General features: G+C 41.5%; 1 protein-coding gene across 5 annotated transcripts; it reads left to right on the forward strand.

Annotated features, from left to right (window-relative positions):
* Nucleotides 1-1,580: 1,580 nt before the first annotated feature.
* Nucleotides 1,581-80,650, forward strand: LOC133514453 (protein phosphatase 1 regulatory subunit 29). Of its 5 annotated transcripts, XM_061846171.1 has the most exons (8): nucleotides 1,581-1,670; nucleotides 1,768-2,378; nucleotides 2,580-2,618; nucleotides 4,023-4,060; nucleotides 14,644-14,707; nucleotides 31,302-31,524; nucleotides 76,285-76,926; nucleotides 77,790-80,650. In XM_061846171.1, the coding sequence occupies exons 7-8, from the start codon at nucleotides 76,588-76,590 to the stop codon at nucleotides 80,277-80,279; spliced, it is 2,829 nt and encodes a 942-aa protein (XP_061702155.1). In that variant the 5' UTR covers nucleotides 1,581-1,670; nucleotides 1,768-2,378; nucleotides 2,580-2,618; nucleotides 4,023-4,060; nucleotides 14,644-14,707; nucleotides 31,302-31,524; nucleotides 76,285-76,587; the 3' UTR covers nucleotides 80,280-80,650. The 5 variants fall into 5 exon arrangements, with proteins under 5 accessions (XP_061702155.1, XP_061702156.1, XP_061702152.1 ...); XM_061846172.1 differs by having other exon boundaries at nucleotides 1,592-2,378; nucleotides 3,958-4,060; XM_061846168.1 differs by having other exon boundaries at nucleotides 1,592-2,378.
* The last annotated feature ends 40,069 nt before the right edge of the window (nucleotides 80,651-120,719 follow it).

The following is a 120,719-nucleotide window of genomic DNA, read 5'->3' on the forward strand; positions in this document are numbered from 1 at the left end:
TATGATATAACCTTAAACTGTCTTCAAACTTGAACTGTACTTCAGTATTCTCGCCCATTCCGGACTGCAGCACTGTCAGCAGGCTAGACTTGAGATTCGCTCCATTGTCCAGACACATTTTAAAAAAAAATCTCAGAATAAGCATTCTAGACAATTTGTGCCTGCAGTTTTGACATGAATTTTAAGATAGCAAGTACAGAAGAGTGCAACGTTGCTATCTACGTGTCTCAGTCTCTTTGCTTTTCTTCACAGTGCTACACTCGGTAACCATGGAAACACTTGCAGCAAAAGAGTCGGGAGACCGCTCTGCTGAGATGTCTCGTGCGGTAAACAAACCTGCCATCAAGTGAACAAGTGTGGAGCCAAGTCTGGCAAATGAAGTAAGTGTACGAAAGGTGGGGAACGAGTAACAGGGGCGATTCTGAGCGTGTGCAATATATTTTATTTGATTTGGGTTAAATAACCTAGCCAGACAATTACACTAGCTGTTAAAATATCTTCACTGAATATTAAAATATGACACCCCATTCCGCCCCCGGACAACTTGAAATTTTGCAGTTGCCCAAAATGCGCAGTTTTATTCTCTCGCTTGGGATATTTTATGGTTTTTGGGTAAAATTTGAGGATGGACCTGAAGTGCCTTATAACAAGGGCTTTCAAAGTTAAAGCATTAACTTATGATTAATCATGTTTTCATTGAAATTAATCACAATTTATTTTGGTCACACGCATGCACCTTTGGTTTAACCACACCATTCGAAATGCAGTGCAGATTGCTATATGGTCAGCTTACGTCAGTGCAAAGATAAATGAGGAAGACTCAGAAAGGTGCGCCCGGCGGCAAATTTTGCTTCAAAAGTCACCCCGACGGGATGCTTGAAATACATAAAGCGAAGTTAATTTGCATATAGTGCACCGCTGAACTCCTTTCATCAAAGCACAAGTTTAAAATAGCATCTCAAACCAAAATGTACTATTTGTGGTCTGACAGCCATAATCAGAACAGTAATTTGACCTACTCTAAACTTTGGAAGTCCAAGTCCATTTACTCAATGTTTCAGTGTTTACTGTTCTCCAAAAAGGAGAGCCATGATTTGAGCAATAAATTAATACTGACGAATGCAAATATCATGGCCAATTGAGTGGCACCTAAAGAACATCATGTTTGAAGCCTCGCAATGTTGATCAATTGTGAGGTGTTGATCTCATGATGTCAAGATCTCGGCAACATGAGGAAGAGCAGAGTTGAAAAACAATTTTTATTGAACCAGGAAATGAAACACATGAAACATTGAACAGTCTGGCACTTGGATTCAAAATGACTGTTATGAAATTTCTTCAGAAAGCTGGCTATCACTAACATTTTGCGAGTAGAGTTTTTGTCCACGGGCCATGACAATACATAGAAGTTTACATTCGACTTATTTTGGTCAAAGTCTAAAAGTCTGACTTCCGTGCAGAACAGGAGTGTGAAAGGTTGTGCCCCTCTGTATGCGCCTCCGATCGGCTGTTTGACCAATCCAGTGTGTAGTCTGTTTTTTGCCCGAGGTCAGACGGGGTAGGCTCCAGCTCCCTTTAACCCTGACCAGGATAAACGGTACACAAAATGGCTGGATGGATAATTCTGCTTTGCCAGTGCCCCATATCAGATGAATGCTTGAAGAACTTTGGTAAGGATCCTAACACAATCTGCTGCTCCAAATTGAAGGTGTGCATTTCTGCTATAATGTGAAACAATAATCCCCCCAAATGTTCTTTTTCTTTTAGTAACACTCGACTAATGTGTCTGATGAGGTGGTGCAATAATTACAAATAATGAGAATTAATTGCTCGGCCTTCACAAAAATGCAGAATGACTGAAGAGAAACATCGCTGCTCGACTCATTCCTGTTCTGGTTTCTGCCTTCTCATCGTCCTCCTAGACTAAAATGATGCATTCACAAACTTGCTTCAAATGCAGCTGAGATTATTAGAGCATGATCCTACAAGTTCTACAATTGCCATTTGTTTGTTTGTGCTGCGTGTACATTTCTATCTTATCAATGCGTGGGAAATTCAGGCCAGCAGTTATAAATTACCTTTGAGGCGAGAAATGAAATCATGGTTATTATATCATATCTGTATGAGACACACAATGTCTCCCATTGTGCGTAAAAAGCATTTAGCACCTCAGCACACATGACCGCACGTCCTCCCAGTAGCACCAACAGATAACGGCGCTGTCAAGCGTCATGCCAAGACCAGCCATTGTTCTATTGCTTAACACTTCAAGCACTGATAATGAGGAAATATTAATGAGAATTTCAGGACCACGTCAGTCTCTGGAGCAAACAGTCTTCCAGCAGATGAGGGGAGAAAAAGACAGAGATGGAGCGAGGGTGAGTTAATGAGCTGTGCACACATGACTCTGCGCGTGCACGCCCGCTGCTGTGAGCGAGAATGCTGGGAGTGAGAAATGAGGACGAGGGAGTGTTAATTGAGTATGAGCACACCTTCACTATTTTCCTTTCCTTCAGTATGGGAAACGGGCAGAATGAGACTCCCATACTGCAGCTAATTCTCAAATATTTTTCTTCCAGTGCGCCGTGGGAGATTCGCGCGCTGAGGCGAATCCTCAGGTATGATCCGATTTCACTTAAAGAGAGGGATGGAATAAAAAAACAAAAAAAGAAAACATACCACTGTGCTTGAGGAAGAACAACCAATCAGAGACAGAAGCCGCGAGATGCGTACTGGCAACCACATTCACAGCGAGCACCCCCCCCCCCAATCACCGCCCCCGCCACTGCCTTGAGCTGACTTGTTCCCTCATTACCCCAGAAAAGCAGCTTATTCCTAATGGAGTATTATTAAAACACGATGGACTCTATTTTCATGGATCCTGCAACAGTGCCGCCGTACAAGACCTGGCGCATCTTGATGTTTGTGCAAGCCGAAGACTTACTGCAAGTGTTTGCCAATTTGGCAGACAAGCTCACATGTCACACCCCCTGTCTCTTATTGGTTGTTTTTCATCAGATGCGACAGCTTCGTCCATATTAAGTTAAAGGCACAAGATGGAGTCAGAGATAAACAATTATTTTCTCAGATCAGATCATATTTATCGTGTACGACTGTTAGATCATACAGACTGTTTTTTTATTTAATATTTTTAATTGGATACTATCAGATCCATCCATCCATTTTCTTTGCTGCTTATCCTCACAAGGGATGGGGGCGCTACTATCAAATATATTTTTTTACAATGTATATGTAGATCTCTGACAAACACTATAGTTTGTAGTATTAAATTAAGGCAAATTAGGGTCTCACTGAGATGAGACAGGGCTGCAATTTTCTGACACTGACGATAATACTTGCACTTAATTGTATCTCTGAAATTTGCTTGTTCTCCTGATGTGAGAGATTTTTGGGGCTATTCTGGCTTTTTAGCACTTTCCAAAAACCCATGTAAGGTGCACTGAATACTCTACATTGTCCTCAGATCTGTTTTTCTCTTCTATTAACTTTACAACTGACTTGACTCATATTTTCATTATTTACTTTTAGTATTTTCAGTTGGGGTCTAATTCCATTTATTTTTTTACTTTTAACGCAGTGTCGTTTAAATAATGACTTTACTGCATTTTGAAGTTCTGTAACTCATCAAATTATTCAGAAATGGTTTTCTCAATAGTTTTTAGTGACACACATCTATGTATAATGCGATAGTGCAGGAATAACTAATGAGTACGCATTTTCATATTAAGATATTATTTGAGGACATTTTGCTGTATATATGGCATAAAAAAGCAAGGCAGACGTCCAATGCAATTGAACTACACTCTCATATGCAACGGTTTCTCACTCCCCCCCTCCATCCTTCTCTCTCTCTCTCTCTTTCTCTCGCTCTCTCTCTCTCTCTCTCTCTCTCTCTCTCTCATTCTCTCCCACCGTGCTGCTGCTTCTGCTGCTGAGCCTGCGACGTTACGGTTGATGAGGAAAAAGAGAATTATCTACCCCCCTTTCTTTTCTCACTTCAGACAAATGGACGTGCAGTTTGGAGAGGAAACAAGTGAAGGTACTGTGCTCAAATCTATTCCCTCTTAATTTTACGACCTAATGCTCATTTTTTTTTTAATAACATGAAGCCTTTCAACAATGAATATTGTACACTTGCACTAGAGACCTCTCTATCCTGGCTTGAGCTATATTTTGTTGTTTTTCTACCTGAATTATAGCAGCGTGGATCGAACATTCAAGCATTGGAACAGTGTTGCCGACTGACCCATGTGGGATTGTTCCCCCCTTCTTTTTGCTCTAGTTGTGGCTCTGCACCGTGAGGAGTGTGTGGACTCAAAATGCATGGTCAACACGGGCATTGATTTAAAGTGTGAAAAGGAATGAGTCTGGCAGGGGGTGCGGTGGGCTGGGATCTGCTGGGGTGGGGGAGCCGGGGGTCTTGTGAAGGTGGGGTGGCTTGCAGTGAAAGAAAGATTGGATGGGCTGCGCCATAGACAGATGTGGAAGAGGGATTTAGAGTCGTGGGAGGAATCACGCAGGGGATAAAACTGGCAGTGAGTGAGTATACGTGTGTGTGTGTGTTTGAGGGTGAATGGCCCAGCTCAACAGCGATGTTGACTTGTGCTTGTGGTTGCGCGTATGCACATGTGCACAAACACATAAACACACACCATCCTGCGATGGGAGCTTGGGTGTCAGCTGCTTTGAGCACCCTTGCGTCTGTGCGCGATCGTGTGCATGTGAGTGAGTGAGTGAGTGAGTGAGTGAATGAGTGAGTGAGTGAGAAAGTGAATGATTATGAGTGAAGGAGATAAAAAAAAAAAAACGACAGTGAGAGATTCCCACCACTGGCAGCAACAGTGTTCGGAGCACACACATTCCGCCTACACATTTTGGATGGGCACTGGGCAGGCAAGCAAGAAAATCTCAGCTCCAGCAATAAGTCAGAGTTAAATCATCTTATCCATAAATTGTTTTAATTATATCATAATGACGTGTGTATACTATCGATGCATTGAGTATGTGAATGGAGAGCAATGATGACTTCAGGACCACGGATAGCTCACAGTGCTGAGCCAGCACATTGGTGGGCTGTATTCCCCTCCCTCTTTCCCTCCACCACACACACACACACCACACACACACACACACACCACACACACACACACCCTCCATCATGATGGGAAGATTGCACGTTTGATTATTCACATGCGTGTTTGACCAGATTAGAGCCATCACTTTCTGATCACATTTGTCATTTGGGGGTTGGGGAGGGACATACAGTAATAGCATGTACTTGTATTTCGACATGCTGGTGTCCGAGGAAGGTAGATGGACCTTCTATTAGATACTATACTGATACCGTAACTGTCTGTGGAATTGTACAGATAATGACGCATATTTAAAATATTGAAGATTAGCTTTTCTACTCCGCAGAGTGAGAAATTAGTACTGGGCCATTTGCTCCTTGCTGCAGGAACAAGACAGAACACTACACTACACTAGACTACAATCCAATGACAATAATGTAGATATGTGAAATGTTGGTGCCCAAATATAAAAAAAACACATGGTAAAATTAGTAAATAAATAACACAGTCTGTAAATACAATCTTAAGATAATCGTAAATAAATCAATTTTTGTAACATACGTAGCTTTCGAATGTGATATGAAAACATTGAGTGTGCAGTGAGTGTGTATTTATGTTTGTCTATGCAGTGTTTCAGTCAAGTGGACTGAAATGGAAACAATATAACAGCAAAGCTCCCCTTAATAACTCTCAGGTGTTGTCAATTGCTTCTTAAGTTGAGATAAAATCTCTTGTTTGTAGTTTGCGGTGTAAATACATATTTTTACATGTTGGGGTTAAACATTAGCAAAGGAAGTGATGCATTTTTTTCTTTTTAAAGGAAACAGAGGACATAATGTTGGTTGTATCAAGCAAAAGAAGCATTTGTCTGATCAGCAGGCAATCATTTGTACGTGAGCCTCAGTACAATATGACTCTGCAGGTATGAAGTCTTACAGAGTGCTATAAATTTGCTCTCACTGCAGTCAAATAAAATCCCCTCCTAAGAACTTTGCTATCCACGCTGCAATCAATCACTGACCACACCCACTTGACTTAAGGAGCTACGTGAAGAATATAAGTGAAGCTGAGCCCCCACCCATCCAACATCATTCCTCAGAGTTACTTCATTCCCGCATTGCTTCATTCTGCCTCAGAAGCTCTGCATTTATTTGTCCCATTGTGATTATCTGCAGAAAGGAACCTTCCCTCCGCCTGATATCAATACTTCACAATGTTGCTCTTGGAGAAACGATGAGCAGCCTCCAACCAATTGCAATCACAGATCAGTGGTGTAGTCAGCGGAGAAGTGGGGGGAGAGGAAATTCGTAAAAGAGGCAGGCCCGAGAGACCTGAATAATGACCACCTACCTTGCAAACCCACTGCCTTGTTTCTCTGTAATCTTGAGTTCATCAGAACCGTATTGAACTGCGTTAGTCATAATTCAGGGAATCCATTGCGCTGTCAGTCGGGGATTCTCTCAAGAGCTGATGAATATTATGCAGTGGGGGGGGGGGGGGAAGAAGAAAAAATACACGAGATGAGAGCGGAATCCAAGACACAGTGAGGCTGGTGTTCTCTCAGCCACATAGAAATAAGAAAAAGAAGTATCTCTCTTTACGTAGGCTGAAACCAGATTGGGGAGAAGGCTGAGCAGCAGTTATTGCTACCGCCATGGATCAAAGCACAGTGGAAAAATGGATTGTTTGGATCGTTATTTGTTGGTCTAGTTAGCAGAATTGTGCAAAAAAAAAAAAAAAAAAAAAAACAACACAGTGGAGAGGTGGCTTATATCTTTAGTGCTAATTAGATCATGTGGATACATGACAGCCAGTTTGGGTCAACGCCGATCATCTTGTCTTCAAATATTTCATTTGCGTTGAGTTTCCAGACTATGTAGACGTCGGTTGTGTTTAAATTACTGTTGATTAATGGCTAAACAAACAAATATGGCGCTCCTCTATTTAGTTAACCTCGGAGGTGGTCTTCACTTGATTGAGTTCCTTTCCAGTTGAACAGGGATAACAGTCAGAGCCATTAGTGCAGTTAAAGCATCCCGACCTCGACACTCAGAGAGGTCAACACACGTTGGGCTTTGGTGACTGAATTAATTCAGGTAGATGCCTAAGGTCAATTGAATTATGGAGTAAATTTGGCGGGTCATTAGTGCAACCGCCGGCTCGTGATTAGTCAGGTGAAGAAAAGCGCACACAATTACCTCCTGGAAAAAAAAAAAAATTCGACTGTTACTAATTTCTATGCGGAGAAGAAATGTTCAAACAAATCATACGGTGACTTATAAAAACTCTACACACCCCTTACCATATGGCATGGTTTTGTGATTAAAAGAAATATATAGCTATGTGGTAGATTAAAACAAATGAGACTTTGATAAATAATTTCATAACATTCTTTTCATTCCGAGAATGAGACCCAAGATGAACAGCCGTAATTTCAAAAAGTATACTCGTGAAGAGATTATTTGTGGAAAACAACTTTGAAATTATTTGTCTTGGTCGATTTATTTTATTTTATTTTATTTTTTTCACAAAAGCCTCACCTTTGAACAGGGGTGTGTAGACTGTTTTGATAATCTTAATATAAAATCCTAAATAGGGCTTTAACAAAGCTAACCTCAAGCTTTGTCAACAACAAAACTTACCTCTGTTCAATTTATTTATGTGCTTTTCTCGGTGTGTATTATCTAATGCTATGTACCACCATATTCACAGTTCTTTCTAATCCTGTATACAGCAGGGTCGCTTGGCCAACCTCCGCTTGCTGCATATTCCAAGGCACAACCTCCGTATTGATTTCTGTATCCAACAGGAGGGATTATGCAAAGATCCTAAGAGGGATAACCCTTGGGAAACATTCGCACTTACTCACTCCTCCACATGTCATCCTTGGCCCTCGCACACTGTGTTCACTTTCAGCCTACCAGCTGTTGCAGTGCAATCAATAGCACGGTCATGCTTCACAACTCGAGTCACTCCCTGGATGCCAGGAGCTTGTGGGAGATCTCCCTCAGGCCAGAGACGGAGACTCGTGGCTGACAATGATTCGCTGATGAGGTTTCAGCAGAAAAAGGCAGCAACAACTTGTCAGGAGTGCATGGCGTGCTGTTTTATTTGCGTTGCTGGAGGCTTTAAACGCAGGGACAAGAGAAAAGCCATCACCAACCTTCACAAGCTCTCTCCCTCAATGCTCCCGTTTGCTGTGATCGCTGCAATCTTTGTGTGAAAGTCATGCAGCCAAAAGCAATAATGCAGTGTGGAATAAAAACGGTGAGGGACACTCATACTTTGACTCCGTTGAGCAGCTGTCTCAGATTTGAAAGACTACGAGTTCAACTCCCAGTTCCCGTGTGATTGTGTTGAAATATCATCGAGCAAGACGTGGATGGCCTTAACATTTCTCCTACGCCACCATATGGCACCATAATCTGAGTGTGTGGAAATTAAGTGGAAGTGCAAAGACTTTGAGGTGCTGTATAGATGCAGCACCCCATTTACCATGAACTACATAACTGGAACCCTTCGAATGCCGGCTGCTGTCGATTGTCCAAATCGCTGATCCTCACAAGGGTCGTGGGAGTGCCAAACGCCTATTCCAGCTAGCATTGGGTGAAAGGCAGACTAGACCAGTCTCCAGTCAGTCGCAGGGGACATACCAGCTGTTCTAACAAGCTAATTTTCACTTTCTCCCTCATGTATTAGCCAATATATTCCACCCAGCATCTCAGATGGTTCAACCTGTATGGGCTAAGGGAATAGACCTTCAATCCATCTATTTTCTGAGCCGCTTATACTCATGAGGGTCACGGGAGTGCTGGAGCATATCCCAGCTGCCATCGGGTAGGAGGCAGGGTACACCCTGAACTGATTGCCAGTCAATCGCAGGGCACATGTAGACAAACATTCGCACTCACAATCACATCTAAGGGGAATTTAGAGTCCAATTCATGCATGTTTTTTGGGATGTGGGAGGAAACGGGAGTGCCCAAACAAAACCCACTCAGGCACGGGGCGAACATGCAAACTCCACACAAGCGGGCCCGCGATTTCAACCCCGGTCCTCAGAACTGTAAGGCCAATGCTGTACAGCTGCGCCACCTGCTGCTGGTGTGACGGTCTGAGTGCTCCCCCTTGCTGAAAAGTCCCCTTGGGATTAATGCGCATGCGCGTAGAATTTTTGGAATTTTTCTACTTTTTCTACATCCATGCCAGTCTGAAACTTCCCCAATCATGCTTCTTCCGCGTGGCAACTGGAAAGCACGTTCCAGCATTGAACAAGAATCAACAATGGATTGTTGGGCTCAGTCATTAAGGCACATTTGGGATAGTGAAAGTAACCACACCCATGGCCAAAGGACCCTCTGTTGATTCTTGTTCAATTTTCAATTTCAATTTCAATTGTTTTTGGAAAATAGAAAATCGAGTGTTAGTAAAGCTGTACAATCTAGTGTAAAAAAGTCTTTGCATGTTGATGTTGGGATAATGAGGCTCAACAGATGCTGTCCAAATCCGGTCTGAGAGCTCTGACTTAATAAGTGGTCAATTTGCCTTACTTACAGCAGGTGCTAGACATCCGCCAATTAGAAGAGCTTTACACTGTCACATTCATGTGGACAAACGCCTGTTGGCAATATTTAACATATTGACAATACTTATAATCTCTGTTTGACGCAAACACCTGATGATTTTTGATTTTGCATGCTGATCGTACCAACCCAGCAGTTCTATGCACAAGGATAGTGACAAAGTGCCGCGTCATGACCCAGCGTTGAGGGAACGTGTTGGATGACGACAAGCTGTTATCAGAAAAGGAGGGGGCGCTTATCTGTTTCTGCTTGATGGAAGGTGCTAGCTCTCCTTTGGTTTGTATGGAGCAGATATAATGTGTGAATGTGTGTAATGTGTGTGTCGCCTCATAGTCAGCCACACTATCTTTTGCACAGAAGTAGATCCATCACATTATCTACAAGCGTTGCTGTCTCTCATGTGTTTTTTTAAATCAAATATCAAACATTTAAAGAACTTAAATTTACCTCAATGATACTTTGAAGGGAATTCAGATATTCATTTCTAAATACATTTCACATATTTGAAGCTTATTGCTAAAAACAAGTGCAAAGACTAAGTTGTGGAGAAACATATTCTCTCCCCATTTAAGTTTGAAGTGACTTTTTGGAGCGTGGCTGAAACCGCACCCAGTGATGCAGCTGGGTGTCCTCCCCAACTTGAACTTTAGCACATTTGTCCGCATCAATGCTTAACCTGCACAATTGCAACGTGCAGTTTGCTAACTATCGATGGTTACACCTAAAAAAAAAAATCTATTTTACCTTCAGGTGGGACTACATCAGGGTTCCGCGCTGAGACCCTTCCTGTTTGCGGTAGTAATGGATAGGCTGACAGACGAGTTTAGACTGGAATCCCGTTGGACCATGATGTTCAGAGATGATATTGTGATCTTCAGTGGAACCAGGGAGCAGACGGGGAACAATTAGAAAGATGGAGGGGTTGATGTATGTTGTGTGGGAGGACATGAGCACAGTGGGTGTTCGTGAGGATGCACGAGATAGGCTTAGATGGAAAAAGATGACACGCTGTGGCGACCCCTAACTGGACAATTTGAAAGAAGAAGTAGTCCACTGGGGTGGGCGCTTAAGCGCGCCTCGGTTTCAGCCGTGTGCACACACATCACTGTGAGAAAGTCGGAAGTGTTTGAATGGGCAAAAATTGGGAGAAGGGGGGGTGGGGGTCAAAGTCAAAAGCCGGCATGGCTTCGCGCTAATGTGGCTGCTTTAGAGCGCCTCATCATCGGACGTGAGTGCACAGACAACATGGGAGGAAGTTAAAAAAAAAAATAAAATCATTGCATGTATGGCTACCCTCTTGTGGTATGGAAAAACCACATGATGACCCGGTCAGAAATATTTCAGACAATGGCGGCTTTACGAGGATATTTTATCTCTGCTCCAATATGTACTTACTGCATGTGCAGACATAAAAAGATGCTAGATGAAGTTGGATGCATATTTTCTGGTTGTTATGGAACTATTTCATGAACAGTTTATAGTCACTCAGGACGTGGTTTCAGCGCATTCAAGGGACATGCTCACAACATTCGAGTTTGATTTTTCACTATTTTGCATGAAAGTGCTTTTAATTTCTTTATCATTTCAATTTGGCACAGTTGTCCAAAACACTCTTCTCTTCAAATTAGGAAGAGACGTGTTGAGTTTCCAGGGACTTCATCATTTTGAACTGTCAAGAAGCATTCATACTAAAAAGGATAGGCCGTGAACTCATCTTGCATTCAGTAATCCTCTTTTCTTAAAAGTATCATTTTTTTTCTACGATACAGAAACTTTAAAACCATTGCTAATATTCGGATGTGAATTTATTGAGTGCAGTTAAGGAAGGTTTTATGGCAGCATCAGTTAGACTCTAGCTGGAACTGATTGGATGGGGAAATGTTTCTATATACAGTATATAAAAACATACTGGCAGCACGGTTCTGCGGAACCGGGTTCAATCCCGGCCCCTGTGTGGAGTTCGCATGTTCTCCTCGTGCCTGCGTGGGTTTTCTCCGGGCACTCCGGTTTCCCCCCACATCCCAAAAATCTGCAACATTAATTGGACACTCTAAATTGTCCCTAGGTGTAATTGTGAGTGCGGCTCCATGTTTGTCTCCATGTTCCCTGCAATTGACTGGCAACCAGTTCAGGGTGTACCCCGTCTTCTGCCCGTTGACATCTGGGATAGGCTCCAGCACTCCCTGTGACTCTCGTGAGGATAAGCAGCGAAGAAAATGGATGAATGGATGGATGGATGGATGGACAAACATACTGGAGGTCAACTAGCTTCACGGATTAGATTCTGTTTGGCTATTGACAGTATGTACCCTAACCACTTTAGAATTATAGCACAATATAGATTTTTCATGGAGATGCATAACCCCCATATTGTGTAAGTGCTTTGGTCAGATTCCCCACTTAATTGTTGTCGCAAATATAGACGAAAACTCATTTTTATGACAGCGCTGTTACATCTTAAATACCTCGCTTGTGCAGACCTTCTTATGGCAATTACATTGTGATCATGATCCCACATAAACTTTTTTTTTTTTTTATTCATCAGTAATCTTAGCGTGTTTCCTAAATAAACAGTGTAATGAATGGGTCCTTTCTGAGATGCTAATGACCAGAAATCATGTTTTCCACCTATTTTTATCTTTTGCGAAAGCAAGCATTTAACTCCTCTGTTGTGATGATCTCCTGAGGAAGAAGCCCGACTCATACAATATTCAACTTTTTTCCAACATCTTTTTTTTTTTTCCGGGCGGTGAGTTCGGAGTACTGTGTAAGTGTGCTAATGTAGAATAGATTTCTTGTGTTTTTTGATGCACATTTTTTTAGGTTAAATTGAAAAAATATCTTTTGAGACTGTAAGAATCAGATAATAAAAAAAAACCCATCACTGTTTATGAATTTGATGGAATCATATGGTGGCTCTGATTTGTCACATTTTCCAGGATGTGTGTGTGAACTGTACGTGCATTCAGTAATGACCATCTGCCTCCATCCATCCTTTGCGCCAACAACCCGAAAAACCTGCCCCGCCGACTCCCCAGCACCAAACCCAATTAACAGACAAACGCTTCGCCGCGCAGACAAAATGTGAAAAAGCGAGAAGGAGTGAACATCAGAACGTGCGGCAAGGCGGGCGGGTGTCGTGCATCCCGCACTGTAATTGTAAAAGCTTGATAAGGATGAAAGGGCAAAGAAGGAGTGTACGGAAAGACTTCAGCCTCCTGCACTGCTGCGCTCTGATGAAAACATTTGTGTGCTTTATTTTTTCATTTATTTTTTTGCATACACACAAATGCACTCACACGCGCACACCCTTGCGTACAAAGTGGATTTTGGAATAATGCCTTGTTTTTTCTCTACTGGCCTAGATTCATATGGCATCTGTGCTGCACAATCATTTCCCTCACTCTAGCCCTATGTGTTGTTATCACTGCATTTTTTCACTCATTCTTGAATCCTCTCTCACACGCAGTGACACAAACACACTCACACACGCTTGTCTCGGCCAGTCATTCTCCATTTCCCCCTCGCTATCAATCCTTCACTCTTTAGATCAGAGTGCTAAGATCAGTTCATAAATATTTTAGCTATGCATGTGCACTTTCATAAGCAGATAGTATCAGTTATCTATTCCCTGCGTGTGTGCGCAAGCGTGTGTCTTGGCACAGTTTATAGAGGATGTGTCGGCGTGTCCTGCTGAAGCATCTGTTTGTATTTTAATGTGTGACACAGCCTTCAGAAATTGAATGCCTGCCTTAATTTAAGAAAAAAAAAAGAAAACATCCTTGCAGAATCGGCTAAATCTTAAATGTATTGTTAAGGAGACTCAAGGCTTCCCGTGTTTAGTTGGCGCGGAGAAAAGTAGCGGTAGACACGGTATACGTGATTCACATTCAAATAGGCATTGCATTACAGCCTCAGTCCATCACTGATGGTCAAGTCTTCTTTTCTTTCTCATCCTTGAATTACATGCTACTTGATTGTATTTTACCCAAATGGACTAAATCCACTCAAAAGGTTTCATGTCCATTTGCTAAAATAACATCTATTATGCCCACAATGAGCAACGTTTGTTGCACAACTTCCTCTCTCCATCCTCCACTTCTGAAATCAAATATTCCTTTTATTCCAATCTGCAACAATTTTCAGGTATATTTTTGAAACCTGCAGCTGATGATTACGTGCTTGCACACTTTAGACCCCACAACAAATACTGTATCAGCTTTACAGATGCCATGTTGCAAGTGCGTGCTGCAGTTGTCTTCTTTTCCTTTCGGCTTGTCCCGTTAGGGGTCGCCACAGCGTGTCATCTTTTTCCATCGAAGCCTATCTCGTGCATCCTCCTCACAAACACCCACTGTGCTCATGTCCTCCCACACAACATCCATCAACCCCTCCATCTTTCTAATTGTTCCCCGTCTGCTCCCTGGTTTCACTGCAGATCACAATATCATCTGTGAACATCAGGGTCCAAGGGGATTCCAGTTGTACATCGTACATCTTCCTCTTTAACATCCACATTCCTTATGTCCTCCCTCACAACATCCATCAACCTTTTCTTGGTCTTCCTCTCGCTCTTTTGCCTGGCAGCTCCATCCTCAGTACCCTTCTACCAATATACTCACTCTCTCGCCTCTGGACATGTCCAAACAATCGAAGTCTACTTTCTCTAACCTAGTCTCCAAAACATGCAACTTTGGCTGTCCCTCTAATGAGCTCATTTCTAATCCTATCCAACCTGTTCACACCAAGCGAGAACCTCAGCCTCTTCACTCTTCATTTCTGCTGGCTCATGTAGTACTCCAGTAATGATAGTAATGGTTTTCGACCTCAACATGATAATATCATGTTAATAACAGATTTCTAGTGCTACCACTGATGAGGAAAAAAAATATTTGATGATATGCATGGCAATTAATTTTGCTTCAACATCGATGAGCATGCCAACCACTTTTTTTTTTTTTTCTTAGGACTTTTGACAAGTTCCTGTTGGTTTTGGAAAAGAACAAGACTATCCAATGGAAGTAGAGTACAGTAAGCAGACTGAATTTTTAGTGTTGGATTTTTCACAATTTTGCACGGTACATTTTCATAGGTTGTTGCTTATTTTTCATTCGCCTTGGCCCTTTTGGTTGACTTTGATTTTTGATTTGGACACAAATGCGATTCTATCATCGGTTTGAGGTGTTGTGCAGGAGTAGTGAGTTAAAACGGAGGCTGCAACGTACGTAAGCTCACCAGCAAGCTGTTGATTAGCTTGCCCCGATATATTTGCCATTGGTAAACGAAAGGGAGAATCTTTTACAGTACGTATATGTTTTAAATATTACACATATTTGTCAGCCATTTTATACTTGTGTGTGTATATATATGTATATATATATATATCCATCCATTTTATTTGCCGCTTATCATCACAAGAATCGCAGGGAGTGCTGGAGCCTCTTCCAGCTGTCAAAGGGCGAGGAGATGGGGTACACCCTGAACTGGTTGCCAGCCAACCGCAGGGCACATCGAGACAAACAGCCCCACTCACAATCACACCTAGGGGCAATTTAGAGTGTCCAGTTAATGTTACATGTTTTTGGGATGTGGGAGGAAACTGGAGTACCCAGAGAAAACCCGCAGGCACGGGGAGAACATGCAAACTCCACACAGGCGGGTCCGGGATTGAACCCGGGACCTCAGAACTGTGAGGGCAACGCTTTCCAGCTGATCCACTGTTCTGCAGTGTGTATATATATTTTAATCATTTTATACTCCGGTTTTCTCCCACATCCCCAATACATGCATTGATTAAAGACTCTAAATTCCCTGTAAGTGTGGATGTGACTCCAAATGGTTGTTTGTTTCTACGTGCCCTGCGATTGGCTGGCAATCAATTTAGGGTGTACCCCGCCTCTCGCCCAAAGATAGCTGGAATGGACTCCAGCACCCCCATGACCCTTGTGCAGCAGCTCAGAAAATGGATGGATGGATGTCCTTTGATGATGATGTATGGTGTATGCATATATCTGCTTTGCTGTGGTTCCAGGCCACATGCAGGTTGTCACTGACTGGAAGGGACAGTCTACGCAGACTTTTGAGAAATATGGAAGAGTCAGGCATGATTGAAAAGCATTGTAGGGCACATTGTATAATGGCAAAATGAATTGCTACACTGAGAGTGGACAGACGGGTGGGGGAAAAAAATTGGTGGATTACACGTTACAAATGTCCAGTGACATTTTATTAACTCACGGCACCTTTAATGTGCACTATATACAGTGCTGCCATGAATATCAAACATTATTACATGGATTATATTCAACATTTATCCCTGTTAAGATTTATTTCAATGCCCTGTGAGTCAAACTCACAGGCAAAAAGTCATGATGACTTTAATGTATAAAGAAGCCCTTGGCCTTAACAAATCGATAGGAAAAAAGTCCCAAAACATCTACCTCTCGCCTCATTCGATAATAGTATTGATTCTCCTTTTGTTCATGAAGGTGCTGCGTTTTCTTCAATATTTCGGTACACATTCATGTGTGCTACATTTGTATTATTTGTAGGAGTTCACAGAGGAGTCACTCAGTCTGTCGTAGCCAAACCAGTCAATATGTGCCAGACACACAGCGTGCGCGTTCCTTGGGGGGGGGTTTAAATTCCACAAGGCCTCAACAAACTTAATCCACCTGCCCACAAACAAAACCTTACATGGGTTTGGTTGTTACTGTACATTGAACGTGATCATTTATCATCATTGAAATAAAATATGCTTGAGCTAAATGCAAACAATAATACAACCAACTAACTAACTAACCTTAGCAAAGGAATAATACATCCAAAATTCATAGGCATCCTTTACTTATTTTAATGTTTAAAGCTTCTAATAGCTAGCAGGATGGGAGATATTTATAAAATTTACTGCATATGGTGAATACTTTGGAATACCCCAATGAACATCCTTTCATCCCTTCCAAAGAAACTCAGCAAGGCCTCTTTGAGTGTAGGGTAACTCCACGATCACTTTACAACTAGAAAATCAATCAAGAAGTTCCCACCCAAAGACTCTGGTTATTGACAATGGCTTCTCAGCTTAAAGGCGCTCCAGCTCTTTTTGCATTTCACAACAATGATTCCGTACGTGGTGTGGAGCATGTTTCTCAGTTGGAGCATAAATAGTGGAGTCTTCCTCACAAAAACTGGCGAGTGCATCCCAAATACGCCTTGTTGCATGTACTTATGACGCCTGCTGGGACGAGAGCCGAAACATCTTCTAAGACAGAGGGAACAGGACACTTGCGATGGATTCAATGCCCTGAAAATGAAATGACTTGTATGAGTGAGAATAATCACAGGCTTACTGCTCATGGACACGCACGTCAAAGAACATATAAGTGTAGCTGTAGAGTCACAGGAGTCAGTGATGTTTCTTGAACTAGTATTAACCCTTTCCGGCCATGGGTTGAAAATTTGCAACAGGTTTAATTTAATCGAAAATTTTAAGTCCAGAGTGTCATTTTCTGAAAGTATCAGATTTTTCTCTCTGCAAAATTTTATTTGGTCCAGAGAAGGTTAAGAGTTTGCATGATGTTAGCGGAAATACAATCGTATATTCAAATAATTAATTAAATGAAATGTTGGTTTAACCAATATAATTTTAAAACAGTATTTCCTATTAAATTGTTGATACTTTGATTCTCCAATTAGAGGATTTAATTCTAATGAATGTGTGTGAATCTAAAGATGTGGCCCTTCCTACAGGATTCATATGCTGCATGCTTTTTGATTGGTTAAGGTCTGTACTTTTTTTTTGAGCTGCAATTAAAACAATAAAAAAGAAAAACAGCGAGAACTATTAAAAGCCCATGTTCCACTCAACTATTCTTGTGATGCAAAAGAAAAAAAAAAATCTGAAATGACCAGAGGCACAGTTTCCAATGACCTCTCTGAAGGTAAAATAGCTCATTGTGGCGTGCGAGAAGTATGATTGTGCGTTTGCATATTTTCACAAGAAATACTGCTGGCTATTGCCGGTGTCCTCATTATGAACCAGGCATTTCCCTGCATGCATTTCCCTGCTATAGCGCGAGCTACCAAACGCACACGGCTGCGTGCATCTTGCCTGTTTGTATGACGCTGGCTGTGAGGTTCCCTTGTAGGTCAGACTCGTGATTCAGCAGACTAATTTGAGAAAGAAACGCACGGATGAATGCAGAAAGCAACTGCACAGTTAGGTGAATTCGCTTTCCAGAGCAGTTCCTCTGATGTCAGGGCCATCATCTTTTCACTACATATTCTCTCTTTCGGTCTGTCTGATTCACCTGTACATTAAGTGGCCGCTAAAGTGGATATGGGAAGTAAATTACCGGGCTTTTGTGATGTAAAAAGAGATAAAAGCTGATCTGTACAATATTTTCAACAAGTTAGGTAGATGTAGGCATACGCACATTACACAAAAACTTAGTTGAAGCACCTTTGACATGAATGACCACATTCAGTCTTTTCGTGTAGGAGTTCATCAGCAGAGCACATCTTGATCTGGCAATATGTGCCCACTCGTCATTGCAAGTATACTACAAATCTTTCCAGTTGGGAGGACATCTGTTGTGCACAGTCCCCCTAAGGTCAACCTGCTAGCCAGTTGAAAATGAAAAATTAACAATAATACGCAGATTGTCACGGTCAAATGAAATGACGGCATTCTTGCCATGTTCGGTAAGGTACACGATTCTCAAAATGCAGTTTTAAAATCATTTTTTGTGGTCTGAGAGAAAAACCTTGTACAATTGTTCTTCAACACGCTTTTTGTTCCCTCTTCCTTTCATAGTTTGTCAGAAGGTGAATCATGTTGGTTTAATTGAATTCAGTAATGAAATGTTACTTAAAATGGAGACTGTATCACAGGGGTGCTCAATGCGTTGATAGATCGCGAGGCAGTCAAAAGACGTCGGCCAATGTTCCCTCGAAACTGTGCACGTGCACAATTGTGCACTGCTGATGCAGTCTCTTCGCAAATATATGAATAATATAAATTAAAAAAAATTCAATGCAAATTGAAAGTGTAACATACAGCTATTCAGTTTGTGGCATTTTGCAAAGTGATCCAATGAGTGAGGGATGACTGGTTGTTACATCCAGTGGCACAACCTACGTACTGTAAAATTGAAAAGAATAAGCCACTGGTTTCTTTTAGGCAGCACATGGAACTTTCTCTAGCAACGACCGCTGCTCCGCCACACTCTTTTTCCTGGTTTACCTTACAACCCCCCCCCCCCCCGCGCTCTTAAAGACGTACACTCATAATTACAAATGTTACAGTACTTACGCAGCCCATCAATGTGTTTTATCATGACAGCATCCACCACCGCTGCTTTAGTTAGCAACACAATCTGGGCAATGTAGAGCAAAGAGAAGCTAGACAAGCTGTTTATGTTTACTTTCAATATTAATGGAAAAAGTTAAAAAAGAAATTCTGCTGTTTTAAGATGCAATGACTGTCGGAGTATGTGAATAATCGAATGTCTTAAGCCAAAGTAGAAAGTGCAGGAGGAGATGGTGTGTCATTTTAAAATTCCGCCTTGGCACAGCCTGATCCAGGATGAAAGCACAGACAATACAGTACACAAAAAGCTAATTCTTTATTTTAAATATAGGAAGCAACATAACATTAACCTTAAAACGGTTTGGGAGCCCCCCACCCCCCACGTCCTCGGTAGGTCACGAGTGGCTGGCTGCTTGAAAAGTAGATCTTGTGATAAAAAAGTCTGGGCACCCATGCTGTACAGTAATTCAAGTTTTATGATTCCAAGTTTGAACAACTAGGAAGTCGATCAACAACACAGAATGGTCGTGTGTCGTCTTTGGCTGTCGCACTGTATTTTAACAGGGGTGTGTTGATTTATATTCTCTTACGAGCCTTGATGGCGCGCTTATCCCATCGGTAGTAAGCACAAGGGAACGATCGAAAGACAGATGGGAAAGTGATTGAGATGGTTGCCATTCATTAGAAACTCGATTCAGTCTCTTGTGCTTCCCAATCCTTCCTCTCTGACAGCACCCAAACCAGAAGTTGAACAGTCCCTTAGTCTTTGAGGCCTGACTGGCAGTAAAACTCTCACTGGGTGCGATAATGAGTCAGTGTCTTATTCCGACTGGATTGAGCCTTAAGCACTGTTATCTAACTTGCAGCAAGACGTTTAACCAGATGCGTGCTCCCTTTCAGCTCAGTGGGCACACCTGCCAAGCTTCCAACTCTTACAGCCATGTCTTCTTTGTCACTCCATGTTTTACCCAATTTAATGATGTCGGGTGGTTTGGCTTCCCTGAGCTTTGCATGAGTGACTTGTTGAGCAGGTGGAATAGACAACTTTGGTTTCATGGGTAGCAACACGTGTACAGTATTCCCCCACCTCCCTCTTTTAAGACCACTTGTCATTTGAAAGTGCTGAACTTAATTTTCATCAGTTCAATGGAATATTGTTATATATGGCAAGTTTACCATATTTGACAACCAAGTCGAGTACAAATGGATGCCATATAAGAATGAGTTGATCCAGTATCCATGACGGGTCAATTACATTAAGTGCAAATTCCATTGCACTCTAAACTCAGAACAATACTGTAATTTCCGGCCTATAAGCCATGACTTTTTTTGACACGCTTTCAACCCTGCAGCTTATGTGGTGATGCGGCTAATTTGTGCAATTTTTTTCTAACGGCCCAAGGGGGCACTCGAGCGGAAAATATAAGAGTGGAATATATGTGCAGAGGAGGTGACTTTTACCGGTATGTTTTTCATTTTTAACCGGTCCTGTTAGCACTGTGCTAGCGTGTTGCTGCTGTGTTACTGTCGTGTCTCAGTGATTTTTACCGGTGTGTTTCTTTTTAACTGACCCTGTTAGCGCCACGATAGCATTAGCACCACAGTAGCGTGTTTCTGCTGTGTTGCTGCTGCTTCCCAGTGATTTAGGTATGTTATTTTTTTTTAACCGGCTTTGTTAGTGCTGTGCTGCCACGTTGCTACTGTGTAGCTGTTTTTTTTTACCGGTATGTTTTTTTTTTTTTTTTTTTTTACCAGCCCTGTTGCTACCGTGTTGTTGCTAAGCTAAGGTACTTACTATACTTTGAAAATTCTTTCTGTGTACCGTCTTTCTTTGTAAATATCTTGTATTTCAATGTGGGTTTCAATGTGGGGACTTGTGGCTTTTACACAGGTGCGGTTTATGTATGTACCAAATGGTAATTCCTTTACAAATGTACTAGATGAGTTTTCTAATCCGGTACACTCTGTAGGCTGTAAATTATGGTACTTCTTTGCTGTTTTTTTAAATGAAGACACATTGTCCAATTGCAATAAATTCAGCATTATTTTAGCATCCAATGCTTTTTGGTGTGAAATATTAGCATATAGCATCTATGGACAAACAGTGTTCATACACCTCAAGGTAGTGAAAGTAGAAGAAAATGTATCATTGAATATTACATTGTTAAAATATTTTAATAACGTTATCTCAAAATGATGTTCCTGTTCATTTGGGGGAGAAAGCCTTGAATGAATAGCGCTGATAATATTTTACACCTCTCTTTTCACACGATGCTATCACATAAAACTTGCATATTTCCAATGTGCTGCCATTGTGTCGGGCGAACTAAAGAGGTGCTCTCATGCTAAAATGCAGATGGAGGGGTCAAGACTTTGTCGCGCTCAATATGTCTTCATATTTTTTTTTCCCCCTTGCCTGAAATTGAAGACTCGAATACGGCTCATCGTAATGACAAGGACGTATGGAAGACTATACACTCAGCGCACACAGCATCATATAATGATATTCAATGCGGGATTAAAAACCTTGCTTTTATTGTACAGGAGCTGACACTGAACATTTTCCTCTTTGTAAAAGCAGTATTTATACATGGGCACTGAAGAAAATGGGTGAAAATGTCTATTATCTATTCCTCAACATAGAGTACCACTGCAAATAGTGACAATAAATGAAGAGTTTGTTTTCAAAACGAGACATAGGCATTTTTTTCAGATTTACGAAACTCGCGCCAAAATTATCCATTCGGAGCTGGATAATTTTGGCGCGAGTTTCGTAAATCTGAAAAAATGCCTATGTCTCGTTTTGAAAACAAACTCTTCAAATGTTTTACACAAATAATGCACGTAGTTAAATTAGCAATATTTTTTTGTTTTAAATGTGGATCTATTTTTTTTCGCTCGCTCAACCGTGGTGCTGTTCCAAATTACTTGTATGCATTTTTTTTTTAAGTAGGCCACGGATATTAATTTGTGGTTTGATGATAAGAGTCCTGTCGGAAGGGCAGAACCGTTTCATCTGGCTGAGGCCATCAGAAAGAAGGAAGAAAAAAAAAAGTGCTTATATTGAAACATGACGAGATACTTATGCAGTAAGGACTCTCATCTATGACTAAATTATGAACCCTTGTTTAGCATATGAAGAAGCTTTTGCATATTTCCATTTGGTTGCCATTTTTGGACCGCTTGTCATCGTTGTTGTAGCATGCTGAATATTTAATCAGTCACTCTCTGGCCCATTTGAGGTTTATTTATTTATCTATTTTGACTGAGGGCCATTGGTAGAGTAGGTTTGTAGTAGTGGCTGGCGTGCAAGCACCCTGTGATTGACAGGCATCCAGTCCAGGATGAAGTCTGCCTTTTGCCAGCCTCACTTCACCCTAAACACGAGAAGTGTTACGCGTAAATTGATGTGTGGCTTGTTGGGCTACTGCTGCACTGGACAAACGCACCACTAGCGTTGCTAATCAAAAACATAACCAGAACTCTTAATCGGTCACGGGTCCTGAACATTTTAAGTTGTTTTGAGTCCAGTTGAGACTGGAGCCCACCACATCTGCTAAGTCGCCAGCTGAGATCGCATCCAGCTGATATGTGACACTAAGTTAAAATCAATCAATGGATGGATAATATTCTTAACTGGATGTTCTTTTTTTAAATCCAGAAAGTATCTATAAAACCCAACAGTGTCATAATCTTCAAACACAAAATAAGACAATTAAAAAAAAAAAAAAAATCTCTCTCTCTCTCTGTCTGTCTCTCTTTCTCTCTCTCTCTAAATCCAGAAATCACAATGTATGATTTTTTTAAAACCATTTGAAGAGTTTGTTTTCAAAACTCGCGCCAAAATTATCCAGCTGCGAATGGATAATTTTGGCGCGAGTTACGTAAATCTGAAAAAAATGCCTATGTCTCGTTTTGAAAACAAACTCTTCATTTATTTGTGCAATACAGTTGCAAATAAGTATTTGAACACCTGAGAAAACCAATGTCAACATTTGGTACAGTAGCCTTTGCTTGCAATTACAGAGGTCAAACATTTCCTGTAATTGTTCACCAGGTTTGCACACCCTGCAGGAGGGATTTTGGCCCACTCCTCCACACAGATCTTATCTAGATCAGACAGGTTTCTGGGCTGTCACTGAGAAACATAGAATTTCAGCTGGGTTAAGGTCTGGAGACTGGCTAGCCACAGAGGCACTCCTTGGTTTTCCTGGATGTGTGCTTCCGGTCGTTGTCAAGTTGGAAGACCTAGCCACGATCCATCTTCAATGGTTTGACTGAGGGAAAGAGGTTGTTCCCCAAAATCTCAGAATACATGGCCGCGGTCATCTTCTCCTTAATACAGTGCATTCATCCTGTCCCATATGCAGAAAAACACCCCCAAAGCATGATGCTACCACCCCCATGCTTCACAGTAGGGATGGTGTTGTTGAGATGGAACTCATATTTCGTCTTCCTCCAAACACAGTTAGTGGAATTATGACCAAAAAGTTCCATTTTGGTCTCATCTGACCACAAAACGTTCTCCCATGACTCATCTGTATCATCCAAATAGTCATTGGCACACTTAAGACAGGCCTTGACATGTTCTGGTTTAAGCAGGGGAAACTTCTGTGCCATGCATGATTTCAAACCATGACGTCTTAGTATATTACCAACAGTCACCTTGGAAACGGTGGTCCCAGCGTTTTTCAGGCCAAGTCCTGTGCTGTAGTCCAGGATTGATTCCTCACCTTTCTAAGGATCATTGAGACCCCATGAGGTGATACCTTGCATGTGGCTCCACTCTGATTGAGATTGACCGTCATGTTTAGCTTCTTCCATTTTCTAACGATTGCTGCAACAGTGGACCTTTTTTCACCAAGCTGCTTGGCAATTTCTCCGTAGCCCTTTCCAGCCGTGTGGAGTTGTACAATTTTGTCTCTAGTATCTTTGGACAGCTCTTTGGTCTTGGCCATGTTACAAGTTTGAGTCTTACTGATTGTATGAGGTCGACAGGTGTCTTTATGCAGTCAACGACCTCACATAGGTGCATCTGATTCATGAAAATACATGGACTGGAGGTGGATTTTTAAAGGCGGACTAACAGATCTTTCTGTGTCAGAATTCTAGCTGATAGACAGGTGTTCAAATACTTATTTGCAGCTGTATCACACAAATAAATCGTTAAAAAAATCATACATTGTGATTTCTGGATTTTTCTTTTTAGATTCTCTCTAACAGTGGACATGCACCTACCATGAAAATTTCAGACCGCTCCATGATTGGAAGTGGGAGAACTTGCAATGTAGCAGCGTGTTCAAATACTTATTTTCTTTCCTGGAACAGGCTGCCCTTTTTTAATATACTGCCTGTGCCAAGGAGGAAGTCATAATTCAAGCATATTGTTTGTCTTTTTACAGGGTTTAGAAAAACTTTAGAAGATAATTAGTCTTAAAACATTGCAAAAGGGTAGATAATCAAATCCATCATTTTTCCGGAGATCGATTCGCAGCGTGTTCACTCTCTCGGCTGTCGGAAACGGCTTTAATCTAGTCAGTGGAAGTATTACCTTGTGGATGAAATACTGGAGGACATCTGCAGCCTACTGATGGATGAGCAAAAGCATCCCCAAGGGAGGAGAAGTTTGACGCACGTTGCCATGCATACATGCACATCTCATTTCTTAAGTCAGTTTCCAGTCTTGCAATGAAGCGCTTGGTCTAGTTAAGACTCCAAAACGCACCTCGCTTGTGTGAAGACTGTGGACAAATGCTCTGAATGATCTGCTTCCAATCCATCTCATTGTTTTCGACAGCTGCTCATTTTAATGCAGCAATGAGTCAATAACAAGGAGAGAGAATGAGCGAGTGAGAGAGAAAGAGAGAAAATGTGTATGAAGCAGTGAGATATCGGAGTGCTCACTGTGAATAGCAACACAGGTGTCACCTCGTAAAAACCTGAAAATAATAACACTCTCCCAGGAATCCATGTTGCTCGTAGCGGTGACAGCGACTGGGTCAAGGTGGGCTTTCAATATTCATGTGTCCCTAAAGAGCTAATGAGCTAAGAGCTATTGCCCATCCTTTATGGTCACCACCGTCACGTCAAATTACAAAACAACTGGGATACACCATGAGATTGATTCATAATGTGGTGTGGAGCTCCAACTTGAACGATGGAAAAATGGAATATAAGTACAAGGGTTATGCACACCCTTCTCAAAATGCACGTGCCCTGCTGGTTAACAGTCTAAATCAAATTCACCAGATTCCTTTTTGTGACTGAAAAAAGTTGCTATTATGATTATCGGTCAATGAGCATCTGAAACCTCTAACGTGGCCATCAAACAAAAACAACAAACAGCTAGTGTTTGTCCTAGTCAGATAGCGAGTTGACAAGTGAAAAAAATTGAATGCTCCCGTCGATTAGTCGATATTGACTTGACAATCAGCACCGTAGCATAAAAAAACAAAACAAAGGCGAGGCAAAACACAAACTTTGTTTTTGATACCTGTTTCATCATTTTATAATCCGTAGTTAAATTGAATGCATGTAAGGTTACAGGCATTAGCGATGGCTTGAATCACATTTTGTTTCCATTTGTGTTTGCGTTAATTGTTTCAAAAAAATGTTTTTTGATACTGAGACAGTTATGGACAGCCTTGATTCTTAAATGTGTAATCCAGAGCAAATGTATTTTATTGGTCTATTATACAAGTGTAGCTAAAATTTCATTGAAAAAAATTATCAACACTTCAGAAATGAAATAAATTAGCGTCAAAGTCAGTCTCAAGATTTAGTTCGAAATGTCGCTTAGATTCGGCAAATTCCGTAACTCCCCGGTTTGTGACGTCACGTCTAGATAACATTCAGAGAGAGAAAAAGCTAGCAAGGGTGGTGATCGAGGAAGTGTGTTGTATACAGCTGTTCTGCGTCAAACACTGACGGAGTCATCTTACATGAATGGCCGAAACATGCACAGCTAGGCAGGTTATGGACTAGGTTTGTGTAGACAAACTGGGCGCATTGGACTTACAAATCAAAGTGGTCAGTAATATGTTCCAAGCATTTCACAGAGGACTGCTTTGAAAACCCGGTACAGCGTTCACTTGGCTTCAGTAGCAAGTACATATCTGTTCAATTGTTAAGTATTGACAAATATCTACCTAATTTTAAATGTAAGTACAATACCAATACAAGTATATATGTCAGCTAATATCCGTATCCATGTGATGTAGGTGACGAAATTTGGAGACTGTATAAAGTTAGTGTACTGTTGGCGCTGAAGTCTTCCTGAACTTCGACTACGGCAGTGTGTGCTCTCAAGTCTTAGGTGCATTATTTAAAATTCGGGCTAAATGCATGTGAATAATTGGAAGAATGGCCTATAAATGGGATCTTTAAATGCAGAATGATACCAAAGTTTTTGATTTTTGTTTTACTCAGATTCATTCTCTAGTACAACAACAAACGACTCACTGTTGTGTGCAAGCAGCATCAGACGTTTGAACGTGTTTGAATTAGATTATTTCGTCAACAAGGTGTACGTAGATTTCTCGAGGCATCTACCAGTCTGTTTTGGGTGCGAAGTCCCATGTCAACTTCGTCAGGTCTTGCCGAATCCTGTCCTTGTGTCGTCAACTCAGCGTCGAACATGTATGGTTGAATTACACCTGCAGGGGATGTTTGTCGAACATGGGAAGAATAGGAAAATTCCTCCTCTTCAGTTCCCATCTCTTCCACAGAGCATTCCATAAAAACTACTTCATCACTGCTACCTATCTCCTCTCGATCGCACTCGCACCGTATATGATTGTCTGTAGGAAGCCATTGTGTTTACTGGGGTTGTCTTGGCGTGACGTCACATGGCAGCAGCTTCAACTGGGCCTGGTTTGAAACAGACGTCGGAGGCATTCGGATTACACAGAAAATGTTCACTTTGGTGCTAATTTATTTCATTTGTATGTTGAGAATTTAAAAAATATTTTTTTAATGAAAAATTAGCTACGTTTGTGTGATATATAAATAAAATATAGGTCCTCTGGATTAGACCTTTAAGAACATTTCACTTTTTGATTTACAAATCAATATGTATATATTTATGTGATCGAAGTGGAGCTAGGTCACAAAAAAGTATTTTCATTTCACCTTTAATGTGATGTTTTGGGTTTTCTGGTTGTATTCTAAAACACAAATTATTATAAATTGTCACTATTTCTACAACAAGCAGAAACAATATGAAAACCTTTTACACAGTACCTTATTTACAACTGATATTAAGAGATCATCCTTAAACCCACAAACCATTCAATATACAGCCACTGTCAGAAAATAAAAACAAACAAATAGTATATTAATCGGCCACAATATTAGCAATACCTAAGAGCAAGCTTGGATTGACAGTCAGAATTTGCTTAATATGTTTGGAGTTTGCAGTGGAGTAGAAGTATACTAACCCTTTCTAATATTATAGTTCTCCCTATAATATGTGGGACTGGCATTAAAAGCGGCATTAAAAGGCATTTACACCCTTTCACAACATGCACGGCATGTTCTGATCCATGTGCTGCTGAATGTGTGTGATGTCAACATGACAAAAAAAAGAAAACTATCACATTGCCCTGTAACATTCTTGAATGTTTCAGTTTAAATAGCATATTCTCTCAGCAGGAGAGCACAGCAGTAAATGTGAGTGCAAGCACCCGTGTCAACGTGATTGCACTTAATTCTCCCTTCTAAACACAATCAGGTGACTTTTTTTTTTTTAAATATCTGTCCCGCCGGAGCCCATTACATTATTCGTCAACTCATGCAAATTGCACACTGCGTTTAAGAATAATTGTGAAGTCACAATTCACCAGGGGGGGAGTGTAACTCCCATTACAAATTGAATGCAATGAGTGCTCTGTTGGGAAAACCATCTTCTCCTATCAAAAGCTGCACACGAACTCTTCGGCGTAGTTAGCGCAAAATGTGAGTCATGAAATAAAAAATAGAATAGGAACGATATTCTTGAACTCCACTGCTCTCAGACAGTGAGTGCGCACTGGGGAGACACTTTTAATCTGCCTCGATTGTGAGCTTTAAAGCCTGTTTGCGTGTAAGAATGTTTGTGTTAGTGTTTGAGCGGGACTGGAGCTTTTCAGGTCCGTTTGGGACAGAATACACTTTTACTTCTCACACACACGACTGAAATGCTCGCTCATAAACCCACTATTATGTTTTTCCCCTCTCATTCAAATGAAATTCTTTTGTGAGCACAGCTGAATTCTCCAAAGGTCATACACTCTCCTGAAATGTTCTCATAGACTGCTGAAATCCTTTCATATACTACTAAAATACTGTTTTACCCAATACTGAATCAGTGACTTTCACACTCCTGAAACACTCTCGTACACGCTGCTGCTCTCATATACACTTCTGTAATGCTTTCATACACTACTCAAATCCTCTCATACACACTACTGAAACACTGTCATATGACTGAAGTAATCATTATCACATTACTGCTCTCATCTAGTACTCAAAATGCCCTTATATACATGAATGAATTACTTTATAATCATCCGTCCATCCTTCTTCTTCGCTGCTTATCCTCACGAGGGTCGCGGGGAGTGCTGGAGCCTATCCCAGCTGTCAACGGGCAGGAGGCGGGGTACACCCTGAACTGGTCGCCAGCCAATCGCAGGGCACAGAGAGACAAACAGTCGCACTCACAATCACACCTAGGGGCAATTTAGAGTCTTCGATTAATGTTGCATGTTTTTGGGATGTGGGAGAAAACTGGAGTGCCCGGAGGAAACCCAAGCAGGCACGGGGAGAACATGCAAACTCCACACCGGCGGGTCCGGAATCGAACCCGGGACCTCAGAACTGTGAGGCTAACGCTTTCCAGCTGATCCACCTTGCCGCCTACTTTATAAACAATTGTTGTTCAAATTCCCTTATGCACACTACTGAAATACTTTCACACACCGGATTGAAATGCTTTATAAACACTACTATGTACAACTGGAATGCTCTCATTGACACTACAGAATGCTCTTATACACACTACTACTCTCATACACTGAGTAACTCACAGGCTACTCCACTCATACATTCTACTGAGACTGTCTTATACACACTAATGAAATGCTCTCATACTCACTACTCTGAAACATTAATACACACCAATGAAAACCTCTCATTCACACTACTACTGTTCTCATACACACTACAGATTTTTTTTCATTCATATATTATGCTGTGCCGGCACAGTGGCTCATCCGGTAAAGCGTTGGTTCTGGGGTCTCAGGTTCAATCCCGGACCCGTCTGTGTGGAGTTAGCATTTTCTCGCCGTGCCTGCATGGGTTTCCTCCGGGCACTCCGGTTTCTTCCCACATCCCAAAAAACATTCAACATTAATAGAGCACTCTAAACTGCCCCTAGGTGTGATTGTGAGTATGACTGTTTGTCTCAATGTGCCCTGTGATTGGCTGGCGACCAATTCACGGTGTACCCTGCCTCCTGTCCGGTGACAGCTGGGATAGGCTCCAGCACTCCCTGCGACCCTCGTGAGGATAAGCGGCAAAGAAAATGTATGGATGGATATTATGCCGTATGAAAGACAAGATTGTTTCACTAGTGTGTATGAGCAGTAATCCTATATTATGTCCCGAGTATTTCTAGTATCTACAACACAGTACACTGGACATGCTTGCACGTCCACACGAACTATCACGTACAATGCCGTTCTCACCCCAATTTAACTTGTAAGAGGAGAAAAAGGATCAGTATTATTGCTGATAATAGGATGTCACAGTCTGCTCTCTTCGGGTCTTTCCAACTGAATTTTTGTGTGTCTGCGTGTAAGTGCATGTGCGTATGTTGGGCGTGGGGGGGGGGGGTGAAAATGCTGGAGGGTGGGAGAGGAAGGAGACATATGAGGAGAGGCAGAGGGGAATGCGGCTGTATGTCAGCTTCACTGACAGCAATTTGTACAAATTATTCATAGATGCACAGTGTGCTTGAGGTGTGTGGTGACAGGTGTCCTAAGGAATATTGTGAATGTAGTATCCTATTATATAGTGTACATAACACCACTTAAATAAGGGCATCGCTTACCACTTAGCCTTGTGACGTGCCCCTAGTCAGTAATTATTCCCCACATGCCATGTTTCCCACTATGATTTAAGTGGAGCACAACATCCAAAATGCACTGATGGCATCGTGGTACACACACCTGCCTTTGGTGCGGGCAGCGTGGGATCGATTCCCGCTCAGTGATAGTGTCGATATCATCTACCCTGCGACTGACTGGCGACCAGTTCAGGGTGTGGTCCGCCTTTCGCCCGAAGCTAGCTTGGATGGGCTCCGGCTTTCCCGCAACCCTTGTGAGGATAAGCGACTTGGATAATGACATGACGTGATAGCAGCTAAAATGTTACCATGTTGGGGGGATATACATCTATATAATATGGCAGAAAAGTGGGATAACTGGTTAGAGTGTTCTGAAGACCACGTTTCGAATGCCGGCCCAGTCTTTGTGGCGTTAGTATGTTCTCCCCGTGCCTACGTGGGTTTTTTCCGGACACTGCGGTTTCCTCCCACTTTCCAAAAACATGTAAAAATTGGTGACTCTGAATTGCCCCTCAGTGTGATTGAGTGCGACTGTTGTCTGTTTCCATGTGCCTGAGGATTGGCTGGCAACCAGTTCAGGATGTACCCTGCCTCCTGCCCGATGACAGTTGGGATTGGCTCAATCAGATTTTTACATAGCCAGAACCACTATGTTTTAAGCATTAAAAAAAAAAAAAAAAAAACTCTTGCTTGGTTTAACAAACAACACATTGTCAAAGTCTGTATTCTATCTCCTATTGCTTTCGCAAACCATCATCACCACAATAGCTCCCTATAATCATGTCAAACCTTTTGGGCTAATGGGCTTCCTTCCGGAACAAGTCATCACGGCTATCATGTATTAAAAAAAAAGGCCTACTCAAGTGTATCCAACCTATTTTCACTTGTTTTTGTCTAAAACAACAACAAAAAGAAACACTTTCAATGTTGAGGCAACATAATGCCACACATTTTTCCACCCGACTGCAATGATGATATGTATAAATTGGCTCACAGCAGCAATAAATACTGATTTATTGATTGATTATCACCCATTTTTTTCTCAAATCTCATTAGTGGCAAGAAAATGCAGTAAAATTATGAATTCTCTTTTTTTACTGCGCGTGCTGATTAAAATTTTTTTCAGTTACTGGATATATATTTGGAAGAGTTGCCCTTTCACCCTTCCATTTGATATTTTAGATTTTAACCTCCGACTCTGTTTAAATTTCTAGATCCAACCCGTGATAGAAGCATCATTCGCCACAAGTGAGTCCAAGACGAGGAAGCAAACTGAAGCATTCCCGACTTCTCCAATCTCCGGCCAACTTCCTGGGAAAAACATTTTCTCACTTCTCCGTGACGCACACTCAGCGCTGAAGCTAAGCGAGAGGGCGCAGCACCATTGTGCAGTCACCGAGCAGGCCGACGATAGCGCGGGCGACAGTGGGGAAGCAGGTAGGCAAATGGCCACACTTTTTCTTCTGGAGATTCTATTTAGTCTAAATTTAACACACTCTGAGGAGTGATCTAAATACCATGTCGTTTGTGGAAAACTTGAGAGAAATGCAGTGGCTTATTGTGTGTTGGTCAAATATATAGGGCAAACTATTTTAATCAAGGCTTTACCAGGAAGATGAACGATAGTCATCGATACTCATTTGAAAGCCCAAGTCTCATCCCTATAAACATTATAAAATAGATACTGAAATTAAAAATACATTTAACATTATTCACTTCAATGTCCGTACGAAAAAATAAATATGAGCAGATAGCGAGTCATCCGTGCGCAAAGTTGCGGAAGTGTCATTCGACATCCAAGTGTTCGCCTTATTGGCTGCATTTACTGCCCGTGACGTCACCCCGGACATTCGCCATTGAAAACACGCCGTGGCCCCTACTATGGGACACGCCCCTTCAGACATCGAAGCTCTTTTCACATCTCACAAACGAGCATTACCCTATTGTTTCGAGCATTATTTTGATGATATGCGGATCACTTCTAACTAACAACAGACACCCAGACAGTATGCAGGAGCCAGCCCGGCCGGAGCCGTGCCTCGCGGACACGGCACCGACGGGCACATCGACACATTTAGCACCTCTCTATGTTTTGTACACACCTTTATACACACCTACCTGTCATTTGGAACCCACGAAGCTCTCGTCATTTGCACCCGTGCAATCCATTTTGCATGACGAACCGGGTCTCTTGGAAACTTACGATGGGTAAATCCATCCTCCCCAGTGTTCGAGCAATCTTGAGCAATCCAACGATCTGGCATTTTGGCTAACACGATGGAACAAAGCACTACCTTCCCGCAGGTAAAACTAATAGAAACAAACAAGTCCACTCGACTGCGCTAATGCCCTTAAGGTCACTTTCTGCTTCTTGTCGAAAACAAATCCCTCAAGAGGATTTTCATGGCGGGAGTTACAAAAAGCCGGATACGTCGAAATCATGTTCTGTGGTGGGAAAAAAACGGATGGGTCCATACCGGCTGCCGTTTTTTCATTAATAACATACTAAAAATCATCCATTTCAACTGCTAGAACACAGATGTGGACGATTCTGATTTTACCAGCATTGTCGAAGACACCTTAACATCCATTCTGAATTCTAGCAGATTTTTTGACACACTAGCTTCATCATCCAACAAAGCATCAAGCCCCTGATTGGATCCCCTCTGTGATGACATGTGGCGCTGCATGTTTTGACTGCTGTAAATTCATGTGTTGGTTAAAACAAGTTACTACACAGGGCAACTTTCGACATTCATGTACTCGCCATGCTGTTGTACTCTTAACCCATCTATTCACACGAGCTTCATAGATTATTCATCATTTTCTTCATACATGCAGTAAGTATGGAGTTCACGTTAGTTGTCAACACACATTGTTTTAGGGCAGGGAGCGGATTTTTATGAAGTGGACATTGTCACATCCTTTCAGCAGACAGAAATTGGCACGGCCGGGGATGAAAGCATTAGTTAGCGTCTTCGCTCACAGGCGTACATTATAACTTCTTCACTGCTTTATTGCGCTTATTTCGCTGACACGACTATCATTTGTGCTGACAGCATCGCACTTACCACTGCTATTATATCTCGTTGGGATGCAGCATGTTAGTGCTTGATGTGTCAGTCCATGATAAAGTAAAAGAAATAATTGGTGTAATTACTTCGTTTCTGTTTTCATTCCGCCCACTTGTGTTGAGAAGAATGTAACGCTGAACACCCCCGCCTATCCCCCCGACCCCTCCCCCCCGGTTTGCCTTCTGTATTCCTGAGATAAAGATACTGAACAGGGTGATGGCGATCAGAGGGAGGCAAGTTTATTGCTCTTGCTGGGAACAGATGAAATATTTGAAACAGCATTTGCCGCAGTTTATCTCAGTGTTCCGACATTATTTGCGAGCTAATATTTTGGTCGAGGCAGTGGCACAATTTCAAGTTTCATTTTGAGAGACCTTGTATTTGATTTTGTTATGTTTTTTGTTTTTTTCTGAGCGACCCTGTATTGGATTTTGTATTGTTGTTTCTCGTATTCTGTTCTTGTTTTATATTACTTTCATTTCACTAGTAGTTATTTGTTTCACGTAGCCCTTCTACAACGGGGGTACCTTATGGAGGGTTTATACATTTATTATTAATATTTAATGTTTAATAAAAATGTAATAAATAGCTGTGATTTTAAGTTGAGGTAGCGCAGTACCACAAATATACTAAAAGTGAGCAAACATCTACTGTAGTACAGTTTCAAATGCATGGATGTGCTTGTAACATCATTATTGACCTACAAAAACATTATAAGGCTCACCTGCATACTTTCTTAATTTTGCATTCACAAATTCACCTGTTTCCATTCATATATAGTCACATAACCCTCGTTACGCAAACCCCACTTATTCAGATTTAAGAGCAAGTGCCTCTTTGTCTCAGAGCCCTGCAGCAACCCTGTGGGCTATTTTCCAGCCGCCACAGGCTTCACGCCGATATATTACCTCAGTCAAAACATGTAACTATGTGTAAGCCTAACAAAGGTGTTTGAAGCTGAAGTGGTAGCCATTTTTTCCAGGTTGTAGTAGTTGTGTTTGATGGAAAGTTAATAGCTGAGTGGGGCGTGGCCAATGGCTCGATTATGAAAAGTGCTGTAACCTCACTTTACATACTTTTTCCCAATTATTTTTTCAAATCATTCAGTTTTGCCAAAGTATTTAACAACACTCTACCCTGCGGTGTCTCAAAAATTATAATTACTTTCACTTTACAGGGACTTTAAAGACCTCACTTGGCAGTGTGTAAAAGTCTGTTTCATGCAAAAACAGAATGGAGACAATGGGTCATTCCACAGTCTCTTCCACCTGTCTATCCTTCTTTGCTGAATAGAGAAATTTTCCAAAGTGAAATCATGCATGCGCATAATGATCCTCATTCTCCAATGTCAGACTTGGTTTCAAGCAAAAACCCCATGTGACGCGCATCCATTGCAGCACACTCTCACGGCCTCCGCTGGCATTTCTCATGTGTCCTCGCATGCACCACCAGTCACTGCGATATGCGGCCTCACAGGATCACAGAAACTCATTGAAGCTCTGCAGGAAGCTCTCAAACGTTCCTCAGAGCTAAATGGAGGACTGCCTTAAGCGTGGACATCAGTCAAGCGAGGGTGAAACTGTTGCCAACTGCATTTAAGGATAGTCAGCCTTTTATCTGTTTTGTGCTAATTGGCTCTGCATAACAGCATAACAGACCTTAAAGCCATGCCATTTGTACACCACATTCCTCTAAACTCTAATTAGCAGTGTTTGTTTTGCTTTTTCTTTGCCTTTCTTTTTCATCACGCGTATTCCAAAACCTGGGCTGACATTTTGCATGACGCCCGAAAGAGCTCAGCATACCTCGCTTCAGCTCACTTCAACAAATTGTTCCAAGACATCCAGAAGCCTCCAGTAGACATGAAGAATGTACAAAGAGAAATTATGTGAAGTAAACTGTGTCACATTCAAAGCACATTCGATTTCATTTTGCTCATCAATTGTAGGAAAAAAAAGTTAATGGTGCTTCATTGTTTTGTTTTGTTCTTCATTTTGGACATGTAACTTGTTTTTTACACAAGTGGAACCAATGTGGAAATTTTAATGTCTTACTGACAGCAGCTAAATTATTTTTGCACTTGTATGATTGCATTTTGAGGGCTACAGTTTTACCCTGGAACAGATTATTTCAATTTTTTTTGTGTGTGAACAGTTATTAGAAAATCAAAAATGGCTCCTCCTAAGTCAGTGGTGCTCAATGCGTCGATCGATCGCGAGGCAGTCTTGGTCGATCACGGGATGGCATGCCAAAAAAACAAGACATCAGCCAACGTTCCCGCTAAACTGCCCGCGTGCGCAATTGTGCACCGCTGATTTAGTCTCTTCATAGATATTCTGCATTGCGCGCGCGAAAAAAAAAAATCCATTGCAAATTGAAAGTATAACATACAGCTATTCAGTTTGTGGCATTTTGCAACGTGATTCAATAAGTGAGGGATGACTGGTTGTTACATCCAATGGCACAATTCACATACCTATTGTAAAAAATGAAAAAAAGAAGGCACTTGTTTCTTTTAGGCACCACATGGAACTTTCAACAACGACCGCTGCTCTGCCTCATTCTCTTTTTCCTAGTTTACCTTACACCCATCACCCCCAGCTCTTAAAGATGTACACTCGTAATTACAAATTTTACAGTACTTATGCAGCCCATCATTGTGTTTTATAATGACAGCGTCCACCACCCCTGCTTTAGTTAGCAACACAGTCTGGGCAACATAGAGCAAAGACGAGCTAGACATGATGCTTATGTTTACTTTCGATATTCATGGAGAAAGTTAAAAAAGAAACGCTGTTGTTTTAAGATGCAATGACTGTCGTAGCATGTGAATAATCGAAGAAAAAATGGTTAAACTGGATGAGATTTTCTCTTTTCCGAGTGGGAAAGGTCTGGTCTGAACCCAAAGTAGAAAGTGCAGGATGAGATGGTGTGTAATTTTAAAATTCCACCTTGGCACAGCCTGATCCAGGATGAAAGCACAGACAATACAGTGCACAAAAGCTAATTCTGTATTTTAAATATAGGAGGAAACATAAGATTAACCTAACAAGAGGCTGGCTGCTTGAAAAGTAGATCTTGGGGTTAAAAAGTCTGGGCACTCCTGCTCTAAGTGGATTGTGTTCCACCTTTTCTATTGTATTTTCTATTGTTATTGCTCCCTCCAATAACTAAATAAATACATAGAAATAAAAAGCTAACACATGCAGCATTGTAGTTCAAAGCCTTTTAAACCTATCAAATAAAATCGCATTACACTCACAATGTTCACTACTAGGAAAGCAGATACTGAGAATCCTGGGCGGAGCGATCTGTTCACCACATTGTCGACAAAGGACAGGGACCGTTTCTGAGAGCAGTCAAAGTAGAACAGATACACATTACGAAACATTAAAAGGATTATGAGAAAAAAGACAACAAGCTTCATAAAGTCATTTGGAAGCCCACGAGGAAACCATCTTCATGTTAATGCTAATCAACAACAAACTGCTTCATATCTTACGAATGAATTGAAACGTAAGAAGGACTCCAACACTTTACATTTATAGTGGCGGAAGGCTGGTGAAAATGATTACTTTGGTCCAATTGTCCAGTCAAGCAAAATTGGCTTAAGGGGAACCTTTTTTATGCCACATGTCTTCAAGTCAGTCAGGAAAAAATAAATCAGTAAATAGATTCTGTGGCTCGTGTATGAATTAATTTAGGTACTTAGTGCAGCAATGAGGGACTGAAATCACACTATACATATTAATTAGCACATTACCATTTTTCATTTCTCCAAAAAGAGTAACAATTAACAGTTAAAGGCAGTTAGAGGGGGCAATTATTGACGGACCTAAAGAGAGAAAAAAATAATAAGCCTGCCTCTCACTGATAAGATACTGGCAATCTTGTTTTAATACAGTAGCCATTTGAACCATGCTCATTTTAATGGCTGTGCTCCTGGGGAAATTATTACATGTAGTGGACTAAAGACTAAAATGAGTATCCAACTAAACTAAAGTGAAAGTTAAACTCCAGCTGTAATTATTTCCCCAGTCTGGAAGATAGTGCAGTCAGGTGCTTCTGTAGGGGACTTCGCTTCATCCAGTTTGCACCATGACCGCTCAGATAGCGGCTCTTATCTCCTCGGGGTCTACGTTTAAGAGATTTATTGTCTCGCAAAATTCAATTCCCTCCTTTTGATACTTTTGCCATGCACGGAGGCCAGAGGCTGTAACACATTTTCCCAGCCTTCAAATTGGGTTCCCTTGCATGACCCTCCTTGAGTTTGGGGAAAAAGAAAAAAAAAAAAAAAAACAGCCAGGCTGGGTGAGCAGCGAGTATGCCAGTCATATCGAAGACTGGGATCATTGTGATTTTGGACTTGATTTTGTTGGCCTTGTTCATGTCGGACTGTTCCTTTAAGGCTGTTATGTATGATCACTGGGTCTTACCGGCGATGAGTCTCCCAAACCAAGCCTGCTTTGGATTGAGGATACTCTGTCCTGACATACTCGTAGTGTCAGTCCTTCTGGTCAGTTTCAGCAGTTTCAGCACCTTCGGCATCTTTCCACAGACTTTGTGCATGCACAATTTTTTGGTGATAATCTTCCAAACGATTTCTCGGTTTATGCACAACTCATTCATTCAACCGACGATTGCCCCACGCCATCTGGCCGACAGGCTCAACGTTGGCCGCAATCCTCTTTGATGAAGGCTGCCATTGGGGTCATCTTCCACATCTTCGCATCCCACATTAAACATCTGGCACCACTCAAAAAATGACTGAGAATATTTAGCCTATATAACAGTTGGAAAAAGGTTCATTGGCTGCAGAGAGCTGAAGTTATAGTTGGTGTATATACGCTAGGGAGATTGCATTGAAAGACAAAATCCATTGTTTTAGTTTTGGTTTAAAATCCAATCTTTTGACAAAGTAGTCCTGGAACATTTTTTATGTTCTGAATACCATCAACAAGTTAAATACAACAATTCACTTCATACGGACTTACTGTGTTACAAAAAGCTGTCAACGCGAGGGTGATCGCTACAATGAGTTGGCTCCTGAGGACGTACACTTTCAAGTTATCTTGGCAGGGCACAGTAAACAAAGTAACCTCTCTGTCAGAGAGCAAAGAACAGCCTTAGTCTGTCCCGAAAGATGGAGGAATTGCTTCAAATCTGAGGCTCACTCATACATGAATTTGTGATAATTAGCAAACACTGCATGTCTTTGTAACGACTAAAAAATATGATCACGAAGCTGTGTGTATGTTTACTGTCTTCAAAATAACTCCGTTTTGGGACCCTTATTCCCGCACACCCTTTCTGTCATTTTTTTCCCGATTCACGCTCGGCCGCGTCACATACGAGAAGAGTAAGAGGACTTTTTAACGCAGATGATCGGCTGTAAATACCCACTTTCGGCGAGGGGGGCTGAGAGAGTGAGAAAAGGCAAAAATCTGCGGCGAGTGCAACTGCTTAATCAGCCCCATTAAGCCATCAATCTTGTAAATCCTCTTTTAATTATGAGCCGTGCCTCCTAACCCCTGCCTTTTAAACACAGTCGCAACCAATACATTTTTTTCTTTTGGCTATTATGAAATCATCGATTGAGACTTCAGTAGAGACATTGAAAGGTTTGTATCAGTTCATCTCTTTGCAAGGCGGTTCTTTTAGTTTGTTTTTAATGTTTCTGCGCTCTTTGCCATTCGAGTGTTAAAAGGTTTTAATTGTCATAACTTTTCCTTGTCAAAGTAAAATGTGACTTCATTTAATAACTATTAACTCACTTTAGTGGTCATATCTGTATTTGAGAGCAGTGACGAAAGCAAAAATCGAGATTTATTAGCCACAATAACCACAATCGCCACCAGTTCTGGAGATATTTTATTCCGGGGACAGCTTTATAAATTATAATCTATTGTTGCAGGGTTTCATGGTGTTGTAAATGGATATAATGTTTGCGAGATAAAATGGAAAAGCTAAAGACAACCTTGGATTATTTACAGTATATAAAGCCGTGCTTTAGTTTGGAGTTGCAGGTCACAAAGACATCTAAGATGACGAACTAAACTTTCTTTAAACTTAGTTACCGAACTGAAAATAACCCAAAGAAACTTTTGAGATCCAAAAGCTTGTCTCCTTTAAAATGAATTGAAATGTGAAAGTTAATTATGCATGATAATGAATATGGAATACGCTAATGGTTTTTACATAAAAAATGTTTTTTGACTGGTATTGATTGGCGGCACGGTGGATGGCCTCACAGTTCTGTGGTCCCGGGTTCAATCCCGGACTCGCCTGTGTGGAGTTTGCATGTTCTCCCCGGGCCTGCGTGAGTTTTCTCCGGAAACTCCGCTTTCTTCCCACATCCCAAAAACATGCAACATTCATTGGAGACTAAATTGCACCTAGGTGTAATTGTGAGTGCAGCTGTTTGTCTCCATGTGCCCTGCGATTGGCTGGCAACCAGTTCAGGATGTGCCCCGCCTCCTCCTGTTGACAACTGGGATAGGCTCCACCACTCCCCGCGACCCCCTGTGAGGATAAGTGGCAAAGAAAATGGATGGTATTGATTGTTCTTAGGAGTATTTAAAAAACCTTGGAAATTATTCCCTTAACAGCCTTTTCTGAGGTTAGCTCTTCTTTTGGAAAAGATAATAAAAGCAAAGCGCACGCAGGTCATCAATCCTTCCCCATGTTTTGATGTCATTCATGATGACAATTTGATGTGATAGTTTTTGAATTTATATATTTTTCCCATTGTCCTTTCAGCCAATTCGAAACCTGAGTGGTCAAAATTGGAGACTCCTCTTTATTTATACGCACATGCCAGGCAACTCTCCATCTGTTACAATGTTTGAACGTCTGGATAAGCAGAAAAATGAACTGGCTAGTGCAATAATTTCCGAGTACAACGATGAATTACATCTAGAGATACAAAATAACCTAAATTGTGAGACAGTCCCAAGAGTTCTGTTCTGCATCTGATGGGAATTACAACACAGTTAGGTGACAATTTGTTACGCATGCAACCCGCAAACCAAGTGAATGAGAGAGCGAGCGAGACATGCCCCATATGCAACCAATCCGACGTGTTACATAAGCTGACCCACTGTTGTAATCAGATCAGTATGCTTCAAAAACCCATTCCAGAAGCCAGTGCAAAACAACAGCATTTCAGTAAGAATAACAGATGACATTCTTACATACACTTTCTTCCCGTAGGAATTTTTCAGATCCTCAGCAGGCTTCAGGAGGGGATTCTTTGACTGACTTGGTTTGGCTTGAATATTGTATTCTGCGAGTGTGTGTTGTATGTCTATGATGTATATTTCATGCACATTATGATTGTTGCTCACTATTCCCAAGTAAGAACAGAGGTAGGGGTTGCTTGGAAAGCATAGTATCAGAGACCTGGTGTAAAGTGTGTGTGTGTGTAAGTGTGTAAGCAAGTGTAAGTGTGTGTGTGTGTGTGTGTGCCTGCTGACTGCTTGTCACATCCCGTATATGCCATTCATAGGATTTTTCTGTTATTCATGATAACAAAACTTTCCGCCGGGATCTCCTGTGTAAACACATTGTACTCCCAGCTTCTGCTTGAATCAGATCTTCAGTTTGTTTCGCGCACACGCGCAAATACGCACACTAGGGGTTGACCCGAATAGACGACTCACCAACAAGTTGACATTACGACTTTGCATCGGAGTGTTTAAAGCTTAAAGTTGACAAATCGTTTATCACATTTCTGGTCTTCCAGTCGGCCAATTTGCAGAGGACTTACGACTTGCCCCGTCTTTTTCCAACGCTGGACTATGACACTTTGTTGCTCAGCAACATGCTCAGCCAACAAGTCTTCATACGTCTGTCTGGGAAAGTGCTGGTAGTGGATGCCAATAGCAGTTAGCCTCAATAGCTTCAGCTAGTTTGATCGCTACTAGTCTTAAAATATTCATGGCAGCGGGACCGCGAGAAAGACGTTGACGAACTCGAGCAGCGGTGCGAAGTGAAGCTCCATCTTTGCCGGCAAAATGAGACCCCTGGTTTGTCAAAGAGAAACCTGCTGGGCTTCCACTACTTTCAGAAACTAGGGTTAGCATCATAGTGACTGCATTTTTTTACCATTTGTTTTTATTTGATTCTCTTTGTTGATTCTTTGAGTAAAACTCAACTGCAGCGGAAAAAAAAGGGCCCTGTTTATGGAAGTAAATTAATGCCACATGGATTTGAATTTGAAATGCCACAGAAAACAGGGTTTGAAATTGAAATTGCTACAATTCGCTGTCTGAAATTCAACTAGCTACATTTCGCCATCTAAAATTCACATCTGTGCCACCAGGCAGGGTTACTTCAGGTCAGTACCGCACACCCAGCCAATCGCAGTTAAGCTTTCTTAGTCACGTGACGTCACATACTAAGAAAGTGTCACTGGATTGGTTGGGTGTTCGGTTCTGACAGGAAGCAATCCTGCCTGGTGGTACAGATGATGAATGTTAGATTGAATTGTAGCCGGTTGAATTTCAGACAGTGAATTGTAGCAATTGTTGAAAATGTGATCACTTTACATTTCGAATTCAAATCCTGTTTTCTGTGGCATTTCAATTTCAAATCCTGGTGGCATTAATTTACTTCCATACCCATAGGACTTTGCTGAAAAATGATCAATGTCTTATCAATTAAGGAGGAGATTTTCTTTCACCTGGACGTGGGTCACCAAGGCCCTGCTTTGAAGGCAGGCCTCTAGGTGGGTCTTGATGGCCCGGTGGTTAGGCCTGCACCCATGGGAGCTGGCCGGGCACAGAGCAAAAGGTAATCCATCGTAAGTCCCCCTTCCCATGGGTTCACCATTGTGGGAGGGGCTAAGGGAGTCATGCGTAAAATGAGCTGGGTGGCAACTGAAGATGGAGACCTTGGTGGTCCAATCCCTTGAAGGGGGTGTTGGGCACCGCCCCCACTGGTAACTCCCTTTTTCTGACGAGGGATTTCAATACTTGTTGTATGTGATGGCAGTAAGATCTGGAAGGTCACTGATTCGGAGACATATGGAGTGTCCACATGTGCTCTAGGACACCCTAGTTTAGTAATCAACTTTGTGGTCGTGCCATTGGATTTGTGGCTGCATGTCTTGGACATGTCTTGGATACTCAAATGAAGACAGTTGCAGAGCTCTCTCGCCTCTGTCTGTCCATGTCCAAACCATCAAAGTCTGCTCTCTCCAAACTTGTCTCCAAAACATCCAACTTTGGCTGTCCCTCTAATGACCTCATTTCTAATCCTGTCCAACCTGCTCACTCTGAGCGAGAACCTCAACATCTTCATTTCTGCCACCTCCAGTTCTGCTTCCTGTTGTTTCTTCAGTGCCACCTGCTTTTCACATTTTTCTTCTCTCCATCATTATCCTCACAAGGGTCACTTGAGTGGTGGAGCCTATCCCAGTCAACTTTGGCCGAAAGGCAGACTACACCCTTAACTGGTCACCAGTCAGCCACAGGGCACATATCGACACTGCCACTGGGTGGGAACTGAACCCCCGCTGCCTGTACCAAAGTCAGACGAGTGCACTGCTACACCATCGGTGACTTATCTTCACTATTATTTGTTTTATTTCTATTTTTTGGCATATTGAATGGTTTAGGGATGATTACAATGCACCAATTTGAAATCAGTTAATTCACGACAACAATCAAATCTGACTGGCTATTCAATATGCAAATATACATTGAGACCAGATAATCAGTATGTTTACACCATTGACATATTGCACACATGCACTCACACACACTCTCCCCCTCTCTCTCTCTCTCTCTCTCTCTCTCTCTCTCACACACACACACACACACACACAATTCAGTCAAGGCAATGATACTATGGCATCCATAGAAATCTGCTATGGTCTTCTCTGATTTGATCTTCTCTGATTCCCCATTCTGCTCTTTCAGAAGGCTTATTTGTTTTGTCTCAAGAAAAAGAAAGGAAACATTTGCACAGAATCTTATTTAAGTGCACAGTGAGCTCCAAGTCTTAAATGTAAGCTGTTTGAATTGGCGTACATCACTTTTATATTGGCTACAAAAAATCTACTGTAAATAATTGTGGTCTAAAAATAAATACTTTTTACCTGACTGACTACTTGTAATTTACTGTATATTTTCATTCAGTCAATTTAGACATCCTAAAAGCAGAGCTGTCATTAATCATTACAGCATGTTTCTGATGTGTGATTTCTATGAGTTCATATGCTGTGCAAAGTACTTTTTCAACCTTTTCATTCATGTATTTATTGTTTTGTTTTGTTTTTGTAGGGGGTGCAATCTAAAAATAAGGCCAGTTTAAGCACGGCTGCTCACCCAGAGGTCCAATACATTTGGTATAGTCAGTCACGGTGTGAGATCTTCAATCTTGTCTTTAAAACCTCTCATTTTATTTATCTAACATGTTTAATGGTGCAAGATGGTAAAGAAGTAAAATGTATAGATTGGATTTCTTTTAGTACTTACTATTCCACCTACACAATTTTATGTAGAACTACATGTTATTTTTTAATACAACATAGAAGCTAGTCTTACAAAGTTACAAAATAACAGCTTTTTATTATGTATTTTTGACAGCATTGTACAATGGATAACATGTTCTTTTGTTTTTCCAAATCCTGATAAATTTGCAGTCTTATTGAGGTTGTTTAGCACATTTTCTTTGGGATGCTCGGTAAGTGGGAAAAATTAACGCAACCGCACTTAAGTCACATACTTCTTTTCCACCTGGAAGCGGTAGTGAGTTATATCAGCCAATCATAGTTCAGCAGCATGTGTCCTGGAGCCAATCATTGTGCAGCAGGGCAAGTCCTGCCTGGAAATTATGTGGGAATCCTCATCACGCATAAACCAGTTTCCAATCCACACAAACAGTGCGACACTTGAGCCAGGACGATTAAACCGCCTTTCAAGTGGATGAAAGAAGCGGCTTCAATTGGACAGTCAGCTGGCTGTGGTGTGTCCCCCACCATTAGAGACGTCCCGTTTTTAAATGCCCTCGGGGTGCGAACGTCCCAAGATTACCAAAAACCACTTCTAGCGAAGCTCCTCACAGAGTACAGATAAACAACAGCTAAGGGACTGACAACACGTACGCTCTCACAAAATAAACTGGGTCTTGTTTAATCTTAAAATAACATCCTGCGATTGTTGAGTGTATGTTCACACCAGAAAGGATTACAGTTCTTCAGTAGACAAACAAGCGACTTGGTTCAGACTTTGCACATCCACGGACAAGAACATAATGAGCGCTCATTGCGTTTACATCTCACCTTATTGGCTCTGTGGAATCCTTCATGTTACCATTCTGTGTATTGGTGTCATTAAATTGGATGTACAGTCGCTTTATAGGTACAAGACACACACCCACACACGCAAATTCTAAGTAGACCACTAAATGAGGACTTGTTCGTCGTCTGAGACCTAGCCCTGTGCTATTTTAAAACAATAGAATCATGTCAGGGTTAAATTATCTAGGTAGCCCTGAATATGAGCAACTTTCTGGACAGCAAATTGACAATGGTTGCAATGTTCCAAAGATACGATAATGGTGACTTGAGATAAAAGTTCAATTTTCATTCCACCAACACCTACACCACCGGTGCCTCGGGTCAGCTGATCATCTGCTTCTTGGAGTTCTGAGGTTTAGGCTGAAGCTCGCAGGAGAGAGGGACCAGTTCCTTTGCTAGTCCTACTCTGGGGAATGACTTCCTTCTACAAATTAGAGATCCCGCCTCACTGTCTACTTTTCAAACCTGTCTTGAAAACCTTTTGTGTTCTTTTGCTTTCAACGCTGCTTAGAAATCACTACCTGTTTTAGTGATGTTCTTTTATATTTGATCTTTTTTTGTGTTTGAATAGTTTAGCTTAGTGTTTCTATTTCTTAATTGTGATTATTACCTGTGTAAAAAAGGCTATTCTCTCAGGCCGTTCTTGTATTTAACTTTGAGTTAAGTTGAAGAAAACCCGAGACAGTGGACAACTGGTTAACACATCTGCCTGACAGTTCTGAGGACCCGGGTTCAAATCCAGCCTTGCCGGCGTGGAGTTCGCATGTTTTTCTCATGGCCGCGTGGGTTTTCGGCAGGGTGTTCCCGTTTCCTCCCACATTCTAAAAGCATGGATTGTAGGGCTAACTGAATTAATGAATGAATTGTCCATAGGTGTGACTCTGAGTGCGAATGGTTGTTTATACTGTATGTGCCCTGCGATTGGCTGGCCACCAATTCACGGTGGAGCCCGCCATTCACCCATAGTCAGTTGAGGTATGCTCCAGCACGCTGGCCGGCAACCCGATTGAGGATAAGCATTACAGAGAAATGGATGGATGTATGGATGGAAGTTGAGGAAACCAATCCAAATTGCTAGCAGCCGGATGTTGTCAAGTTCGCTCGGGGATCTAGTTATTGGGGGTCCGAGGTGCATTCGAATCTAAAAAAATTAACTTGTATCATATATATCAGCATTAATAACAAACACTATGAAATCACTCCAGGTAGGTACATCTTGCTTAATACAACAGTAGAATGTCCCTCTTTGAATTATCTTATTGGCACTGTAGCGTTGTTGTGCAGCGTTAGTAGTGATTGCACGGCGTTGACTGATAGCGGCACCGGCACTCTGCAGGCTGCACGGGTCACGAAGCAGAGTGGTCGTAATTGCTCCTGATGAGCTGCTTGCCACCTTGTTTGGAAGCTTCCACCGTCAGCGTGTGACTGAATGTGTGTGCAAATGGGTGAACGAGGTGGTTACAAGGCCCTGGTGCTGTATGCTGTAAATTAACACATTTGCAGACCTGAAAAACTCTCATTATTTGCTGGTGCTCAGCAGGCAGTGTTATTGTGGTTCATTACTAGTTTTCCGCTAATTGTGCATTTTAAAATAAAACCTTTCAGCAGGAAGCCTTTTCAAATCTGAACTGTGGGGTACTTTGTTATGAAGCAGAATAAAAAGCATACCGTGCTTGGGAGGTGGTCAAATACATTTCAAACCATAATATAATATCGAAGAAAATAAATCATGGAGTATGCTATTTGCAAACATTTACCATTTTTTTCAGAGGTGAAAACCTCCGCTCAATCAACTGCTCCATTTCAATGTCACTTTGAAAACAATTAATCAGTCAGATGCTCAAGTGCTAAATCTAAAAATAATTTTGAATGAATAATCACTTCCAGTTTTGGGCTAGTTACATAATGAAAATACTCATCCCATACTCGACATTATCCATCGGTATTACCTTTGCTGACAGTGTGACAGCTAAAACACAAATTCTAGTGCACCCAGCCCTCTATCTTGAAGGAAGCATACATTTGACAGTAGACCATGTTTCCATAACCTGTTTGGACCCGAGAGGCCACCAGATTCACGAAGAGGAAAAGTTTGAAATACAACCACTTTTTCTTTTTTATTTTACCCTTGAAGGCCAGCGTACTTCACATGATTGGTTGAAAAGTTGCTTCTGACTCTGCTGGAGTTGCCTTGTACTTTGCTGATGGCTCATGTTACTGCTACGTAGTCATCATCCAGTTCACGGGTATAAATATGTAGATTGTATATGTTGCTCCTCATCCATATTTTGTGGTACAAGCTTGTGCCGAGACTTGCCCCGTGGACCTGCGCACATCAGACGGAACACTGACAAGCATATTCCATTATGATAACACGGTTTACGACTTCATCGACTTGTGTGGCTTGGATTTCGTCTGCTCTTTGCTTTATACGAGACTTTAAAACTTACCCGGTTCTTGCACCTCTTAAAAAGGTTCTAACACTGGGTTCAGTTGTGGTCGTTTTGTCATTTTGCCTTTCATCTAAAATCTCCAAATGTGATTGGTCGTTCATGATGAATGGTACATTAGTAACATCTCTGTTAGTTAAGCAAACCTCACTAACCTCATGCTATGTTGCTTGAGCCTGGTGAAAATATGGCAGAATTTCAGTAGATTTGGTTTGTTGTCATAATATTTCACTTCATCATGTTATGTTCTTGTTCTTCTTCACGTATGAGGGAAGCAGAACAGCGGTGAGATGTGCTGTAGGTCTGTCAGAAGAATTTAAGGTGGAGGTGGGACTGCATCAGGGATCCGGACAGAGCCCCTTCCTGTTTGCGGTAGTAATGGATAGGCTGACAGATGAGGTTAGACTGGAATCCCCTCGGACCATGATGTTGGCAGATGATATTGTGATCTGCAGTGAAAGCAGGGAGCAGGCAGCGGAACAATTAGAAAGATGGAGGCACGCACTGGATAGGAGAGTAATGGAGATTAGCCGAAGTAAAACAGAATACATGTGCGTGAATGAAAGGGGCGGAGGAGGAAGAGTGAAGCTCCAGGGATAAGAGATAGTGAAGGTGGATGACTTCAAATACTTGGGGTCAACCATACAGAGCAATGGAGAGTGTGGTAAGGAAGTGAAGAAATGGGTCAAAGAGGGATGGAACAGTTGGCGGAAGGTGTCTGGTGGTCTATATAACAGAAGAGTCTCCGCTAGGATGAAGAGCAAAGTTTATACAATGGTGGTGAGGCCGGCCATGATGTACAGATTAGAGACGGTGGCACTGAAGAAAAACCAGGAAGCAGAACTTGAGGTAGCAGGAATGAAGATGTTGAGGTTCTCACTCGGAGTGAGCAGGTTGGATAGGATTAGAAATGAGCTCATTAGAGGGACAGCCAAAGTTGGATGTTTTGGAGACAAGGTTCGAGAGAGCAGACTTCGATGGTTTGGACATGCTCAGAGGCGAGAGAGTGAGTATTTTGGTAGAAGGGAGCTGAGGATGGAGCTGCCAGGCAAAAAAACTGAGAGGAAGACCAAAGAAAAGGTTGATGGATGTTGTGAAGGAAGACATGAGGACAGGTGGGGTTAGAGAGGAAGATGCATGATATATGCTTAGATGGAAATAGATGACAGCCTGTGGCGACCCCTAACGGGACAAGCCGAAAGAAAAAGACGAATCATGTTATGTTCTTATTACTATGATATTTTAATACAAAACCTAGACGCACCTTCAATTGTTTTCCACATTGTCTACATCCACATATTTAAGCATCGGTTAGCATCTGATTTGTCAAAACTGGATAACTGGAAACAGCTAGAGAAAAAAATAAATGTTGAGAGTGCTATAAGTGTCTGTTCTTTTCAACACCATTTCTGTGCTTTGTCAATTATCCGATTCAGCTATGAGAATTTGTGTGAAACAGTCCCTTTCAATCTCTGGTAAAGACTTTGATAACTCAATGAAAATGTGTCCTTGCTAATATAAATGCTGGGAGAGAAATGTATTCCTTGAAAGACACATTTTTTTCTTTTTGTTCATCAGATCCTGCAGAATATGTGGCTGTGCAACAGTTCTCGGATTGTGTCGCAACTTTTATTTATTTTACAAAAATGACTGTAGTCCATGTTGAGAACCACAGGGAGGAACAAATGTTTATGCGCAAGTCAAACGAAATGATGAATACCTTACCAAACATGGTGTTGGGTTACTTCAGCTCTATTTACATGCAAGCAAGGTACACTTCTTGGCTTACACCTGTGACGAAGCCGGCGTTATCGTATCCCACTTTAGACATTGTTTTACAAAGCATCTTAGCAATCACAGTCCATATCCTCACGAGGCTTCATATATGTAGTTTATTATCTAAGAAATTAAGACATGTCGTCTGCCCACGCAAAAAGTTCATGCGTTAGATGAATTCATTGGACTCAAATTATTCTCTTTCAGTTCTTATGTGTGTCTATTGTGTTTGCGGTGATGCTGCATTTTTTAAAAAAAACTGTTTCTTTTATTTTTCTTCCCTGCCCGCAACCCACTTCTCACTATTTCTCCATATCACTGTGATACGTCTTCATCGGCCCTCCATCTGCTTTTTCCCACTTTCTATCCAGCTGCTCGTGCGCTACAATTCACCTCCATACTTTATCTGGAAATAGATACGTAGGATGTAAATTGTCTCCCTTATGTATTGTCTTTGTTTCAACATCAAGCAATAGTCTTCTTCTTCTTTTCCTTTCGGCTTGTCCCGTTAGGGGTCGCCACAGCTTGTCATCTTTTTCCATGTCGTGCATTTTTTTCCTCTAACACCCAATGTCCTCCTGTCTTCCCTCACAACATCCATCAACCTTTTCTTTGGTCTTCCTCTCTCTCTTTTGCCTGGCAGCTCCATCCTTAGCGCCCTTCTACCGATATACTCACTTTCTCGCCTCTGGACATGTCCAAACCATCGAAGTCTGCTCTCTCGAACCTTGTCTCCTAAACACCCAACTTTGACTGTCCCTCTAATGAGCTCATTTCTAATGCTATCCAACCTGTTCACTCCGATCGAGAACCTCAGCATCTTCATTTCTGCCACCTCCAGTTCTGCTTCCTGTTGTCTCTTCAGTGTCGACGTCTCTAATCCGTACATCATGGCCGGCCTCACCACCGTTTTATAAACTTTGGCCTTCATCCTAGCAGAGACTCTTCTGTCGTCTAGTCCAGTGATTCCCAAACAGGGTGCCGGGTTACATTAGTGTGCCGTGAGTCCTCTTCAGGTGTGCCGTGGGAAATTATCCAATTTTATGTAATTGCTAAAAAAACATTTATTTCCAAGAAATAATGTATCTTTATTAATCTACTTATGCCAGTGATGCACAATGATAGACAGAAGAAAAAAATGCTCTTCTATTAGATGACAGGAAAAACATAAAGTAATTAAGTGATCCATTTTTGGTGACATTTACTTTTGTTGGTGTGCCGTGGGATTTTTCAATTGTAAAATATGTGCCTTGGTTCTATAAAGGTTCCATCCTGCTTGGACCCGTTTCTTCACTTCTTTCCCACACTCTCCATCAAGCAATAGTGACTGTTCAAAAAGAAAAAAATAATGACAGAGAGATATGGACACTTTGTAATGTTTTAGGGTTCACCGCATTTAATAAAGGTACAGGAAATGGTACATATAGTGGGACTTACAAAATAGTATAATAATAATAACACAAAATGCTCTGTGATCTTTTTCCCCATCCAACGTGTCAATTATGAGAGAGTACTTTCATTCCAGTTGCCGCTCGGTTGTCACATAATCGAGCAACGACGTGTGTGTCTGCTTGTTGTTTGTACTCAAATTCTTCAATGACACATTACCTTTGATTTCTTGCATCAGGCTTTGAGGGCTTTAGAGTGGGAGATAAATGGGTGCTGGATTAGAGGGGAGCGGGCGCAATGAAGACAAGGAGATAAAGTGGCAGAAAGACAGGCAGGTGAGACCATCAATTAAGGGTGATTTCAGAGGGGAAGTCGAGGAAGGGCATTGGTGAGACGGAGAGCGAATCAGGTGTGCGTATAAAAAAAAATACTGGAGAGAAAACTGAAGCGCAGTGATTGGGAACAAGAGCTGTGTGTGTGTGTGTGTGTGAGAAACAGGAGGGGGAGTGAGTGTGTCGTGAAGTGATGATAATTCTTGTGAAGAAGCTCAAGTGTTGGCAAGTCTCATCTCCACACCAATGCTGCTGGGCAGTTGGCTTACACAACTACTCATTAAATCCACATTCCGCTAGAAGAAATCTACTTGAAATCAAGCATCCTTTTGTCTTCGGAATGCAGTAACTTTAGACAAAGCAAGGTCGAGGAGAAGGTTTTTTCTTTCTTTCTATATTAATGATTTGGATTGCAAGTCTTGAAACGTAATTCCAAATGCCTACAGAAGAATGTTATGTCTGCTTTTTTTAGTTAGCCATATGCCATAGTGAAGTGTCACTATAGCGTCTCGTGAACCCGTTTATTGCTGGAAATACATTAAAAGAAAGACACAAAATATTGTGTCGCAGCTGTGGAGCGTTGGGCTCACATTTCTGAGGACCGGGGTTCAAATCCCAGCCCCGCTTGTGTGGAGTTCGCATGTTCTCCCCGTGCCTGCAAGCACTCCGCTTCCCTCCTGCATCCCAAAAACGTGCATCCTTTGGAGACTCTAAATTGAATTCATGCATTTTCTTTGCTGCTTTCACTGCCATGGCTGCTCCAAATTTGGTCACTTGAACCAATAGAACCACAACATGCGGTTTCTTCATGTGTCACATCAGCTCTGACCTGAAAAATAAATCACAAACCTCCCTAAACTACAAACGGAATGAAATATCGTGCGGTTCAAACTGGGTGGAAGAAACAACTTTAATGAGCCACTTGGGGAAACTTTGGCTGACAACAATACAATACAAGATGAAAGGTAATTATACCTCCTGGACATATTAAGTGAAGATAATCAGTAGTGTTTGAGACATTAGTGTGGATGTTTTTCATTGAGACAACATGTCAGATATTAGTGATACAGATTCACGATCTCTAAGTAGAGTTTGAAGGATGATTTATAGACAGAGCCATGTGTCAGTAGGGATCGTAATGCCAGCAAAAGGTTGTCTCACATAGATCATATCAGACATCCATAAACGCAACACTGTAGGCTATATACCTCTACACATGTACACCTTACCCATAATGCATTTAGCTATGAGCCGTGACAGTTTGATGCACAGTGCTCCTTGCTTAAGTGTTCATTTAGTATTATGCCTGAATGGTTGTAAATATCCAATATTCACTTGAAATGATTTATTGTAGTGCATTTATCCTGTTTCATCTCTGCATTTTACATCCTCCTCCTCATGTTTTTCAATGCTGTTTATCTGTGCTTTACTTTTTTTCCGGTTCCTCCTCCTCTAATTACATGTTTAAATCTCTCATCCATCTTTCTCTTCATCTACCCGTGTTGCCCAACGTCCATTATCTCTTGTTTCATTTCATCGCTTTCTCTCCTTAATGCTTTCCCCTCTCCTACTCTACCTTCATTTCTTCCTCTTCTAATGTTTTTGGCGGTTTTAATGCTTATGTTACTTGAACTCGTTTAACTCTAAAGGTTTCTTTTTTTTTTATTTCCACTTATGGTGTTGCAGCGCATGAGGCGATGAGGGAGAACTTTCCTGACTTTTGGTCTAGCTCTGTTGTTGTTGTTTTTTTTAACTTATGCGCACTCTCTGTTGCTGAGATTTAATAATATATGCAACAATATGACAGTTTCATAACACAAACTAGCACAGCTTGTGAAACCCCGTGCATCTATTGATATTCAGTGGAGGAAGTGTTTCATATTTTCATAAATACTCAGCTGCAGGTAGGAGTAGCCATCTATTGGGGAAAATGAAATGAAATGTTAAGATTGGGAACAATGATAACTATCTCTCCATCCATCAATCTATCCATCTATCCATCCATCCATCCATCCATTTTCTTTGCCATTTATCCTCACAAGGGTCACGGGGAGTGCTGGAGCCTATCCCAGCTGTCAACGGGCAGGAGGCGGGGTACACTCTGAACTGGTTGCCAGCCAATCGCAGAACACACGGAGACAATCAGACGCACTAACAATCACACCTAGGGGCAATTTAGAGTGTCCAATTAATGTTGCATGTTTTTGGGATGTGGGAGGCAACCGGAGTGCCCAGAAAAATCCTACGCAGGCATGGGGAGAACATGCAAACTCCACACACGCATGTCCGGGATTGAACCCGGGACGCTTTACCAGCTGACCCACCGTGCCGCCCAATAATAGCTATTTTAAAACAAAATTAATCAGTGGTATCTACTTATTAGAATACAGTTTTGTTAAGGTAAATGGCAAGAACAGAGGCAGACTGAGCAAAAGAAATCCCTGGAATGTAAATATAGACGTTCTCAACAGTTATTCTACTGGTATTTTAATTGTCCTTAATAATTTAATCTTTTAAAGATCATTTTAATACTGTGCAGGCATCTTTTTTCTCCCCAAAGTAGTATGATCACTCTATTGCATCTTAAATACTGTCATGTATCTGTCCATCTAAGCCGGGAGACTAACCAATTACCTAGTTTAGCAATTCTAAAGATTTTTTTTTGTGAGAGTATCCCTCCCTCACTCTCAACAAAAGTTAATAATATACTAATATTCAATTTCAAATCCACATGTGAACATGCATTTGTATTTAAGATCTAAACCTACACGCAAACACCCTTTGGAGGATAAAAACATGTTATGAATGTTAAGTAGGAGTTCATTGCATTGTATGGTGTTTCATTAATTAAGTTTAAAAGCAGGTCAAGGAGAAGAATTTAAGCTGCAGCCCGTCGACCATAGATGGGAAAATAAGACGGGAAAGGTCTGCCTGTCAGTGGCAGGCCTGCGCACACACACACGCGCACACACGTCATGTGTCAGCATGTGTCACTGAGTTGTCTGAACCAGTGTTGGGCTTCACTTGACCCATGTTGTGATGTGCTGCTGTTTGGAGCCGCAGGCTACCCACCGAGGAGCATCTGTGGCCCCAGACAGTCCACTTCATCATTATTTCGCTGTATTTGACTAAGCGCCTGGACCCAGTGTTTTTGATCAATTTTATTTTATTTTTTTCTGAAGCAAATCACTATTAACTGGTTGTAACGTAATTGAGGCCCTGAAGGTGTTTCTCGACAAATGTACCTTATTAATTATGATGTCCAAACACTATTATCAAATGTACATTACATTTGTATTGCTTTGAGCTAAAATGGAGTCACCTATTTTTCTGGTTGAGATGCTGGAGGGCTCCAGCACTCTTAACAGATGCATGGTACTTCAACTGAAGACCAAATTTCTCATAGTTTTAATACATGAATTGTTTTCTCTTTATAATTCATGAGTAACGAGTTCAGGGTGTACAAGACCTTGCACCCAACGTAAGCTGAGATAGAATCCAACTCACTTGTGACCCTAAATAGGATGAGCAGTCGAAAACAGGTCAAAGTGTATTACTAAAACTAATATAATTATAAAGATGTATCGCTAATGTGAGACAACTCTTTTTTTTTTTTTTTTTTAAGACTACTTACGTCTAGAAAGAGTACCACAGATGCATTATTTGCCTTGAGGATGCTTGTGGAAAAGTACCGAAAGGGAAGTTTAGATTTGTCACAACCACAATTCTGCTTGTCTGACATTGTGAAACATCATGACTGCTGCTACATGTTACGTCATATTTTTATTCCTAACATCAGATCAAGCACCTTAATGGAATGTTGATTAAACAGAAAGAATACTTTGTGAAGTTAATGAATGAAGAGAATGGGAGAGAAGGTCGGGTTGAAGAGGTAAGCATGAATGACCAGGAAGTGGCAATGATTAGTAAGGCACTGAACAGAATGAAAAATGGAAAGACAGTTGGTCCTGATGAGATACCAGTAGAGGTATGGAAGCAATTTGGAGAGGTGGCTGTGGAGTTTCTGACCAACTTATTCATTAGAATACAAGCAGGAGAAAAGAGGCCAGAAGAATGGAGGAAAAGTCTGCTAGTCCCCATTTTTAAGAACAAAGGCGATGTTCACAACTGCAGAAACTACAGAGGAATAAAGATGATGAGACACACAATGAAGTTATGGGAAAGAGTAGTGGAGGCTAGACTCAGAACAGAAGTAAGTATCTGCGAGCAACACTATGGTTTCATGCCTAGAAAGAGTACCACAGGTACATGATTGGCCTTGAGGATGCTCGTGGAAAAGTACAGAGAAGGTCAGAAGGGACTACATTGTGTCTTTGTAGGCCTAGAGAAAGCCTATGACAGAGTACCAAGAGAGCAACTGTGGTACTGCATGCGCAAGTCTGGTGTGGCTGAAGAATAAATTAGAACAGTACAGGACATGTGTGAGGGCAGCAGAACAGCGGTGAGATGTGCCGTAGGTGTGTCAGAGGAATTTAACGTCGAGGTGGGAGTTTCTTTGGAAGGGATTAAAGAACTGCATTTTATGTAGGAGGCAGGTCCTCCTCTGTTTAGAGATGTTTTTTAGCCTTAAAGAAGATGGGCTCGTTGGGGTCTGCGTATGGGGTCTCCGATGTTACCGTGTTTTAAGTGTACTTTAATGTTGTGTTAGTTTAAAAATTCATTTGAGTATCTCAAATAGATACATGTCAAGTGTTCAAAGGCTGATGTTTTGTAGCACTTAGCTTGCTTAAACTCCGATTGGTACATTCAATTATAGGGTCCGCTGTGCACTGCTGAGGTGCTAACCGTGAAGTACCTCTGTCCTCTCCTTGAGCGATATAAACCCTTTTTTTTTTCATTCATAACCCAGTTTTGATTTCAAACCATTCCTGACCATTATACTTCACCTTTTCCGACTCACTATTAGAGCAATAAAATAAAGTGGTGGTGAGGAGGAAATGAGATGAAATATGAAGCGTAAACATTGTTCTTCAAATATTCAAATTGAACTGAATCAATATTCATGCATTGATTCTGCAGCCCTAGATGAGCATTTTCTCAGAGAAAATCTTCATAATGTATGAAAAGAAATGGAATCATATGCAAGGAAGACATTTTACAGTCGGTTTAATGAGGTGAAGTTTCTATTAACTAGCTAAGCCTTCAAGGCTGGATTTAACTAAGCTATCAGAACAAAATGATGTCATTATTTCTAATCTATGTATTCCTCATTTGAATCCCTCGAAGCCCCTCCGGGGGACTCTTACAACCTGCCTGTAAACCCTGTCATGGTTTAAACACCTTCACACTCTATTTGCATGCAATGTCCTAAACATGCATGTGCAATCATACACACGGTGCATACAGCTGAGGTGGATTGCGTGATGCAATTCAAACCATATATGCAGCACTAAAGAGGCTCCCCGGCAAGGACAAAGGTGACGTTTATATATATTCATCAAGAGTCTGGCATGTCATTATTTGTCACATCTGTATGCCTCCTCTGGTGTTGCATTACATCAGGCTCCTCCCCCTTTTGTGTTTGTGGATCAGAGAGCCATTGAGGAGTGAGCACTCTTCCTTTGTTTCCTCCTCCTGATTGGATTATGTTACATCAACTGATGACATTGTGTCCAAATGTCATGTTTGTAATAAGAAAATCAAGACACTGTATAGTACATTATCAGGATCCTTGCCAAATCGCGCATGTACGCATACGCCATTTTCAGATTAAGATTTATGCAGTGGATCTGAGCGCTAATCATCCATCCTGCCGTCATTTTCTATATGGCTTCCCATCTTCAATGTTGGAACTAGAGTGTTTTTCAGATGACTTCACAGGGGGAGTTCAAATACATCCTGGAGCAGTCGCCACTTGGATACAAGACACACTTAGAGAGAGACAATCATTCACACTTCCCACTTGTAATCCAGTCAGTCACATTTTAGTTAGTCCTGCAAACTGCTAAAGACAAATCCATTCTTGGCAGAGGTGCTTTTGTTCCAAAACTGAATACGTGGTTGAATTTAAACACAGTCAGAAGAAGTGTACATTCAACGTCATGTGCAGCAACACAATGAACCACAAACAATGCGTGTTCATTCATTTTCTTAAGTGTTTACTGCAAATCATTTCTGACACTGATTGCCAGAGGCAGAACTGATCATGGCCCAGCGACTGTTCTGTGTTGCCAGGAGGCTGCAGTCAGATCACTGGTCTTGAACAAAAAGGGCAAAAAAACCATGAAAAAACAAAGTACAATTGATGAATACATTTTGGCAACACAGTTTGGCAGTAGTCACATTGTTTCAGCGCATCGGGTGCTGCAACATTCCGCTTAAACTGAGCTGGCCAGTACTCTGCTTTCTATAAAGATAAAAATGTTCTTCAAAGGGGAAATCCAGTGCTTTGCATTAACAATGTATCCAATAGGTCTTGTAATATGTACCCTATTTAGACAATGTGATGTTAAATCCTCTCTCATTTAAACGTGTTTTGAGAAGATTTTTATCGACAATTACAAATTTTCAGGGGCGCTGCCATTTTTGCGAGTCACATGACCCACGTGCGCGGATGTCACATGTACCGTGCCGCAACAAAAGCTCCATTACATGGGACACCATTTATGCCCAGCGCTGATTTCTCGGATTTATCCTCGAGCCGAGCTTCCAGGCGGCAGAGGTTGTTAGCCCAGGATGCCGAAGCTAGGAAAAAAGGCCTCCGCTGCCGACTTTGGCGGCAATGAGCTCTGGCGGTGGGCCACGAGCCGAGTTTCGACATCCAGGCAGGGCGTTAGCTGAGCTTCGGTGGCGGTGGAGGCCTTTAGCCTAGCTTCGGTGTCCCGGGGTAATGGCCTCCGCCCCCAGAGCTCGCTCGTCAGACTCCGCGTCATTCCCATCCAAAAAAACATCCGCACCTGCCGGCCCGGAGCTCCGGGGGCCTTTTTTTAGGCATTTATGTCCCACGCCTAGCCCTCCGACTAGTCAGACTCCACGTCGTTCCGCCCGAAGAACCATCTGAATAAGTCAACATTTACAGCCACAAGTTCAAATCTGTATGGAAGTATTCATCCATGTTCATGATCAACCGATAGTGCTATTTTTTCATCAGATGAGGATAAATCAGAGAAATCGGCTTGGCATGAATGGTGTCCCATGTAATCGAGCCTTTGTTGTGGCACGGTACACGTCACATCCGTGCACGTAGGTCATGTGACTCGCAAAATGGCAGCTCCCCTGAAAATTTAGAATTGTCGATTAAAAATCTTCTCCAAAGGCTATTAAATGAGAGAGGATTTAACATCACATTGTCAAAATAGGGTATATATTACATGACCTATTGGATACACTGTTCATGCAAACCAGTGAATTTCCCCTTTAACTATCAACCCATACATTTCCATTTTCTGTACCGCTTATCTTCACTAGAGTCTTTTTAATATATGCCCCCGTGTATAATTCTCATCCTTTGCCTCTTACATGTATTTTGCTTTGTTGGGTTCCACACATCGTGATCAAGAGGAAATTATGTTTCTGGGGCCCCCAGCCGCGTTGTTATGGCACGACTGGTCAAAGCGGGTATGCTGCATATACACTAAAAATGGAGAAAATTGTACAGTGCTTTGATCCAGAGCATAGCCACGGGATCATTTGGCAGGGACTTTTAAATGTAAAGCAATCTGTCCGTACAATATGCGGCGGGTACGTGCAGTTGTGCATTGGTATCCATTATTTTATAGGGACAAAAGTCTGTTGACACAGTTGTACCTTGGGTACCGCTCGCGGAGTAGGGAGTAAAACTGCTGTCCCCCTGAGGAAACCTGCATACTGTAACACATACAATCTTGTATTATATAATACGGGAGCGTTTTCCACCAGTGAGTGAGTGCCCATGTCTGCGTTAACCTTTTAAAACAATGAAAATGGAAAACCTAATCAATAAAAGCTATAACCAATAGGTCAACGATGCATTCATTCTGGAAAGGTCGGCTTCCAAAGGAATGTTGCAATGCCTAAAAGCACTTTTTCTATTTCCTCAGTAGCTACATGGATGTGAATACTATCACTGGCAAATACAAATACAATTGTGTTTTATTCCTGCAACAATAAATACCTTTTTAAAGTAAGAAACCTCTATAGTTTTACAGCGACTCTCGTTTTATCTCAACAGTTTAACAATGTCTGATCAACAGTTCTTCATTTTATCTTAAATGAAAAATGTATCTATATTTAATGTACACTGTATTAAAAATACATTTACAACTTCTTCTGCAATAAAATATGACGTGTTGTAGAGAGAAGTCATGCATGTATTTAATCACGTGTCATGACTTTAAACATAAACATCCGTAGTGTGTACATATGAATATTTTATTGTGATATTTTTATATGTAGGTTTTACTAGGCCAGTGTGGTAACTCTTTGGTAATACTAATGAATTTCCTATTAACAATTACACAATCATCAGTGAGCTTGTTAATCATAATTTCCAATTATTTAATTTAGAGCGGCACGGTGTCGCAGCTGGTAAAGCGTTGGCCTCACAGTTCTGAGATCCCGGGTTCAATCCCGGACCCACCTTTGTGGGGTTTGCATGTTTTTCCCGTGCCTGCGTGGATTTTCTCCAGGCGCTCCGGTTTCCTCCCACATCCCCAAAACATGCAACATTAATTGGACTCTCTAAATTGCCCGTAGGTGTAATTATGAGTCCGGCTGTTTGTCTCGATGTGCCCTGCAATTGGCTGGCAACCATTTCAGGATGTACCCCACCTCCTCGCCCTTTGACAGCTGGAAGAGGCTCCAGCACTCCCCACAACCCTCGTGAGGACAAGCCGCTAAGAAAATGAATGGATACTTAATTTACCCAAGTAACATAGGAAGCTTATAGAGAAAAAAAGCATCATAATAGAAATCATATTTAAAACACGTTAACTGCCAGCCTTCCCACTGACCATGGATGTTTGACTTGTAAAGCCATCAATGGCAGTGAACGAGATACACTGCAATCAATGACGTGTTCTCTTCGTCCTCAACATTGGCCGACAAGAAACCGGCACTCTTAACTATTGTGAGTCTTTCTGCTTATGACGTTTGATTTGTAGTAAGTTATGAATATAAAACAACAACTCTCAAACAATTGTGTTTTCTTGAACTTTTGGCATTGCAAATGAATAATGTATTCCGGAAGAAAAACATTATACGCAGTATTCACTTCTATTGGATTAAACCCAGACTAGTGAATGCAATTCTGTAAGCATACCCTTGGAGAAGTAAATCCTGTCTGATTGGAGCTTTGCTTTATCCAGTGCAAAGGCACTGCAAAGGAAATTCCACAAGCTGCAACCAGGTCTGTGATGTAAGCGCAACCCACCAGCCACTTTGCTGCTTCTGGCTTCACTGATCCAGAAATAGGACGGGTTTTTTTTGTTTGAAGCAAAATCTTAAAAATACAAGAAAGCTGAACAAAAGTTGAGGTTTTCACACCCTTTCTGTCATTATGAAGCAGTGACTTTTTTTTTTTTTTTGTCTTGGGTATCCATTTATTTAAACCACACTTAACAATAGGAGGCAGCACGGTGGAGCGGCTGGAAAGTATTGGGCTCTCAGTTCTGAGGTCTCGGGTTCAATCCCGGCCCCGCCTGTGTGGAGTTTGCACGTTCTCCCCATGCCTGCGTGGGTTTTCTCCAGGCTCTCCGGTTTCCTCCCACACTCCAAAAACATGCAACATTAAGTAGACACTCTAAATTGCCCCTAGGTGTGATTGTGAGAGTGGCCTCCGATTGCCTGGCAACCAGTTCAGGGTGTACCCTGCCTCCTGCCCGTTGACAGCTGGGATAGACTCAAGCACTCCCCGCGACCCTCGCGGGGATAAGCGGCAAAAGACAAATGGATCGATGGATAACAATAGGATTCCAACAGACTTCAACTTTATTAGTTGTAAATGGAGTAATTGGAAAACATGGAAGTGATAATTGATATTGACATTTTTATGGACTACTTCATCAGTTAGTGTGCTCACGTTTGAAGACTCGTCAAAAATTGTATTTTACTATTTTCTTACCAAGATGGTTTGGGCAATTTCATGGCTCGAACTTTGAATGACTAAGTTTTGCAATGCCATCAAAGCGAGGGCCCTGATTGGATGTTTGGATGTGGAAGAATTTCTGTGTCCTGACCTCGACCTCTTCCACAGCTTAATTGCTCATGTACTGTATGAATTATTGAAATGACATTTGGGCTTAGTGTCTTTTTTGCTTTGCTTTTGTTTTTTGAGGGGATGTGGGCATTATTTCCTAGAAGATGACATTTTACCAACTTCATCTTATTTGCCGTTTCAACTTTTCAACTCCTGTTTTACCTTTCCCTTTCCCAAAAGAGGCCCATTGCCCAAGCACATCATATTACTCTTCTCCACATTAAAGGGGCACTGTCATGAAATGCATGATTTTTAGTATGTTATCAATGAAAAAACAGCAGGCGACATGGACCCATGCGTTTTTTTCACCACAAAACATGATTTTGACGTATTCAGCTTTTTAAACTCCTGCCATGAAAATCCTCTCGAGGGATTTGTTTTCGAGAAGAAGCAGGAAACATGGCAGGACCACTCTCAAGTGGACTCGTTTATTTCTATTAGTTTTACCTCTGGGAAAGTAGCTCGTTGTTCCTTCATGTTAGTCAAAACGCCGGCTCGTTGCATTGCTGGACAATTGCTTGAACACTCGGGAGGATGGATTTACCTTTCGTAACTTTGCAAGAGACCTGATTTGTCGTGAAAAATCGATTGCACGGGTGCAAAGGACGAGAGCTTCATGGGTTACAAATGACAGGTAGGTGTGTACTAAAAAAAAAAATTATAGTTTGGGGCAGTATTGCCTCCACTTCACTTCACTCGGTTGTGTGATGTTCTCTTCTTCGAAAAGAGCTTCCATGTCAGATGGGGCTTGTTCGTCTCCCACAGTCGGGGCCACAGCGTGTTTTCAATGTCGGGGGTGACGTCACGGACAGGGAATGTAGCCAATATGGTGACCACTTGCAAGTCGAATGACACTTCTGGAACTTTGCACATAAATGACGCACTCTCCGGTCATATTTATTTTTTCGTGTAGACATTGAAGTGAATAATGTTATATGTATTTTTCATTCTATTTTAGAATGTTTATCGGGATGACACTTGACCTTTAAGCATTAGCTTTGAAAGAAAGAAAAACAATCTATCCGCCCGGTTGCCATGACTGACTCTTGAATTTCAACCCTCCAGCCTTTTAAAAACATCAGTTAGGGATTTGGATGTGGCGCTTAACCCTGGCGCCACATCACCCCTCTTGCACAATGTCCATTCTGGTACGGTCGTGGGATGGACTGTTTGCGACGGGAGGTTCGGGGCTCTGCTCCATTTAATCGTAGACCTCAGGGCCATTTCTCCGTCACGCTTCATCGCACTCTTTCGTCTTCGTGATGCATCCAGGAAATGGTTACGATGTCATGCATGAGAGGTTGCAGATATTGGTATTGGACAAGGAAAAAAACACAGATGTAGAGCCAAACAAGCAGTGGATGCAGATGGACATATTCATTTCCCTCCTGTAGCACCTCGGTCACACATATTTCACATTCTATCATATTTTACATCTATAAAAGTCAGTAGTGTGGATTGAACTGTTAAGTACAGTCAGGGGGAAAAAAAACACAACCAGAATTTTGACGGACAACATTTTGGAAAGCAGCAGTTCTGACAAAGAACAATGCAGTAAACGACAACATGAATACGGTTCAATTGGTTATTTTCTGGGTTGTGAAGTAATGCGACTAATGAAGAGCGTTGAAGGAAAAAAAAAAAAGTCGCCCACTTGCATTCCGCCGCCCTCGTGATAACGTGATGCTTTCAAGCTGATTTGTCATGCAGCGGTTGGGGCGCATCATATGAAAATGGGAGCACAAACCAACACCTCACCAGATCTAGCACTTTTGCTGCCCCTTCATTTATTTCAGCTTTTCTGTTCTTGTCTTCCTCTTTTATTTATGTATGCATCTTATTTATTTATATCCCCCTTACCCTGCCTGAGAGATGCGAATTAAGGTGAGCCGTTCAAAATGCTAATATGTACGCAGTAGTGTTGTGAAAGTATACAATACGTGGGCCGAGAGCATCAAAAAAAGGAATATTTAAGCTTGCCGGAGCTTAAGGAAGCAGCAATTTGTCCAGCGGTGCCAATACTTACTGACGTGTAGTACAGCTGCTTTTAGCACACTTCTTCCTGTGGTGATACTCTCAGAGGAGCCTCATCTGTCTGTAGCAGCGTTGGTTTCATCTGGAAGTGCCATGTGAAGTGAAGAGGAAAGAGGGCTTTGCTCACAGCCTCAACCTGTCTACACGACACTCCAGGCTCCCGGGGGAGCCGGCCCCGGACCACGGCATTGTGGAGAGGAACAATAATACAACGGGCAGATGGACGGGCAGAAGCCCAGCGAGGGAGACGACAGCTGTAGACAAACTGGAGGAAATCGAGGGACAGCAAGATCAAAACTTTTGTCAGGGGGGTGTAAGAGGAAAAATGCAGGAGGATCAGTGAGTGGGCGAGACACTCTTGGATAAGAAGGGAAGAGGAAGAGGAAATGCTTGAGCCTCTTTTGTCTGATTTAGAAGTACAAAGTGGACTGTACCATTTATGTAACTGTACTCATTTTGCTGTGTTGATATTTGATGTGACAGTACCACATCTTGTTGAACTGTATTGACTTGCACTTGCAAATCTATACAGTGAAGAAAATAATTGAACACCCTGCTATATTGCAAGTTCTCCCACTTAGAAATCATGGAGGGGTCTGAAATTTTCATTGTAAGTGCATGTCCAATGTCAGTGAGATCATCTAAAAATAAATATCCATAAATCACAATGTATGATTTTTTTGTAACGATTTATTTGTGTGGTACAGCTGAAAATAAGTATTTGAACACCTGTCTATCAGCTAGAATTCTGACCCTCAAAGACCCGTTAGTCCGCCTTTAAAAGTCCACCTCCACTCCATGTATTATCCTGAATCAGATCCACCTGTGTGAGGTCGTTAGATGCATAAAGACACCTGTCCACCCCATACAATCAGAAAGACTTAAACTTGTAACATGGTCAAGACCAAAGAGCTGTCCAAAGACACCAGAGACAAAATTGTACAACTCCACACGGCTGGAAAGGGCTACGGAGAAATTTCCAAGCACCTTCTTGAAAAAAGATCCACTGTTGGAGCAATCATTACAAAATGGAAGAAGCTTAACATGACAGTCAATCTCAATCGGAGTGGAGCCCCATGCAAGATATCCCCTCGTGGGGTCTCAATGATCCGTAGAAAGGTGAGGAATCAGCCCAGGACTACACGACAGGACATGGTCAATGACCTGAAAAGATCTGGGACCACAGTTTTTGAGGTGACTGACTGCTGGTAACACACTAAGACGTCATGGTTTGAAATCATGCATGGCATGGAAGGTTCCACTGCTGGAGAAAGTTTTGTGCTCAGATGAGGCCAAAATGGAAATTTTTGGTCATCATTCCACTAACCGTGTTTGGAGGAAGACAAATGATGAGTTCCGTCCCAAGAACACCATCTCCACTGTGAAGCATGGGGGTGGTAGCATCATGAATCCCTCCTGCAGTGTGTGCAAAGCTGGTGAACAACTATAGGAAATGTTTGACCTCTGTAAACAAAGGCTGCTGAACCAAATATTAACGTAGGTCTTCTCGGGTGTTCAAATACTTATTTGCGGCTGTATCACATAAATAAATCATTAAAAAAATCATACGTTGTGATTTTTTAGATTATCTCTCAGACAGTGGAGATGCACCTACGATGAAAATTTCAGACCCCTCCATGATTTCTTAGTGGGAGAAGTTGCAATATAGCAGGGTACTTATTTTCTTCACTGTAGTACGTTGAGAACTTGGAGACCGCACCCCAGCCCCATCATCCCCCCCATAAGTCCCCCCAGCTCTGCAACAGCCAGTGGGATGATTTTCAAAGGTATAGCAATGATGATAATAATATGTTTAATGAACTGATTCCTAAAATGAGGGTGCGACGCAGGCTATTAACTTTTTCATGATTAAAATATGTCTGACCCACCACATGTCCGCTGAGCTCGCATTTGTCTGCCTACGCTTCGATCAACTTTACCCAGATCGCGTTGGACATCCAGTCCACTTACTGCAATGGAATTAGCCGTGGTCCCACCAAAGATACGTTTAGACCAATATTCTGTGACCAAAATTGTCATATGCAGATGAACGAACCGCCAAGTTGGCAAACAATGTTGCCTATTGCATGTTGCATATCAAATCAACTCTAATAAATTGAGGAATTACTTTTAATCATTTTTTTTAAATGTGCATTAACGTAGCTTGTACATTGGAAACAACATATAGCATTTACATATAATTCATGTTTTATAGCCCCATGACACTTCCTCTGTAACTTTGCTGAGCCAGGAACAGTAAGCTATTGTTTTGTCTGCCGTCTTCTGATAAGGATGCAGCTGGCTGGGATGTGTGTGAATCTTTTCCTCATGGAAATTTACTGAATCTGACTGAAAGACCCTCCTCATAATCTGCTTTTTCAAGTTTCGGCTACAGAGAGAGCATGGGGGGGCTTGAAAAGAGAATGAGGACGGCTGCCCATCTCCTCCTCTCTTTTCTCCCTCTGCTCCCTCCTTCTCATTTTGTTTATTTCATACCGCTTTGTAAAAACAAACAAACAAACAAAAACAAAAAAAAAAACAATAAAGACAGGACTTCCTTCTACGGAGCCCCTAAAGGGATATTGAAAAAAAAAAAAAAGAACTGTTTTCTCATTGTGATGAGTAAGTTACTCACTGTAATGAGTAAGTTACTCATTGGAATGTCATTGTAATGTAACTTACTCACTTACTCACGTGTCAAAAAACGGCTACCTATGGGTCATAGCTTATTTACCTGCTAGCGGTAGCTTCCTGAATAAGGAATAAGGGTCTTTTATACATGCACATACGCAATGGATTAGTTACTCATTGCAATGAGAAACATACTCATTACAATGACAAACATATTCATTACAATGAGTAAGTTAGTCATGAGTAAGTTACTCATTGTGATGAGTACTCGTGAATAAGTTACTCATTGTAACTCATGAGTAATTTACTCATTACAATGAGGGTGTCGAAAAATGGCTATCTATGCGTCGTAGCTTATTTAACTGCTTGCGGTAGATTCCTGTGTTCAGGTAGTCGTAGCTTTTTTACCTGCTAGCAGTCGCTCCCTGAATAAGGGTCTTTTATACATGCACACATGCAATTGATTAGTTACTCATTACAATTTACTCATTACAATGAGTAAGTTTATCATTAAAATGAGAAACCAGTTAGTTGTTTTTTTTTATTTTCAATGTCTCTTTAGGGTCTCCGTAGCTTTCTTAATTATTCCGTCAGAAAAACATTTCCTTAAACACCAGGAGCATTTGGCCATACATTCATCATGTGGTCCTCCACATACGTGTACTGCACTGTCAAAACTTTTATTTTCACCTTTTAAAATCTGTTACAAGTATCTGACAGCGTAAGATACCAGTCATACAAATGTTTTACAGTATATGCAATATTTTGCATGCTCACGACTCTAATGAAAATGGATGGATGGACTGATGTAATGTTTATCACACAAGATTTCGAACATTATATAAATTTGAGACAATTGTCTGCTTTCCTGAGCTAGGTAAGTCCTTAAAACCCTTCTTGAGAGCTAAATATCAAACAAATGACTCATCTCACTTGTGTCACTCTCCACTTCTTGTCCACCGCATCCTGCTCGGGTGACATTGACTGACAGCAGCGCTATATATAATAACGTGTGGCTCTTGTCGTCGCTGGCGATATTTTTCACAGTGAAAAAAGTTCAAAGACCTTTTGTAGTTTTGACTTTAAAAAAAAATTATTTCCCTTCTTCTCACCTTCTCCTCTTCCTTTCCACAAGGAGAGCTCGGCTTCAAACTCACAACTGTGAGCATTTTCCTTGAAGGGCTGCTGTCACGCCTATAAACATTCTAAAATAGATATTGTAATGAAAAATACATATAACATTATTCACTTCAATGCCTATACGAAAAAATAAATATGAGAGGAGCGCGTGTCATCCCTGCGCAAAGTTGCGGAACTCAACATCCAAGTGGTAGCCATATTGACTGCAAAATAATCAGCAGGCGTCACACTGGCACATTCGTCGTTGAAAACATATCGTGGTACCGGCTATAAGAGAGGAACAACAGAGATTTTCAGATTTTTTCCGACGCCCCTTCTGATACGGAAGCTCTTTTCGAAGAAGAGAACATCTCACAATCGAGTGAAGAGACCGGGGCAATATTACCCAATTGTTTCGAGCCATATTTAGATGATATGCGAATCACTTCCAACTAACAACAGACTCCCCGGCAGTATGTATGACAGTATGTAGCATACTCAGCCGCGAGCGATGTACGCCGTAAAGCGGTCCGGCTCAGCGCCACGATATATATATATTTTTTTTAGTAGCTCTATACACACCTACCTATCATTTGAAACCCGCGAATCTCTCGTCCTTTGCACCTGTGCAATCCATTTTTCATGACGAACCGGGTCTTTTGGAAAAATGTGAAGAGTAAAGCCATCCTCGAACAATATCCAGCAATACAACAAGCCAGCAATTTGGCTAACACAAAGGAACAAAGACCTACCTTCCCGTTGGTAAAACTGGTAAAAACACACGAGCCCCCCCCTGAGAGGGCGTCTGCTGATAACGTCACTTCCTGCTTCTTCTCCGAAACAAATCCTTGTACAAATCTTTCATGGCGGGAATTACAAAAAGCCATATACGTCAAAATCCTTTTGTGTGGTGAAAAATGAATGTGTCCATTCTGGCTGCCTTTTTTTTTTTTTTTTTTTTTTAAGACATGCTAAAAATCATGCTTTTCCTGTCAGTGGACCTTTAATAAAGTCTGCACATACATACAAGATAGAATAGTCCATTGTGTGAGAAGGAAAAAAGGGAGCAATGACACAATCATGATAGACTTCACATTTTAGTGTGACTTCAGACTAAAACAAAACTTTATTAAACCATTTTCATGAGTTATTTGGAGAATATTGGACATGTTGGGGCCTTAGGCTCTCGCCTAATGGTAGGACTGCCCCTTATATGTTCATAGATTTTTGAATTCACAAATTAAAAGAAGATTTTGCTTGCAATGTGTAAAAAATGTAAGCGATCACCTCCCCTGTAAACATATTTTTCATAGATTATGCATACATAGAAGATAAGAAGTTGTTAATTAGGTTCCACAGGAAAAAATAAATGGTGAATGTTCAACTAGTTGGTGGTTCATTCCAGTGCCACAGTGAAGGCAGGCCATCAGGCATTGCCCCATCCGATGATGGTGCTTCTTTTTTATTTTTTTAATTTGCACGTTATATTTTATACAGGTCAGTGATTACATTCCAAAAATTAACTGTGATTCATAAATGAAACCCAGTTGTCATTTTTTTAAGCAACCATGCAGCCTTAGAAAGTTCTTTATTGCAGACTGTCGGTTGCTTTATCATTTTCAGGCTCAAGCAAACTCTATTGAGAAACATGCTAGCTAAAACGCACAATATGTACAATGTAAAAACAGATGAGGAATCAGGGGCTCGGTATGCTTTACATAAAATTACATTTTGGAGCTGTAATCAAATTACGGGAGGGTTGTAAGATTAAGATCCTTTACTCACTGCCTCGGTGTTATGACATTCAAGTGCGCAGATAAAGGAACATTTTTGAGCCTGTACAAATATTTAAAGTTCAGAATTACCAATCAGTAGTCAGGGTATTACTAAACTGATTGAAATGCAAGTGGTACTGAATGGAGAGAGATTTGAGGGGCAAAAAGAAGCGGCGCTTATCAATGAGCTAAGCCAAATGAGCTGGCTCGCTCCAAAAAGAGCTGGAATATTCTTCAGAAAGCCATCTCCATCTAATAGGAGTGGGATTATTCTATTGTATTTGATCAACATCCAAATTACAACACGGCTGTTGATTTTGTTGTTGCCTAATTCAAATATCTTAAAAGCCCTTTGTGAGGCTTTTTTCATAGTTGGGTGAGATAAAGCCAATAAAAGTCAATTGCTTAGGTGTCAAACCAGATGGGGAAGGGTAAAATTAATCGCCGACGCCCAGAAATGTCCAGCCCAAAGCATCACTGGGGTGTCGACGAAATCGTAAATAATGTATCAGGAGTAGTTTGCCAAGCTTGATTTGTTACTCTTTCAAGAATCCATCAAGAAATTGCTGTGGTAGATGCTAAGGGGCTATTATCAAATGTCCTTACTTTGCCAGGTCTTTGGCTTTGGTTTCCTTAAAGGTCAAGTGTCATCCATATAAACATTCTAAAATTGATATTGTAATGAAAAATACATATAACATTATTCACTTCAATGTCTACACGAAAAAATAAATATGAGTGGAGAGTGCGTCATACCATGCGCAAAGTTGCGGAAGTGTCATTCGACATCCAAGTGGTAGCCATATTGCCTGCATCGTCCGTTCATTACGTCACACCGCGACATTCGCCATTGAAAACACGCTGTGGCCCCTACTGTGGGAGACGAACACGCCCCTTGTGACACGGAAGCTCTTTTCGAAGAAGAAAACATCTCACAACCGAGTGAAGAGGCCGGGGCAATATTACCCAATTGTTTCGAGCCATATTTAGATGGTATGCGATCATGGCCAACCAGGCTCCCCAGTCCGATCCCCTTCCGTGGTGGAGATGAGCCATCGCGGCGCCGGGCAAGGGCAGGGAAGGCCGAGCTAGCCGCTGGCCTTGTCGGCCGGGGTGGCTCATTTTCGTCGCCGAGGTGGCTTATCTTGGCGCCAAGCCGGGCTGCTTTACGGTGTTGTTCATAGCCGCCGCCGTCTGCGATGAAAAACACCGCTGAGCCAAGGCACTTTACGGCGTTGTTGTCGCACGCAGCTGAGTGCGCCATTGTCGGCAGCGTCTGCGAGCCGACGCGCCACCCTTTGCTGGCGAGCCAACGCAGCAGCCTTCGCCGGCAAGCCCAACACAGAAGCCGTCCGACATGCACATCAACACATTTAGCACGCCTGCCATGCGTACAAGGATATTTTGTTACGTTATGAGAGACCGATTGCGTGGTCCGCCCCAAACTATTATATATTTTAGTAGCTGTATACACACCGTCATTTGGAACCCAGGAAGCTCTCGTCTTTTGCACCCGTGCGATCCATTTTTCATGAAGAAGCAGGTCTCTTGGAAACTTATGAAGGGTAAGTCCATCCTCCCAAGTGTTCGAGCAATATCCAGCAATGCAACAAGCTGGCATTTTGGCTAACAGGAAGGAACAACGAGATAGCCTCCCACAGGTAAAACAAATAGAAACAAACGAGTCCGCTGGAAGGCGCTCCTGCCCTTTACGTCACTTCCTGCTTCTTCTCGAAAAAATCCCTTAAGAGGATTTTCATGGCGGGAGTTACAAAAAGGCATATATGTCAAAATCATGTTTTGTGGTGGAAAAAACGATGGGTCCATGTCGGCTGGCGTTTTTTCATGAATAAAATACTAAAAATCCTCAATTTCATGACACTTGACCTTTAATGACCTTGCCGCCAGGAGTCCTGTTTCTTAATGTGCATTTTGTTCATTTTCAAATCAGTGCACCAGAATGTTGGCCACTGTTGACGCTTGGGGTGACGTCACTGTGCCGTGGGCCGTGTTTGAGCACCCCTAAAGAAAGTCTAAATCATCTCCAAACAACCTATACGATTCATAGTCGTAAAAGTGTTTATTAATCAAAATGAAGTAAAAACTGGCATAAAGAGTTCATATTTATTTTTGAATTGTTTTTTTGGGGGGGTTTTATTGTCACAAGGCTTGTCAAAACCAAACTATAGTACACAATCCTGCCATGTTCAAATTTCTTGTGAATATATTGCACAATTTATTAGGTAATACATGTCATAATAATATATGTGGTTTATTTTCAATGACGTTAATTCTGAATGAGAATTTATGTTTGTCTTTACTGAATTTTGTGTTATGCAACATACTTAAAAAAAAACCCAAAAACAATAATGTGATTACGATTTCAATGAAAAGACGCAAATGCTGTGTTTCCGCCACAAAAATCTCCCTTTGTTTTGATTTGGCATTTTGACAAGCACATCCAATTTGATTCTCGGGTGACGCGACTCACGGCGATAACACGCAGCTAACGACAAAATGGATGCTATAAATACGTTTCACATTCGGGCTGGTGGCGGCCGTGCTCTTGGAGGCATGTTGATGGAAAATTCAGTGTATGGACACATTCCAATTTCAACACCTGTCACAGTCAATTTCCAAGGGACCTTATTATTATGTGGGGAGGAGAATGTCCTCACGGAGGCTAATGAAGCAGAAGGCGAGCACCAATTCCATGTGAATGCCAACAACATTCGATATCATTGGCAGTACCCTTAATTGGCAACGCTAATTACACAGTATGCGCGACGATCGATAAAAGGGACGATTGAGGTGTGAGGAGAGTGCAAGGAAAAGTCCAAACTTCAGTCATGTTCCTGACTGTTTGCACTAGTAGGTGCACACAAACAATCTAACAAGATTCATGAGGCACACTGCTTCAAAAAGAAGTTGCCTAAAGTTATTGTTAGTATCAAAATATTTTGCATCACTAGATTGTTTTTGAACTTGACAAGTTTATGAATTGATTTTCTTTAACATTTAGATACAGTGAAGAAAATAAGTGTTTGAACACCATGCTATATTGCAAGTTCTCCCACTTCAAAATCATGGAGGGGTCTGAAATTTTCATTTTAGCTGTGAAAAAGAAAAATCCAGAAATCACAATGCATGATTTTTTTTAACCATTTATTTGTGTGATACAGTTGCAAATAAGTATTTGAACACCTGAGAAAACAAATGTTAATATTTGCTACAGTAGGCTTTGTCTGTAATTACAGAGGTCAAACGTTTCCTATAGTTGTTCACCAGGTTTGCACACACTGCAGGAGGGATTTTGGCCCACTCCACCACACAGATCTTCTCTAGATCAGACAGATTTCTGGGCTGTCGCTGAGAAACACGGAGTTTCAGCTCCCTCCAAAGATTATCTATTGGGTTTAGGTCTGGAGACTGTCTAGTCCACGCCAGAACATTGATATGCTTCTTCCAGAGCCACTCCTTGGTTTTCTTCGCTGTGTGTTTCGGGTCAGTGTCATGTTCAAAGACCCAGCCACAACCCATCTTCAATGCTCTGACTGAAGGAAAGAGGTTGTTCCCCAAAATCTCCCAATACATGGCCGCGGTCATCCTCTCCTTAATACAGTGCAGAAAAACACCCCCCAAAGCATGATGGTACCACCCCATGCTTCGCAGTAGAGATGGTGTTCTTGGGATGGAACTCATCATTCGTCTTCCTCTAAACACGTGGAGTTATGATCAAAAAGTTCCATTTTGGTCTACCTTTATCCCATGACTCCTCTGTATCATCCAAATGGTCATTGGCAAACTTATGAGGGGCCTTGACATGTGCTGGTTTAAGCAGGGGAACCTTCCGTGCCATGCATGATTTCAAACCATGACGTCTTAGTGTATTACCAACAATCACCTTGGAAACGGTGGTCGCAGCTCTTTTCAGATCATTGACCAAGTCCTGTCGTGTAGTCCTGGGCTGATACCTCACCTTTCTAAGGATCATTGAGACCCCACGAGGTGATATCTTGCATGGGACCTGCAATATAACCAGGTGTTCAAATACTCATTTTCTTCACTGTATTATTCTGCACACAAATAGAATAAGTTGCGAACAGAAGTGACATCAGCACCAGGTGTGAATATTTTTTAAGTCCAGATTAAAAACGTTTCCACTTTCAAATAATATTTCTTGCACTGTACGCTATTTTAATTCTACTTTTCTTTGTGTCTTTGTTTCAAATGCTAATAAGCAGTTTTTTTCTCTTTTTATAAATGCATTATTTAATGATGTCAAGCAAATTGAGTTACTTTGTGTATGAACTACACTATGTAAATACATTTGCCTTGTTTTAAAATAATTAACCTAAACCTTGCTTTAAGTTAACTTTTGTTTGGCAATAATTCATGAAGTGCAACACTTTAATGACCACGTAATGCTTTCATGTTCGACCTTGAACACCCTAATGCTTAATACATTATGTCTCCCACCTGTTATATTTGCAATAAAACTCAAGTATCCACTAAATAACCTCCAGTACACCATAACAGAATACATTTCTTTCTCCTTGTGGAAAAAACCCAAACTGAACTCTTCTGTGCAGCACAAATAGAAGGCTTGCTGTTTAATTGTTTTTTGTTTTTGTTTTTTTTTTGCATTAAAATATATTCCTGACGTAGGGTGTTAAATTCCACCACCCCTTAGCCTCTTCCATCTTCCATATATGGAACCAAGTCAATTAACGTCTGCTGCTTATTTTGAACACTTTTAGATTGTGTTTTTTTTTTTTTTTTTTAAATAAGGGGCTCCGTGTTATCTCAGTCACGATGTTTTATTTTTTATTTTTTATTTTTTTTTTCTTTTTTTGATACACTGAAGACGCTGAGTGAAATGCTTGTACTTGTGAAGACCACTGTGACATGATTCTCGAATGGGTAGCGGCTATACCATCATGATAATTTCCCCTTCCAACATAAATGGAGCTGTTTTTTAAAAAGTATCTCGTGGCGCTTATGAAAATGGAATGGGCTCGAAAACAAAGCCTCCCTTTATGGCCGCTTCCATCATGGAGGCATCCAAGTTGATAGAGGTGATTGGGCCCGGAGCGTAATGGCCGAGGTGGGCTGATAACCAATTAAGTTGCTTTCTGACAGCTAAAAGTGCAAGTAGTCATTAGTCCAACATTAAGCACTCACTGACTGTGGCCTATAAAGGCTTTTATTTTAAAAAAAGGAAAAAACTGAGGTTGGTGAAAAGAGGGTGGAAATGTCCAAGTGAGCTGCTCCTCTGTGCCATCTGTTCATCTCATCCAGTATTTTAACCATCTTGGCTGCAGTGACCTGCTTAGATTAGATGAGGCCAACTCGCTCAGTAAAGAAACGACACCCACGTATGCACGCTGTCTATTTCTGCCACAGATTTTTTTAATCTTTTGACTACTTTTACAGCTTCTACAGTTGTGAAGGAGAAAATCTTGATTTTTGTGTCCTACATTTCAATACTTGCTCGAAATGGATCAATGATGTAAGTGTTATTTCCCAGGTGTTGTTAATGCCCCATATTCCGAATGATGTAATCATGTCCCTAAACTATGCTCAGATGCCGTACTTCCTGCCTCCCCAATGTGAACCTTCTGAATTTATGTGGGCCAGAAAATTAGATCACGCCTCAAATAAACCTCACACAATTAAAATGGGCGACGGTGCCTAAATGTATGTTGTAAATGTGTTGCATGGAGGATCGTGCTAAGAAATGGGAATCTGACAAGATTTGACTGATGGACAAAAGGAAAACTTAATGAATGAATTGATTCTTTGTTATTTTGTTTGGAGTATTTTCAAGTACCGTAATTTCCGGCCTATAAGCCGCGACTTTTTTCACACGATTTCACCCTTGCGACTTATGTGGTGATATGGCTGATTTGTGCATTTTTTTTCTAAATGCCACAAGGGGGCATTCAACTGGAAAAGATAAGAGTGAGACCGGTGGAATATATGTGCCGAGGAAGTGACTTTTACCGGTCCGGCCCTGTTAGCGCACCGCTAGCGTTAGCGCGGTGGCGGTAGCATTAAACTCTCTGTGTACTGTCTTTCTTTGTAAATATCTCGTGTTTTAATGTTGGTTTCAATGTGGGCACTTGTGGCTTTTTCACGGCTGCGGCCCATGTATGTACCAATTGGTATTTCCTTTACAAATGTACTGGGTGAGGCTTATAACCAGGTACATTCTGTGGGCTGGGAATTATGGTACATCCTGAATGTTCTGAACTTATATTTTCACAGTTGTGTCATTTTGAGCAAAGTAATTCCACCCAGGGGAGTTTTGCCATGCTGAAGCTATGCAAATTCTCAGCGGCTCTGCTGGTTTTCAGCCAAGCAGTCCAGGATCTGAATCATAAACTATCAATTTCACACAATAGACAAAATTGTCATTTAACAAATCATTGGTTACGATATTCACCCAAAGCCAGGATAGAAAAATAAATGTGATGGAAGTTGGGTTTCTAAATAGGAATTGTTTTGCTCATCTGTCCTATTCAATTTTGATTTTCTGGTGGATTTGTAGATAACAATTTTAATAAAAACAACCACTTCCCTTTATTTCTCTACTACAATTTTCCTGCAGTAGTTAATGGATTACAAAGGAAGACGGGGACCTCCGGGGAGAGTGGACGGGAATAGACATGAAGGAGTTCAGTTCTGTGCTGTGTCAGAATTTGGAACACACTGAAAAACAAAAAAGTGGCCTCTTCCACAGAGTGAAAGAGGGAGCGCTATTTGATCCGATGATGAATGAAATTAAGAGGCCAGTAAAAGACGAACGTGGGATGAAAGCGATGGAACATGAAAGTATGGACGATAAAGTAGTCGATAAAGGAATGCTTTATTAAGGTAAGGCATACAGGAGAGGGAGTGCGAGCATTGTATAACGTTATGTCTTATGAGGAATGCTTCAACGAGCAAGTAGGCAATTTATATCATGATGCAACAGGCTGCTAATCCTCCACTTATGTAAACACTTGACTGCTATTCAAATGAAATGCAGATGGGATAGAGAGCTTGTTTTTTCGCCAGGAAACAAAGAATGTCTGAGGGGAGAAGATGTGCTCTCGTTTTTTTGGAACGATCATTGCCACTGAGTCCTTTGCTCTGCGGCCTGAGGTGCAATTGGCAGAACAACATGCAGATGCCAAACAAAGCTGAAATGACCTCATTGCGTTAGATGTAAGTCGAAACGGGAGAGGGTGATGGAGTACGGACGCAGTAAAAGGTTGCCATAAACAATAATAACGATGGAAACGTCCAGCGCCGATTGGAAAACAGGCAGATCTATAAATTTCGTTTGGACTGTAATTAGATCGGAGCGGGGTTATTGCATTCTTCTGTATAATGTACATACTTCACCTACCAGAGTGCAGGAAACACTGAACAACAATTGCAAAGCTTAAACATTTGTCGCCTCTAAAATCAATAACTGAATGTCGACTGTCTTGGTTCTTACTAAGAGAATCAAATCACTTAGATCCGACGTTTCTTTTGCACCAAAGCAGCAAATATTAAAAAGACTGTTAATGAGGGTGGCATAGTTTGTAATTGGGGAGTCTTCCTCGCAGTCAGAATGAAGTGGTTCAAATCTTGACTGTGGGTTTACATGCTCTTGTTTCTGGGTGTTCTCTTGTTACTTTTTCGTACTTAAATCTCTTTTTTTTTTTCCAATCACTATAACTGTTTCGTCATTGATAATATCGTGGCTGACTTCTGTACTTTCCCCGTGGGTTGGCTTCATCTCTCCACAACCCTGAAAAGGGTTTGCTGCATAGAAAATGGACAGCTGGATTATATGTATTGATAATAATCTTTTTCGTATAGTACAAACAATATATATTTTTGTATCTTTATATTTACAGTTGTTTGACTTTTCATCCCAATCGTTAGCTTTCTGCACTAACTCAGTGGGAGGAATCCTGCAGTTTATTCCAACAAAGACAGTTGCACAGAAATAAACTGAGGCAGACGTAACCTTCACAAAGCCGATACAATTTTTATGGAAATCTTCTTAAAATTAAGTCATAAAATATATACGCCCTTTATTTAACGTATGCATTTTTTTTCTTCTGCTGTCCCCACAGAACTGAGGTCCTGAGAGAGCATGAAGACGAGCTGTGACTCCCCTCACTGCAGCCCACTAAAATATGGCATAACCCGGGTGAATTGTTAATCAACCATGATAGGCCTAAAGCTGCGACTGGCATTATAAACCTTTTCTTCCGTACCCGACACAGACCCTCCTCCTGCTCCTCCTCCTCCTCTGCCACAGTCCTTCCCTGACACCTTTGCTACTTTCTTTTGTCTAACAAAACACACCCTTCCTTGGGGCCTGCCCTTGCATTTGTCCTCCCGATTAGACCAACATCCCCTCTTTCATCTTCATCATGCAGAGTCTTTCCTCCACTTCGGGTTTCATTGTTATTCTCTCCGCCCTCCTAATTGCCACCCGCTTTCCCAGCGTGGTCAACGGGGACTGCTGGCTCATTGAAGGGGACAAAGGTTACGTGTGGCTGGCTATCTGCAGTCAGAACCAGCCGCCGTACGAGACCATTCCACAACACATCAACAACACTGTCCACGACTTGAGACTCAATGAGAACAAGCTGAAAGCGGTGCACTTAAACTCAATGTACCGCTTTACCAACCTCACAGACCTCAACCTCACCAAGAATGAAATCAGCTACATCGAAGACGGCGCCTTTTCGGGGCAGGCTAACCTCCAGGTGATGAGAAACATTTTAAAATATGACAACACAAACCACACCACCGCAGTGTATTAGGTCAATGGTTCTCAACTGGTGTCATCCAGGGTCCCACATTTTCCTGATGTCGCTAAGTTGCGACCCACATTTTTAGTTTAGAACAGCAAATAAGTTGTTTTTAATGGAGAAAAATATATATTTTTCTTTCGTGTTCAAACTGTCTTTTGCCAACCTGCCTAAAACCTACCTCAGGGGTCACCAACGCGGTGCCCGCGGGCGAATGGTAGCCCGCGAGGACCATATAAGGCGCCCGCGAGGTATGTTCTAAAAATACCACAGGCCACAAATTGTTACTATTATTTGTGCTTTAAATTCTGAATCTGACTTGCTTACGTGAATTTAAATTTTAAAATACCTGTAATGTCATTTACTACAATAAATTAAAACAAAAATATTTTATGTACGTGTAATGAACTGAGTCTGAAATTTGCCACAAATAGGTCACGTAGCCCCTTCATACGATCGGTGCTCACGAAGTAGCCCTCAGCCTCAAAAAGGTTGCTGAGCCCTGGCCTACCCTGTTAAGAAACTGAATATTAACAGTAAACATGTAAGCACATGTATAATATATATATTGGCACTGGTCTTTTTCGGAGAATATTAATCTTTATATGTATTTAGTAAAACCGATGAACATCAAGCAATCAAATGAAAAAAATATCATTAATCAGTGCCGTCACAAACCAAGGTATGCCCTCCGTGTATTTTTTTGCTACCTGTCTTTGACCCACCCATAATGAACCCGTGCTTGGTTCCCGACCCACCAGTTGAGAATCACTACATTAGGCCATATTTTGGTATTCATACATGATTTTGTCTCTTAGGTTCTTCAACTGGGCTACAACAAGCTGACCAACCTGACCGAGGGTATGATGAGAGGGCTTGGCCGCATGCAATGTCTGTTCCTCCAACACAACCTCATTGAAGTTATTGCCAGCAATGCATTGTGGGAGTGCCCCAGCCTTAGCAGCATTGATCTGTCGTCTAACAAACTTGCCCGCATTGATCCATCGACCTTCACTGTTCTCAATCGCCTAATGGTTTGTGAACTAGCAGCAAATCCATTCCATTGCGGGTGCGATCTTTACAGCTTTCTAATCTGGCTGGAATCCTTTAACAACGTCACCCACACCTACGATCGTCTCCAGTGTGAGACGCCTCGGGAGATGTTTGGCTTTCCCCTACTGAGCCCCATCGCGGCCGGTCACGCTGGTCGAAATGCCAAAAACATCTTGTACTCCCACTGTAGAGATGGAGTGATGATTCCTGGAATGACGTCCCTTCCGCCAGACCTGGATGGTCCGTCTGGAATTGGCCCTGAAATATTCGGCGGTGTGGGACCTTACCACCAGCCCAACACCTCCACATCCACAGAAAACAGCTTCATCCCCAGTATCAAGCTCCATCAGGTGTCCTTGTCCTCGGCCTCTCTCCTCGTCCAGATTCCGAAACCCTTTAGCAAAATGTATATACTAACACAATACAACCACACTTATGTGTCTGATGTTATGACTCTGAAGAACAAGAAGGAAATGATCACCCTCAACAAGCTCAAACCGCACACCAACTACACTTTCTGCGTGGCATCCATTCGTAACTCCCAACGATACAACCACACATGCCTCCAATTCTCCACCCGTTCTCAAAATCCAAACAACATACTCCCCACGCCTTCAACCACGACGCACTACATCATGACCATTGTGGGATGTCTCTTTGGCATGCTCATCGTTTTGGGGTTTGTCTATTACTGTTTACGTAAGAAACGCATGCATGACGAAAAGAAGAAATCTATATGTGTAAAGAAAACGATACTGGAAATGCGTTACGGGCCTGAGGTGGCTGCAGCAGTCGCAAATGATCCCGCAGCAGTCCACAAGCTTCAGGAACACTCCAGAGAACACCACCAATATCACCACCATCATGGGGGCAAGCTTCCCATGTCTACTTCCTCTAGCTCTGGAATGCTTCACTCAGCTAACACGAGTTCCTCGCGACTTTCCTCTATTCCCCAGGTTGAAAAAATGGCCACTGCCTTTTCAGAGGCAATGACAAGTAAAGGAAACTACATGGATATCAGAAGTGGAGGGGGAGGGATTGAGAGGCTCGCCGGAGATAGCGGGCTTGCAGGTATGCGTGGGGAAGATTTAAGGGACGACGACGGCACTGATGTTGGGGATGACTCGGATGACGATGGACACGGTTCTGCATCAGAGATTTCGACCATCGCCATGGAGGTGGACAAAGTCAACCAAATTATAAACAACTGCATTGATGCACTGAAGCTGGATGCAGCGGCTGTTGCAGGTTCGGGCTCTTCCCCAAATCCCACACCGTCCTCCAACCCTACCCCCCCACACCCAAACAGCACATCCGCTATGACTCATGGCTTGATAACACTTTCTCAAGGGATGTCTGAATCATGCCAAGTGAACAAAATCCCACCTCCGCCCCCGCTCCCACTCCCTGCTTTGAATACTCCACTGTCTGAGCGCCCAGGAATCAGTGGTGGTGGGTTTGTTGTCACGCCTCCCTACAGGCCGCCTCCACCAGCCAATGCCGTACGCCCCATTCAGCGGCAAATGAGCGCAGATGCAGCTGTGGTGATTGTAAATGCTGTCAAGAAACAGAGCAGCACTGCCTCTTGTGGATCAGTCGGTCGGGAAAGGGAACGTGGAGGGGCTTGTGTATATAGCTTGGATGTTCCAGAGCCAAGGAGTCCAGATGCCTGCAATCAACAACAACAGTACCAAGACCGTGCCAGTCCTGTGGGCTGTGGGGAGCCCTTGGAAAGACTGCCATTAGTGGGGAGTATGAGTTGCGCTGGAGGGGGTGGTGGTGGTTGCGACAGTGGTGGTGTTGGTGCGCAAGAAAACCAAAATCCGCACCATTATCACCAACAGACGCAACAACAGCAGCAGTTGGAGGTGCAGCAGGACTACCACTGCTCAGAGCACCGCCACTCTGTCCCAGCTCTTTACTACGATGGCTCCCATCAGGGTTCCCCAGCCCAGAAGGTTTCCTTCCTAAAGCCTCTGTCGCGCTCCCGTAAGGATGCAGCATCTTATTCCCAGCTTTCGCCATCTCGCCACCATTCCAGTTACTCTGGCTACTCCTCCAGCCCAGAGTACTCATCGGAGAGCACACTGAGGATCTGGGAGCGCTTTCGTCCCTACCGTAAAGGCCAGCGCGACGAGGCCTGTTACGTGACGGCCGGTAATGCCCTTCGAAAAAAGGTGCAATTCGCTAAAGGTGAGGACCTGCACGACATCCTGGATTACTGGAAGGGTGTGTCAGCACAGCAGAAGCTTTGACTGGGGGACCAGTATTGCGCATTTTGAGGAAAAGAGCTTGTTTACTTCTGGTTTTAAGGTGCCCTTTCTGGGCCGGAGAAACTTCTTAAAGGGAAGAAATGTGTCGGACACAGTTTTGCCTTTTTATTTTCTGGCATGCTCAGTGTTTAGAGTATTGTGCGTCAAGCACAGACTGTGCAACTGTGCCTGGGATACCTGGGATATACTGTAACTCACTATGGTCTTTTATTTTACACTTCATTGTAGCACCGTTTCTGGATTATTCTTACAACTGCAGGTTTTGGTTGATCTCACAGGGGAGCAAAAGCTTAACTGTGCAGTCTATTAATATTTGTGTGGTCACATTTTGTGATCTTTTAGACAGTACTTACTCGGTGCCATGTTTCTAGTCTTTGGGACTGAAATGTAATATAATATGGATCTGAGAAGCGGGGGGGGGGGGGGGGAGCTACGTCGGAGCTGTTAAAATGTGAAGCGGTGATAGAGTCAAATGCTGCCTCATCTCCATCACATGATGCCAGATATATTTACGTTTGTAAAATCATCTTGCACACAGCAAGAAGCAAAATAACTGATAATGTTAAGTGGAACCTGCATCAAAACATCACAAGAGATCAAAAATCATTTCATTTCATTTGTATGCAATTTTATGAATAAAACAATTATGCCCAAAAAAAAAGATCCCACTTTAGAGTTTGGTGATAATGAATATGATGAAAGGTCGAGTGAGATCAGGAAATAATTGTGAAGGAAGCAAATTCAACGGAAGAGGACACACTATACAAATTTCAAAAAAACATTCTGACTTCTTTGATATTTAAATTCACTTAGTGACAGGACCCCTTTTCAATTTACTGCCAAAAAATGATTTTGTGTGTGTGCACGAGCGGGTGCATGGTCATGAATGTGGGCATCGGCATGCTTTGTCTAATTTTAGCGTCTACGCCCATATTAATTTTAACGAATACTCGTGAATATCCTATTGCCTCTTGCTACGACCGCCATGATCTCAATTATATACGGAAACTATTTTCTTTAATTTGGCATTTTTCCATCACAATGATCTGCGTGGGATCTCCACTCCGCCTACCTAAACTGCTGTGAAATTACTTACATTTTTTGGGGGCTCCATTATTTATTTTTCCTACCCTCAAATGTGAAAACTTAAGTGATCTTCGCCTCAAATTTGTATTTAGGGCTACATTGAAAACAAATGTGTTTCAGAGGCATTTCTAAATTCAGGTCTTTCTACACAATTAATCAATGCGTGTCATTCAGAGTACACCAATCATCAATTTCCTCCTACTACAGTGAAGAAAATAAGTATTTGAACACCGTGCTATATTGCAAGTTCTCCCACTTAGAAATCATGGAGGGGTCTAAAATTTGTATCGTAGGTGCATGTCCACTGTGAGAGAGATAATCTAAAAAGAAAAATCCAGAAATCACAATGTATCATTTTTTTCTAACGATGTATTTGTGTGATACAGCGGCGAATAAGTATTTGAACACCTGAGAAAACCAATGTTAATATTCGGGAAAAAAATTCAGACCCCTCCATGATTTCCAAGTAAATATAAGCAGGGTGTTCAAATACTTATTTTCTTCACTGTACATGTTGATTGTATATAGGATTTGAAAGGGAGTATATTTGGGATAGTTGAAACTATGAGCATATGTTAGTTTGAAGTAAAATTTCTGGATATCTTGGTTGTTTTCCGTTTTCTTTCTCATTTCCTCTCATCTTTCTTTAATCTGACCTAAACAAGAATAGATTTTTTTTTTTTGTTTAAATAAAACTTGCAGGCACAGTTAGGGTGAAGGATATTTTGGAGTCAGTTCAAAACTGTACGCCTTCTCTCAAACATCATGGAAGGTGTTCAGTCTCTGATTTTCTACCGCGAGAGAAAGTTGCCCAGCTACTGTGATTTGTGGGTCAATTTTTCAGTATTTGAGAGGACGGGATTTCCTTATTTCGTGTTTGACTACCAAAACGATAATTACCAGTTTGCGTTCTTAAAGGAATACGCTGCTGAACAATGAAAAGCCTTAATCCGGTGGGTCATGTCATATGTACTGTTACTTGAAAGTTTGAGGTTAATCCAATATAATTTAATGGTGTTTTGAGAAGAATTTTATCGGCAATTACAGATTTTTACGGGGGCCGCCATTTTGGCAAGTCACATGACCTACTTGCGCAGATGTAGGAGCAGATGAGGTATTCTGCGCGTAAACAAAGAAATCATGGCCAATTTGGAGCGTAATCACATACAGTACTACCACCATTGAACACATTTTGCTATAATTCGGATAGAAATAATCCGAGGAAGGCTCGGTGGCGTATTCTGCCCAGTAAGAAAAAGAAACATTTAAGGACCTACTGGCCAGTGAAATGTGCTCGCCATGATCCGTACGATATATGTTCAGGTGTATTTGTGTGTTTATTTAAGACCAACACTTTGAGAGTACAATAAGTCTCTGAAATCTTCAAAAATAACATTGGTGTGATGTTGCTAACCAATAAGGACAAAAGTACTTCTTACCATTAATGCAACTTCTTGTGCTTTCAAACGTCACGCAGGCGTTGAGACTTTCATCCGTTAATTGTGAACGTAATTCAATTTGATTTGCCATCATGATGTTACAATGGTGAACAATTCTTGCCGACAAAGACGTGTCTTTTGTTTGTTTGATTATCTTGTCTTTATCCGAGGTTGGCAAAATGTTGACTGGCAATGTCGAGTACGAATGCTTTGGCATACTCCCCATTGGTGTAATTAAACGTTCAAATCTGTATGGACATATTCCTCCGTCTTCCCGATCAACCGATGCTGCTATTTCTTCGGCAGATGAGGATAAATCCGAGAAATCAGTGCTGGCCCTGATTGTACATTCCTTCTTTTCACTTCCTGTTTTTTAAGTCATGTGACTCACCAAAATGGCGGCGCCCGTGAAAATTCGTAATTGCCGAGAAAAATCTTAGCAAAACACCATTAAATGATATTAGATTAACCTCAAATTTTCAAGGTACAGTACATATGACATGACCTATCAAATTTCAGAAGATTTCATTGTTCAGTGGAGTATTCCATTAATATTCACTGCCATTGACGGCTTTAGAAGTCAAATATCCATGCTAATTGGGAGGGCTGATAGTGATTTAATCACATATGGGTACAGGTCTGTATTTAAGTGTTCTTCTGCTCAGTGATTTCAAAATTCAAACATTTTTTTGAGTGATATAGTTTTTTTTAATTTTTTATTTTTAATGGCATTAAAAGGCTGCGTTTCGTATGTGTCGAAACCAGAGTGCTTTTGGTCAAATGAGGCCTATTTCTGGCACTGTCAGCTCATATATCTATTTTAATTATTAAATCCTGACAGAAACCACAGGCAGTACAGTACAGTACACAAAAATTTGAAATATTAATACATATACAGAATATAGCCTGACAATGTCAAAGCCTTGGTCACGTGCAAAAGTAAAATACCTGTTCATAAGGACCCCCTAAAGCTCAAATTTATTATTTCCCTTGACTAAATTATTTGAGCTCTCTTATATTTAAAGGCAATTATATTAATGAAAATGAGTCCATTTTTATATTGTTACAGTACTGGGGTAATTTATTGCTTCCATTAGGAAACACTGCAGTTCTGGATCATTTGAGGATAAGTTGAGAATGTTATTATTACAGGTTTTATAACTACTTAATATATATTGGGGGGCTAATTACAGCGGTACAAAAGTGATACTACTACATTTATGTATGTTTGAGGTACAGTAAATGGTTGGCTATTCAAAAACCAGCAAGGCACAATGTAGGAACACAAACATATTTGGATAGAATTGAATCATATTAAAACATTACAAGGCATGCGTTTTATTAAATCACCTCAGCAGACCAATTCAGACAAGATAAAACAAAATAACTGTCACCTTGAAATGATTGTTTTGTTTATTTTTTGTTTTTGTCCAGTGGTAAGTGAGTCAGAATGCGCGGCGCTTGCTAAACTAGCAGCAGTATTTTCCTGAAAGAAAATTCTAGATCTTCAGAAAGATTGGCGCAGTGACAGAAGGTCTTTGTCCCACAAATGGGGACTAAAACCGAGACTTTCGCCCTGGCCTAGGCCTAGGCAATCTCAACTAGATTTTGAGGAGAAGCAACTGCACTTTTAAGTTTAGAATGCGTGCAAAACCAACATCTACTGGCTAATGCCACTTTAAATGAATAAAGAGCAGTCCAGCTTTAAAGCCTTAAAGAAGGCTTTACTGTGCTTTTACTTGGAGGGAGACATTAATTGGGCTTGACAGGAAATGATTTCATCTTACAACCCTTTGTTGATTTTTTTTTTATATTATTTTATATTATTATGATCAACCTATGTGCTTTTTTTAGTTTAATGCATTTCAGTCAAGTGTATATCTTTTTTTTTTTTTTTTGCTTCTGAAGTTTTTCTCGTAAGTGCAGACAAATGGCTTTACTGATTTCTTGGTCACTTTCGCGCAGTGAAAACGCTTCCCACGCATCCTTCCAATCTGCCGAGCACGCCGTGGCGGAAAAGAAAACAAGTGGTTGAATTGAACAGCCTTCATTAGTCGTGTAGGTGCCATATGGACAATTCATGCGAGCGTCAAACATAATCAAAGCCTCACATGTTTTTCTGCTATTCAAGCTAGAACGGTGTTTTTATGAGCAGAAGAGCACTTGAATTCCGTGCGTGCCCGGTTAAACAAAGAATTACCAAACGACTTCCCGTAACGTATGGATTTTCGCTATTAAAAAAAAATATATATTGCTTTACTCTTTTGTGGAGAAATGTATGTATTTACAGTTCTGTTTCCAAAGAAGGACACAAGGACTTAAAGAATCTGTGAAATATGTTAATTTTGTACACACACAAAAAAAAAAAATGTAAAAATGCTTCTATGGATGTTTTATACTCAGCCTGAGCTCTTGATATGTCCATGTGTTTACTTTTATTACGTTTTTATAGGTGTATTTCTGATCTGCAGTTATTTTGTTTTGTTTTTATTATTGTGGGTTGCTGGGACTTTTATTACATGCCGTGATATATGTTATAACAGATTAAGAGCAGAGAAAGCTTATAATAGTATGCTACATAAAAGAAAGATGTATATTTGCATGATTCTCTGTAATTTTGGGAGACAAAAAAAATATGTATTGTTGTGTAAAATGAGTGGCCGTACAATGAAACAAAAACAACAAGGGGCTGTATGTTGATGCATTTTTAATTTGAGCTTTTTAAGTTTGTATTCTCTGTAATTGTTATTTACATTGTTACTTTAGGTTTTTGTTTTGTTTTTTGTTTTCGCACAGATCTGTCTGAACCTGAGAAACTATCCTTGCACATTGCAAAGTTGTTACTGCAATTCTTATTTTTTTGCGCCTACAGTTTTTTTGTTGTTTCACATGGATAGCTTCAGTAGTCTCATGTTTTTTCAAGATTAATGCATGACGTGGTTCTAATTTGCTCAATCAATAATTTTCTGTATCAAACACGGAATGTTCTGATGGTGATCATTTGAATTTTGGCGAGCGGCACATCAGATGCTTTGGCACGACACTAGTTGCCCCCCCTCCCCCGTGCCCCCCCCAAACAGTTCCTCTCATGTTGAATGGCCACTTGATGGAAATCACCTGTGATATTTGTTCATTGAACTTTTTTATTATTATTTTTCCCAGTCCAAATTATTTACAAACTCAGAGGATTATCAAACTTTGTCAAATGTCATTCAAAAGAAAGACGACACCAACCGATTAATGCAAAGGACTATCAGTTTGATATCAACATCAATATTGAATGATATGGCCACCAATGGTGGCATGGTGGATCAGCTGGTAAAGCATTGGCCTCACAATTCTGAGGACCCAGGTTCGATCCCGGCCCCCCCTTTGTGGAGTTTGCATGTTCTCCCAGTGCCTGGGTGGGTTTCATCCGGGCACTCCGGTTTCCTCCCACATCCCCAAAACATGCAACATAAATTGGACACTCTAAATTGCCCCTAGATGTGATAGTGAGTGCGACTGTTTGTCTCCATGTGCCCTGTGATTGGCTGGAAACTAGTTCAGGGTGTACACGACCTCCTGCCCGTTGACAGCTGGGATAGGCTCCAGCACTCCCTGCAACCTTTGTGAGGATAAGTGTCTAAGAAAATGAATGGATGGATGACAACTTATACTTTTTGTGGGGGGATTTGCCTAAGTTCAAGTGTTATTCAATACAGAAGTGCAAAAAGAAAAGTTAAATGCAGCTCACTAATAATTGTCTTTTTTTGTGTGCGTTTGTTTTTGTGGAAGACTAACACAAAAAAATAGACATCTAACTGGTATTTTTAGAGGCTGCTCATGCGGTCCTCGGAGGTAACGTGGCGCCTGCGGGCAAAAAGTTTGGAATGCTTGGTTGTCTCTGGGTGCCCCAGGAATTGGCTGATGTCCAGTCTAGGTTCTGAATAGATGTCAGCTGGGATGGGCTCCAGCACAAGACGACCCTAATTAGAATAAATGGGGTGGTAAAGGGATGGATGGATGGATGGATGGATGGATGGATGGATAGAAGAAATTCAGAATCAGGCCATTACAGCCATTGGAAATAGAAACACAAAAAAACGAAGATAATGTCGTAAAAATGTAGTTTTTTTGTTTATTTGTTGACGTGCTTTTGGTCTTCCAGTGATGCCATAGTTTCTGTGAAGCATTCAGACTCCTGCAGAAAGTAGCAATCACTTATGTTGTGGACTACAAAATGAATCGCATTTATTTATGTGTATATCAATTAAAAATAGCAACAGTGGCGGTTTTTTGACATCGATCAAATTCCGTAGCCTTGATGTATTACTAATTGCCATCGGTGGCTCATTCAAATGCATTTCTGTCCGCCCAACAATTCCCCCCCCCCCCATTGTTTGAGATGGGGATCTGCTTTGCGCGGACACCCAACTTCTCAATGTGGCCGTTTCGCATCTGGCATCCAATTTGTGGCGTCATGTTTTAATTGGATGAGATTGCACCATAATCACATGTGCCAGACATTTATTAGTGCTTGGGGGCCATTTTGTAAGTCATAAATGACATTTCTTTAACCCCCAGAGCAGCGCTTAACTTATTAAATGGTCTCACTGGAATGAGCAGACGTCAGTCTCCAATAGATCTGATTCAATATTTGTTATGCTCCTAGAATGCAAGGGATGGATTCTTGACGCTAAATTCACAATGCAATTGTGTCATCCGGGGGCCAAAATGATAGAAGTAGTATGAATTGAAAACTGATTCATTAGAAAGACAATCCTCAACTCATTAAGGAACGGTTGTGTTGAAAATGGGACAAAACTTGTTTTGAATACCCTTAACCCGAAATTCAGTCTGGATTACCCTGGTCTTGTGACATCACAAAATCTTTGCATACTCGTATTGTTGATGACGCCACAGTGCATCTTTCAGACATGCTTATTATCTATTCTATTAATTTCTTTATTTTCAGTTAGGGTGAATCAATGCAACGCTGCACTCTGTGCCCTCCCCCAAAAAACAAATATGTGTTAACAGTCCCTTCACTTTATCACGACCTTTGTCCTTCTGCCGCAATTGACTCATAAACTAAGGACCGGTTCCAATTTGGAGTTATAGACACTCCACTTATAGAATCTGTTCTATGGCACGAACCGACTGTTATATTTCTTTCTCGGTACAATGGCGACCTATTGATGGAAGGTGAGGCCATTCGTGGTATGGAATTTGTTGCATTTGTTGGCGGCTTCGACGAGTGTGGGTGAAGTATTATCGTCATCCGTGTGATCCCTCAAGTGGCCTAAGTGATTTTGTACAGCTGTATTGACAAGATTCTTATCGCTATTTTCTTTATCTACAGTAGAAGGCTGTCACTGCATAAGATTTTTAACATTTATTTTTAGTTAAATATACTATTTAGGAGTCTCTCACACACACATAAAAATCAAAGTTCGGATGGTGGTACGAGCGGAAAAAAAATGTGCTTTTTGCTTCATGTATTATTTGTTGCAGGTATTGACATGTTCCCTTTGCAATTTATGTACAAAAGATCTATTTCTATATTTGCAATAAATTTGTAATAAAAAATGGATCTTTGGATTTTTTTGCTTACAAGAAAGCTATCCTTAATAATGACAATTTGTGAGCTGCCTCACCCTGAATGTTTATTACTAAAACCAGTTCACGCAAGATCCATATTTAAAAATTTTGAACAACATATTCACGCTCTTGAAAGCACCACTTGTGTTGTAAATCCCCGCCTCTTTTCTCATTCTGCGGAGCCATACAGCACAATTGTTACCTCAAGATTGAGAGTCAGCGTGTTTTTTTTTTTTTTTTAACTGAACCCCACTCAACTTCATGAAATAGCAGTTCCACAACCGCTGTACACATAATATCATAAATAAACAAACGGCGGGATCAAAAGTGCCAAGATCACAGTGTGCATGACGTCACTGTTTTGCAAAACACGGATCACTGCGACTGTGCACGAAAATTCATTTTCTTTGATCAAACTTCTTAAGTCAACTCAACGTTTTATTTCATGAGTCGCTCGTGGCTCAAAGACCTTTAAAAAGGAGTTTATGTTCAATCCCAGTCATAAATTTGCACTCTCGCGAGAGAGTGAAATAAGCTCAAAATGGCAGCTCCCGCGAGCAACGACATGAAGGCAGATGTGATGCTTTATTTATATATTTTTTTAATACTTCACAGAGTAAACAGCTGCCGATTAAGAAAATAATATACCAAAGTTGTGACATCTTGGGTCTACTTTGCAGGGTTACGGCATACAGCAGATGTATAATGTTCATAGAAAAATGTCCCTTTCAAACAAAATCCTGCTAAATTCTTGTGAGAGAGGCCTTCCTGATGCTATCCCGTTCAATTATTCATGCACCGACGCCTTCAACTACTCGTAAAGTGACAGATTGCTGGATTTCCTTCTCCAACGCGCGCTTGCACGTACACACGTGGCCGGCCGTTTCGGCTTTCAGTAAAAACTTTTCCATGTTCCAGCCGCCATTTCCCTGGCACAGTTGAGTATTCAAGGAGGACTAAATGTGACGAGTCTTTAAAGCGACAGGTCCACCTCAGTCGCAGCTCCATCGAGAGTCGGATGTTTAAGTTTAACGCTCCGAAACGCTTTGCTCGGCGTGCAATTTTAATGAGTACGTTGTGAGAACAAGGGAGGGCGTATGAGGCGGTGACAGCTGCGGATCTTGCTCTGTGACCTTTTATGTGCTGCTAGGACATCGTCTAACTGAAGATGACATAAAGGGTGGGACCTTTGTACAGTTGGCACCCTTGGTCCATGTAAAAGATATTGTGCACTTGAAGGGATATGTTGCCTTTTCATGGGCCTCCATAATGTCAAGCAGCACTGGATTTAGTCACTGCGTTAAAGTGATTGATTATCGATTCTGTCGTAAAGGGGATGTGCAATGAGGCTAGCGCACATTTACAAGGGAAGTCTTATGAAGGAATAGCGAGAAATTAATTCATTAATTTCTGTCTATCACGGCAATCTTCCTGAAGTGGTTGCCAGCCAGTCGCACTTACATTCATACCTGGAGACAATTTAACAACTTCAATCAACCTACCATGCATGTTTTGGGAATGTGGGAGGAAAACAGAGTACCCGAGGAAAACCCACGCAGACACGGGGAGAACACGCAAAGTCCACACAGAAAAGGCCGGTGTGACGGTCTGAGCGCTCCCCCGTGCTGAAAAGTCTCCTCGTGATTAATGCGCATGCATTACTAACAGCGGAACTCTGTGTACGTAGCACACGCTTGCTGCGAAATCCCCCGGTCTCAAAGTTCCCCTTTTTCTACAAAGAGGGAGCTAACATACGTTATAACCTAACCCTAAACCTAACCTAACCTTTAAACAAAAGTTGATAAAAAGATATACACATATATGTATGTTCGTTGTGTTCATTTTTCTAAGACGTCCATAGCAAACATGAACGTTCGGCGAATGGCATATGTTGAAGCATGGATGCGGATGTTTCAGGTCGGCTGGACGTTTACAAAATATACGCGCATGCGCATTAATCACAAAGAGATTTTTCAGCACCGGAAGCGCACAGACCATCACACTGGGATTTGAACGCCTGTCCTCGGAACTATGAGGCAGACACTCAGCAGTCACCCACTATACCACCGTACCATGTTTTAAAAGTATACCTTAACATTACTTAGTAGCTTATAGTTGTAAAACATCATTAGAAACATATTTATAGGGCTTGTTCCAGATACTCATATTGTAAATTGTCACAAAATGCAGTCAAATGCTGTTGTGGTTGTTTGTAAAGATGTAAAACAAACAAACAAACAAACAAAAGCTCAGTACCAGTTTATAAATGATTAATGAAGACTTTCTAATGTGATTTATATATATGTGTGTATATATATATATATATATATATATATATATATATATATGTATTGGGTTCGATCCCGGCCCTGCCTGTGTGGAGTTTGCACGTTCTCCCCTTGCCTGCTTGGGTTTTCTCCGGGCACTCCGGTTTCCTCCCACATCCCAGAAACATGCAACATTAATTGGACACTTTAAATTGCCCCTAGGTGTGATTGTGAGTGCGACTGTTGTATGTCTAGATGTGCCCTGCGATTGGCTGGCAACCAGTTCGGGGTGAACCCTGCCTCCTGGCCGTTGACAGCTGGGATAGGCTCCAGCACCGCCACCCTTCTGAGGATAAGCGGCAAAGAAAATGGATGAACGGATGGATATGTCTATCCAGCAAATTATTAATGATATATAACTTGTTTATAACAGTGCAAGAGCATTTTTAGGTTATTTATAAATCATCTATATGGGTATGCTTATGAGGTGATATAAAGTACAACAAATCATTTATCATTGCAGTTGCAGTTTGTAGTGGTGCTCGACTGCAATGCCGGGAGAAAAAGTTCCGAATGAAGTTAAGAATGTTTATTAACTGAAATACTGTCCTTGGAAAGCCTTGGTAAGTGTATTGCGGGATTGCAGTTTTCAATGTACTTCATATACCACTTAGAGCAGCCTGTTATGACAAAAATGTAAAAGATTTAGAGCGGCCAAATACCCAGTTTGTAAAATCTATCAAGCCTCAACAGCGTTTTTTCTTTTTTTAGTTTCAGATTTTGTATAAAACTATAAGCGTTTCTGACACCGCTCCCCATCGCAAATTGGCAAAATATGAATTGCGTCTCAGTCTCTGAAATGAGACCCTCACCTCGCAAAATACTCGTCATTTCCAAATGCGAGAGCGCTGTTTCTTTCAGGTCTGCCGGGGCCAGAAGGATGATGCTGTCTGCGTGGCCCACTTTCGCAAACCTGACAGTGGGAGTGATTAAAGATGAATGCATCTTCATGACAGCACTTCCCAACATTACCATCCAATTGCAGCGAGCTGTGCGCCCCCCACTATGCCCCCACGCCCCCACCACAAAATGAAACTTTGACCCGTAATCAGCTTTCATCGTCTTTCTTGTTTTGACACTGACTTTCTGACCCCATTGCTCTCCCTTTTTTTTATTGTCTCTCAAACTCCTTACTGAGAGTTATATAAACTAAAGTATCCCAGAAATAACCTATAAATCTAAATATCCATAACAGGGCGACAGCCACGTTAAGATCTTTATCGCATGGGAATTAAAGGGCCGGATTAACCCTTTGCTGTCCCTTCTTCAATTAAACTAACCGTTAATTCTGACCGCTGTCTCTTTGAACCCTTCAGTGCGTTGATGTCTTTTTTATTTTGTATCATTCGCATTTAAATAGTTCTTCCCTTATTCACAAGATCATGGGGGCTTGTTTTGAAGACATGGAAATATGAAGATGGCCGTGGAGACCGAGCTGCAAAGGATCCGGCAAAAATCTTTCCAGGAGCGCACGAAGGAATGGTAAAGAAAGCTATTAATTAATACATACATGTTAATGGGCCACCATAACATGAACAATTTGTCGTATTCTTTTGTACTTCCAGGCCACCGTAAGATCCAAACCTATTTTGTACCCGACAAAGAAGGTGTTGCATCATCGGATTTTCTGTGGTAGGTGTTGCTGAACCCTATCTGACAGTAATGTTTTCTCTCTCGCAAACAAACAAACAAAAAAAGCCAAAAAAAAAAAAAAGAACAATGCCATGAAAAAGCAGCAAGGCTGCGGCGAGGATTTAAAAGCTTTCCCCTGCACGTGCAATTACTCTGAATATTACGTGTCATCCTTGCTCGGCATTAAAAGCATGTCACCCGGTGCGGCTTTAAAACGATTAACTCTCATTTGAATGTCCTTTCATGCTGCCCCCCCTCCCCCTTTCACCGTTTAAACGTCCCTGCGCCGTAATCCTCGTGTTAGTTCATCGCAACTCGCAGGAGCCCGTCGTGCCGCTCACTTGTTAAGGCGGCGATTGTCACCTCGTCTACTTTCAGAATCTGTGTGAAATGTTCTCAGGAAACCCTTCGTAATTTTTTTTTTTTCTGCCAGATGTGAGTTAAAAATGTGACTGTGCTGCATTAAAGCCTTTTTTTTTGTTTGTTTGTTTAAAAGTACAGCAGTACACAGGCTTTGAATACAGAACATTCCATCCTTGCTGTTGCCACGGAAACCCCAATCCTTCTCATGTATGGCGTCAGTACGTCAAATCGTCGCCATGTGTTTCAGTACAAGAGACTTCAAAATATCTTGATAGAGTTCAGCTCAGTTAGCATTTAGAGCAGCAGACCACAACTTGTTTTTTTGTGCGGATTCACGGAGAGAAAAAATGTTGACGGACCGGCATGGAAATGATTAAAAATACAACTCACCATCGTTTTCAATCCCTACGCTTGTTTTTATTCATTGTGCCAGTCCTCTATTAAGGTAATGGGAGAAAATTAGTGTGTGACCAATGTTTAGTCTGTTCCAAAATGTTTTAGCTGCTGTCATTGCAGGAAAACTCACTTAAAAAAGGTAAAATGATGAAATTGGGAGCAAGGCACCCAAGGCTTTTGGGGCAGTTTTTGAAGGCGTCATTGATCCATTGCCACATATGATGCATAACATGTTTTTTTAACGTGATAATTAAGTAATAAGAAGCCTGGGTTTTACACACCTGCCCTTGGTGCAAGGAGTGTGGGATCGATTCCCCCTCAGTGATGGTGTTGATATCTGCCCTGTGACTGACTGGTGACCAGTTCAGGGTGTCACCCGAAGCTAGCTGGGATTCGCTCGAGCTCTCCAGTGACCCTTGTGAGGATAAGCAGCTTGGATAATGAATGAATGGATGTACTGTATGTATGTATACAAGCGTCTCCTCCTAAATGCAGCTTTCTTTATCTCTGAAGTTTTAGGTTCAATGGTATCAACGTGAACAGTAAATACAGCTCATAATGTTTTAGCATTTAGTTACTGATCGAGGTGAAATTTTTATACTTGTGCGATAACATACATGCAGTCTCTGTACCGCTTATCCTCACTACAAGTGCCAAATTATATGCGTCGAATATTAGAAGAAACAAATATTGGATATTATGTAAAAGGGCGGCGCGGTGGATCAGCTTGAAAGCGTTGGCCTCACAGTCCCCGTTCGATCCCGGCCCTCCCTGTGTGGAGTTTGCATGTTCTCCCTGTGCCTGTGTGAATTTTCTCCGGGCATTCTGGTTTCCTCCCACATCCCAAAAACATGCAACATTAATTGGACACTCTAAAATTGCCCCTAGGTGTGATTGTGAGTGCGGCTGTTTGTCTCAAAGTGCCCTGCGATTGGCTGGCGACCAGTTCAGGGTGCACCCCGCCTCCTGCCCGTTGAAAGCTCGGATAGGCTCTAGCACTCCTGCGACCCTTGTGAGGATAAGCGGCAAAGAAAATGGATGGCTAGATATTGTATAAAAATATTATGATAACCAACCAATGTTAGAGAATTAATTGTTAGTCTTCTGAAGTTCTATTATACATTGTAATTACTTATGGCAGCATAAAGTAGTTAGTTAGTTAGTTAGTTAGTTAGTTAGTTAGTTAGTTAGTTAGTTAGTTAGTTAGTTAGTTAGTTAACTGCTTTGTCTTGGTGCATCTGCATTCCAGTTTCTAACGCCATTCATTGGCAATCCCATCCGAATTTGTTATAATAATATTTGAAATGCAATTTCACCCGAATGAGTCCCCTGCTGCTACGTAGCACAGTACAATGTCCTACATAAAGTTGAAAATCTGTCACATGACACAAATCACATTTTTCCCCCCAACCTTTCAGGCTCATTAAAACCGATTGGAAGTGCGCTCTTCATTTTTAATGTCGAATGAGCATTCGGGATTCTTTCAGATGTTTAATTCATCACGCTTAAATATGAATGATAGGTGATTAATTTTGAATGCGTTTTAGACATTTGTTTCATTGCCTCACTGACTGCAGTCATAACGTGTCTCGTACTTACTGCTGCACGTGTGTGTTATTTAATCATATTTCCAGTAAAATTGCCTTCATTGATTTTCAAACTTCATGGCATGGTTGCACTCCCAGCCACACGCTGCCAATAATATAAACACAGTGATCCTGTGACAGCGTCGTTGTTTCTAGAAACATCCAGCACATGCCACACAAATCACACATCTCCTAACATGCAGGGCGGTCGGCTCGAACGTTTGGATGTCAAACCCTCCAAACAAGCCTGATGCCTCTGAGCATTAACATGCCCAGGAGCTTTACTCAAAGCTCTCTTCATGTTTAGCCAGCAGCAGCAGCAGCCGTTCTTGTCCCAACTGTGCACACAATGGCCATTAGCGTGGACTTTGAGTTGCACCGGTAAAACCCTTCAAGCGAACCGGAACCTTACGTTGCTCCTCGAAAACCAATCAGGTCGCGGATCGAAACATAACACATACATCAACAGTAAAATAAAGACCGCGATTGTAATTAGGCAAATCACCGGGGCGATTTGTGCAAATATTCACCAGAGTGCTTTTCATATCAGCCCCTGAGGCAACGTGTCAGTCATAATAACACACATCAAAACTAATTTCAGCCATGAGAGCGGAGCAATCATCTGATCATTAGCCACTTTGCCACCAGGGGAGGCGCAAAATAGTAAAGCGAGAACCTTAAAATACACGAGAACGCAAAGTAAGGTTTCTTCGGTGACGGAAATGTTGCATGCTCTTTTTTTTTTTTTTTAATCTACAGCTCGGTCACACCAAACTCTCCTAACTCCCATCTCGATCACCACAAACCTCAAACGCCATAACTGTTTTAAGAACCCAGATTCGCATTCACCTTACCCACCCGGTGGAAAAGTCTAGAAGCCGCGGGATATCAATTAGCACCGGTATGCGCGCTACAATCTGGCGTAATCCCTGTTTTGAAAAAAACAAAATTACCTCTTCATTTTAGCACACGGGAACAAGGTCAAATTGCACACCTACAAGAATTTTAAATACTGGAAGAGGTGGAAAGTTCCTTCAATATAAGACATTCAAAATAGCAATCAAAAAAAGGAATTCAAACCCTTCAGAGAATCCCTCTGCCAGATGAGTGTAAAAGAAAGATATTCTACCACAAAGCAAATAAATAAACACTCACAAATTTGTAAATTAGCCTGAAGCACAAATGGAATGCAAAAAAACATTTGCTAAATGAGAACATTTGTTTTCTATTCCCATGTCTACTGGCTATAACTACAGAATACAGATCAGTAACAATACTTTCGATGATACAAAATAGAAATTGACGACAAAAACAATGAACCTTTCCGACTGGCGATCTTCAGCTCCGCCCCCCTTAGCTACATTTGCCATGCCCCACAATCTTCCAAAATGGCGACTAAACATAACAGGTTTGAACTGGATGCTCTATTGCGTATTCCAGACAATATTGGGGTATGTTTTTTGCCAAATGCGTCGAACTTTTCCAAGAGACTTCTACAGAGAGGTGTCAACTATTTCACACAAGGATAAGTAAACGGAATTAAGACTTTGGACAGAGCAGGACACAATGTCAGATTTACAGCGAAACGTTGGCGATCGATGCAAAAACGTTTGAGGCCTCACAAACTTCATATTGTATAAATAGTGGAATCGTACTGCGCAAGTAAAGCAGCGTGAGTACTTTTTACTTGGAAAGATCACGATCATTGTAGCCTTTATAAGTGAGTGGGTGTATTCATTTGACTCGGCTCGTAATGGAACCCAGTGCTCTGTCTTCAAAGTCTGATGTGATACAAATAGGCAAATAGACATTTCTCTTGCATGACTTGGCGCATTTACGTATCATTAACCCGACTCTTCGGCATAAAAGGTGACACACTTCATTCAGCAGGTCAGTGATACACATGCTGCATTGGTATACTGGTAGAGCTTGGCAGCGGCCAATAAATTATTTTTTGTCATGAAAGATCATGTGAGTTGACACTTTAATTGGACATCACATCTGCAGCATTGCCTGTAATTTGAAATTTGAATCGCAATAAAACTAGCCGCACACTTTAAATTGCCCCTAGGTGTGATTGTGAGTGCGACTGTTTGTCTCGATGTGCCCAGCGATTGGCTGGCAGGCAGTTCTGAGTGTACCCTGCCCCCTGCCCGTTGCCAGTTGAGATAGGCTCCAGCACTCCCCGCAACCCTTGTGAGGATAAGTGGCTAGGAAAATGGATGGATGCATGGGTAAAAAAGGCTTCTGACATTTGACCACGAATGGAAACTCTGTGCACAACTCAGACCGCAGTTCAGTCGCATCACTCGACGTAAATTTTCTATCGAACATTTCTAAAGAATTTCTAAAGAACTATAGAACTCCTATATAAGTCCTATAGTCCTATATAATTTCTGCAGAAATTTTATTGTTCTGTAGATTTTCTATCGAAAATCACAGCCAAAGTTCTATAGAACAAGTTGTTCTGTACAAATTCTATAAAATTCTATAGATTTCTATCGAATTTCTATAGAATTTTTTTAGCAGGGGCAGGGAATGTGTTTTTATCGCGACATAACCATATCCAGGTTTGTAACACCAAATCTGGTTGTTTGCTGTCGCCACAGTTTATTGTGTGTGACACAGTATGGAACCCAATTCGCTCCAGAGCGGGACTCTGATAATTCAAGTGTGACAAGCTTTGGGAAATGGGGGTGGGGGGGGGCGCGTGGGTTGTTTATTTCACTTCTCTGAGCTTTAGCGATGCATCCAGGGAATATGAATGTACGACACGAAGCATTGTGTTGCTGTTGGAGCGCACTGCAGGACTGTGCTGAATGTTTCATTTTATATTGTTATGATATGATGCTTTGTGTGCGGATGAATAATTTTATTTTGTAACATCCAATTTATTGCATTGCTTCCCTGTAATGCGCTCGCTCGCCATCCCAATCACCTCTTGTACCCGGGTGGCTGAGTCACGCTGCCCAAGCGAGCACTGTCGACAATAACATATTATTTGGGGAAAAAAAAACAAAAAATTCCACCCCCCGTTGCCTCTCTTGACTATAATTTATACAAGATTTGGAGAAAAGATGAAACAAGAGATGAAATTTTGCCGCGTACAGAGCCAGAGTAGAATGTGATATATTCTCATTATGCGATTCTCACTTTCAGCGTTTCCTGCAGCAAGGTAGTGAATCCCCACGTTTTCGTGGTGCTGCGTCAGCAATGTGCAAATGAGTCCTTAACTTTGCCTCCATGGCTACATTTAGCAATAATCCAGATTGGCGTTTTGAGGCCTAAAAAATGATTACCTCAGGCTGGATTGTTGAATTATTACAACTTGACAGACAAGACAAGTGAAAGTAATGGATGACTAATGAGGTTCCCCCATGTTGCTTGAGTGTGCTGTGATTGGCCGGCACTTTAGGCACGAGTTTTATGGGCAAATGTCGAATAAAAACAACCCAAATTTTTCCCGAAAAGAGCTTTTTGCTTGGGGGATCCCCTCCCTGACACTTCCCACAATGCAGTACTTGCCACGCTGCACTCTGTCACCGAAGCGAATATCTGGGAAGAAAATGTTTTTGTCACGTACTGCTGCTGTTTTCCTTGATCAACCCACTGTATCTGAAGTTATAATACATTCAGATTGCAGTTTTTCATTTTTTGATTGACTTGAACCCACCTTGGCAACAATAAACACCCCTGTTTCAAAACGTTTGCGCACATGAAACATGGATAGGTTCAAATAACGGATGCTATCTTCAAAGTTGTGTGCCAGATCCTGACACAAAAACCTAGAAATGAAAGCAGAAATATTGACTTTTTGTCTCATCATCATCTTTTGATCGCTAATCCAAATACTTTCAGTCCACAGCATAAACAAATAAATTGCCTTCACTGTTCCAATAATGGGGGAGGCATGTTCGACAGACTCTGTATTTGCTCATTTCTCAAACGAAGCAACAATCCGAAGATAATCCATCCGTTTACGTTGAACGCATTTCAAACGGCAACTTTATTTCACACTCTGCATTTGAATCACATAACCTACGACCGTTTTGCCCAAATCGGTTTCAGCATGTTCCGACGTGACTAACCTTACCTCGCTCCCCTGAGCCCGGCGATATGACCTCCCCGGGAGGTCTGTCCACCGCCAGGCCTGTCATGCTCCACTTGGAGCTCATCACGCTATGAACCCCCATCTGACAACTCGCCACAGCCGACGACCTTGTTGATTATACTTAGTGCAGCATGAAAGTATTTGGACAAACAACCGCGAAAATGTCTCTTTTCCTTCTGCTGTTTTGGAAAAACACTACACACACACCAACGAATTCACAATCAATATCGACTTACATTAACTCATTGTTGGATTTGACTGAATAAGTGATTTCTGCTATGGTCAATTTGAAATTCGTATTACTCTGAGAGCCCAACAACAATGATAAGTACTGAATAAATGATTAATCACTTACCTCCATCTTTTAAAAAAATATATTAGTTTATTGGCATCACGGTGGGTCAGATGAAAAGCATTGGCCTCACAGTTCTGAGGTTCAATCCCCGACCCGCCTATGTGGAGTTTGTATGTTCTCCCCGTACCTGTGTGGGTTTTCTCCGGGAACTCCGATTTCCTTCCACATCCCAAAAACATGACATTAATTGGACACTCTAAATTGCCCCTCGGTGTGATTGTGAGTGCGGCTGTTGTCTGTCACCGTGTGCCCTGCGATTGGCTGGCAACCAGTTCAGGGTGTACCCCGCCTCCTGCCCGTTGAGAGTTGGGATAGGCTCCAGGACTCCCGCGACCCTTGTGAGGATAAGCGGCGAAGTAAATGGATGGATAGTTTATTGTATTGCCCAATTTTCATCTGTGAGAAACGTCACTGGGCAAAATCTGATGCCCATGACCTTTGAGATCACATATACAAATCCCATAATCACAAGGCACGTTTCACCCACTTCTGCTGCTAGACTGTATATGATGTATGTCCATAGGTTATAGCAGCAAAGACACGGAACATAAAAATTTCAGGGAGGCATAACCTTTCCGACTACCCTTATAAATATGTAATGTGCTCTAGTCCGCAATGAGGGCCTCTGGCGTGCAAGAGTGCACGTCTGCATGTGTGTGTGATCTGTAATTACCTCACTTCTGCACAAAAAAACAAACACCAATTGGGAAGAAAAAGCAGAGAAGAGGGAAAAATAAACGTCAGCTGACTCAGACAAGCATGATAATAATTCATAACGTTGAAGGTATGTTCTAAAAGTTTCTGCTCCAATGCACGGTGATTAAAAGGATGTTTGCATATTTTACAAGCGAGTGAGTGAGCACAGGTGCACATGTGTGCTCGCTTGCAAATAGGTGGATGCGATGTCCTCTCGAAGTACACCAGGAAAAATAATCGCGCTGGTGTCAAACGAAAACCTTTCATCTAACAAAAAAACAAAACCAAAAAAAAAAACCCCTCAAAAACCGCCCATTTTTTTTTTTTTGTTAAATTGTCAAAGCAAGTCATTTGCAACAATTAAGACTCTAGTCAATAATTTAAATACATTATATATATAATTTATTAAAAATAAATAAACATTAATAATAACAAATATATAGTATACACACTGGTGTGACCAGGAGTATCGATTGGTAAAAAAAATAAAAACTGACCAAATATGGAAATACATTGGTTTTTGCCCAATTCCAGCAACAACGTCTAAACACGTGTAATTTTTAAAAATTGCCTGCATGTGATAATTTAATTACCAGGATAAATGTCTGGGGCAGATGAAGGAATGGAAGGAGCAACATGGGGAGGACTGAGTGGCTGATGGGTGGTGGAATAAACCCGTGATGGAAGGACCAGAGGAGAAATGATGATAATGGAAGAAAAGATGCAAGAATGGATCATTGATGGAGGGATGATTGGTTGATGGGGAATGGAGGGTTGATGGAGGAATTGAAAATTGATGGTTTCTGGGGGTTGGGTGGAGGACTGGTGCACGGAAGAATTTTTGATAGCGGCACGGATTGTTTTGTATATCGAAGTCTAGATGGAGGGAGGGATGACTATTGAAGGACTGATAATTGGAAACCAGAATGAACAGGTGTTGATGGTTGAGGAAGGAATGGATAGACGTTGAAAGATTTGGTGATGAAAGCCATTGTGAAATTTATGGCTTGGTTATGGATGACCACTTCATTGGCATGCCCCACTAAATTTGCCCGCAGGGGTCAATAATGTGCTTTAACGAGTTGAACGCGGTGGTTCTCGTTGAATTTTACCTCCTCTTGCGAAAAACTCTTTCCGCCTCTCTCTCTGCATCTTTAACATTTCTTGAGAGGCAATTTAGCACATGAGTGATTCAGAAAGAGAGGCGGTCGGAGGATGGGCGAGCAAGGAGGGATCATTTGAGCTCTCCACAGCCCCATTCCCTATTTTATTTGAAGAAAATGTTAAAAGACAGAAACAATCCGTAGGTCTTAATTCATAAAGGTCAGAATGTATTTGCGAATGGACTTTAACAGTGATGGATGATTTACAGATGAAAATGTGATTATCTCATTCAGTAGATTTAAAGACGAGATTCATTCAGTCATTACATGTCATCTTTCTAAGAAAAGATCTTAAAGGTCCCCTTCCATCAATATACATTTTCTCACATCAAGCAAACTGTACGTCAAAATGAATCTGTGATATGGTATAAAGTTAACATCTAAGTGGATTCCCGAATGAACGGCATAAAGTTTGCAAAGCAGATGGATTTGAACTCACCGTCATTGTTACGTAGTTTTGTGAGTTAATATTCAAGTACTTGGTTGGTACGCATCCACTCAACTCAGCTGAATGGCAGCAAGGCATTTTTGGAGTTTCAAGCAAGTGAATTTCAGCTATACAAATGGAATCTATGTTTGTTGTTGTTTTTTTCATAATAATTGAATATTTTTGCTATATTTCAAGTAATTGGTGGATAAAATAACAGAGCTCACATTCATTGTCGCCGGAAATGAACGACCAACAGGTTCAGTTCATATGAATGGATGACAAGCACACCTTCAAAATATGTAGTGTCATGTATATCCCTCCAGCATTGTAGCATTTTAGCTGTTGTCATGTTATGTCATTATCCAAGCCACTTATCCTCACAAGTGTTGCAAGAAAGCTGGAGCCTATCCCAGCTAGCTTCGGGTAAAAGGCGGACTACACCCTGAACTGGTCGCCAGTCCTTCTCAGGCAGATATCGACACCATCAGTGAGCAGGAATCGATCCCGCACCAAGGGCAGGCGTGTGTACCATTACACCATCAGTGACTACCCCTTCAAAATATCCCACTTTTAATTTTCACCCGATTCGCCCTCCCTACTAGTGGGTGCCGCCCCAAACTTCGTGACATTAAAATATCTTGATGTGGACCTATCAGAGCCAAACTGTTTTCCATATTTAAAGAGTGAGAGATGAGCAAAATAATCAAAACAAGGCTTATTTAGTTACATGTTACATATTTATGGGAAAAAACATTTCAACTATCAGGCGTCAAAGACCAACTAGAATAGCTTGTAAAAGGACATCCTCGACATTCCCAGTCCATGTTACCAGGAAAACCTGGAAGGACATCGAAGATTATGAAAACTTCCATTCATCCATTTTCTTTGCCGCTTATCCTCACGAGGGTCGCAGGGAGTGCTGGTGTCTATCCCAGCTGTCAAGAGGGTTGAGGGGGCGTACACCCTGAAATGGTTGCCAGCCAATCGCAAGGCACATCTAGACAAACAGTCGCACTCATAATCACACCTGGTCCCAATTTAGAATGTCCAATTAATGTTGCATGTTTTTGGGATGTGAGAGGAAACCGAAGTGCCCGGAGAAAACCCACGCAGGCACGGGGAGAACATGCAAACTCCACACAACCGAGGCCGGGTTCTAACCCGGATCCTCAGAACTGTGAGGCATTACCAGCTGACCCACTGTTCCGCCATAATGAAAACTTGGAAAAAAAACCTAAAAATGAAATGATAGGAGGACCTTTAAGAAAAAAAAATGTGGATGATGATGGATGGTTTCCTGCAAAATTGGGTTAATATGCCTGACATCATTAAAAAGCACAAAAGTCCTTTTTCATATAGCTTCAAGTTTATGGGACATTTATACACTTATCCAGCTTTACATATACAGAAACACACACATACACACACTGGACACAGAGGTTCAGCTATAGACTCCCCGGAGCATGTCTGAGTTTGTAACGAATGCGTTGCGACAGAAAACCTGATTCACAACAGCACCCGAGGGCGCCCAGCATCCGGCATCGACCGCACACACGGCCGACATTTCGGCACGGGAAGCGACGCCGGAGCACAGTCATCCTGCGACTGTCAGCGTTTGACTCCTTCAAATCATCTTCACGCTTCGATTCATCGTGCGAAGCGGGGCCGAATTGTCACCGTGGGTTACGCTCTCAGAGGTCCGAGTGCAAGTGCACTGCAATCAGATATGATATCAGGCCAGTGGTTCTTGGATAACAGGGAACAGTCCAAGAACTGAATGAACGTGAGGTTCGTGTTATGTCTACGTTGAAGTGTGCCTTGTCAGCGTCAGATTACATTATTAGTACTGGTAGTAGTTGTTGGGTCAATCCTATTAGTGATGTGTGTCACTCATGTCAAATGTAATAGGATAAACGCCGCAGATGCTCTGCTGGCCCCACTTCCACATCCCACGGCAGCGCTAGTTTGATTTCCATACAACCAACAAGCTACATTTCAAATCTCAGTTCTGCGGTGTAACACGGACCCACACTTTCTCCACCTGTGACGAATATTGTATTGCATAAGCGTCCCAAAAGGCATTCCTTCGTATTGCTCGACTTCAATAGGCATGGGGGGTTGGGGGGAGTCCATTTGTGGCGAAAGCCACATCAATCTCCGCGGCACAATCAGCCGGGCGACTGACATAAAATCGAGGTCTTTAAAATAAAACACCCTGCGGACTCCTGATCATATAACGCGTTGCTACATTATAGTGACAACCGCAGACACCGGGCCAAAAATCAATGGATGGGAGCATTCTCATCAAAGTGCAGCAGGCCACGGTTATTGACTACATTTACCACGACAATCAGGTGGAAAAGCGAGCTCAAATCTTCATCTTGAAAAAGCCCCCACGTTGTTTTTATAATGCAGATGTTATTTGGATGATTTGGAGCCGCGTGGCCCTCTTGGTGATCTTTGCCGGCGTGCTTGACTGCTGCTTTTAGTTGAAGTCTCTGCTGTGATTTCCCTGTCGTGCACAGATGTGTATAATGTGTATAAACACGTATTGGTTTACACCACAACTACTGAACTATTTTTTTTTTCCAGTTTAAGGCCTGCCGAAAGTGACTGAACTGAACAATCGTGACTCTATTACAGTCTCCTACTCCGCTGCAGTGGAAAAACCACGTCCCCTAGTGTTCTCAGTGGAAAAAAAAAAAAAAAAAAACATTTAAGACTCCACGTATACAAACAACATGGCGCGGTTGTCAAGGAAAAAGCGGATTACTGTGGGCCCTGTAGCTATATTATAATAATACAAAGAGAAATGATGAAATTAAGGAGAAAGTGTGCACACCAAGCTTTGCTTTTTTAACAACATGTACATATGAAACTGTAACTTGAGTGAAATATTAATGGAAAATCTATCTATCCATCCAACCATCCACCCATTTCCTTTGCCGCTTATCCTGATGAGGGTCGCGGGGAGTGTTTGAGGCTATCCCAGCTGTCAACATGCACGAGGTGGGGAAAAGGTAAGCTTGCCAGCCAATCGCAGGGCACATGGAGACAAATAGCCACACTCACAGTCACACCTCGGGACAATTTAGAGTGTCCATTTAATGCTCCATGTTTTAGGGATGAGGGAGTATTGCGTCGATAGTATATATCAGCAGGCCAGCTGAGCCACCGTGCCGATCTATCTATCTATCTATCTATATCTATCTATCTATATCTATCTATCTATCTATCTATCTATCTCTATCTATCTATCTATCTATCTATCTATCTATATATCTATCTATCTATATCTATCTATCTATCTATCTATCTATCTATCTATCTATCTATCTATCTATCGCGACAAGGTGGTGCAGCTGGAAAGCATTGGGCTCACAGTTCTGTGGGATTCGGTACCGGCCCCGCATGTGTGGAGTTTGCATGCGCTCCCCGTGCCTGCGTGGGTCTCCTCCGGGCACTCCGGTTTCCTCCCACATTCCAAAAACATGCAACATTAATTGGACACTCTAAATTGCCCCGAGGTGTGGTTGTGAGTGTGGCTGTTTGTCTCAATGTGCCCTGCGATTGGCTGGCAACCAGTTCAAGGTGTACCCCGGCTCCTCCCCGTTGACAGCTGAAATAGGCTCAAGCACTCCCCGCGACCCTCGTGAGGATAAGCGGCAAAAGAAAATGGATTCTTGGATATATCCATTATATAAATGATGTTTGATGAAAATTTGTTGCGGAGATAAACGCAATGCGCGATAGACCGAGCTTGGTACCGTTGTTGAATGTGCAACCCCCCCACCCTTATTAGTTATTAATACATAGATTTGCTTCCTTCAGTTTAATGAAATTACCTATACTTGCTAAAAAATTATCCTACGTGTAAGCACATTTGAGTAAAATTATCATGTTGGACTTATTCATTAATGTATAGATTACTCTTTAAAGGTTACCGGGTACTTTTACACTTTTAGTAATTGTCATATTGTCACTGTCGTCAGTCACATGTCCCAATTGTTTTCTTATTGTTTGGATTTCACCATACGCAAGTATCAAAATTAAAGCAGGATTGTGTTATTGTATATTTCCAGTATCTCTACAGTACACGCTGTTTGAGCTGAGAAAATGTATTGCACCTCAGGCTATTTTCCCCTACATATAGTATTGCATAATTTGGAAAATTGGTTCCCCGGGGTGGAATAAAATTAATGTACATGCTGTTTTTAAATCTATAAACGCAATCCTTTCTGCTCAGTAAAAAAAAAAAAAAAGAAAAAAGAATTATCCTACATTAAAATCCACCAAAGCACCCATACACGTTTATTTGAACACTGGAACCAAGCACACTTGATCAATGCAAACCGTTTTGTCAGAACCAGATTAAAGTAACGCGCCGGGCATGAATGGTTGCATGTTTGCTGTCATTATTTTGCTGCTTCAGCACTTCTAATAAAAGTAAAGCTAGGTGGTGAAAGTCAGCTCGAAATTTTATTAGTCAGCGCTGGGTGCTCACCTCTCCTTGGTCTCATGGTGAAAATGGATAAATCACTGAATGTCGGTGTGTGTGCGTGTGTGTGTCTGCGTGTTTGTGCATTTATGATTTGGATGGGATTTCTCGAGTGTACAAATGTGATCTGCGAATTTACTTCCTCGAAACGTTGATTATTCAAATAAATGTTTAAGAAGGTGCACTTTTTTTATCATCTCTTCAACAAGACCATCTTCAGATTGGCTGTTTTTATCAATTAAGTTAGAAGTCTGTCGTAAGCAGAATTAAACATTAATGTTCTGGAATATGTTTTTATGACAGACACGCAAAAACTTTCTCCGACTTGCTGATTCCGCTTTTTGAAGAGTAATGCTCAAAGGTGAGTGCGTCCCAGCTTTTAAGGGGAATGTTAGATGTGGACAGTTGAAACCTAAACCACAGCAGTGATCGTTCCGAGACAAATAAAGTGAACAAAATAAGTATTTGAACATCCTCATATATTGCAAGTTGTCCCACTTAGAAATCATGGAGGGGTCTGAAATCGTAGGTGCATGTCCACTGTAAGAGAGATAATCTAAAAAGAAAAATACACAAATCACAATGTATGATTTTTTTAACAATTTATTTGTGTGATATAGCTGCAAAAAAGTATTTGAACACCTGAAAAAACAATGTTAAAATTTGATACAATAACCTTTGTTTGTAATTACAGAGGTCAAATATTTCCTGTAGTAGTTCACCAGGTTTGCACGCACTGCAGAAGGGATTTTGGCCCACTCCTCCACACAGATTTTCTCGAGATCAGACAGGTTTCTGAACATTGATATGCTTCTTCCAGAGCCACTCCTTGGTTTTCCTGGCTGTGTGCTTTGGGTCATTGTCATGTTGAAAGACTCGGCCACAACCCATCTCCAATGCTCTGACTGGGGGAAAGAGGTTGTTCCCCTAAATTTCACAATACATGGCCGCGATCATCGTCACCTAAATACAGTGCAGTCAGCCTGTCCCATGTGCAGAAAAACACCCCCAAAGCATAATGCTACCACCACCATGCGTCACAGTGGGGATGGTTCTTGGGATGGAACTCATTCGTCTTCCTCAAAAACACAGTTCGTGGAATTATGAGAAAAAACTTCTATTTTGGTCTCATCTGACCACAAAACTTTCTCCCGTGACTCCTTTGTGTCATCCAAATGGTCAGTGGCAAACTTAAGACGGGCCTTGACATGTGCCGGTTTAAGCAGGGGAACCTTCCGTGCCATGCATGATTTCACACCATGACGTCTTAGTGTATTACCAACAGTCACCTTGGAAACGGTGGTCCCAGCTCTTTTCAGTTCATTGACCAAGTCCTGTCGCGTAGTCCTGGCCTGATTCCTCACCTTTCTCCGAATCATTGAGACCCCACGAAGTGATATCTTGCATGGAGCTCTACTCCGATTGAGATTGACCGTCATGTGTGGCTTCTTCAATTTTCCAATGACTACTCCAACAGTAGACCTTTTTTGCTTGGCAATTTTTCCGTAGCCCTTTCCAGCCATGTGGAGTTGTACAATTTTGTCTCTGGTGTCTTTGTACAGCTCTTTGGTCTTGGCCATGTTACAAGTTTGAGTCTTACTTATTTTTTTGCGGTGGACAGGTGTCTTTATGCAGCTAACGACCTCGCACAGGTGCATCGGATTCAGGATAATACACGGAGTGGAGGTGTACTTTTAAAGGCTGACTAACAGATCTTTGAGGGTCAGAATAGCTAGCTGATAGACAGGTGTTCAAATACTTATTTGCAGCTGTATCATTGAAATAAATCGTTAAAAAAAAATCATACATTGTGATTTCTGGATTTTTCTTTTTAGATAATCTCTCTTACAGTGGACATGAACCTACGATGAAAATTTCAGACCCATCCATGTTTTCTAAGTGGGAGAACTTGCAATATAGCAGGGTGTACAAATACTCATTTTCTTCACTGAATTTGCAGCCAGGTGATGTAACATTGAAACAAACATACAAATTGTGTGAATCAGGATTTTGACAAAATATGTACATCCACTGATGAATGATTGATATCGTTTTTTTAATAGATTTCACAATGATGTAGTGTTCCTGTAATGCCATAAATCTCTGGAAAATGTTGCACCACCATGCTGGGGCTCTATGCTTTGTTTTTTGTTTTTTTTTTTTCTCAGGTGCTTACTGTGTGTTTGAATAAAACAATCTGATAGTCAATGTCAAAAAATGCCTGATTACTGTATGTTGTTTGACTACAACAAGGCAGGTGGTTGCTTTAATTTTGAATCAGGCTAAGAAGACATTTTTCAAGGAAAAGAGGAGATTGTTGCTTTCACGCATCAGCAGAGCTGATCTCACGCTGGCCATATACCAAGTCCGTAAATCTGTTTGTTCTGAGCACTTCGGTAAAAGAGAAAAATGGATATCTTTGCACTACTAGAAAACGCATGCTACCTCCTGCACAGAGCTGCATTTTCAATGTTTATGTTTTACTGCCGTGCTCTTAACTAACATGAAAATGAACTCCAGACGGTCCCATTTTCTCCCAACCTAGACCCAATTTTGATCACGTGATCAAAAGCAATCTATTGCACATTTGAGACGTCATAACTGTACAGCTGAGTCCTTCTCATGGAGCTGCGAGCGTCAGAAATGAAAATGTGCTGCCCTTCCGGAACTGTACTTGTGTGCCCTTCTTTGCATAGCATTTACATTCCACATGTGTAGCTGGAAGGTAAGCCACTAGAGCATAGCGTTGGCCTGCTCTTTATCACAACCAGAGCGAGGAAGAGTGCAGAGGGTGAGCGGAGAGAATGGAAAAACATGAACGGACGCACAAAGATTTCGATAGAAACGAGAGCGCTCAGATAGCAAGCACCTCCGACAAGGCTAAAACATTTGTCACTGTAAAGTCCGTGACTAGTATTTAAGAAAAGGAGCATAGGTTACCCGAGTCTTTTTTTTTTAAGTTAAAGTGAACCTACTCTCGGATACCAATAATTTTCCATGCATGGTACCCATTCAACATGGAATGGCTGCACTCGCTCTAGCGACATTTCTTTTGAATAAAGCATTTATTACCATGTCATTACAACATTTGAGAACACGTGGCTGGAATTCTTTTAAATTTGATAGTTAAGTTACGCTGTGGCTCTTCATTTCACATAGATACAGATGAACATGTTAAATACATATTGTGGCATACCTTTAGGATGTCATACAGAATTTATTTTGTGTGTGTGTGTGTGTGTGGTGTGTGTGTGTGTGTGTGTGTGTTGTGTGTGTGTGTGTGTGTTGTGTTTGTGTGTGTGTGTGGTGCCAGTGGGTCTCTAAACTGCTAGGTGTGATTGTGACTGCCGCCGTTTGGCTCTATGTGCCCTGCGATTGGCTGGCAACCAGTTCAGATTGTACTCCCCCTCCTGGCCGTAGGTAGGTCGATAGGCTCCAGCACTCGCCGCGACCCTCGTGAGGATAAACGGCCATGAAAATGGACGGATTGATGGATTTTTCTTCCTTTCCTTTCGTGAATTTCTCTTTGGTGATTATTCCGGAGAGTTTATACAGCTTCCCTGACATTAAAGTTACAATTGTGATTTCTTACCCAATAAAGCTGTTTATGGAACACTTAAAGAGGAAATTCTCGCCATCATAATAAAATCAAGGGGGCTTTTAAAAGATAATATTGTGTAATACTGTGTTACTAGCTGACAAGAAGGTTCCGGTGATGATGGGTATTTGAGTAGATTACAGGGTGGACATACATTATATTGGCAAAAATATTTGCTCACCTGCCATGACTCTCATATGATTTTAAGTGATATCCCATTTTAAATCCATACAGTTTAATGGGATGTAGGTTTTCCCTTTGCAGCTGTAACAACTTCAACTTTTGGGGGAAGTATTTCAACAATGTTTAGGAGTGAGTTTATGGGAATGTTTGCTTAGTCTTCCAGGTGCATATTTGGATGTTCTATCGGGTTGAGGGCAGGACTCTGTGCTGGTCAGTCATATTCATCTAAACCAGCAGTCGGCAACCCGCGGCTCCGGAGCCTCATGCGGCTCTTTCATCCTTATAATGCGGCTCTGATTGGCTTGGGAAAATAAATTACTAAAATTTTTTTTTGTATTTTATTGAAGTGTGTTTTATTTGTGTTAGTTTTTATATTATTTTAGTTCTAAATTTGAAGATTATTGTGATCTTGAAATTTTAAAATATTAATTAAATTAGTTGATATTATTTTTTCGTCGCTCAAAATAGACGTCACACTGCGGAAGCGGGTATACCCGCTGAAACGCCGTCTATTTTGAGCAACTTTCAAGCCCGGCAAACCCAATGGAATTTTCTCTGTAGCACGTGGATTTCATAAGAAACATGCTGCGGTAAAGTAGTAGAAGTTTTTTTTTTTTCATTTTAGATGTGCGGCTCCCAGTGTTTTCTTTTCCGTGGAAACCGGGTTCAAATGGCTCTTTCGGTGTCAAAGGTTGCCGACCGCTGATCTAAACCATGTCATCTCATCCATGTCTTTGTGGACCTTTCTTTGTGCACTAGTGCACTGACATGGTGGAACACTTAACTGTTTGACTGTCCAAAATTGCTTGGTATCCTATGGAAATAGCTCACAAGCCAAATATTTTGGACATTTCGAAAGGCGACGCGCTCAATTTACCGGTTAAGCTACGTTCCTACCCTCACCTATGGGCATGAGCTGTGGGTCATGACCGAAAGAATAAGATCCCCGATACATGCGGCTGAAATGAGTTTCCTCCACGTGGTGTCCGGGATCTCCCTTAGAGATAGGGTGAGAAGTTCGGTCATCCGGGAGGAGCTCAGTGTCGAGCCGCTACTCCTCGACATTGAGAGGAGCCAGATGAGGTGGATGGGGCATTTGATTCGGATGCCTCCTGGATGCCTCCCTGGTGAGGTGTTCCGGGCATGTCCCACCAGAAAGATACCCCGAGGACAACCCAGGACACACTGGAGAGACTATGTCTCTCAGCTGACTTGGGAACCCCTCAGGATCCCTCTGGAAGAGCTGGCAGAAGTGGTGAAAGGGAAGTCTGGGTAACCCTGCTGAAGCTACTTCCCCCACGACCTGACCCGGAAAAGCGGTAGATAATGGATGGATGGATGGATTTCCAACTTTGTGGGAAAAGTTTGGAGATGGCCTTTTCCTATTCCAACATGACTGTGCATCCGTGCAGGTGTGTAAAAACATGGATTAGAGAGTTTGATCTATATGAAGTTGACTAACATGCACTAATCTGACCTCAACCCTATTGAGCACTGAGAGCCATACCTTCTTGTCAAACATCGGTGTGTAACCTCACAAATGTGCTTCTAGAATTATGGTGATGAATTCCCATGAGGACACTCCTAAACCTCGTGGAAAACTTCCCAGTAAAGTGAATACTTAGAGCAATGTGCAATGTGCAAAGCGCATTAAAGGGTTGAAATATTACTTATCGCGCTCAGTGACCGCCAAGGTCTTCAAAAATCATAATACACATTCTGGCTATCTGTTACAATCTCCTGACATCAAAAATCCAAAGGACATTTTAAAAATGACATGCTATACAGAATAATAGTGAATAAATAACAGAACAGGAGCAATAATCAGGAAGGTTTGCGTCTGTTGCTCCACTCAAGTGGTAAACGTCAAAGGTATTGAGCCCGTGTCGATGCCGAGATGAGATCATTTGGCACCTCTCAGCCATTAGTGGTCCAGTCATGTGTTCAGTGAACGTGGCATCCCAGTGATGACACATATGGCATATACATAATATGCTAACACGTCAATTGAAGAGGAACAGTAATTCACAAGGGAACCCTATTTATAAAATGCACGGAGCAACAGAGAATCACACCTTTTGTATGCAGAGGCACAAATCAGACCTAAAAGAAAATCTTCTATTCTGAGCTTTTGCTGGAGAAAATTGTTGTTGTGCAAGAGATTTGACATATAGCTCTTCCGTTCTCCATGCGTGACTGCATGTGAGCACACAAGCATCTCTTCTCGTAATTGAAAGAAAGTTCAGCAGGCCAAACTTATTAAAATATAGACTTTCAATATTTCATTTCCTGCGCTGAGGCCTCATGAAAGAGTGGGGGGGGGGTGAAAGGGAAGTGCCTTAAATATTTGATCAAATGCAGGTAACTCATAGTAGCTTGAAGATCACGTTGGGTGACGGTTGCTGCCCAAATACCTCATAGGAAGCCAAAACTTCAAACCCTATTTTCAGCATGCTGCGTTGAAGGCTTAGATCTTTAAATAAAAAAAAGAATTCAGTCAAACAAACATCGTTTCGGAATTCATCTCACGCAAACTAGCTAGCTACGGTATGCGACACATACCGGACATAAGATGTACGGGCAACAACGGAAAGTCGTGTAAAACTAACAATTCTCCCAGTTTAAACTAAAACATTAAAAGTCATACAATTTGGAATTCCACTAAACATTTCTGTAAAAGTATACGCTTTAAAGGAGAAGTTATCAGTGTTAAAAGCGCTAGCAAGATTCAAATGTAGACTCACTTGACCAAGCCTCTAAAGGCAAAAGAAATCAGTAGTCCCTAAATGGATTGTATACAACTTTAGAGACACTCTGAGAGTACACTGTAGTACTTTTTCAAGCGAGGTTGCTTATTATTTAATTATTGAAAAGCCTGTTCTTATTTATGTCAGATAAACACGGGTTGTGTTTATTCAAAGCAGATTTTAATGAGGCCTTTGAGGTAACATTCCTGGTCGTTTTTTTTTTTTTTTTGCATTCAAATTGCACCCCAAATGCTCGATTTAATGCGGCTTCAGGGTTTCTTTTCCGATAACGTTTCGTTGCTATAGCCGCGATTTGCGAGCTGCGATTTTATGGTTGGAACAAGTCTGTAATTTTCTTTTGATCTTAAAACCAGAAGGGAATTCATCAAGGGTCAATCTGGAAGGCTTTCTGAAGGTTGTGAACCTTACTAATTTCCATATACTCCCACCCACTGGACCCCAACAGAAAATACTTTGAAGTTTTCTTTAATTTTCTCTCAATAACACACAAGGCCTGACTGCATTTATCAGCTGCGAAAGTGTAGACAGAAGGTGCACTGCAGTAGTGTCGCTATCAGTGCCACACCACTAATTAACACTTCTTCTTCCTCCTGATTCTTATCTGCGGCGCAGACATGCGATCTCCATCTGGCTTTGTAGTAGCTTCTGACTTAAAGTGGGTGAATATTTATAACTTGGTAATAATTCATTCATATGGTAGGAGTAAGTTTAGAATAAGGGGGTGATGATCAGGACTCCCCAATATGAGAGATATCTTATTTTTCCCTCTTGTTTTTTTTTTTTTTTTTTTTCAAACCAAAAGCCACAGACCACAGGTATCAAACTCAAGGCCTGGGGGCCAGCTCCGGCCCACCACATTATTTTATGTGGCCTGCGAAGGCAAATCACGTGTGTGAACTTCCGTGATTCTTGCTAAAATCTACACCAGAATTTCAAATTATGAGATCATAAATGATAACATTGAGATATTGCAAGTATGTTTGTGTTACCAAACATGAACAATAGTTGAAAACACGATTATACTTGATTTATGATTCCAAAACTAGTTCATACATTTCATGCGTAAGTATGATGAGGCAATTCAACAATGTTATGGTTTCACTGTAATAACGGCCCTCTGAAGGAAACCATAACTACAATCTGGCCCGTGACAAAAATGACTTTGACACCCCTGCCATAGACAATGGAACCTTTCAGACAGAGAGATGGCAAATTTTGCTTCAGTCTGGCTATCACTACGACTTTTAGACCGCATAGGAAATCTAGAAGATTGTATTATGTAAGCTTTATTGCTCCCTTTGAGGAAACATAAATTTAGTAATCCAACCCAAGTTGAATTTCATTGCCGAGGTCTCATTACCATAATCGCCATACTTTTTATCCATTATTTCCTCATTGGAGCCTCGCTTTGTAAATGGTTACAAAACGACGTCGTCAATACAGAATGTTCTCACTTCGAGTAAATATGTGAAGCAAGGACATGCTACCCTTTTATCCTTTTAGCTTGCAATCAGTGGCACACATGAACACCACAACTATATATTTTCTCTGAGGGCTTTATTCTCCACTGAGCTTTTTCCCCTCTCGACTTTTATGCAGTGTATATAGACTAATGAGTTGAACGAGGGTAATACAGTATACAGCAACGACCAACTCCAGCCATCTCAGCGGATGAAAGCAAACAATGCGATTGCCTTTTGCTAAAAACACTCCGAAATAACTTTATCAGGAATATGACTAAGCGATGTGTGTTTTGCTGATGTTTCTGAATAATGCAAGACGACATTGGATCCAAACATACTTAGCTAGGGAAGTGCAGAAATTAGGCGAGGCCAAGAGTGATTAAATAGAAAACTGAAAACCTTCTTCCTGCTAGTTAGCACGGACCTGGAGGTGAATTTACATTTCGGCAAACTAATATACACGCAGAAGGTCATAAGAGTCCAGCTATGCAGCAGGTATTGACGAAGTTGTGCAGAACTAACTACAGTTTAATGAGAGTAGACAAAGTGCTCACATGAAGGCGATGAGTGTGGCTGATTGAGACAGTCGCGCGCCACAAGTGCTCAAGTGCAGACAATTCAAGGAAGCGCATGAAATTATCAAGATATGCTCACCTCAACACGATAGTCAGCATAAAATGAGTAATTTTGTAATGACCCATTTCGTGGTACAAAAGTACTGTAACTTCATTCATGTTATCAGTATAAGGACTAAAAGGCTCTGGGGCAAATTGACATAACTTTTGTTCAATTTAATTCTTATTGTTACAAACAACATTGTAGGTTTTGATCCCTCCTTTTCTCCCATGTGCACAATTGCATTATGTTTCATGTTGTCCCGCTTCTATTCCCAGATGCCCAATTGACGAACCGGTGAATGAATTAACGAGAATAATCTGAAGGCAAACGTACAACAATGATGAGACATGTGATGTCCACAGACAGGAAAGTAAACCAAAAATGTTCACGGGCTTAAAGCGCTTACACGCAGTCATTATTACAAGATGGGAGGGTTTGAGGGATTTATGTCTCTAGAACATTCACTCATCTGTGTCTTTTACTTTGACAAATGACAAGTGATCCCCCCCCTCCTCCTCCCCCACCCCGCACCAAATGACAGCAACAGATGAGCAGAGTGGAATGGACATTTTTGTATGCAAACAACAGAAGCATCATGCTTATAAATGAATACTTTGCTAATGTTATGAAGGCATCGCTGTACGCCAGATACATGCTTGGAGGCAATACGTAGTACAATGATAATTCCTGAATATTCATTTGCTGGTGTTGTTATTTGGGAAGTCTTGCCTCAGTCCCGACCTTTGTGCCTATCTCGAACGGGCAGACTGATTAGTCCGGAAAAGTCACATGAAGCGGACGTTTCTCCGAGGAAAAATGACTTGCTTCGTGCACTAATGCGTCCCTGAGAAAAAGATATTCTCTGTGCGAAATGCTTCTTTATGAAGCAAAAAGGCATCATTGCTGCAGCCAAAACAAATCCAATTGTGATGTCAAACAAATTTTGGAGAAAACTGCATGAAAATACGTCAACTTATCAGTTGGAACCTTGAAGGTCACATGCAATCTGCTCTAATGTGTCAGAATTTTTCCTTAAAAAAAGTAATGTCATTGCAGGGTAAAATAAACCTCTAAATAACTTTGCAAGCATTTTGAGTAACATTTTACCATTCTTCATGCTTGTTATTCAACTCCTCTTTGTCGTGCACGTTTTAAAGAAATGCGTTAACCACAGTAAAACATCAAAACATCAAAACCCTACCTCAACTTTGACATGTGAGAATGTGAATGTTGATTGGCAAAACAAAATGTTTTTCTGGCGATACTTGCTGAACAAAGATTTTGTGCATCATGCTGCAGTTTTTGTGATTTTTTTTTTTTTTTATGTATTAGTTTCAAATGGGTCAGAAGTAGCAGCATTTGGTGGTAAATACATCCTTTAGTAATGACTAAAATGACAAAATGAACCACCTTTTTTTTTATAGTGACAATTTTAGAGCGGATCGCCCGTATGAATTGATTGGATTCCTAAAATTCAACATGAAGCATGTTCAAGTGATCTAAAGGCATCTGGTTCAACAGCATGACATCCCGTCAGTAAATTCTCATCATTATGACGTGCCATACAGTCTTCTTCTTTTCCTTTCGGCGTGTCCCGTTAGGGGTCACCACAGCGTCATCTTTTTCCACCTAACCCTATCTCGTGCATCTTTCTCTCGAAAACCCACTGTCCTCCCATCTTCCCTCACCACATCCATCAACCTTCTCTTTGGTCTTTCTCTCGCTCTTTTGCCTGGCAGCTCCATCCTCAGCACCCTTCCTGTCACCTCTGGACATGTCCAAACCATCGAAGTCTACTCTGTCTAACCTTCTCTCCAAAACATCCAACTTTGGCAGTCCCTCTAATGAGCTCATTTCTAATCCTATCCATCCTGCTCACTCCGAGCGAGAACCTCCACATTTTCATTTCTGCCACCTCCAGTTCTGCGTCCTGTTGTCTCGTCTCTAATCCCTACATCAACCACTGTTTTATAAACTTTGCCCTTCATCCTGGCAGAGACTCTTCTGTCAGATAACACACCAGACTACCTTCCCCCAGGTGTTCCAACCTGCTTGAACCTGTTTCTTTACTTCCTTACCACACTCGCTCACTGTGACAACACAATAGTCAAGTATTCAAAACTGGTTTTCATAGCCCATGAGTTCTCAATGCAAATGCCAATTGAATCCTGCAGCGTGAACAGTACTGGAAAGTACAGTAAGTATACAAATAGTACTTGGCCAGTGTATGATTTAGTTGACAGTCACAAATGTAATCTCGATAATCTTATCCTGTATCCTTCAGTCATTCAGTCAATTTAGCCTCCATCTTCACTCAAACATAAACGGATTCCACACTCATTAATCCCATCATTTTTTTTACATCAAATCACGTTTTGGACCACGTTCAAACGGAGTTGTCACATTTGTTCTCTGTATGTCACTCTTCCCTCAATTACCTTCCCAATAAATCATTAAATTCAGTCATTGTGAAAATTGCAAGACGACAATGTCACCCTTTGAAAATGACATGCGCAGTCCACAAAGTATATTAACCTTTAGTGTGAAATGAATCGTGCGCAATTACATATCACTGGCATGCATATCCAATTTTGTCAAACGTCGAGCAGATAAGCCTGAAATTCAGGTTGCAATCACTGAACAGGATAGTGAGAGACAAGAGAGAGAGAGAGAGAGAGAGAGAGAGGGAGAGAAAGAGCGAGAGAGAGAGAGAGAGAGAGAGAGATGGTAAATGCAAAGAACATCTTTCCTCACAGCCTTTCCAGACTTCTTCGAGCGGTGCCCTTTACCTTCAATTCCCCTCGATGCTGGAGGGCTCCACCGAGGCTTGAGGAGCTTCTGTGTGAAAGCCTGCATGATCCAACCCAGGAGACAAGGCCCGGCTCGGCCTGTCTTGACTTCATACCCATAAATCATGCTAACGATCGAGATAGAGGCGCTGGCATCATCGAGGTTGCATGAGCGCATACGTGCGCGATACATTTTTGTGCTGCTGTTATTGTGACAGGAAATGGAGTTTTGCCCGATCCATGAGGACTAAATGTGCACACGAGATTGATTAGTTTAAGTTTGCTGATGCTATCTTGTGCACAAACACACACACGTAGTGTAAATATTGGTAAAACGAAAAAAAAAATAATGTGAATGGGCAAAGCAAATTTATTTGTATAGCGCATTTCAAACACAAGGTAACTCATTGCGGTTTGCATGATTAAGACAATTCAAATGCATAAACAAAAACGTTTGAAAATGTACAATTAAAACAGCTTTTTGTGCAAGAAATATTGAAAAGTGGAGGTACGCTAAAATGCATGAGGAAAAGAAGAAGCAGTTTTAATGTATATTTAATTTGAAAACACACATTGGGGCTGACGTCACCTCTGTTGGAGACTTATTGCATGTTTTTTATTTTTTTGTTTTTGCAGCATTCTAGCTAAATGCTGCTTCCCCAATATACCTACATAGAATACACAGTGATTCACAGGGGCGCAGGACCCCCTGGTGCAATGCAACAGCACTATCTTCCGTCTCCCTGCAAAACTGCACGACTGCATTGAATCACAATGACTGAATGTCTCTTCTCTTCTCTTCTACCCTATAACTGATGGCAGCCCTGCTGTTTCACGGCAATCCATACTCATTTGTATGGAACTCCAAACGCAAGCAAGGCTTTGTTCTTCCATTTACGCGTCACTTTAACAATGATCCCCTCACACGCACAATGGCCTTGCTCATCCTCTGCTCTTTTTCATTCACACTCCTCTTATCACAGCATGTTTTCTCTCCATTTTTTTCCACCACTGTCTCTCTGAGTGCCTCTCAACTCTTTCTACTCCTTCTTCTGTCTGCTTGAATCTGACGTCATAGCAACCACAGTGTACTAGCCCCCCCGTCAGTAAACGTCACTTTGTCAAAAACGATAGAAGCAGCCAGACAGATGAGAAACAGAGAAGAGAAAGTGACAAACTGAGCCACGCCCACGTAGTATGACATCCAGGGTGCATGCTCGATTGGGGGCTCGGCAAGCCGTGGGCAAGGTCGGCTTTGGGCTGCAGCATTTTTATTGATGTGACTCACTGTGGCATTGGTGCAGTGAAATGAGTGTTCAAGTAAAGTGAGGGGGTTAAAATAGCCAAAGCGCCATTGTGAAAGAGTCAAGAGTGATGAGGTGGAAGCAGAGGAGGAGGGTGGGGTGGGGGGCAGCGATTCAAGATACACACTCAGCAGCTTGGACATTGTTATTCATACAGTAGGTTCATCTGCGTAATCTACAATCTGAGATACGTCAGCAAGTCTACCTTGACTAAAATAATAATGATCAACATGTTTCTTCATAAATCCTCATTATTATAAAGTGTGTGTGCATTGAGTTTCCATATCACGAGAGGTGCAAAATAGCATGTGGATCTACTCCAATGGAATGTACAATTGATCACATTCGATCAAAATGCATTAGTATTAGTAGTGGTTGTAACATAAAAGGCAAAAAGGCCCCAAAATTGAATTCAAGATGTTCAGCTCAGGTGGCACGGTGGAGCAGCTGGTAAGGTTGGCCTCATAGTTCTGAGGTCCAGGGTTCAAATCCCAGCCCCACCTGTGTGGGTTTTCTCCGGACACTCCGGTTTCCTCCCACATCCCAAAAACATGCAACATTAATTGGATACTCTAAATTGCCCCTAAGGGTGATCGTGAGTGTAGCTGTTTGTCTTGATGTGCCCTGTGATTGGCTGGCAACCAGTTCAGGGTGTACCCTTCCTCCTACCTGTTGACAGCACTCCCCGTGACCCTTGTGAGGATAAGCGGTGAAGAAAATGGATGGATGTTCACCTCATGCATTACTGAAATGGGAATCTGAATGACTGACAGTACTCATGGGTATAACCCCCTAAAATGTATTTTACTGTATGTTATTTTTAAGTAAGTTATAGAAGTGGTTTAAATGTGACCAAAATTACGGCACCCCCTTCCTTCAAAATGGTTTATTCTGCCCAAATCCCTCCCTCTTCTTCTCAGGAGGACTCTGAGTCTACTACCTGCAACGAGCAATACGCTGCTTGACAGTGACATAGTGCAGTTTAAATACCTGGCTATGTGGGACATATTTAACTTTTACCCTTAATACCTTCTTCTTATTATTATAATCACTACATTCCTCATCTTTGTGCACCGTTTTTTGAAATGTTTCAAGGAAATGTCTCAAGTGGTCAGAATGTCCTCTGTTGGAATTCTAGCTGTTGTGTCATGTGCATGTTTTAATGTTAATGCCAAGGTGGTAAGACATAATGATTTTCACAGTCACGGACTAAAAACTGAAAGTCAGGAGGAGATTTGAGGAGCTTTACTGGGTTAGTCTCAGGTGTTTTAGATCAGTCTTTTCATTGACATTGTCTTGTGACAATATCACATGTGCTTAGTGTAGGATTTTCTTTCTGTCTTTGTAGTGGCGTGAACAAAAACAATAGATGAGTTCTAACAAAGCCAGGAACAAGAAACATTGCAAACAAAGGGGCTGGTCTTAAAGTTGTAATTAAAATTTCACCAACTTGTCTTTAGATGTGTGTAGATAGTCTTCCAGGGGTCTTTTCAAAGCTGTAAAGGTACCATTACCCCTATTAGGACAGACAGAGGAAGAGATTTGATGGTTTAGTTAAAGATTTTCCAATGAAAGTGTTATATGTTTCTCTTTCAAAGATGTTGTTAAACTGCAGAACACTCAAGTTTGCCTTAGTGAGCTCAGCACCTGCAAACATCTGATCCTGAATCGCCCCTGACTGTACCTATGTACGTATGATTTCTATGTTCTATTCGATTTAAGTATTTTTATTCCCTTTGCAGAAACAAAAATATATACACTATATGTATTTCACACGTGATGATGGTGGATTCGATGGATGCATGTAAACGTCAATTCATGTTTATATCAATGGCTAAACTGTGTAACCAACGAGTCCCGAGCTTGCACACTAGAGGCACCTTGAGGCGTAACAGAGAATAGCTTCCATATTCATCATCAATGTGAACTTGCAAAATATTAAAAACACTAGTGATAATGAATAAATAGATAAATTAACAACATGCTGAATTAACTAATAAACCCAACTGAAAAACAACAACAACTATGTTTCTG

Source organism: Syngnathoides biaculeatus, chromosome 16, assembly GCF_019802595.1.
Source record: "Syngnathoides biaculeatus isolate LvHL_M chromosome 16, ASM1980259v1, whole genome shotgun sequence".
Taxonomy (NCBI): domain Eukaryota; kingdom Metazoa; phylum Chordata; class Actinopteri; order Syngnathiformes; family Syngnathidae; genus Syngnathoides; species Syngnathoides biaculeatus.

Coding starts and splice junctions, on each gene's coding strand:
- LOC133514453 (XM_061846171.1), top strand. CDS start 76,588: ATGCAGAGTCTTTCCTCCACTTCGGGTTTCATTGTTATTCTCTCCGCC. Junction 76,927..77,789: donor CGGGGCAGGCTAACCTCCAG/GTGATGAGAAAC, acceptor TTTGTCTCTTAG/GTTCTTCAACTGGGCTACAA.